At 48.5% G+C, this 142,126-nt stretch overlaps 4 protein-coding genes and 1 pseudogene across 18 annotated transcripts; 2 read left to right on the forward strand and 3 right to left on the reverse strand.

Annotated features, from left to right (window-relative positions):
* Positions 1–20,305: 20,305 nt before the first annotated feature.
* On the reverse strand, positions 20,306–46,436 carry Adnp (activity dependent neuroprotector homeobox). Of its 14 annotated transcripts, XM_052184370.1 has the most exons (8): positions 45,983–46,436; positions 44,001–44,175; positions 37,726–37,792; positions 32,826–32,961; positions 29,126–29,303; positions 28,584–28,696; positions 26,921–27,013; positions 20,306–24,477 (listed from the first exon to the last, which is right to left on the reverse strand). In XM_052184370.1, exons 6-8 carry the CDS (start codon positions 28,689–28,691, stop codon positions 21,367–21,369), a joined length of 3,312 nt encoding a protein of 1,103 aa, XP_052040330.1. In that variant the 5' UTR covers positions 28,692–28,696; positions 29,126–29,303; positions 32,826–32,961; positions 37,726–37,792; positions 44,001–44,175; positions 45,983–46,436; the 3' UTR covers positions 20,306–21,366. The 14 variants fall into 14 exon arrangements, with proteins under 14 accessions (XP_052040330.1, XP_052040336.1, XP_052040332.1 ...); XM_052184376.1 differs by lacking the exon at positions 44,001–44,175; XM_052184372.1 differs by lacking the exon at positions 37,726–37,792.
* Positions 46,437–49,648: 3,212 nt separating this feature from the next.
* On the reverse strand, positions 49,649–68,566 carry Dpm1 (dolichyl-phosphate mannosyltransferase subunit 1, catalytic). 2 transcript variants are annotated; one of them, XM_052184385.1, is made up of 9 exons: positions 68,475–68,566; positions 65,558–65,657; positions 61,974–62,007; positions 58,835–58,911; positions 58,619–58,644; positions 56,795–56,890; positions 52,868–52,936; positions 50,905–51,019; positions 49,649–49,770 (listed from the first exon to the last, which is right to left on the reverse strand). In XM_052184385.1, exons 1-9 carry the CDS (start codon positions 68,477–68,479, stop codon positions 49,666–49,668), a joined length of 627 nt encoding a protein of 208 aa, XP_052040345.1. In that variant the 5' UTR covers positions 68,480–68,566; the 3' UTR covers positions 49,649–49,665. The 2 variants fall into 2 exon arrangements, with proteins under 2 accessions (XP_052040345.1, XP_052040344.1); XM_052184384.1 differs by lacking the exon at positions 68,475–68,566 and adding an exon at positions 68,279–68,464.
* An 86-nt stretch (positions 68,567–68,652) lies between these two features.
* On the forward strand, positions 68,653–70,208 carry Mocs3 (molybdenum cofactor synthesis 3). Its single transcript, XM_052184383.1, has one exon. It carries the CDS (start codon positions 68,654–68,656, stop codon positions 70,082–70,084), a length of 1,431 nt encoding a protein of 476 aa, XP_052040343.1. The 5' UTR covers position 68,653; the 3' UTR covers positions 70,085–70,208.
* A 21,031-nt stretch (positions 70,209–91,239) lies between these two features.
* LOC127684706 (40S ribosomal protein S26-like) lies at positions 91,240–91,562 on the forward strand (annotated as a pseudogene).
* Positions 91,563–103,274: 11,712 nt separating this feature from the next.
* Positions 103,275–123,619, reverse strand: Kcng1 (potassium voltage-gated channel modifier subfamily G member 1). The gene is made up of 3 exons (XM_052184386.1): positions 123,384–123,619; positions 110,653–111,452; positions 103,275–104,732 (listed from the first exon to the last, which is right to left on the reverse strand). Exons 2-3 carry the CDS (start codon positions 111,424–111,426, stop codon positions 103,962–103,964), a joined length of 1,545 nt encoding a protein of 514 aa, XP_052040346.1. The 5' UTR covers positions 111,427–111,452; positions 123,384–123,619; the 3' UTR covers positions 103,275–103,961.
* Between the last annotated feature and the right edge of the window lie 18,507 nt (positions 123,620–142,126).

The following is a 142,126-nucleotide window of genomic DNA, read 5'->3' on the forward strand; positions in this document are numbered from 1 at the left end:
GGGAGGGGGGGCAGTATGAGAAGGAAGTGGGAGGAGACAGGAGAGGGCCCGCCCACTTCCGGGTGTGGCTTAGCTTGCTGCTGGGGCACTGGCGTCCACCAATGACGCCCAGGCAGGCCTTGCATTGAGATGCTGCAGGGGTCAGTGTGGTGACCTGGAAACAGCCTGCTTGCTCTTTTGGGGGCCCTGAAGGTATCCGGGTTCCCTTTGTTCATGCTTAAGTGTCTACTGGGCAAATAAACCACATTCCGTTAGCATCGGGTCCCCAAGCCTTGTCCCTTTACCAGGCCCAGAGTTCAGGCCAAAGTTCCTGGACCTTGGGAATTCCTAATAATTAACCCGGGATCCCCGCGGTGGAGCTCGGACAGGGAAGTCGCTGTTTCCAGACCCCAGGGTGCTGACTGCGAGCTGCTCTGAGCACCTCGGGACCCCAGCCTCCACCCCGCCCCTTCCATGTCCAGCTCTGCCTACTCCTCCAGAGGCCTGAGCAGGCCTCCTTGGGTGGATCCCGGGCACATTCAAGAAGACCTCTGGTGACACAGGACGCAGAGGGGAGGACTCTGCCGCTGGAGCTTTCCCTGTCCGGTCAGCACTCTTCACTGAGCCAGGCCTGAGTGATACAGCCAAGCCACTGCAGCTGACACACCGCCCAGAGGGGCTCCTTCTGAGGCGCCTTGTGAATTAGAGCTTGAAGCATGAACCAAAGCCCGCAAGTGCGATTTAGTCTAAGTGTTCTCATTCATTTTAATTCTAAAAATGCGACATCATAAAACGGCACACCTGGCCTGTTCACAAGCTAATGACGGCGTTTACCGCGGATATGAACTCGGGGGCTGTAACGGTAATGAAATTAGCAGCATTCACTGAACGTGGCCTCCTCGGTACCTTGCAGTTAGGTGGCCGCGGCACTCAACGAGGCAGGTGCCACAGTCAGCCCTGACTGACTCCCAGGTTGCAGACTAGAGACAGAGATTGGTAATTTGGCCAAAGTCACACAGCTAGTGGGTGAAGGTGCTTACCACCAACTCCGCGGTCCGAGTTTGATCCCCACGGGTCCACATGGTGGAAGAAGAGAGCTGATTAAAGTTTCCTGAACACACACACACACACACACACAGACACACACACACACACACACACACACACACACACACAGACACACACACACACAGGCACACACACACAGACACAGACAGACACAGACAGACAGACAGACACACACACACACACACACATACACACACACACACACACACACACACACACACGCACACACATTGAAGTGAAACTTTTTTTTCCCAAAGAAAGGCAGCTGCGATGTGTGTGTGTGTGTGTGTGTGTGTCTTGGTAGTGGGGTACAGTTCATTGAGGTGGGCCAGGAAACCTCCCCCTCCCCCACTCGTGAAGCTAACTGCTTCATGGGTGGGTGCCAAAGCCAGATCTGAAGTCCTCTTCATTTCTGCAGTCGTTCTGTGAGCCACACGGGATGTTTTGGACGGATGGACAGTGTCCCTGTCCATACACTGTCCCTGAAGCAGCTCCCAGCAATGCTTTCTCCACACCAGCTCCCCAACTCAGCTTCAAGAGAACATCCATTGTGGGGGGGAAGGGGTGAATCTGAAGATACCCCCAAGCAGGGCTACCCTCTCCACCATTCTTCCCAAATTTTTTCTTTCTTTCTCTTTTTCTTTTTTCTTTTCTTTTCTTTCTGTCTTTCTTCTTCTTCTTCTTTTCCTCCTCGTCCTCCTCGTCCTCCTCTTCCTCTTCCTCTTCCTCTTCCTCTTCCTCTTCCTCTTCCTCTTCCTCTTCCTCTTCCTCTTCTTCTTCTTCTTCTTCTTCTTCTTCTTCTTCTTCTTCTTCTTTCTTCTTCTTCTTCTTCTTCTTCTTCTTCTTTTTCTGAGGCAGGGTTTCTCTGTGTAGCCCTGGCTGTCCTGGAACTCATTCTGTAGACTTGGCTGGCCTCAAACTCAGAGATCCACCTGCCTCTGCCTCCTAAGTGCTGGGATTAAAGGCGTGCCCAGCTCCCCAGATTCTTTAATTCCTTCTAGATAGAACAGGTCCTTTAGTCTTGCCTTCCCTAGCCCCTGAACCAGGTTTAACTTTTTCATTCCCAGATATTCATTCATTCATTCAGGAACCAGAGTTTTACAGACCCTGTGGTGTAGGGGGTTGGGGATGGGGGACTTCCTGGGACAGTCCAGTGCCATGTGCTCTGAACAGAGAGAGCATCCCTGTGGAAGACTGAAGGTAATGTCAAGGCAGATCGGTGACTGAGAGAACCCTGGGAACTGGACCTTGGGGCGGGGTGGAATCAAGGAAGGAATGGAGGCTCTGGGCAGCAAAGAGAGCAGCTTTTGGTGACTGCGGAGGAGGGGCTGTCCCTGGGATCCTGAGTCACTCCCTGCCCTGTGTGCTGACAGCTGAGGCCTCACTGGCATAGAGTGCAGACCCTGAGTATCCAAGATGAGAGGAGGAGGCTTGAGCTAGGGGACATGCCTGGACAGGCTGCAGAAATTCTCAGATTTGCATGTGACTTAAAGGAACCCGGGGAACCTGGGTACAGGGGCTCAGGGCTCACTCCCAGCGTGAAGGGGCTGATTCGGGAAAGGTCGCCAGGAGGTTATCAAGGTCATTAAGGCTAGCCTGGGGTAGCTCCAGGTCACCCTAATCCAACCAGCGAGGCCTGATCTTTGTAGCAGAACGAAGTGCCAGGCTGGGCAGACATGCAGTTCATTGAGGTGGGCCAAGAGACCTCCACCCCCCCACCCCTTCCCCCACCCCCTTTCCCCTCCCCCACCTCTCCCCTCCCCCACCCCGGGTTAATTATTAGGAACATGTGTGCTTATTGAAGCTGACAGTCTCTAGCTCTTGTTTGACTTGTTTTCTTGGTGAGTGCCTCTGGCTCTGACCTCTGCCCCACAACGGCCATTCCTCAGGGATGGTCCAGCCTCTCAGGTAGTTGCCTTACATCTCCTTTAGTTGTACCTGGTTCTTGTCTCTTGTAACAGAGCCTCATGTAGCCCAGGCTGGCCTCAGGGAGAATGACCTCGAAGTCTTATCCTCCTGCCTCTACCTCCCCTCCCCGGGCGGGGCCTGGGGTCTTCCTAGTGCTCACCGGGTTGCCTCTCCACAGAAGGGGCGCTGAGACGCGGGCGGAGCGGGCTTTCTAGCCTCCCCGCCCCTTCCTCTGCCCCTCGCAACACCTACCGGCCCTGTTTCTGGAATGTCACCATCTCATTCTGTTCTATAAATGGAGCCTGCAGCCTGGCGTCTGCTGGGACTAGCTTTTTGTCTCGGTGGATCTCCCTGGAGATTCTCCCAAGCTGCTGTGCGAGTCCAGACCGTCTGGACGTTTGCAGGTAGAGTCAGGGAGAGTGGCTGGGAGCATGCGTAGTAGTCAGGTGGGGGAATCTGAGGAGGAATGTGGGGCAAGGAGCAGCCCCACCCTCCAAGCCCCCAAGTCATGTGGTCATGGAGAGGGTGAACGACATCACTCTAACGTGCTGGGATGGAGGAAGACCGAAGAATAACTCTAAGACCTTATAGGTGGCCTTCTCATTGGGGACAAAACACCGAGGTGGTGAAGACAATTCAGGGCTTGCGGTGGGAGGGGCTAGATCCCGGGGGAGCCACTGGGGCAGGAGTGGGGATGGGGGTGGGGGTAGGGCTGGGCTGGGGTAGTCCCTGGACATTTCCACCCCACCCCCTTTTTGCAGTCACAGGACACCAGAGAGCCCGCGCTATGCTGGGAGCGAGAGTTTGGCCCCACGTGAAAGGAGGGACGAGAACCCAGGGCCTTGTGCGAGCCAGGCTCGCCTTCTGTACCAGGTACGGCAGAAAGGAAAGGCTCAAAAGACAGGCTTGTGGCTCGATCTATCAAGCTAATGAAACGACGGACACCAGAGAGATGGGGTCCCCCCCCAAGAACGGCATGCGGAGAGAAGGAAAAGGCACCAGCCCAGAGGGGAGCTTCTCTTGTTAGGAAGATATTTAGAACAGTTCTCCGGGACGCAGAAGGCTCGGTGGTGGGCGGGACCACTCCTTGGCCGCGACTGCATAGCCGTGCAAATCCCTGGCTTCTATTTAAACTTTGCTCTCTCCTCAGGGCCGGTGGGTTTTGGTGGCATTTGCTGGATCTCTCTCTGTCTCTCTTCTCAGTGTGGTCACATTAAATAAATCTCCCTTTCTGCCTTCCTCTTTGTTTGTTTGTGTTTTTTTTTTGTTTTTTTTTTTTTGTTTTTTGTTTTTTTTGTTTTTTTTGTTTTTTTTTGTTTTGGTTTTGGTTTTTCGAGACAGGGTTTCTCTGTGTAGCCCTGGCTGTCCTGGAACTCACTCTGTAGACCAGGCTGGCCTCGAACTCAGAAATCTGCCTGCCTCTGCCTCCCAAGAGCTGGGATCAAAGGCGTGCGCCACCACCACCCAGCTTTTTTTTTTTTTTCCAATCGGCCTTCTAAAGGAATGTGCTCCTCTGTAACTGCAGAGCCAGGGCAACTTCATTATATAGTACAGGTCCGAGGCTCACAGAGAATGGGTGAGAGCCCTGCCTAGAGCTGTCAGGGTGTTTAGAAAGGTTGGAGGTCCAGTTAGAGATACTGTTGCTCCAGGCCAGACAGCAGGGTGTGGCCCCTGAAGGAAGGGCTCTCCTCTTCTCTCCTCTCCTCTCCTCTCCTCTCCTCTCCTCTCCTCTCCTCTCCTCTCCTCCCCTCCCCTCCCCTCCCCTCCCCTCCCCTCCCCTCTCCCCCCTCTCCTCTCCTCTCCTCTCCTCTGTTTTTCTTTTCTTTTTTCTTTTCTCTAGACAAGGACTCTTTAAGTACTCGGGCTATCCTGGAGCAGAGATCTACCTCCCTCTGCCTCCTGAGTGCTGGGATTAAGGGCATGCGCTCCCATGCCAGGCCGGAGAAGAGCCCAGTTTGAATCCCAGCCCAGTCCCATGGCAGCTGTGTCCTCCCAGCCTTGCAGGCTGGCCTCATCTGTGAAACCCGTGCCTGTCTTGTAGCTCTAGCACGTGGGTCTAGCAGACACCATGGCTGTGCTCGCTTCCCACACCCCTGAGGCGCAGGGCAGGTGCTGGGAGCCCAGGCCTCCAGTCAGCAAGTCCACAGTCTCAAGGGAAGAGCCACCACCACCTCTAGGCCCTCAGGCTCCACAGAGCCTAGAGACAGGTTAGTCAGGTAGGTAGACTGAGATACCCCGGGTAGACAGGCGTGCTGGACTTATGTTGCTGGTCCGCACAGTGCACCCCACAGGTTTCTGTTGCTTGTCTTCTTGTATAGCCCAGGCTAGTTTTGAACTATGTAGCCACAGGGATTGGAAACTTTTGATTCTCCAGCCTCTAAGTGCTGGGGTGACCATTTTCTGTCAGTCTGAGCTTTTGAAGGGAGATTGACACCAGCTCCTTCTTGGAACATATCAGTTCTTCAGAGTTAGGTGCCAGCCTAGGGTTTTATTATCTTGTTTATTTATTTGACCCATTTCCTTTAGCCCAGGCTAGCCTCAAACGCATGTAGCTAAGGAGGCTTTGAACTCGTGATCCAGACTGACAGATGTTTGTTTATGTATGTATGTATATATGTATGTATGTATGTATGTATATTTATATTTAGAGATGGGCTATCTGTCCTGTAGCCCAGGTTGGCCTGGAACTGGCTGTGTAGCCTTGAACCCTCTACTTCCATTGCCTAAGTAATTGTGATTACAGGAGAGTGTGCTACCACGCATGGTGCTTCCGTCAGGGTCTCTATTGCCAGGATGAAGCACCAGGGCCAAAGGCAACTTGGGTAGGAAAGGGTTTATCTGGTTTACACTTCCGCACTGTAGGCTATCACTGAAGGAAGTCAGGATCTCAAACATGGTGGGAGCCTGGAGGCAGGAGCTGCTGCGGAGGCCATGGAGGGGTGTTGCTCGCTGGCCTGCTCCCTGTGGCTTGTTCAGCCAGCTTCCTTTTACCAACCCAGGGGTGGCACCGCTCACCATGGGCTGGGCCCTCCCCCATCAATCACTAATTTTAAAAAATGCCCTCTGAGCTTGCCTACGCTGGGTCTTAATGGCAGCAGCTTCTCAAAGCACTCTCCCATCAGGATGACTCTCGCTTGTGTCAAGTTGACATAAAACTAGACAGCGCATCTTTAAAAAGAAGAAAAAGACATATTTTACCTCATCCGTGTGCCTACAAGTATGTATGTGTGTGCCTGGTACCTGAGAAGAAGGTGTGAAGTCTACTACAACTGTGGTTACAGATGGTCACGAGCTACTGTGTGGGTAGCAGGAGTCAAACTGGGTCCTCTGTAAGAGCAAAAAATACTCTAACCCACCGAGCCAATCTCTCCAGCCTCGGTTTCCTTTGCTTTGTATTGTTTGTTTTCTAAATACGAGTTTAGAATTAGAGGGACTTTTTTGGCTGTGGCCATGTGGTGTCCCATGGGCTGTCACTGACTGTCCTATTCACTGGATCCCTTAGAGCACTGGTTCTCAACCTTCCTCACACCCAGACCCTTAATACAGTTCCTCATGCTGTGGTGAACCCCTAGGCAAAAATTCATTTGGTTGCTATTTTATGACTGTAATTTTGCTACTGTTATGAATCATAATGTGAAGAATTTTGAAGACAGATAGTGCAGGGGGTCGCGACCCACAGGTTGAGAACCCTTCCCCAGCCAGCGCAGCCTGCTACAGAGGACAGAAGTGGATGAAGATTGTTGCCTCCCCATGGGCCGCATCTCTTCCAGGACACCACATTACTGTGTGTCATTAGTGAGACTTAATTGTATTAGAAGCAGAACAGGTCTTGGCCTCCTCTGGCCTCTGATGGTGTCCCTGAACGGGACATCTCCACTGTGCGGAGGAGTATAGTTGGCACGGTTTGAACAGAATCTCTCAGGCCTTTTCCCCAGACCAGATTTAGGAAGACTCCAGAGAAAGGTGCCCCTGCCCCCATCACAGCAAGGGCCCAGACGGGGCGGGACTTGGTCACGTGGGTGGTGTGTCTGAGGAAAAGTTTCCTCGGTCGTCCTCCCCGCCCCCACCTTTCACTGGCTCCCGGAAGCCGGTCCCAGAGTGCTTGAGGGAGCTGGTCAGTCTGGCTTCTGGTCCAGCTGGCCTCTTGAGTGTATGCTTTGGTTGGGAGGTGTAAGCCAGGTTCTTGCATATGCATAGCTACCACTGAGCCACACCCCCAGCCCTTCAGGCAACAGGAGGTCTGTGCAGCTCAGGTCGCCTTTAAACTCACGATAAACCCCTACCTCCATCCCCTGAGAGCTGCGATTTGATATTGCGCGTCTTTTGGGGTTTGATATCTATTTATCATCATCCATGTACATGATTTGTGTGTGTGTATGTGTGTGTGTGTACACGCAAACAGGTGCCCATGTATCACAAAGTACTTGTGTGGAGGTCAGAGGATAACTGGGTGTCCTCAGTTCTTGCCTTTCTACCTTTTATATGGATTCGAGGGGTCAAGCTCAGGTCATCAGGCCTATGTAGCCAAGGCTTTACCATTTTGCAGGCCCAAAAGATTGTCTGTGCTGGAGACCCTCTATGACCTGACCCCTCAGCCCAGGCCAAGTGCTGTGCCCGTGCCTTGCTGGTCTCTGTGACTGTGGTAACTCATCATGACACTCATCATGATAAGACTTGATGTCCTAGCAGCGTTATAGCCAGGCAGGGCAGAAACCCCACTGGGTGGTTCCTCTGGCAGTGTTTTGTTTTTCCGTCTGTGACACAAAGCCTTGAAACGGCCGTTTGAGTCGTTTGGGCTTCTTATGGAAATAGAGACATATATTTCTGGCTGCTGTTTTGATATCTTTAGCAGCATGTGGTGTCTCTCCTCCCAGGCTCAAGGTGGCTGCAGCATCTCTACCATCACTACAGTATTCCAAGTGGGCTTGGGGAGGTGGATGGTATTGCCCTCATTTGCACAGGGGGAAACTGAGGCATGGAAGCTATGAGCCTGTACTCTGAAGAGGGGCTCTGGGGATGCGGCATCTCCAGCATGGAGTCAGTTATTCCCTGATAGTGAAATGGGCATCTCCCAAGGTCCCTGGTTCAAGGTGCCTGGTGACCTGGGGTGGGGGACAGTAAGCATGGGGCCCTGGTGTTTGACACTTCAGCTCCTGTGGGTGGTCACGCTGGGGATTCAACCCCTGGGAATTGATCCCTGGGCTGTGAGTGGATTCCAGCGGTTGGGACTGACCCTGGAGACCCCAACCAGGCCTATGAGAGAGCTGCAGGGTGGAGAGGGCTGGGGTCAGCAAGGCATTGACCCAGGCTGCTTGTCTGGTCTCATTGAGTCAGAATATGGCATGGCAGAGGTTACCCAGGGGCAGAGGACATTCAGGCCTAAGTCTAGCTGGTGAGACAGCCTTCCCTCCTACCCCCCATCTGGAAGCCATGGCTGGGACCCACAATGCACTGCTCTCTAGTCTGGAAGAAGGGGGAGGGTGTGGCCATCTCTTTAGGAGGACAACAATGCTCTCCTGTTCTGGTTTACTGTTTTGGTTTTTCAAGACAGGGTTTCTCTGTGTAGCCTTGGCTGTCCTGGAACTCACTCTGTAGACCAGGCTGGCCTCGAACTCAGAAATCCGCCTGCCTCTGCCTCCCGAGTGTTGGGATTAAAGGCGTGCGCCACCACTGCCTGGCTCCACCACTGTCCTTGTAAAAAACGTTTTTTTAGGGTTACAGCCATGCCTCTCTGTGTAGCCCAGGTTGACCTCCAATTCATAATCCTTGGCGGTCTTGAGCATTAAGATTGCCGGCCTGTGCTTGCTGTGCCGGCTCCAGCTTGCCTGCGTTTATGGGTTAACTAAGGCAGCTTTAGGATCACAAGGGCAGAGTTCAGCAGTTGGGACAGCAACCACACGGCCCACAAGGCTTAGCACACCGACTGTCTGGCCCTTTGCAGACTTGCTGCTGGCCTGGGCCTGTACAGAATGCAGCTGGCACCAGGATCGGTGGGCGGGCCTTTCTGAGAGTGAGATGGAAGGACGGGCTAGGAGGCCTGGGAGACAGTAGAGGCCCTGAGGTATGGGTTTGAGTTAGGACAGATTCAAAAACCCCTCTCTGCCAGCCGTGCCAGAGGCTAAGACATCCACATGGGGGGCTTTGTGAGAAAAGAGGCTACTTAGTGGTAGAGATACAGGGAGCAGACACAGGGTGGGGAATGAGGGGGGATGGAGTGAAGGGATGGGAGGAGTGGGGGTGGAAGGGGGGCGTGGGGGTGAGGGTGGGGGGATAGGGGTGGGGTTCTGCCTCTGCCAGAGGCTGCATTCCGAGCGAGCAACCGGCTCAGACAAGTTCCTTGGGCTTGTGGCCCTAGAGGACCAGGCCATATGATTTTCCAAGAGAAGCCAACTTGCAGTTGGGTTTCCTGGGAAATCTGGTTTTTATCCAGTGGTAGTTAATTGCATTTTTTGAAGTCACAAAGGGAGCAGGCACAGGAATGCCTGGCCCTGCAGGCTTCAAGGTAGGGAATTTAGGGGTGGGGTAGGTGGAGACCGACTGCAGGGTGGGCCCGGCTGAGCCCCTCCTGCAGCCCCCAGCAGCTTGGCGGTGGCCGCCGCCCCCCAGGCTGGGCAGGATGGTGTCGGGTTTCCAGTCTTGACCTAGCCCACCCCGGAGCTGTGGAGCGATCCCGCGTAGGAGTCTGGAGCTGGGGGTGGGGAGCCACCTGCGGGTGAGACTTCCGGTGTGTGCTTGTTACTGTGTCACCCCGGAATCTGAGCGGTGGGTGGCAGGCAGGGTTGAACCCCCAGACTCATAGTTAGGGCTTCCCTGGGTGAGGTCCAGCCCGCCAGGCCTTTAAAGGGTGTCTGCACCCTTTACAAAGTTCCCACACTTGGCCGCGTCCTGGACCTGCGGGCTCCGGTCGACCTGGCTTTTGAGGCTTTGGTGAAAGCGGTCCACATCCAGATGGATTTCCCCTGCCCCGGGCGGCCGTGAGTCTGAGCTGAAAGTGACAGCTGACTCGGGGCGATCTGGCTGAAGCAAAGAAATTCTGTGACTCGCGAACAGGCAACTTCCAGTATGGGGCCCAAATCGAATCTTGAGAGCCAAAGAGCGGTACCGGGCTCTTCCTTGCTCAAGGCCCCACTCTGTGTCCCTTGGGCACGGCGTTCGTGGGCGGGCCCTGCGTGGCGGCACTCTGCAACCTCAGGGAGAGTAACCCAGAGAGGAACAGCGTGAGGATCCCGAGGTGGCTTCTCATTGGGCCTGACTGGGTCATGTGCTCAGCTGCCCCAGTAGCTGTGGGCAAGGGCAGGCCAGGCTGTTGGAGCGCTGGGCAAGACCAGCTTGGCCAAGAGAAACCGGCCCGGAAGCGGAAGTGCACAGATCAGGCCAGCCCTCGGCCCCCATCTTCTGCAGGGCAGTCAGGAGAGTATTAGGGGCTTGAGGTGATAGAGCAAAGCCCTCTGCCTCTTCCATGGCGGGTTCTCCAATCACTTAGCCTGGAGGTCACTCAAGTAGGAGCCCCCGCCCCACCCCCCACCCCAACACGATGCCTGGCTCCTGGTGGAATGGAGCTATACCAGCTTTACAGACGTTCTTGGGGTCCAGGGTGGAGTCACTTTTGGGAAAGAAAAGCCAGCCCAGTTGAAGGGGCTTGTTTCTGGGGAGCCCTTGGAGTGCATTGTTAGATCCCCCTTTCTAAACTCATAAGCTCCAGCAGGTAATAGTCCTTGGTGGCGGAGCTTCCCCACACCCCCAATCCCTCTTTTCTTGGCTACCCGAAGCCAGCAGTGGGATTTCTTCCCATTGCCAAGAGAAAGGCCTGGTGCCAGCCCGTGCTGAGTTAGCCCAGTAGACTTGGAGCTGGACCCTGGCACAAGCTGCCAGGGCCTCCCATTGCTTCTGGATTCCAGTAGAGTTGGGTTCAATTCTCTCTTCTTTTGGAAATCTGTCTTCATGTTGGTAGAAACATTTCAGGAGGGAACAGAGGATCTGGGTGGGGTGTAGTAGTATTGGCTTTTGGCTAGGACTCAAAAGGTGGAGGCTGGAGGATCAGGAGTTCAAAGCCAGCCTCTGCTAGGGAATTCAAGACATTCGACCCTGTTTCAGCCCTACCCCAACCCTCCCCTAAAAGCAGGAGGGTCTCTGTGGCGCTCATCTGGGGCTGGGATACTGACTTTAGCCTGATCTTGGCACTCACATTCTGTTGGAATCTACCCTCTAGCTAGGTAGAGGCGGCTGCTGGGAAATCTCCCCTTCCAAAGTTACACTCATCACAAGCCAGAAACTGGATGTGTGGGGCTTCCTAAGAGTTTCAAGATTTGTTTTTTGTTTTGTTTTTGAGACAGGGTTTCTCTGTATAGCCCTGGCTGACCTGGAGCTCACTATGTAGACCAGGCTGGCCTCGAACCCACAGAGCTCTGCCTGCTTCTACCTCCTTAGTGTTGGAACTAAAGGTGTGTTCCATCACACCTGGCTGCTTCCTTTTTAAGTTTATTTATATTAGCACGAGTGTTTTGTCTAAATGTAGTTCTGCGCAAAGTGTGTATGCTTCTGGTTCACGGCAGACAAAGGGTGTCGCCAGATGCTCCGGGATTAGGGTTTACAGCCACGAGCCTCCGCCCTCCGCCCTCCGCGTGGATACAGGGGGAGCCAGTGCTCTCAGCAGCCCAGCCTCCTGTCCAGCCCGCACGTGCACTCCCTGTTTCTTTTCTGCGTATGGGCTTTTGCTTGCATGTGTGTCTGTGCGCTATGTGTTTGCCTGGTGCTAGAGGAGGTCAGGGTGAGAGCATCAGATCCTCTGGACCTGGAGTTTAGACAGTTGTAAGCCGCTCTGTGGGTGCTGGAAATCAAAACCGAAACTAGTTCCTCTGAAGAGCATCTGATGCTCTCAACTTCTGAGCATCTTTCCAGCCTCCTGCATGCACATGCTTTCTTTCTTTTTCTCTTTCTTTCTTTTTCTTTCTTTTTTTCTCTTTCTTTCTTTCTTTCTTTCTTTCTTTCTTTCTTTCTTTCTTTCTTTCTTTCTTTCTTTCTTTCTTTCTTTCTTTCTTTCTTTCTTTCTTTCTTTCTTTCTTTCTTTCTTTCTCTTTCTTCCTTCCTTCCTTCATTCCGTCCTTCCTTCCTTCCTTCCTTTCTTTTAAATTTACTTATTGTATGTAAGTACACTGTAGCTGTCTTCAGACACACCAGTAGTGGGCATCTGATCTCATTATGGATGGTTGTGGGCCACCATGTGGTTGCTGGGATTTGAACTCAGGACCTTCAGAAGAGCAGTCAATTCTCTGCTGAGCCATCTTTCCAGTCCTACATATGCTTTCTTAACACACACACACACACACACACTGAAGGCTGAAATTTCAGTCCAAAATAATGAGCCTGTTGAGAAGGTAGTCTTCTGTTGAGAAAGTTGTCTTCGGGTATAATTGATACAATGAGATATGATGACGGAGAGGAGGAAAGGGTTTATTTAATGTAGCTTACACTTCCATATCATTGTCCATCATTGGAGGAAATCAGGACAGGAATTCAAGCAGGGCAGGACCCTGGAGACAGGAGCTGATGCAGAGGCCACAGAGGAGTGCTGCTTACTGGCTTGCTCGGCCTGTTTTCTTACAAAACCTAGGACCACCAGCCCAGGGGTGGGCCTGGGCCTTCCCTCACCAATCACTAAGAAAATCTTCTCCAGGCTTGCCTACATCAAGCCCTGTTTGGACAGACTTTGTACAACCAGCATCTTAAGTTCAGGGCAGGGAGGGTCCTGTGTGTAGAGGAACAGTTGTGTCCAAGTTCATAGTTCGCTGCCTCAGCTTCCAAGATGGTCTCTGAGCCCTGGGGCTATAATTTGTTTTTTAATTGTACAGTTTTGTCACTATTGTGGTTTTGGTGATAGTTCTTACTATGCAGCCTGGCTGTCCTGGAACTTGTTCTGTAAGCCAGGCTAGCCTGGAACTCAGAGATCCACCTGGCGCTTCCTTGTGACAGCTGGGATTAAAGACCTGGGCCACCATGCTGCTCTACATTGGACTCTTAAAGTGGTAAACGCTGTGGGGGTGGTGGGGTGGTGGGGTGGTGGTGTTAGCTGTTGCTCTTGTGGAGAACCTGGGTTTGATTCCCAGCATCCACATGGTGGCTCACCACCCCCTGTAACTCCAGTTTCAGGAGATCCAACACCCTCTCATGATGTCCATGCGCACCAGCCACACCCAGACATGCAGGCAGAACACTCATATAGATAAAATAAATTCTAAAGTAGTAAATAAACTTGAAATTGTGCTAATTTTGGTGATTAGGAGTCTGGCAAATGGGTCCCTGAGTTTGAAACCAGTTCAACCCACATGCTGAGTTCTAGGCCCCACTCCCCACCCCCAGAACTACATAGTCTATTTAAAACGAAAACCAAAAAAAAAAAAAAAAAAAAAAAAAAAAAAAAAAAACCCAAAAAACCCAACAACCCCCCAAACCCCAACCAACCAACCAAACTAAATGCAACAACAACAAAAAACAAACCAAACCAAACCAAACCCCAACCTGTCCCGAGGACATATGCTTGATCCTTAACACCTGTGTCAGGTGGCTCATAACTGTTCGTGACTCCTGGGTATCCTACACTGTGCTGTGTTACAGACTTTTCCTGGGGAGACACAACACACACGTCTACTCACCCCAGAAAGGGAGCCTTGACAGACCAAAGTAACGATTGCACCAATGCCCAACTTGGTAAGTTTTATTGGGGTTATTTACAAGATTATGGGATAGGGGTTGCTTACAGGAGCAGAAACGACCCAAAGTCACACTAGCAAGTGTCTACCCCAGCACAGGTAACAGCTCATAAAAGCAGAAACCAGAAGCACACCATGCAGGCTGCAGGCAGCGCAGCAGGTCAGAGTGTCTGCTCCTGGTGCCGGGTTGCTCCGATGATCTAGGCAGCTCCGCTGGTCTGGGAGGTCTCTCAGCAGCCTTTTCTTTTTTTAAAGATTTATTTATTTATTATATGTAAGTACACTGTAGCTGTCTTCCGACACACCAGAAGAGGGCATCAGATCTTATTACAGATGGTTGTGAGCCACCATGTGGTTGCTGGGATTTGAACTTAGGACCTTTGGAAGAGCAGTCAGTGCTCTTAACTGCTGAGCCATCTCTCCAGCAGCCTTTATTTTAATCTTCTGTTTGGAGCGTTTTGATCTCAGAGTAAACAGCTACACACTACAGACGACATAGTTTTTATTTCTACAGTCACACATATTGTGTATGTGTGGTGTGCTGTAGCGCAAGTGTGGAGGTCAGACTGGGAACCAGCGCCCTATTGCTGCCCTGTGGGCTGTGGGGGACTGAACTTAGGTGGTCAGCTTTGGTGGCAAACATCCTTCCTTCTGTGCTATCTCTGACCCCAACGATATGTTAAGCAAATTCAAGACAAATATTACAGTAGAAAATTGCATTCACTAATTATGTTGCAAAGGGATAATTTTGTATGTAAAAAGCATCTACAAATAAAAAACTAGAGCCAGGCGCGGTGGTCTCGCCTGTAATCCCAGCACTTGGGAGGCAGAGGCAGGAGATTTCTGAGTTCGAGGCCAGCCTGGTCTACAGAGTGAGTTCCAGGACAGCCAGGGCTATACAGAGAAACCCTGTCGAGAAAAACAAAACAAACAAACAAAAAACCCTAGGGTATATAAGCAGGCACTCCACAAAAACACTAAGGGACTTAGCCAAAGTCTAAGAAGCCTCTTGGGTTTCAATCCTTTGTTCCTTTGTGCGAGTGGGGGTGCACCATGGCGCGTGTGTAGATGTGAGAGCTCAGGTTCCTGTATCAGTCTTCACCTTGCATCTTGTCTGACAGAGGGGCTGTCCTTTTTGTGACTCTCATTTGCCACTGTGGATGCTGGCCATGAACTGGATTCCATCTCATCACAGGAGCCCTGGGGCTACATGGGTCTGGGGAGTCTTCACACCTGAATGACAAGCTCTTTGCCCGCTGAGCAACCTTACCAGTTCTCTCTCTTAAGTTGCGTCTCCTATGTGTAGCTCTGACTGGCCAGGAACGCAAAGATCTGCCTGACTAGGATTATAGGTGTATACTACTACTTGTGTTGTGTTGTTTTATTTATTTATTTTTTTTAAAGACAGTCTCTTGGGAGGCAGAGGCAGGTGGATTTCTGAGTTCGAGGCCAGCCTGGTCTACAGAGTGAGTTCCAGGACAGCCAGGACTATATAGAGAAACCCTGTCTTGAAAAAACCACCCCCCCCAAAAAAAAACAACAACAAAAAAAACCCCCAAAAAACAAAAAAACCAGGTACTTATGGGGCTGGAGAGACAGGGCAAAGTGTTTCTGCTCCTGGGTGGTGGTGGTGCACACGTTTGATCCCAGCACTTGAAAGGCAGAGGTGGCGGATCCCCGAGTTCAAGGCCGGGACTGGTCTACAGAGTTTCAAGACAGCCAGAGCTACACAGGGAAACTATACCTTTAAAAAACAAAAACAAAAGCCGGGTGGTGGTGGCCCACACCTGTAATCCCAGCACTCTGGGAGGCAGGGGCAGGCAGATTTCTAAGTTCGAGACCAGCCTGGTCTAGAGTGAGTTCCGGGACAGCCAGGGCTACACAGAGAAACCCTGTCTCCAAAATACCAAAAAAACCAACCGCCCCTCCCAAAAAAACCCAACCCAAAAACAAGAAAGTAAAGGAAAAAAAAAAGTGCTTGCTGCTTTTCCAGATGACCAGAGTCCCCCCCCAGCACCCACACCCGCCGAGCAGCTCGCGATTGCCTGACTCAAGCTCTAGGGGATGTGAGGCTCTCTTCTGACTTCCTTCTCTCTGTGGGCAGCTGCATGAGTGATACACACAATCATATGGGAAGAGAAAAAGTAGCCACACATCAGGAATGGGGTTCCTTTTTCCCCTCAAAGCTTTTATTTTTATTTTTTTTGAGACAGGGTTTCTTTGTGTAGCCCTGGCTGTCCTGGAACTCACTCTATAGACCAGGCTGGCCTCGAACTCAGAAATCCGCCTGCCTCTGCCTCCCAAGTGCTGGGATTAAAGGTGTGCGCCATCACTGCCTGGCAAAGCTTTTATTTCCATGTATATATGTTTTTTTTAAATTTATTTTTTAATTTATTCACTTTATATCCTGCTCAATGCCCTCTTCCTGGTCACGCCCTCCCACAATCCTTCCGCCCTTCTCCTCTGAGTAGTGGGCCCCAGTGGGTGTCCCCCAACCCCACACTTCAAGTCTCTGTGAGGCCAGACAAGGCACCCCAGCTAGTAGAACATCTCCCATGGACAGTCAACAGCTTTTGGGATAGTTCCCGCTCCAGTTGTTTGGAACCCTCATGAAGACCAAGCTCACATCTGCTACATCTGTACAGGAAGGCCTAGGTCTAGCCTGTGTATGTTCTTTGGTTGATGGTTCAGACTGAGAGTTCCAAGAGTCCAGGTTAGGGGCCCACAGCAAGCCATGTCTATAACCCCAGCAATGTACATTTAGAAGGACAACTGTGCAGATCTCTCTCTCCAGTCTTCCTCCATCTGCCTGGCCCCTGTGGGTGCTGGATTCAGTCTCCTCAGCACCTGGGACTTGATTCCAAGCAGACTGGTTAAGAGTCTTGGGTGGAGTCTCTGGGGTGGGATCTGAATACATGGTCTCTGCAATTCCAGCTGCTGGCAGTCTGGCCGGCACCTGTCTGTCCTGATCCTTGTTACACCACAACCGATTCCACAGGCTCTCTGGAAGGGAGCCATGGCAGTCATTAGGCTGCCCAAGAGACCTATTTCCAGCAGGCAAGGGATGAAAGACTGTGACTATAGTGTCCCTGTCTTTCATTTTCTTGGGGCTCACATGGAGCTGGCTCAAACTTGTTTCTGATTTGTCGATACATCCTCCCTTAGCTCCAGAGCACTGACCTACACCGCGGGCAGCCAGGATGCCCTGTGACTGTGCTGCTAGTGGGTGGCTCTCTGCTTCAGATGAACCCATCCTACCAGCCCAGACAGTCAATCCAGGTAGTTTGCTCGGTACTGGAGGGGGAGTCCCTTCTTAGGGCAGAGAATGAGAGGCACCTTACAAACAGGTGTCTGTCTAGAATGAAGGTGACCCTTAGGTGGGTGACTTCAGACCCTGAGCTGTTGCTGACAGCATCACCCGTCAGCCCCTCTGTTCTGGCACAGCCAACTGATGTTTCCTTGAGCATGAGCTAGTCACCTGCAGGGAGGCTTCTGATAATCTCGAAGAGATCCAGGTGTTAGGAAGATGACTCAGTGGATAAAGGCACTTCTTTAGTAAGCCTAGTGACCTGAGTTTGCTCTCTGGCACCCAGAAAAATGACACTAGTAATTTATTTTTTATTTTATTTTTTGTATTTTTGAGACAGGGTTTCTCTGTGTAGCCCTGGAACTCACTTTGTAGACCAGGCTGGCCTCGAACTCAGAAATCCGCCTGTCTCTGCCTCCCAAGTGCTGGGATTAAAGGTGTGCGCCACCACTGCCTGGTGACACTAATCATTCTCAAGGACCATAAAGTGGTTAAGGCATTTGGGTCACCACTGCCAAAGGGAGCACATTTTCTGGAAAGAGCTTTGAGCTGGAGGCCTAGCTGGGCTTGCAATCCGACTTCAGTACCACCTACCACAGCAATGTGATCAGAGTTCAGCTGCTAAGTCTCTGGATCCCTTTAACATTCCAGAATCAAGAAGTCTCATACAAACTCTAGCCTTTACTCTTGATTTTCCTTCATATTTTTTCCTCAGACGAGACAAGGTTTGTGTATCCTCGGCCTTCTAGGTGCTCAGACTGAAGACTAAAGCCCATCTCCACGTTGGGCTGATTTCTCCTTTAAGCAGAGCAGGTCTCACAGCTTTCATCCCTCAGCACACAGTAGAAGCTGGCGGCAGTCCATGCCGGGGAGGTGGCACAGAAAGTACTTGTCTAGCATGCAAAAACAAACAAAAACAAAAAAGGCAACAACAACAACAAAACTGGGTTCCATTTCCAGGACCATACAAATCATCATGGTAGTTGGTGATCAACGGTCATCCTAGTACTTGGGAGGTGAAGTTCCTCCCCACTACTAGAGGCCATGGTGGCATGGTTCCACAAACTGTCTAGGGATGCCAACCTGTTGCTGTACATGCAACCCAGGACAGCAGGCATGTCTTGGAGGCTGCCTTCCTCTGGCTCCAAGGCAGGGTCTGATTCCCAGACGGCTGCCCTAAGGACCCAGTTGTGCCACCTGGCTCTAGCAGGCAGTACTCTAGAAAGGCCCTTGTGTTTCCAGCCTTGTTATTTGCCCCTAAAAGGTCTACTGGGGCATACATCTGGAGAGGGGTCATATGAACATCATATTTGAATGTAAAAATGACTTACAGTGGTGTCTTCTTTTTCTGTGCCTCCTCTCTGAAGAACTTTGAAAGTGCAACCTAAGGAATTCCAGGAGGGATATTGACTACCTTCTGCCTCCAGTCAGTCTCAACAGATCCCTGTCCACACTGCAACCGCACTAAACTCTTGTCTAAGTTGAAGTTCTAGCCGATGGAAAAGCCTTCAGGATAGAACTGGGTGCCATCTGAAGTCAGGCTCCCTGTAGCTGAGAGGAGATATTGCTGTTAAGTTGGAGTGTTCTTCTGGAACGGCATCACAGGTAGTCTTTCCCCTTTATTATTGTTTAGGATTTCCCAGATCTTTCACATCAATGCTACACTGAACCAGGCATCCAGTTGGTTCTAGGTCTGAACCACAGGCAGGGTTAGAAAATCAGCAAGTAGGACAAACCATTGCTTGACATAGTCCTATGTAGTGTTCTGTGAACATTAGATTTCTCATTACCTCACGTTGAGGGCATATTCTGGGCCCCATTTTAAGAGTCCAGTACAGGCAGGGCTCTCTTGTGGGCGGGAGGAACCACTTGACAAGTAGCCAGAATACTCACTTCTGCTGGTGAGTCCCCATCTCTAAATACTTGGACACTCATTCTGCCAACAAGCACTGAGATCAAACGGACACTTAGGTAAGCAAGGACGCTGACCCTACCTGGATTTGAGAACATCTGAACTACTTTTTTCTGCCTGACGACTATGGGAACTGTGCAGTGAGTGGAGAGACAAATCATGAAGTAGAATTTACAGCCACACAAAATTTCAAGTGCATGAAGACAAGGAAGGACCTCTGGGATTAAGATATTCTTTGGAAGCTCTATAGAATCTTTAAGCTTAGAGGTCCAGGCAGTTTCTGAAGTATGGTGGCAGCGTGCATAGCTCTTAAGTTGAATGTCTGTTAGATTCAGCCAAAAGCAGACAGGAGCAGTGGGTTTCTTTCAAAATGGCTTTTATTGAGACACTTTCAGAGCTGCAGCATGATTTCCAGTTGGGAACTCCATCTCCACAGTAGCTAAGCCCTTTTTGTGCTAAGGTTTCACACCATCCACGTGGCAGGGGAGCACCTAGACTGTACAGAGAAGTTCAGGAAGGACCACAAACCTCACTTCCATCCTACCTGTACCAGTCTCATTAGTGGTCCTTTGCAGATCTAAATTTCCACAAATGGAAGGTGGCTTAAAAAAAAATATCAGCTGGTGTTTCTGATTGGGTGACTTTAGCACATGGACATGGAAATAACCCTCCCACGGGCCAGAGCTGCTGCACACATTTCTAGTGTATCCCGGTAACCAACTAGAAGCTCCAAGCCAGCCATAGCAGCGCATGCTAAAACTGTCCATTATCCTTTACTAAGTCAGGAAACAGTTTCCTTGAAAGAGGCTCAGCAGTCCTGAAGGTGGCCACTTCTGACTTCTCTAAGGCAATGTAGCTGAGAGGTGGCTGACCTCCTCCAGCACAAAGAATTCCCACCCTAAACGCCCTCCCACTTCTGTCCCCTTACTGTATTCTGCATTTAGCCTGTTCTCAGAAATCTCTTGTCCAGTCAATGTACCAGCTCCGCCAAGTGCCCCAAATATGCGCTCTCCAGTCTTTCTCTTCAGGGCAAAATAGTCAAAAGACTCCGGAGGCAGAGCAGCTACCTGTTTGGTACAAGTGTTGCCACCAGAGGGAATGAACAGCACACAGGGTAGACCACCGGGATCCATAGTTAGTCCTTCACTATGACCTCTACATACAGACCGAGGCTCTGCTCCTTATAAGAACAGGAACTGAAAACCTCAAGGATGTTTACTTTTGCAGCAAAAAGGAAACATACACACAAATGAACACAACTTGTAGCAGGTGCTTGGAGAGAAAGCATGCTTTAGGCAAATGGTAGATTGCGATTTCCCACAGTATTCTTTGTGAGCGTGGCTTCCATCTCGGTTCAGGTGCTGGGGCATCAAACAGCAAAAGATGTAAGACACACAGGACTGTTGTGTGTAATAAAAGCAAATATTTACATTAAGCACAATACAGCAATTTATTTAGATGCTTAAAATGAATACAAAGAGAAATAAAGACCACAAAATCATACAGACTACAACAGTGTGTCATATATTAGATGGTATAAATGAATACACCCAGTGGTGCTCAACTAAAGAGGAAACTAAATATCCCAAATGTAGCACTCAACTGTGCTTGCTGCTCTGATACAACACTCTTACAGATCTAAAAGGTGTCAAAATTAGTAGCTGTAAAATCAATTCTTGCATGTTATTTTAGCTTAAAAGGTCTCAGAAAGAGATCTGAAATACCATTTTTGACAGTTGTAATGTCAAGGATACTCAGAACAAGAAAAAAGTTCTATAATACAGGAGAGTCCAGATATATATCTTATGTTGCTGGCCTCTTTGCAAGATTGTACAAGGTTATGTGCAAAAACTAAGTCTGTCCAAAGGTCCATACTATCGCAGGGTCAAGCTTCTGCTAGGTAAACTAGATATAGCATTTATCACACAGCAAGGGCAACACTAAAAACCAATCTATGACGGGCACACAGTAACAGTGTCATAAGCATCACTTGAGGTCTAAAAGACTGTACAAATATACATTTCAACTATTCAGAATGAATACATGAAAAAAACGGTCCATGTTCCCAAGTCTACTAGACACATTTGACTGGTAGTGTGTATGCCCGCCCTGAACTACTATGTGAATCAGGGTAAGGCTTTCCCAGGACATCCAATCAAACATCTTACCGAGGGAAAGAAACGCTGGGAAGGCAGGTAGGTAACAAACTACTACTTCTCCCTGTGTGCATTCATGAGCCACCGGCTTACTGGTTTTTCATACCTCATCACCGAGTCTACCAGAGAAGAGTCTGAAGCAAAATCAACCAATCACATGTCATAGACTTGGAAATAACCACTGGTACTATAGTGGTCACATATCCCCACAGCCTGTTGACTGACCAGTCCTTACAAGGTAGTGCCAGTTAGAAGACAGCTTTGCAGTCAGACCAGAAGGAGAGAAGTCCAGGACGCAGCACGGCCCATGTGCTATGGCCCGCTAGGGCCTCAGGCTTGCTGACTGCTCAGCTTCACCCCAGTTAAGCTGCCATGCATGGGATCAGCAACTCCGTCGGTCATGCTGTCAAACTGCTCTCCATCTTCACTGTCAATTGTGCTATTCTGCCACTCAATCTGTGGGTTTGGTAAGCGCTCTGCATTCTCAGATGCATTTTCCCACTGTGACTGGTCCTTGGACCAAAACCCTTCAACTTTTCCATAGGAACTATTCTTCCATTTCAACTGCTCTGTGTCATCTTGCACTGTAGCCTTTTTTTTGGCAGCTGGCTTACTGCTCCTTGCGTCTTCACTCTGGGAAGACTCATCAGACCAGGTTCCTGGTTTCATTTCACATGTATTATCCTCAAAGTCTGAGATTTGTCGGGAACCAGGTCCACTCTCAGATGGTGAAGCACCATCTTTCCACTCAACTACATCATCGTGGTCTACCTCACTATCAGAGGCATCATGCATTAGTTTGGCTGGTTCCTCAGTCAAATGGATAGTTTCGTATTTTGAACCACCCTCCTCCTCTTTTTGGTCTAGCTTCTCAGATTCTAAAGCACCTTCAGGAATTACCTTCGGTACAGGCTCCTCTGGATTATCACTGGGAATTTTAGGCTCAACCTCAAAGACAGGGTCAAAAGGGCTGCCACTTCCATTGGATTCTTCTTCCAAATGTTCAAAACTATCTGAGAAGCTGTCATCTTCTTTCCCAAGGTTAAGTTTTTTGTCAACAGTCTTGCTAGCATTGACCCTTGAGTCTTTCTCGTCATGATTTTCAAATAGCCACTCAGCATCAAAATCCATCTCGTGCTTGACTTTATTTAATTCTTTCATGTTAAAACCTAGCAGCACACCAGGCTTGTACTTCTCACAGTCGCGGACACACTTCTTCCTCTTGTTACTGAAATGGGAGGCAATGTCACTCTTCCATAGCCATAGACTGGCAGCTAACTTCTCAATTTCTCTCCTGGTGGGATAGGGCTGTTTGTTGAAGTACTTTGTGAGAAAGCTTTTCCTAGCTTCATAAGAATCATCTTCATGACCCTTGGGGTCTAAAGCTAAAATAACAGGCTCTTCTGGCTTCTCTTCAAAGCAGCTAGGGGAATCACTATCATCCTCCAGCTTCCGCTTCTTTAGCAGTGGAAACTCCATTTGCTCATACGTGCGCTTCACAGGGGCCAGGCCTGGAGACTGATTGAGCCGAGAAGGTGCGTTTGTCTTGTCCTGGCCATTCTGGGTCTTTCCAACACCCCTGCAGTGCACTAGATGCAGAGTGATGGTTGAGGCTGTCATGTTGCTAGTATACACACCAAGGCAATGGATACATTTGTAAGTTAGCTTTTTCTCAACTGGATGAACTGTCTGAATAACTTGGTGTCTTTCTCGTAAATGATGCGCAAGCGCATCAGATATGGGTCCTTTTAGGATTGAAAAGCAAAGAGGGCACAGGGTCTTCCCAACATCTTTCTTATAGGGCACTGCAGCTTGAGGTGAACTTTTAACTGGGACATCCGCTTTTTCCTGAACTTTTGGTTGTGGCTTTGGAGGAACTGGGGCATTATTTTGGGCATGGTAAGCAACTGACTCAGCCGGGGCATCCCTCAGGTTGTATGTGGTCACCAGGAGATGAATGTTGGTATGACTGCCCTGTTGCAATGTCAAATCAAAGCTCAAAGTAGAATCCGTTTTAGGCCCCATCTCTTCGTCAATATGAACCATTCGCATGTGTGCTGCCATCTTCTCCACATCATTGAAGGTGGATCGGCAATATGGACAAGACAGACCATGAATTAACATATGGTTGAGTAGGGTATCTGTAGGCAAGTAGCGATTACAGTAGAGGCATTTGCTAGTAAAATTGTGTATTTTCATAATGTAGTTAGCTACTGCTGGGACTTTCTCGGCTTTATGTTCCTTTTCGAAGTGAACACTGTAGACATTCTCAGGAAAAAGCTCATTACAGATTGTACAGATTTTCCACTTCTGAGTGGCACAATGGTTGCTTGGAGGAGGGCCTGTGGCGGCTGGTGGAGGTTTAGAACTGGACTGACCTAATACTCTAGATGCCTGTGACTGAGACACAGAGGGAGACTTCACCTGGCCTGGGGGTAGAGAGGAGGTATTGGCAGTCTGCAGGGAGTACCTGGCTGCTGCCGGGGGCCTCTGCTCAGCACCTAGCCCATAGGACCTCCCATTTCCACTTGGAAGTAACTGTTTCACAGATTGAGACTGTTGAGGGATGGAAACTGGAGCATTGCCACCTAGCCCCAGCCTCACTGACTGGCCAACGCCATAGCTCTGGCCCACAGATTTGACTCCATAGTTGTTTTGCTGCAGATGAACACTGGACATCATGTTGACTCCCGTTGAATTCAAGTTGGGCTTTGGTATTGACAATCGGTTCACCATCTGCTGCGATGGCAAAGAGCGGACGTTTCCAGAAGCAAGGGAACTGATTCTTGGTGGAAGTCCCATGCCCTTTTTCTCTTGAGGTTTGGGAGCAATCAGCATCAAGGGTTTGGCTCGGGGAACTACGACATTTGTGTGTCCGATCATGGCAGTGACCTGATAGCCTATCCGCTCATGGTCCTCAATGACATGCTGTACCAAGGCTTCATAGGACTTGGGCATGAAAAGGCATCGCTTGCAGTGGATGTTACACTCTTCTCGGGCATTCGTGCCCAAGGAGACTGCACCATTGAGTGATTTTTCTCCCGCCTTGGCTATGTAGGGTGCTGCCACGTGTTGGAAATGTTCCCTGTAGATGTGCTTCCTGACGATCTCATAGAGAGGGTCTCGGTAAGTGCACTTCTTGCAGTAATACACGGCTTGCTCTACATTGTCAGCCTGCTTAGGTTTAAGGCCATCGTTTTTGTTTTTATCTTTGAAAGTGCTGAGGCTGCTACTTGGTGCGCTGGCGTTTGGAGCATGAAATATCTTAATGTGAGTCTCCAGAGTCTTTTTATCTGCATTGAAGGTACAGTATGGGCAGTTAAGAAGAATCCTATTTTCAAAGTCTTCACTATGCACATTCCGGAAATGACTTTTGTAGGCAGAGAAGAATTTTGAGGAAAATGGACAAGCACTGCAGCAAAAAGGTTTTGTCCGATAGTCCTAAAAAAAACAAATGAAACAAAACAGAACAGAAACCAGAGTGAGAAGACCACTCAAGGCAAGCAGTTACAGGTACTAGGCACCCCCCCACCCACCCAGGCATTCCCAGAAACTCTGCAGGCAATGATTTTGGAGGTTTCTCCTGCAGGAAAATTAAAGAACACAGATGCATTTTTGAATCAAATACTTTCATTTGATTCTATCCTTAGTCCCTGTAAATTAAAACTCAGTGCTAAGTTCTTGCTAAATCTTAAAAATCAGAAGCAAAAACCACCACCACCACCAAAAATACCCCAAAACCAAACAACCCCCCCTCCATTTTCTTGATAAAAACACAAATCAAACTATAGAAAAGCCTCATTTTGTAGGTCTTCTCGGCTTCAGACACAGGAACTCACAGGCAACTCTGCTGCAGTGCATGCAGACTTTGATAAGCAACAGGGAAGAGATACGGCTCCCTTTTGCACCACATAACAATTTGCATAGAAAAAGGAAAATCTCAAAAAAAGTTTCTTCTCCATTCTAAAGCACTGTATTTATTTAGACTTCACCGTGGATCAAAAGGTTCCAGACTGAAAACATTGGCCTCGTTCTATTTCTTCTCTGGCAGGACAGTTTCAAAAGGTCAGCGAGGGCTGGAGATGGCTCGGCAGGTGAACACTGGTTGCATTCAAAGAGGATCTGGGTTTGATTCCCAGCAACTGCAAGGTAGCTTACAACTGACTATCCAAGGTACAGTTCTAGGGGATCCTGTGCTTTTGGTTGACCCCAGAGGGCACTAAGCATGCACATGGCACAAATACCCATTCAAACTGCCAACTGAAAGCCAGGCATGGTGGTGAACATCTTTTCTGTGTAGCCAGGACTACAAAGAGAAACTATCTCAAAAGCAAAAACAAACCAACAACAACAGCAACAAAACAAAAAACAACCAACCAATAAATGGCCAAGGAAGTGGCAGCTGTTTCAACCCAGCTAAGAAGGTAACTATGATTGCCTTACTGACAGAGGGCAAGGTGTTTAGAAGCCACTGTGTGCTACAGAGCACAATGACATTAGAGATCAGCTATCAGAATTCCCCAAACAGGCAAATACATACACGATAAACAATCATCTTTTCTCTAGTTTCTCATGAACTGTTTGGAATCAAAAGTGTTCCCTTCAAACTCCTCAGACGGTGTAGTGGTGTATGCCTTTAATCTCGGTGCAGGGGAGGCAGAGACGAGTGGATCTCAGAGATCCAGTCCAGTCAAGGTTACAGACCCTATCTTCAGGACCAACCCTCGCTAGTAAAGCCTTCTGATGTGAGTGCTGCTCAGCACCTCTTCCTAGGGCATTAGGTAGAGTTCAAGAGCACAATGCAGAATTAGAACGGGAGCTGACAATCACTTCTCCCTATGGACCGAGGCACCCCTTACAGTGTCATTATCACATCTTAACCAGGGATACTCAATGGCATCAATGACCATCCTTCTGAGTACAGAGGTGTAAGTCATGGTCTGTATTGCTCTTCTAGGGCTTATCTACCACACCCTTCCATAAACATCACATGTCATCAATGGGGATAAGAGAGTGTAAATAGAAAGGTGACTGCAGCCAGGTGGTCCCAGTACTTGGGAGGCAGATCTGAGTTTGAGGCTACTGAGTGAGTTCTAGGACAGCCAAGACTGTTATATAGAGAAACCCTATCTCAACGACAACGACAGTGGGGCTTTTCTCTAGAAAACAAGAGTAGTAACAGAGACAGGGTAGTGGGTGGTGGCCACACACACAATTCTGGAGGCACCTCTTAGAAATGGAAGTGGGGGGGAGGGGCCCGGTGAGATGGCTCAGCAGTTAAGAGCAACAACTGTTCTTCCAGAGGTCCTGAGTTCAATTCCCAGCAACCACATGATGGCTCACAACCATCTGTAACGGGATCTGATGCCCTCTTCTGGTGTGTGCCTGAAGACAGCTACAGTGTATTCGTGTATAAATAAAAAAAAATAATGGAAGCAGAAAGGCACCATGGAGGGAGAACTATATACCATCGCCAACTTTGCTATTTCAGTTTTCTAGAGACGGGATCTCCTTTACCCAGTCCGGCCTCAAACTTATTACAAAGGCGCCCCTGGTCTTTTGATCCTGCCTCCACTCCCCAGGCTTTGGAACTGCAGACGTATGCACAGCCATGCCTGGTCTATGTGGTGCTGGAGATCAAATCTAGAGCTTTGTGCAAGACAAGTGCTCCAACTACTGAGCTGCAGTCTTCGTTCAAACTTCAGAAATTTAAGAAACAAATTTCTGTTTGTTCTGTTAACTTGGAAGTTTCAGCCCAGTAACATCCTGGTTTCCCTCCCTACCACCCAGGAAAATGAGGCACTTTCCACATCAGGCTATCGCCCAGACAGAGCTGTCACTGTGGAAGGCTTGCAGGTGTGCTGGGCATTCCTGTGAGACTTACCTGATTTTTCGTAAGAGAAGGGTCCCACAGTCCTACATCCTCCCATGTAGTGTTTTTCAAATAAAAGTCATTAGGTTCAAACTGTTTAAAATCCTAGAAAACAGCGAGAGAAATTTACAAAAACATAGCGGCAGCGACCCCAGGAGACCTGGCCCACAAACCCCCTCTCTAACCAGTGTGGAAGGGTCCAAGAGAATCAACCCACTGGGAACTAAGGCGCTGGTGCTGAGGCTCTCAGCAAATACAAAAGGCACAGAGCCAGCTTTCCAAAGAAAGTGCTGCGAGAGCAGATGGGAGGCTCCAGTTGCACAGCAGTGCATGAAGCACATAACTCACCAGTCACAACACTGGGTGGAGGAGGGATGTGTGCTAGTAGCCTTGGAGGAAAGTAAGAGTACAGTTTGGGTGCATAAACATACAAACATACAAACAAACAAACAAACAAACAGAAGGAGAGGTGAATGTGGAATAAAAGTCAGACTTTTAAACCCATAAAGAAAGTAAGCACCATGCTGTCCAGTTTCTACTCTATGATATGAAATTGGAACGCTCCCTTTCATGACTGAGAAGAAAGTAGGGTGAATGGTTACAGGTGTAGGAGAAAAGCTAAATGTGCGAAACTTAAGAGTATGTAATTGGTCTAGGGGGAAGAGCAAACCCAGCACAGGATAGGAAAGACACTTGACTGTGTATTTATTTGTAAAGGATCACCCATCTCCCACACCACCAAGTACAGATCCGTACAAATCTGAGGGGTAGAAGAGTTACCTCCACCCTGTGAACAAACCACCAGAAGCCTACTTCTGAGAAACTTTGCTTTCCAGGGTACATCCCTGACTACTCTGAATGGGACTCAGAAGAGAACTTGCTCCATGAATAAAATATACAATTCCACCCCTGACCTGTGTCCTCAGCACTGTGCTGAGCACTGTGCCAGGTAGGTAGTGGGATAAAAATGGCTACCCAAGGCCAGGTGCCAGAGAAGTAGCTGTAAGCACTTCAATGGGAGGTTGTGTCTAACTAACTGTAAGATTGGGAACAAGGAGATCTGGAAAAGGAGGAGATGCCTCTATCTAGCCTATGGGGCTTGAAAGGCTCAGAATAAAAGGACAGGAAACAGTCTGGAAAGGCCAAACCGTTACACAAGGGCAAGATAAGTCTATGATAGTTCAGAAGGCTGACAAGTGCTCAAATCCTAAGGAAAGAGATGACAAACACTCAGACAACCATGCCTCAACAGGTCAACAGAAACACCCAAGCCTATCAGAAGAAAACAGGCTCTGCAGTCCCCATTGCCCCTTCCCGAGCTGAGGCTGACATATTTGCTTTCCTAATTCCTCTCTCACAGACTGGAGACAAGAATTCCTAGAGCCCTCTGAAGGTTATTCCAAGGACAAAGCTCATATACAACTTGAAAGCACCTTGTGTACTGACTGACTTGTGTATATTCTTCATGCTGTAACTGGTTTTGCCTCAGGTTACAAAGATGGACAGGCTCTCTGGGAAAATGAAGTCAGCCATCCTAAGTGAGGAGGTTTTGTTGAAGCCGAAGGCCTAGTTAAAATCTACTACCACACCTAGCGGGGAACCATCTTTGCCCATGGACACAGTAATGGATCAGAAGCTGAGTCACATTAAAATTTAAAAATGGCATGCTACTTACTTCTATATGTTCTTTACAGTATTCCAACCCAATGTCACTAAGTATTTTTTTCACAGTTTTCCGGGCTTTTCTTAAACTGCCAAGATTGTTGACAGGAAGTTGGAACATAGTTTCTATTGGAAAAAAAAATTTAAGTCAAAGTCAAAACATGTACAACTTGTAAAAGTTACTAATTCCACTGATGACAGGATCCCAAACCCTGGCTCCTCAGGTGACAGTTCCTCTCTAGTACAGAGCACTAAGTAGCAGGGTGACTGTTAGCCTGCCTGCCTTCGGTATTTCAAGAGGACATTTTACACCACAAATCTAGGCACACAAGTCTCACAGGCTGTAAAAATCTGTTCAGAGATGACTCTGAGGTTGGAAAATGAGGGCAACAATATCAACCAGCTATCTCAAAACCAAATCGAGCGCACATGTCTCTCTCGAGGCTGGACCTATGAAGCTGGAACCACTCTGGGCTTCATGGAACCACTTAGTGTTCAGTGCTGAGCGGACGATTCTGCCATCTGAAATGTCCTGATCAAGGCAACGACACTCACAGAAGCAACAAGTCATTCAGTGACTGTTTCTGTCTCCTCCTCAAACCAAAGTCCCAAATGGTGGTGGGACTGGCTCCTTGGGTGGTAACACACCAGGGCAAAGGCCTCACATAGGCCACAGAATAAACATGCTTGTGGCATCAGAACATACAGTGATTCCTGTAGTCTTTCTGGGATCCTTAAAAAAAAAAAAAAAAAAAAAGCCTGTGAGCATGCGTGCATTTGTGCCTAAGGGAACCAAAAAGCTGCTTGACTGTACCAAATACATTCAAGGTAAAAACGTGCATCCATTTCCCAAGTTTCTTAAAAACCAAGGCACTTATGTTTATTTAAGAAAACTGAACTAGTAAAATTTGAGGTGAGATTTTTAAGACTTTGTATGTGACCTTATTTTTTATAATAATCGAAGTCCAACATAATTTTGAAGAATAAAGTAGCTCTAAGACCAAAGCCACAAAACAAAACAAAAAAGAACAAACAAACAAACAAACAAAAAACCAAATAAAACACCAACCAACCCCAAAGCACCGCAACTGGGGTCTGACAATCTACACTCTCACCATAACCATCACTTTTACAGACAGCAGGCCTCAACCTGGGGATGGTCCTGTAGGTCACAGGTCTTAGAATACCCCCCATTGTAAAGTACCAACACGTAGTTAGCTAGGTCTTCCAACCTCAAAACATTCACCAAAAACTCAGCACTCCCAGCCTTATCATTCTCTAGATGACCCCTGTGAGCTTAAGACCCCTGGGGAGTGCTCTGTCTCTCCAGAAGGAACAACAGTTATCATTTCTCCTTCATACTCCCTGGGCCCTATACCAAACCAAGCAAGAAGGTTTCAATAAAACAACAGCTCATATTTGAATTACTACATATTACATGAAAAGGGACTCAAAGGCCCCATACTTTTCCTCAGGCCCCTATGCTACCTGTTAAAGTACATAAGAGTCAGGCTGGGCTCGGCGGTGACACATTTAGCATCCCAGCACTCAGGAGGCTCATGAGCTAATGGCATCTATACCCTAAATGAAAGCCCTGCACAGTGACACCTTCATTCAAAACTTAAGTTCAAGTCAGTAACTAGCTCTAGGATTTATTGTCACCCATCTGGTTTTTTGCTTAAGTTTTAAAGAATCAACCCCAACCCCCAAAAGCCTCAAAACCCTTCTGAACTAGAAACCTCAATAAACAGACCATATTTTGAAAACAAAGAGAGAGAAAACAAAAACAACAAACAAACAGAGCAGCCTGCAGTGCAGAGGGAGGGTAGGATGGGGTACTTCCCTCCATTCCATCCTCTGGGCACCAATGTCCTCTGCTCAGCCTCTGCTCGTTACGCTGGGAGTGTCTAACAGGGTCTTGCCGAGGAGAACCTCCTTTCAGCACATGGCACAAAAAGGGCCAATTGTCCAACTTAATGGAACTGTCCTCTTGTCCATCAATCACTTCCAAGACACCTAAACTCTGCAGGTCATGGTGCTGGGAGCACACAGGAGGTCCTCAGGCAACAGGTTTTACACAAAACTTTGCTGTCCAGCTTCAGTTGGAAACCACTCCTGCCACAAATGATGTGGTGTCAGTGAGGACTCAGGTGAACAACAGGTTTCATCTCTGCAGATACTGGTCAGTACACAAAACTGTTCATGTGCTCAAAACATGGCTGTCAGGTGTGCTGGAAAGCAGAGAGGGAAAAGCTGCCTGAGGCAGCGTTCTCCTCACTGTGCCCACACCCTCTCCAACAGAAGCATGTGTGCTCAAGCTCTGTTGCAACCAAGTCTTTGTAGAAACAATGGGCAGCGTAGCAGGACACACAAAAGTGAGTCAAAAGGAAAAATGGGATTAGAAAGTTCGTCAAAAATATTCAGTAACTCTGTAAAACCCCAGGCCCTGACAATCAAACCTATATGGAGAGAAGTCAATTGCTAAATTCTAAAATAATTTCCGGGACAGGCCATTAGCTCAGTTGGTTAGAAACATGATGCTAAAAGAATAATTTTGGGGACATCCAATCCAAATGTCTTATTCACAGCTGTATAATAAATGGAAGTTACACTGTACAAGCCAGGCTGAACTCCAGCTCAACGAGATCCACGTCTGCCTCTGCCTCCTGAATGCCAGACTAAAGAAAGGCATGTGCCATCAATTCCCACTCATCATCACCTTTTGAGAATGTCTTAAAAATGCATTTGGAATGAATAAATCACACCCTTTCTCAAGCTTGTGCACACTAAAGAGAAGTTTAACCCAGGCCAAACTCTCCCCTTTGTGTTTTATGAGAAAGAAAGAGTCCAATGGCTGCAATGATAATCAGATTCATCTAGGCCCAAGGCTACAGATGAATAAAAACCATGTATACGATGTCAGATCCTCTATGCCCTTCAGATACCAAAAGCAATTACTTCAAGCACAAGAGGGTAATCAGAAAACAGCCCAGATGTGGGCCAAACCTGTACAGGGCCAAGGGCTGTAATCAACTGTTGATACCTGGCAATACTGAGCAGATCTCTAGCTACCTCAAGTTCTGCACTGACCCAGAGGCTGAGCAGGTTCTCAGAGAGATGAAGGAGGACACAATGACGACAGTGGCAGTTTAGCAGCTCATGGAAAGGTCTGCAGGACATGAAGTCCTAGTGAGGCCGTATCAGTGTCCTTGCAGAGCTAACGAGTCAGGGTGACACCACCGACTCCTACTTTAGAACTACAAAGATCAAACAATAAAACAGTAAGGAGAGCAGCTGTCTTGTGTCCAAGGAGCCATGGGTTTGAGTCCCTGTATTTCAAACAAATAGAACACAGATACTTCTACCAAGTAAGAGAGACAGAAATGAAGGAAATCTTCAAAGCCACCTGGAAACTTTTTAAAAGTCTGAACACAGCAAGAAAAATCCTCAAATCAATTTGTCCAGGTTATACCAAAGTCATTCAGAGAATACAACAGTATCTTTAAAGGTTAAGCTATCTTGCTTCAGTATGCACCCTTACTTGACCTTTGTAAACCATTCATGATTGTCTAGGCTAATTAAACACCTTGACAGTACAATAGTAAATATGACAGCCAGCCAACCACAGGCATCTCTCTTTTTTCCACTTTCCAAAACTATTTGGGAACCAAAATCTGAACATGTATAAGTTGATGGCTAATGTATTACTCGAAGGAGAGATGTAGCCTTTGGAGTTTACAAGACTAATCTAGCACTGCAGTAAGAGCCAACAAGGACAGTTACTTCTTCATATAACAGAAGCAAGTTGGTCTAAATCAGTGTTTTTTAAGCAGTTACTATTTTCTTCAGACAGGGCCACATAAACCCAAAGCTGAACTTGCTTCCATGTCCTAGGTACAAGGATCACAGGCCTAAGCCACCCTCCCTCTCCTCCCCTCTCTATCCGGTTTTCTTTATGCCAATGTGTTTGGCGATCCTCTTGTATCTGTATTTGTACCTTGGGTTTTATTTTTTGCAAATAAGCATTGCTAGAGCCTTTTTTTTTTTTTTTTTTTTTTTTTTTTGGTTTTTTCAAGACAGGCTTTCTCTGTGTAGCCCTGGCTGTTCTGGAACTCAGAAATCCACCTGCCTCTGCCTCCCAAATGCTGGGATTAAAGGTGTGTGCCACCACTGCCTGGCTTTGCTAGAACCTTTCATCCAGCAAGGCACTGTACTATATCAAGAGGCTTCTTTCAGTTTAGAAGTCATCACTTACAGACTGCTGCCACCAGGAAATAGTTCCCCCTTTCTTCTTGTCAGTGTGGAAAAAAGTCCTTCAGGAGTCCCAACAGAAGGGCTGCTCTAACATCTTCCTTCTTCTCTATCTCAAACACCACAGCAGCTAATTCTGGCTACCCAGGGACAAAATGTTCTGGATTAGATAAAACTGCAACAAGACAGAAGAATATAAGAGAGATGGCTCAGACAGAGGTTAAGAGCACCGATTGCTTTTTAAGAGGACCCAGCAGACTAGTTTCTCAGCACCCACATGGCAGTTCACAATTGTCTGTAACTCCAGTTCCAGGGGATCTGAAGCCCTCTTTGAGTTTCTGAGGGTACTAGGCATAACATGGTACAGACAAAACATCCACATACATAAATTAAAAAGAAAACTTAAGAAAAAATTAAGTTTAGGGCCAGCAGCTGGTTCAATGGATAAAATGACACTTGCCATCAAACCTGGTGACTTGAGTTCAATCCTTGAGACTCCCCCCACATGATGGGAAAAAAAACAGAACTGATTCCTGTAGTCAATTCTCTGACCTCCACACACATAACAAGGCACCTCCCAGAAAATAAACAAATGTATTTAAGTAAATAATAACATAAATGTATTGTTTACAGAACTACTGCTAGGCACCAAACTTTCAAATGAAAGACATTTTCCTCTTTCTTCCAAATGTTCTCTCTCTCTCCCAACTAACTGTGATCAATTATTTTTGAGATGTTCTCAGTGATCTTCAGTCATTCCTCAACAGATAGGCTATAGTTTGTCAATTTCCCTGGTTGGCCCTGTGTGAACTGGTTTCTCTGGATGTGAGAAATGCAGGAGACAGAGAGCTATACTAATTCTGGACACTATTTTTAAATTAATACTGAAATGTCCCTTTGTGGTGGAAGCTACTTCATACATCAAGAAGAGAGACAATACCACACTTGAGGTGGTATGCCAGAATGCTACTGCCACAGCATAACCAGTCAGGCCTTGGGTGGACACAGAGACTAACATCTGCACACATCTAAGGTCAGCCAGATGATCTTACAACATCCAGAAGTGAAACAAGGATACAGCAAAGGAAAAGGCATGCTCTCATACCAGCTAGGATGCTAATGGCCACTAACTAGCCACACCAGAGGGCCGTTTCCTTCTTTAAGAAAGCAAGCAAGCACTCGTGTAGGTCAGAGAACTTTTAAGAGTTAGTTCTCAGGTAGGCATGGTGGTGCATACCTTTCATCCCAGCACTTGGGAGGCAGAGGCAGGCAGATCTGAGTTCGAGGCCAGCTTGATCTAGAAAGCAAGTTCCAGGATAGCCAGGGCTACAAACAGAAACCCTGTCTTAAAAACCCAAAAAGGAGGCTGGAGAGATGGCTCAGCGGTTAAGAGCACCGACTGCCTTCCAAAGGTCCTGAGTTCAAATCCCAGCACCCACATGGTGGTTCACAACCATCCGTAATGGGATCCGATGCCCTCTTCTGGAGTGTCTGAAGACAGCAAATGTGTAATTACATATAATAAATAAATGAATTAAAAAAAACAAAAAACCCAAAAAGAAAAGAACAAAAGCTGCACCACACCCAGCATACAACAGCTTTTTAAAAATGAAATGTCTTCCATCACCTTCCCACCGTTAACATTTATGGAGATGGTAAGTTCATGTATAGCCAACTAAGGCTAACCTCAAACCCACTGTGCAACAGCTGTGAGCCTCCTGCCTCTACCTCTCAAGCCTTGGGCTTCTGCGTGTGTACCACTGCACTTACTAAGTGTGTGTTTATGAAAGCTACTTGGGAAAGGCAAAGGCTTTGATAGTTTGTGTTTGTGGATTGTTAGTGGGATATTAGACTGTCCTCATTTTTCCAAGTAAAGTATTATATCTGCCCCAGCACAAACGAGTTTTTGAAACATGGTAAGTGAATCAAGTCAGTGATAAAAGGCCATTGTTATTTGACCTTGTTTCTATGAAATATGTAGAAGTGAATCTCTCTTTTTTAAAAAGATTTATTTTTATTTACTATATCTAAGTACATTGTAGCTGTCTTCAGACACCCCAGAAGAGGGTGTCAGATCTCATTACAGATGGCTGTGAGCTACCATGTGGTTGCTGGGATTTGAACTCAGGACCTTCGGAAGAGCAGTCAGTGCTCTTACCCTCTGAGCCATCTCTCCATCCCCCAGAAGTGAATCTCTCTGTGGAGATCAGGGCAGTCTGGGGAGGTGGGAGAACAGGAGGGAAACTCCTAATGGGCACCAGGCTTCTTCCTGGGGGATGAAGGTGTCCTGCCTATTGTTCTCTCCCACCCTGATCTATCGATCTATCGATCGATCTATCTATCAATCATCTGGATTGCAAGCCTCTCTCACCTGCCTATTGTAAAAGATGCCAATTCCAACTAAACTACTGAACTGTACACTAAAACTGGAAAAAAAACAAAAAAACCCAAAACCCAAAATATAAAGTAAAACTCTTACATCAATCACTCAAAGGCACGATAACACAATACAGATTTGTACATGCATGAATTTGATTCTCCATGTTGTGGTGTTGGAGACTAGACCCAGGTTACTGCATAGGCTAAAGAAACATTACTACCCCAGACCCACACCCCAGCTGCACTTTCCTATTTAGAAAGACTACACTACATATGTATCCATAGACCTGACTGGCCTCCTACTAGAGATCCATCGCCTTCTGCCTTCTGAGTGGTGGGATAAGAAGCATGCACCAATTTGTTTAAGACGGGGTGTTTCTCTGTGTAGCCCAGGCTATCTTGGTACACACTGTAGAGCAGAGAGAATTTTAAAAAGCAGTTGGTGTTTAAAGACAGGAAAACTTATCACTGATGGGTTTTGTCACAAACTGTATAAAATGATGACTATGGTGCACCTGTTCAAGTTTTCTAGACTAGAATAAAACTCTAGAGCAAGTTCCTGGATACAGTCTAGAATGATGACGGATACAGTACAAGATGATGATCTTGGCATAGTTCCAGAACATTCTAGACACTATTAGTGAGTTACATTGTGTAATATAGCAAATGGAACCTGTCTCTTGGCCCCAAAACTTTTAACTACTAAAACAAAACAAAATCCCCGACAAGAAAAACAAAACAACTTAAACCCAAACAACCTGCAAACTCTCTACACAGCTTTCTTGGCAAGTTGGCTCCACTTGGAGAAGCCAAGAACAGTGCAGTGTATCACTAACAATGAAGGTCTTAGTGCACCCTGCCTCCAATGACAGACTACAAATTCAAATGTACTTGTTTGGCAAAACTGAGCATGTGGTATCACAGAAGCCTTCAGAAAAATCCCATGTGTTGACTTTAAACTTGACCTTTCATTTCTTTCTAGTAGTTTTAAGCATTTATAAAAGGGAAACGGGAGGATTCTCAAAGGGAACAGAACACAACAAGTACTGCACAGTGCTTTAGCTTACTAAGCAACTACTTGTCAATGACCTGTTTCTTGCATCACCAATAGACAAAATGACAAAGACACTGATGCAGCAGTCCTTCTTCTGAATGCTCACCATAGGAGAACTTAAAAGTTCAGAAAAATGACTTAAATCTGACTAGCTGATGAGATTTGTATCCATGCCTCGGCAGCACAACATACATAATTCAGATTATTATTTTTTGGATTGCAACTCGTGGAGTCAACAGAGACCTTAAGACAGTGGTTCTTAACCTTCCTAATGCTGAGACCATCTGATACAGTTCTCATGTTATGATGATCTCCAAATCTAAGTATTTTGTTGTGACTTCATAACTGTAATTTTGCTACTGTTAGGAATCTTTTTTTTGGATTTGGTTTTTTTCGAGACAGGGTTTCTCTGTATAGCCCTGGCTGTCCTGGAACTCACTTTGTAGACCAGGCTGGCCTCGAACTCAGAAATCTGCCTGCCTCTGCCTCCCAGAGTGCTGGGATTACAGGCGTGCGCCACCACCGCCCGGCCTGTTAGGAATCTTAATGTAAATATCTGATATGAAACACCCCTGGGGTTGCAACCCACTGGCTGAGAACTGCAGCCTTAAGGTATGTAAGACACCATCTTCTTACTCAAGACAAACATGGTCTATTAAAAAGTACATGCTTGGCTTCCCCATCATCTACATCAGTGGCTGCCACAAAGCAGGAGCTCAAAAAACAGACCGAATGAACAAGGCCCATCCACATAAGGTTATGCCAGGTTATGTCATAAAAATCTTCTCAAGTAGCTGCTGTTGGGGCAATGATGCCAGAAGCAGGGAAGCCAAGTTCTCGCAAGCCCTGCACTGGATCTGAACAGCCACCTTGCAAAGGCAAAACATGCTGGAAAAGTGAGTGGGGTCAGTGATAAGCAGGCTAGGAACACAGTCTGTGCTATGACTATGTACCAGTATAGAAAGAGAAGTTGTACATAGAGACACAATAATGTGTGTATGTGTGATTAAACCTAAGAACTGAGGTATATTCCTGAAATCTGAGAAGTGGCATTTTAAAGGTTCATTAGTAGAGTTCTAGTCTGGTTAGTAGTGTTTATTAAGAAAAGTCTGAAGACATTTTAATACCAGGAATTAGCCAATGTGAGAACTCAAAGTATCACTAAGATACAACTCTTCTTTGAAAGGTCTGTGAAGCCACCAGTGCCTTAGACATGAGGTAAGCCAGTGAGGGCACCAACAAAGAAAGGGAACAGAACCATTTCAGGAATACAACTTATAGCCAAAGCCAAAACCAAAAACCCCGTTTTCTTGATACAGTTTCACTATCCCTGGCTGGCCTGGAACTTACTTTGTAGACCAGACTGGCTTCAAACTCTCAAGAGATTTACCCAACTCTGATGAGATTAAAAGCATATTTGTCTTGAATCAAAACTTTTGTCTTTTGGTTGTGTTCACAGACCAAAACATACCTGGTTTGATATATAGACTTCAATATCAAACTTCTTGAAGTAGGGTTGTCAATAAAACTGCTATTTGCTAAAAAAAAGATGGTAAAATGTAGTGAGTGATTGAGAATCTACCCAGAAACTAAACAGGTATGTGTTGAATTCCTTGCTCTGCCATATACTAGCTTTGTGATCCTACAATGTTACATAGCCTCTAGAAGTCTATTTCCTTTTAGGCAATGAGGGGCTAAGAGATGGCTCCATCAGTACATAAGATTGGCTCCCAGCACTTATAGAATCCAATGCACTGTTCTAGCTCCACAGGCATCCATATAAATGTAAGCATATACTCACAGACACACAAACACATTAAAAATAAACAACTCTAAATCTTTGCTCTGGTGTGGTAGTGCATACCTTCATTCCAGCTGTTGGGAGAAAGAAGCAAGTGGATTTCTGTGAGTTCAAGGCCAGCAGGACTATATATAGTGAGACCATGCATCCCACTGCTCAAGTGCTCAGGATTAGGCCAGGCAGTGAGTCAATGCCAAAGCAGTCCTCATTATTTCCTCAAGCCAGATCAGATACTCTGAAAAAAGTCTAATGACCTTTCTAATGACCTTGTAGAAAGCTTAGGCTATTTTTTCCCCCTGAGAACCAGCTGTTGTTGCTATAGTAACATCTTTCTCTATTTTGGTTTTGGCAATAATTTAGATACATATAACTGAGCAATTCAAATTAACACATTATAGTTTTTACATTCAGTGGCACTTCAAACATTTATCTATTGGGACTTCTGCACACATATCACACCTAAGCAAGTAACTTTTAAGACTCATATTGCTACCCCCATGTCCAAGGAAACAAGAGAAAGCTGAGATGCAATGCCAGATCTGGTTTATTAACCCCCATCAATTTAGTTCATATTTTATTTGAAAAGAAGATGTCTCAGTGATGTAATCTTTAAAAAGAAAACAGGGATGAGGACATGTATCTAGACTCAACGCACAATTGCAAAGGCACTTGAAGAGCTCCACAGGCTTAGAGGCACTTCCTCTGAGTGTGTGTGTGTGTGTGTGGGGGGGGGGGGGGATTCGAATACTCAGTGGGCCTAAGCACAGCAGACACATTCACTGTAATCCCGAGAGCAAAGCATCCTTGTCTCGCAACACTTTATAACTAAGTTTATGTTAATACTCTAATCTTTCAAAACCACCCAGGAATAACTTTCCACAGCAATGAGAAATTATTTTCTACACCATTTTAAAATAACAGCACAGTTGATTTAAACAATGTTTTCAAGCTGTTTTTCTACACACTCTCCCAGGGTCAAAGTTTAACAAAAGGCATGTTTCCCCAACAGGTTAGCCTTCAACTTCCATGCAGCTAAGACCACTACCTCCCAATCCTGTCCCTATGTTGGGGTGCTGAGATTACAGGAAAGCCATGCACTACCGCACAGGGATTCTACACTCAGGATTCACTTGCTGGCTTGATCAAGCAGAGGCATTTATTGTTTTGCGCCTGCTGTTTTTCATGACTTGGAGCACTTACTGAATCAGAACAGCCCCAGCTCACCTTTCACAGGACCAAGAATTCTGCCTTAGAATTCACAACTACAATTTAAAATTTAAAGCTGCCACAGCACCACATGCAAGTTTTTCACCACATACTGTTTCTAAGGGGACGAATCACAAAGCTCTGTAGAGTTCAGAAAGGACAAAAGCTAAGATTGCTAAACAAAGTCACTACTCAGCAAAGTGAGGACAGGAACCAGACAGCCCAAAGAGCATGGGGGCAGCAATGGGACCTGAGTAAGGTTTATATTCAGACCCTGGACAATCAACTACAGATGCACTAAATCCATTTCTCACTGGGGTGAGACTAGAACCCATCCATGCAGGACCACTGGTGTATGTAGACAGTAGTAAAGAGCTCACAGAAGTACTCAAAGTTTCCCAAGCACTGGTTACAAAGATGGTTTAGTAGCAAGAGCACTAGTTACTGTTTTTTTTCCAGAGGGCCCACATTGAGTTCCCACCACCCAGAGGTCACAACAACCCGAACTCCAGTTCTAGGGGCTCCAACAAGTATTAGGCACACACATGATGCAGGTGTGCTTATAGGCAAACCATCCAGACACGTTGAAAAAAAAAGTGCCCAAGTACAGGCCTGGATATCTGACAGAGACTGGGGCTCAGTGCATTGCTGCTGTACATAGTATTACCTTGATTTCTTAGCCACCCCCCCACACCAAACAAAGACATTGCTGAGAGAATGGTTTCTAGCTAGAAAGCCAAACTGATGAGGCATTCGTCACTGTCCCCCAACACCCAGACAGTATTTCTCTGTGTAGCCCTGGCCGTCCCGGAACTCTCCCTGAACTCGAGATTACCTTGCCTCTGCCTCTTCAGTGTTGGGGTGCTCCATTTGACAGACACACTAATCCTTTACTCTTCCTTTATGTGGGTGTGGGGGTATGTGCTCGAGCGCAGGTGCTGTGGAGGCCAGAAGAAGGTGCTGTTGGACACTCTGGAGCTGGAGTTACAGGTGGTTTTGAGACACCTGCCATGGGTGCTAGGAATTCTCTGTCTGCAGGACATATCCTTAACCACTGAAGGATCTCTCCAGCCCTAATCTTACTCAGTACTCTGAAATCGAGTAATGGGTCCCTATACCTAACAGTTTATCCCTACCAAAGGCTCCCAGACAAGGCACATTAGAAGTGACACCTAAGTCACTACCAGGAGTCAATTACATATCTAGACTCTAGCCGAAGGATTAAGTATCAAGATGTATAGAGATTCAGCCCCCTCTTCAAAAGCTATCTCCCCCCCCCCCCTCATATCTTCCAAATACATTTCTGATCCTCTTCCCAAGTTCCAGAATTGTTCTAGCAACTGTTTTGAAGGGAAGGATAAGCAACACTATGGACAGATGGGAGTGCCTCTCAAAAGGTAAAGGGTAAAGGGCTGTGATCATACATACTAAGATGAAGGAACCTGAATGGTACAGCACTCACTTCGTATGCTTCACTGACAAGGGCAAGAATGTGTCTCACATTCTGAGACCCCTCCCTGTAATCACTGTCTGTAATCAAGTTGATGTAGCTACCCCTTTCAGGAAGCAGGTTAATAATATATGAAAATCTTTCCTTCCAATGGGACAGAATATAATCTCACTAAACTAGAAGAAAGGCAGGTGGGTCATAAAAGGGTAGGTATGAAAAGAACTAAGACACCAGAGACAAAGGAGAAAGACCAACAGGATAAGCAAACAAAAGCCCATGGCCACAAAGGCTGGGCAAGACATAGATAGGAAACAGCCAGTTTGCCAACAAGTCAATAACTCTGAAGAACCAGTTAGCATCAGTTTACACTTTTGGTCAGTTAGCATTAGTTTACACTAGTTTAATAAACCACATTTCCATACTAACAACATGAAAAGTGATACAAACTTCAGTAAGGGATGGCACTAGCTTCTGGGACAGCAACATCCAAATTTTTGTGTAATAGTAACAAGATGTCAAATTCTTACAGTCTCACTAAAATTACCCACTTAGGGAGCAACTTTCCCCCTACTTGTCTCCTGAATAAGGCAATGAAAATTAAACTCCTGAGAAGTATTTTATCTTCCACAAAGTACAAGAGGCTTTATGACACTCATAAAGTTCTTTGACAGGTTGAACTTATTATAAAACCGCCTATGTTTATATCCATAATAGTATAGACACTGTGGGGAAAAATATTGAACAAGCTTCTAACATTAAAAAAACAAAAAAACAAACAAACAAAATACCAAATTTTCTTTAGTATCTATCATGCTAAAAGTTACCATAAACTATATTTCTAATACTTAAATATCTTATTTGTATCGAATGTGACAATCATTCTCAACTTAAAAGTCCCAATTTTTTCCCCCTAGATAAGGGGCTGGAGAGATGAAGTCCTGAGTTCAATTCCCAAAGATGGCAAGGTGGCTCACAACCATCTGTAGTGGGATCCGATGCCCTCTTCTGGTGTGTCTAAAGACAGTGACAGTGTACTCATACATAAATATATCTTAAAAATACATTCGTATTCATATACACCCAATTATTGAGCTCAAAAATCCCATGACTTCATTTAAAATAAAGTAACAAATAACAACAAAAAAAAACACTACTTAAAATTTTAAGTTTTTCATCATTCATTCACTCATTCACTTATTGGCATCTGACCTCATACAGATGGTTATGAGCCACCAAGTGATTGCTGGGAATTGAACTCATGACCTCTAGAATAGTAGTAGCTAGTGCTCTTAACCACTGAGCCATCTCTCTAGCCCAAGTTTTTTTTTCATTTTTTAATCTACCAAATATTAGTTTCTACTTTCCCCCTTATTTTCTTAAGCTATTTTCCCCAGCTATTTCTTTCTTTCTTTTTTTTTCTTTTTTCCCAGACAGAAACTCTGTGTGGCCCTGGCTGTCCTGCCTCTGCCTCCCAAGTGCTGGGACTAAAGGCCTGCGACACCACTGCCAGGCCCCCAGTTTCTCACCGCAACTATTCACAACTGAATTTGTAGAATAGACACCAGCATTAAGATAAACAGCCAGTATAATTCTGAACATTTCTGTTTTTTTCCAGACAAGGTTTCTGTGTAGTCCTGGCTGTCCTGGAACTCACAGAGATCCACCTGCTTCTGCCTCCTAGTGTTGGGATTAAAGGCTCTGCTTTGGAAAGACTAAATTCTTTTTAACGGATACATGTTTTTAAAATTTGCTACAAGGAACAATCTCATATATAGTATATTATATAGATATCTATACTTTCAATAATTAAGTTTATTGGTCAATTACTTTTGCGCTTTTGTGGAAATAAAACCTGATCAATATTGTGGAGTTAAAATGCTATCAGATGTTTTTTTTCCCTCAACTCTTGTTTAAGAAAAAGAATCTAAAGAAAAATCGGTTCAGTGTTTCCTATATAAGGTCTCGAGAACCAAAATTCAAGATCTGGTTATTTTTAATGTTTAGTAGACAATTACAATAGTAAGAAGAAAACCGTTCAACAAATCAAGATAATAGAGTTAAAGAGAACACTCCCTTCCCTACTCAGGTTAACTACGGCTGTTCAGAGACTTCTAGTTGACAGACTGTAAGCTTCAGCTTCCATGGGGCTAGAGACAGCTCAGCTACTCTTGCAGGGGACCAAATTTGGTTCCCAGCACCCTCACCATAATAATAACCATCAACAACTCTAATTTTAGGAAATCTATTGCTCTCTTTTGATCTCCATGGGCACTGCAGGCACACAAAGCTTTATCTACTTAGAGAAAGCACTCGTTCTCACGTGATAAAAACAAATTCCCACTTTCTAACCCTCCCTTTTTGTGCCAACCCTAGCTAACCGTTGACACTGCAAGGACATATATCCTCACATTCTACAAGGTTCCCTGAAGGAAAAATGACCACCACTGTAAGGAGACCAGCTAACGCTGTCATTTCATTTATAAGACTGAACAAAGGTACATTTGCAAACTTTATCTCAAACACATATTCTAACAGGAGACTGTTCTCTTATTCACTTTATGTGTCTAACAAATACTAATACCACAGTATTTCAAGATTACAATCTTACTAGTTTTTAATACTGGACTGTGTAAATACTAAAAATATGTAAGTAAATAAACCATGAATCCAATGTAGTTTCTTAGAGCAATACTGGTAACAAGGTGCCTCTTTTTCACTCAGCAAAATGTTACCTGACAGCAACTTAAAAAAAACCAAACCAATAACCAACCAAACAAAAATCTTCAAGTATTAAAGAGTTAATTACATATATCTATTTGGTATTAGTAATTTATCTTGGCATATTGATGTAAGATGTCTGTAACAGTAGGATAAAGCATTCACAGATACCGACATCCAATGTCAATCTTCCCAAACAAGTACAAGTCAAATCCAGAGACTCCTACCTGGCTAGTCACACCTCTATGAATGAACTACTTTCCCAGACCCCTTTAACCAATTAATTAAGGCTTTCAGAAGCTGAGCAAGTCTTGAGTTATACTACTTAAAACTTTATGTCCAATAGTGCAGAATGCAAATGATTTTAACAACACCATCAACTTTAAAAAATTCTCTTAAAGGAGACACATATCTTAAATGTCAGAACCCACTACTGCAACCAACTCTAATGAGTTCCTTGAGGAATGTGGCTAGGCTGAAATTTTGGAAGTTCAGGTTTTGGTGGTGATCAGGAGGAAGTCTCTAGCCTTCCTGATGCTGCAGTCCCCGCCCTCCAAGATGATATACCCACCGGTATGAATTGACAATGCAGTCCAAAGGGCAAGGCAGGGAACGGAGTCCAGATCCTCAAAATGGCAGTACAGGGGATAACCACTAGGCCACCTATCAGTTCAGTACAAAAAGCGAAACCCTGTGCATCTCGGTGTAAGAGTTGGGGCCTAGGTTTCGTACTGTGCATCTCACACCTATGGAAATAACAACAGGAGTAAAATCTACAGAAATCCACACACCCTAAAAAGGTGGGTGCGTACCAAGCGGAAGACTGGTGTCAACACTTGCAAAGGCAGTTGGCTACTGACAGTGTACTGCTGAAGGGCTGAGGGTGGACAGCAACACAATTTTGCAATGAACTCTATTAGGTTAGACAATGAAGAACTCAACAGGGACCTGATGTTTACCAACAAAGCCTTGCAAATCCTGACACCCATCTCTCATGGCTATCAAAATCATCACCCCACAAAAACCTCTCAAGAATGACTTTTCACTCTCAAAAGAGTTGGAGAGATTTGGATTGACCAGTGATCCCCCAAGCTCACGACTTTCAGGTTTTAAACCACCCCCTTTACCATCTGGCCTAGGAAAGAGATGTCAACACATCAAACCTTAGGGTGAAGGAATTCTTAAGAATGGGAACCTATGACCCAAGGATGTGCATCAAGGTGACTGATCAGCAATCAAAGTCTAAGGGGGAACAGGTTTGAAAAAGTAAAAAAAGACAAGTTTCCAAACGGAGAAGTGGCTTTCTTAAATAAAATTTCTCTCTAGACTCACTTAATCCTTCGCCATGTTGCTGTCAGTTCACCCAGTGCAGTCTTGCTGGACCCATTTTCCCATGGTCTGTAGAAGGCGCTGTTAAGCACATCCTGTTCTAGTTCAGGGGCCCTTCCCCCCTCTGCAGCCTTACCCAGTGCAGAGAATGCGCCCCCTACTGACTCCAACACTCAGTGCCTTTAACCGACTTGGCTGCAGTGCCTTTTGGGTGGGGGCTGGTATTTTCTTCATGGCCATAAACCAGAAGCAACAATGCAGATTTATAAAGAAAATGCACAAAGCTATCCAAGAGACCCTCCCCCCCCATTGTGAAGGTTCAAGATACAGGCACAAGAAGCATCAGGGATGGGAACTGGGCGTTTGGGGCTGGACAGCATTAAAATGGCTAACACAGGAAACAGTTTGGTTCTTTTCCCCTCCTAAGCCTTTGTCTGTGAAATGGGGTTATGACAAGAACTGTCCAGAGGACCTGGTGATTGGAAGAACACTGAGAAGACACTTGGGGTGTGTGGCAGGGAGTGAGAGTAAAATGAGTATTAGACTTCTTGGATAGAAGAAGAGAAGCAATCGCGCCTTTTCTAGCAGACAGGCATCCAGGTTGGGGGGTGGGGTGGGGAGGGGAGAAGGACAGTCAGCCCAGAGGAAAGAAGAGGCGAATAAGAGGGTGCTCAAAGAACTACTCCCCATTCATTGCATTCGGGGAAAAAAAAATCTTTCTGCAGCTTTCTGGATTTCCATTTTCTGACTACAAAGTTGATCAGAAAGCCCTAAAGAGGGAGTGCTGACCGGGTAGCCCAGATTGAGAGCAGGACTGGTGAAGGGCTGTGGTGGCTAGGATGGGAGGGAAACTGGCATGTTGTTGGGGGGGCAAAGACTTTCACCCTCTGCCATGCACGCTCCCCGCCCCCCAGGCCTTTCCCCGCTCCCCCCCCGAAGCCTAGGGTGGGCAGACCTGGCAGGAGGCTGGTTCCGGGGACTGGGAGAGTGCAGGGGGAGGGGGAAGGGGCAGGAGGGGATTAGTTCTGGGGATGAGAGAGCGAGTGGGGTTCGGCTGGGGGCGGGGTGGGTGCGGGAAGATGCCACCAGCCGCAAGAGCCCTTGGCCGGCGGCCTTCTCGCGGGGCGGAGAAGGGGATCGGGCTGCGGCCGGTTCAGAGCAGTGTGCACACGGAGCACAAAGACCGCGCCCGGGACTGGCGGCGGGCAGGGCCGCGGGGCTTACCTTGGCTCGGCCTCGAGGCGTGCGCGGGGCCGGCGTGCTCCAGGGCCCGGCGGCGGGTGGACGGCGGCACGGCGGTGGCGGCGAGGACGCGCCCGGGGCCTCGTCGCGCTCGGGCTCCGGCTCGAGCCGCGGCCGCGGCTGCTGCCGGGGGGCGCGGCGGGCGCAGCAGAGCGGCGGGCGGCGGCGCGGGCAGTGCAGACAAAGGAGGGGCGGAGGGCGGCGGAGGGCGTGGGGCCGCGGCTTCACCGTCGCGGGCGGGCGGCGACAGCCGCGCGGCTCCTCGGCGGCGGAGACCGAGAGAGGGAGCTGTGTCTGAGGAGACGCCAAATCCCCCCCGAGCGCGGCCGGAGGGGGAGGGGGCCAAGATGGCGGCGGGCGGGGGGCGGGCGCTCAGCTCATGGGTCCCGGCGGCGGCGGGTAGACCGGGCCGGCGGTGGCGGTAGCTGCGGCGGGCGGGGGGAGGGGGCTGGTCCCGCGTCTCCCCTCAGCAGACAATACAAGCGCCTCGGAGCAAGTCCCCGAACCTGCCCTAGCCAAAATGGCGGCCGAGAAAGAGCGGAAGTGACGTAAGCGTCTCATTAGCATAAGAGGACTCATTGTCCAGCTAAGGGGGGGGGTGTGGGGGCAAATACCCCCTACCCGGCGACCCCCTCCAGGGAGTGCTCTCAGGTCCCCAGCCGCGACGACCCCTCCCTTCCTTATGGAAGGGTGCCCCTAGGCCTCCGCCCCCGCCTCGCCTGGGGAAGATTATATAATCCCCACTGAGGGGAGCTCTCGCGAGAACGTGGAGGATTTGCCATTGACCCACTAGGAGGCGCCGTGGATAATGGCCGCACTGCGCTCCTGGGTGCCTTCCTCTGGCCGCAGCACCGCCGGCGGAGGCAGAAGCAGCGGGCCGCAGCACGCCTCGACAATCAGTCAGGTGGCTGTACTGGGGATTCCTGCGCGGGCCCATCTGGGCCTGAACTACTTCTGGCGGGAGGGTGCCTGGGGCTGCCCCAAAGCTCCACGTGCTCGCAGAGCCAGCTCTCACAAGAAGCGGCAAATCTGTTGCCTCTTGCCTCAAATGAGGTGTGATGCCCTCGTGTTTCTCACATTTTCTTGAGATGACACAGCTCTGAGGCCATGGCAGCTCTTCTAGTGCATTGGTATGGGATAATAGACAAGGGCTCAGCTTTACACATCTGCTTTGGACTCAAGACATTCCTCCAAGTCATCAGATGGCCACTTATCCTTGACTTACAAAAAACCCCCAAAAACCCGTGGGATTTGTAGAGTTGAAGCCATTGGGTTGTCAATGGCTAAGGATGAAAAGTTCTGGCATTCACCCACAATTCTGATACTGACAGTACCTTATGTTGACTTTGTAACTTTGGACTAGCCCCAACAAACACACCATGTCAACATCAACACCCTTGGGTGCACTTTAAAGAAACAGTAGTTACCTTAGAGTATATACGGATGGATAAAAGCTCTGAAAAGTAGAAAGAGCATTGGGGGAGCACCCTTCCCCCAATGTGACCTCTATACTTGTCTAAGTTGTAATTGAAGGAATCAGACTATATATACATACAGCTCAATGTCTAAGGGTTTGATTAGGAAGTTGAACAAACCTCTACCTAACTTTTTTTGCAATTACTACAACATATATTTAAACACCTAATCAATACCTCAACAATGGAGAACAAGGGATAGAAGCTGTTGAAAAGGTGGTGGGGCTGAGGCCAAGGCCTTTCCATCAAGGACTAGATATGGGGAACTACACAATGCAGAAGACAGGCCGACTGGGAATTAGTCTCTACAGTTCTCCTCAGACACTCGGCTTCATGCAGTGACAACACGGGTATGAAGAACTTCTGCATTTCATCTGTGCTTCCCTTTGAAGCATAAAAGGTACTGGATTCAGATGGAGAACGTAAAAATATGTGCATGTTCGTGTCATCAGATTTAGCACCAAAATACAGCTTCAAAATTGGGCAGCATTCTTCTCAAATGGCTTCTGAAAGCTGGTGCTCACTGCTCAAACATGGCCATGACACTGTAGCAGGGACAGGGTGATGTACACAGGGTAAGTACAGAGAAGATGAAAAAGACCAAAGTTCTCTGCTCCGGTGAGGCATGAGGCAGCAATGCTGTATCTACAGCGACTTCTGCTGAGGTGGCTACTTAACTTCTGTTCCATGTACTTGACATTGAAAACTTAATGCCTTGTTTCAAGATAGATTTCTCAGCATTCAAAAAACAACTTGCCTTTGGCTTAAAACAAAACTAATTGCACACTAATAAGTATTCTAGTTACTAAGGATGAAGGAGTCACTCCCCATGGATGCTCAACAAGTTCTGGCAAAGGGAACACAACAGTCGGCCTAATCAGAACGTGCACTGTGGGCCCAGCGATGGAACTGCCTGGCAAAGCTCTCATGCTCAAAACTAAGTGAAGGTTTTATCTCATGTTCACTCTTGTCACTATAGCCAGAGGATGGAAGCATACATTTAAGACTTTCAATTTCTTTAGCAGCCCAAGTAGTGTGGGCAAACAAGTACAGAGGCTGGGGTGTGTGACGGTGCACACAGCGATCCTAGCCCTGGAGGTAAAGGAGACAGGACCAGTAATTCAAGACTAGCTTTGATTACACAGTGCTCAAGTCAGCTTGGGCTACTTGACACCCAGACTGTTCACTAAATGTGATTATGCAGTAACTTAGAGACAGATGTCTCCTTTTCTTTTCTTGCAAAGGACATGCAACTAGATCTCATGTATTCACTCAAAACCTAACACATGCACGTGGGAGACAGAGGCAGATGATCTGAGTTTGTGGCCAGTTTAGTCCACAAAGACAGTCTAGGACAGTCATAGCTATTACACAGAGACCACGAATGACATCATCTGAAAGCGTTGCTGCAGACAGAAATTCACTGACTGATAAACGAGCATGCCTGGGCTGCAGGGAGCAGCTTATCCTTCATTTTAGCAATGGAGCATTTCTCTGGATGAAGAAAAATAGTACAGATATTCTTCTCTTGTGGTGACAAGTTTTGTTGAGGTATTGAAATAATGTACAAACAAATATTTTGAGATAAAACAAAATACTTTTCTTTCCAATAGAAGTTATTGCTCAAAAAGAAAAAGCTAAGAGCACAGTCACGAGTCCTCACTGCCAAGCTGTTTCCCAGCCTACAATGCACTCCGCACAGGTCTGCTCTGACGGGCAAGCGTCCTCACCAGGCTATGCTAAGTCTGTATGCAGGAGTCCTGCTTCACCTAGGGCCAGATATCTGAGAGGGATGCAAGGTCAGAGATTTTATTTCATTCTAGTTCGAACGTCTAGGTATAAAGAACTAACAATCCAGTTTTATGAAGTATTCCATATTTTCTCATAAGAAACTGCACTCACATTAGCTAAATGAAAACAGCAACATTTTATGCAAAACCTATATACATTTATTTATAGGTGTTAATACAGTATAATGTACATGAAAATTGAGGACATTGCTCACTAAACCAAGAACTTTAAATTTTAATTTGAAATATAAAATGGGAGTTTCTCCAGAGAAATGACTCGTATATTAAATGCTTCTTACCTTTGGCTCATGTGTTAAGAGAACATTGATAAAAATCAGGGACCTGGGCTTCTCTTACTTTTAATTGAAATGAACACGGAAGCATAATTGAGTAATTTCTTTTATGTAGTAGCAAAGAGAGTCAATAACCCTCTCAGGAATGAGACTATTTCATTTCCTCCCAACTTGGATTCACCATAAACTCGATCAACAAATGAAATTGGAACCTGGTTTAAAAAACACAGAATACATTAAAGTTAGTCTTCAACCCCCAAAAGCAGAGCTCAGGCTATGGCATTCTCAGCGTAAGAGCCTGAACCCACAGCACAGGACTCCCCATCACTCACAATCACAGTCCTGAACCCACAGCACAGGACTCCCCATCACTCACAATCACAGTCCTGAACCCACAGCACAGGACTCCCCATCACTCACAATCACAGTCCTGAACCCACAGCACAGGACTCCCCATCACTCACAATCACAGTCCTTAACCCACAGCACAGGACTCCCCATCACTCACAATCACAGTCCTTAACCCACAGCACCAGGACTCACCATCACCGACAATCAGTCCTTAACCCACAGCACAGGACTCCCCATCACTCACAATCACAGTCCTGAACCCACAGCACAGGACTCCCCATCACTCACAATCACAGTCCTTAACCCACAGCACCAGGACTCACCATCACCGACAATCACAGTCCTTAACCCACAGCACAGGACTCCCCATCACCGACAATCACAGTCCGTAAGGTAACTGTCCTGACACACTTATTATCTAAAACAAGTCATCTGGATCAAATCTGCAGCTGACTGAAAAGCACTGACCTGAACATACGCTGGTGCAGTCCATTTCAGGCCCTGCTTTCAGTAAGATGGTTTTCAGTTTTTCTCCCTTCAGATTGTTATGTTTAATGTCACGGGGGAGTTAAATTATAACTCTTTGAATGTTCACAAGAGGCATTCTGAGAGGGTAGTATTTTCTTGTTTTGAGTAAGTATTTGGTACTAGATGTGGGGTTATCTCTAGTAACTTACCACTCAGACTGAGAAACAAACCCTGCCTCCTGTGCTCTGTAACCCTGAACATTTACTAAGAAGGAAAGCAGCCAAGTATTAGTCAGAAGAAAGAACTCTGACGTGCCAGAAAGATCATTATTTAGAAGAACACCCACTCTCAAGTGTAAATTACAGGAGGTCAAATACACTGATCTGAATGTTCACCTTTTAGTGTGTGAACTTTCCAAATAACTGGAAGTCTGAGACATTGTTAAATCAGCAGTTAGAAAAGCATGTTTTTGTAAACCTTTGCCCTTCTGGGGGAGTAGGACACAGAACTTTGCAACAATAACTCACCTCACCAATGGTGTAATTCATCTGTCTTGCTCGAACAATCATTTCCATCTGAAAGACATAGCCTTTGGAGACACATTTTTCTATTAATTTCTGTAGAACTTCTTTTCGGTATAATCTGTAAGAAAACAGTATTTATCAACATCTGGACATGTGCCTATCTACACATACCCTGACCTTTCAGAACTCACTGGCACCTATAATCTAAAACTCTCAGTAGTCACTGGTGTACTGTATAGACAAGTTCTAAGAGCTTGGGATCACCTCTCTTGGCCATGAAGTATATGGTAGGCGCTTGGAATAATTTTAAAATGAGTTCTTAGTATCTTCTTGAGATATATCTTATTAAAAAACATATGGTTGACTAGATGCCCGATATACAAGCACCCGTCCTTTGGCTAGAACGGCAGGTGACAGAAAGCGATGACCTGCGCCACGGTAACGAGCAGTCCAGCAATTAGCCAGTGTCTGCTTGCCAGCATGGGCTACGGTCCTGAGGACAGCCAGGTCATTCCACAAACAGCTGTGAAGACCACAGAGGAACTGAGTTAGACCAGGACCAGGCACCAGAATGTAGGCAATCCTTCGGCCTGCTCTGGACAACGGAAGTCATGGGCACTTCTGGTAGGCAGATCTACCTTATCAAGTACTCACTCACTATAAAGTAAGATGGGGCAGGCTTGTGGGGAAGCCAATTTTTTGGTTCAGAAAATACAAACAGCAGGAGGTGTCGTTAGAAGGGGTTTTTATTTAAAACAGTAAACATGGAGGTTACAATTTCTTTTTAAATTTAAAGTTTATTTGTATGTGTGTCTGCCTCTCTTCCCCGAGGGATACCTCCCCACCCCACCCCACAGTTTGTGTGTGTGTATGGTGTGTGTGTGTGTGTGTGTGGTGTGTGTGTATAGGCACTCAGGATGTTAGGCTTTTGTAACATGCATCTTTACCTATTTACTGGTCTTCGTTATCATGTCTATATACATTTATAAACTAGAAATGAGAATTTAGCATAGCTACATTCTGAAGACCAATGGATGGACCTATTATACCAAAGGAGTTATCTTTTCCTCCAGTCTCTCTCTCTCTCTCTCTCCATTCCCTTCCCCCCTCTCTCCACGAGGTCATGGCCGGCCTCTACTTCTCTACTCTCTCCTGTCTTTCTCTGCCTCTACTACTTTCTTAACTCTCCTCGCCATGCCCTAAATAAACTCTATTCTATACTATACTGTCATGGGTGTGGTCCCTTGGGGGAAGGGATGCCTCGGCATGGGCTCGCTGATGCACCCCCTTCCCCCACACCTCACCACATACCCCACAGAACATATTCTTATGCCGCTTTCTCTTTTTATGATCACAACAGCGCAGTTCATCTACAGAGAGAACAAGTTAACTGAAAACCCAGAATGGTAAGGCCGGGGATCTTTCTGCTGAGGAGCTGGGGCTGGGGCATGAGCAGGCTCACCAGTGGCAGTCAAGCCCAGCACTGAGGTGAACAAGCATGCCAAAGTCCTACAATCAACTTGGAAAGCATCTGACACGATGCCTGTAATAGGGTTCTTGGGAGTGTCAACTTGCTGACCATGAGCGTGGACGTGTGACTATCACTGTGAAAGAAAAGCAGCTCTTTTTTGGGGTGGGGAGCTCTGTGCAGTCTTAGCTGTACTGCTGTGTACTATGCAGTTCAGGCTGGCCTCAAGTTTGAGATCCTCTTGTTTCAGCCTCCTACATGCTGGATTAACATGCCTTGCTGAGAAAGCAGCTCTCAACAACTTTTTTTTTTTTTTTTGATTTTGTTTTGTTTTGTTTTGACACAGTGTTTCTCTGTGTAGCCCTGGCTGTCCTGGAACTCAGAAATCCGCCTGCCTCTGCCTCCCAAGTACTGGGATTAAAGGTGTGCGCCACGTCCCCTCTCAACAACTTAATGCAAAGCATCCAGGAAAAAGTTGCAGAGGTAGAAACACTGTACCTGAAGCTTCCTGTTAAGTCCGACGCTCCTGGTCTCAGCAAAATTTGAGTTATAAAATTGGCCCCACGGCTGCCAAATTAATCAGATTTTCCTTATTAAGTACATTTAAAAACAAGAGAAACATACCCAAGAGCAGAATGTTAAAAATACTAGTCATCGACAAATAAGAAACCAATTCACACACAAAATAATTCTCTAAGGACAGAGAGAATGAAATGAAATCTGATGCTTTTTAGAAAACAGGCATTTTTTTTTTTCTTTTTACCCTTTGCAAATGAAATAGAGAAGAGCCCTGAAAGCAAGCATCCTGCATCGCAGAGAGGAGCACAGTTGTAGAGTGTTTGTTTATCCAGCATGTAAAGGCCTGGGCTCTATCCCCAGCACTGTGTGGACTGTGTGTTAACTATGATTGCCTGGGCTATGTGAGACAGTCACACACCCACCCACACTCAAACTCAACTTTTACTAAGAAGAAAAACCAGTCAATTAAGCTTATATGTGCTTTTGGCAGAAAGATCAGGAATTCCATAAGAAGTTTCTTTTTCAGACAGGGTTTCTCTGTGTAGCCCTGGCTGTCCTGGAACTTACTTTGTAGACCAGGCTGGCCTTGAACTCAGAAATCTGCCTGCTTCTGCCTCCCAAGTGTTGGGATTAAAGAAGTGTGCCACCACCGCCCGGCTCCGTTTCTTGTTTCTTATGGGGAAAGGGAACAGGAAAGGGATAAGGGAAAAGGATAAGGGGAAAGGAAAGGAAAGGAAAGGAAGGGAGGGAGGGAGGGAGGGAGGGAGGGAGGGAGGGAAAGAGAGAGAGAGAGAGAGAGAGAGAGAGAGAGAGAGAGGTCTGAAGAAAAACAGGAAGAAAGCAGAAGAGTGCCTCAGACTGAGTCTGCTTGGCTTACTGTAAGGAAATAAGGAAATACTGTAAGGAGTCCACTGGTGTAAACTCGAAAGGTTTTAAAGAAGGGAAGTTCAAAAGAAGGTGCAGGATAAGAGAGAATGGGGATGGGGTGGTGACTCTCTAATCTCTTAAAAGGATGCTAATCCCAACAAAGGGCTTATCCCTAACCCTCCAAACTAATCACCTCCCCAAAACCAAAGACACCACACCACAGGATCTCATTTAACATAGGCATTCAGAATCACAAACATTCAGTCCACAACAAAGGCTCTAGATAACAGAATCCAATACAATTACAAGTCACAAGCTATTAAGAGCCAGCTATATTAACATTTCAAAGGGTGTCTAGAACCAGTAGAAAACAGTTTGCAGGGCAGACAGGTTGGAAAGGTTTAAAGTGGAGGGTCACTCTCCAGAATCCAAAAACTGAGGCTTCCTTAATGAAGATCATTTGCTCATGCCAGATACAGTCTTGCTCTTTCTGCCTCAGACTTGATCAAGATGGAAGACTGTAGCTAGTGTCCTCGCACCATGCCTACCTGCAGTCCTGCTGCTATGCTCCCTACCAATCAGGAGTTATCCCTTGAGGAGGTCAGCGGGACGGTTCAATGCTTTCTTTTATGGTGTGGTCATGGTGTGTCTTCAGAGTATTAGGATAGTAATGAAGACAGAAACGCATAAGAAATGCTTACGATCATTTTTGGCTTGAGCTTTTTGTTTGTTTGTTTGAGACAAGGTCTTAATCATCCTAGGCTAGCCCTGACCCTCCTTCCACAGTGCTAGATCATGGTAGTGGGCTAGTTACTATATCTAGTTGGTGAAGATGTGCTAAGAACAGAACCCAGGGCTTCCTACACATTAGGCAATCATCCCCAGCCCCAGAACAGTGTGTTTCTATCTTGTTGTTGGGGGATGGTGTTGTGGACCTGCATCCAGATGCTAACTTCTATGCCCAGGCATCTGTTTGCTTTACAGAGGTCTGGACCTTGCTTGGAGTGGTCAAGCATCTCTAGTTTCAATGTTATTTAATTGTTTTCCATCATCTTTGATTGGTTAAGAAAGAGCTCATCAGTCTACGGCTGGGCAGATGTCAGAGGAGGTGGGACATACAAGTCCAGCAAGGAAGTGTCAAAGAAATCAGAGCGGGAGAGATGAGAAGGCGGGGAGAGCCATGGGGTCTTGGTGAGGGAGTAGGCAGGAGAACAGGCATGGAGCAGACTCAGGTAAAGGACCATGTGGTCGGGAAGAGGGCAGCCTTAGACGGTTAGAGAAGTTCAGAAACTGCCCAGCGGAGTTATTGTCAATAAAAACACCAGGTCTCTGTTGTTCATTCAGAAGCTAAAACAGGCTGCAGTGGATGTACAGGTGTTCTGCAGTTATTTGGGAGTAAAGGGGGCACAGCAGGCCCCTCCATTTACATTCAGTCTCCAAAGTGCTAGGCAGAAATGCAAGCACAGAGCCTGAGAAAAGATTTGGGCACAGAAGCAGACCAGATAGGCGGGCACAGACCTGCGGTGTGGAGGGCGGAGAAATGTTCCCTTGACAACAGCAGTTTCTCAAGCGGGCCTGGTGCTCATGGCTCCTTAACAACCCCTCCCCACAAACTACTCTTACATTTTGTTTCATATTATTTCATTTATTTAAGATAGAATATTGTTATGCTGCCCAAGTTGGTCCCAAAAGCCTGTATTTAAGCATTCTCCTGCTTTAGCCTCTTGAACATGCTAGCCAACAGCGCATGCGCTACATTGCCTGGTGATGATGGATTTCTAATTGGATGGATGGTGTGAACTCCTTAGGTATTTTGACCTGACCTTGATTTAGAGTATTTTGATTAAAATGTGTTAAAAGTCACTAGCTGTGAGTCTGAATATTAGTTGTGGGCTACACTAATGAGACCTGAAGCCTACCAAATGCAGATAGTAACTCCTATCACCAGACAAAACTAAGTACAACTAAACGGTAGAATGTGCCCATGTTTGGACTTCCTAGTTTGAATTCATAGGTGAATGAATGACCACGTTCAAAATGTCTTTGGAGGTTAATAATTTGTTTTCAGCCACAGCTGAGTCAGCCTCCACCCTCTGAAGAATCTCGGGCACATGGTTGGCAACAGTTATGAGATGGGCAGAAGTTGCTGTGTGTTCTCTTCTTAGAAGAGACTAAAAACCACTATTCACCCAATCTCTGTTTCACAGAGAATGAAATGTTTTGAATGGCGACCTGTCATTGTCATGCTGAAGGGGGTAGACCGGGGTCCCAGTTCCTTATGGGTCTTACCACCAAGAGCAAGGCTATCCCCTCACCACCTGTTCACGGCAAGCCTGATCTTGTGCAGCCCTTGTGGTCCACATGTGATGGACAGGGTTTCTATCTTTGTTTCTCCAAAGTCCCGTGAAGAGGTTGGGGAAATAGCTCAGACAGTAAAGTGCTTACTTTGAATATGCAAAGACAAGAGTGGGATTCTCAGAATCCTCAGTGAAAAGCCAGGCTGGCGGTGTGCTGGGATGGCCAGCAGACTAGCTTAACCAGCAATGTCTCAGCCAATGAGAAACCCTATCTCAAAATGTAAGTGGACAGTGCCTGAGGAATGGCACCTAAAGGGCACTGAGGTGTACACTCCTTCCCCCTCTCTCTGTCATCTCTCTAAAACACACACACACACACACACACACACACACACACACACACACACACACACACACGGACTACTCTACCTGTGTGAGAAGCCATCAGAACTGAGATGGCCAGCTAACTACCAGAAATAACTGCCTGGTGTGTGACCTGCTAACATGGCCAAGCTGTGCTGAAAGCCGCTAGCTGCAGAAGGAGGCCAGCTCCAGGGGAAGGCAGGGCAGTAGCTATCAGTCAGTCAGGGCATCCTACCCAATAGTCTCAGAGACCTGGAGTGCTGGCTCTAAGACGGGCAGAGTAAAGTTCTGAACAGGTAAGCGCATGCGGCAACACAGCAGTGAGAGGCTTAATTCTAACCAGGCTATGTCTACTGAGTTATGTAACATGCACACATACCTGATTATCTTTCTTTTCAAATCCCATCCATAAACACCCCCGTTCCCTTTGTAGCGAGTTCCAGAGACGATATCAAAATTACCCTCCTTTTGTTTCCTGTAAAGAAAAAAAGAAAAGAGGAAAAACAACCCAAACAAGTTTAATTTGAAAAAGCCCTTGAGCTGGGCAGCGGTGGTACATGCCCTTAATCCCAGGCAGAAGCAGGTAGATTTTCTGAGTTAGAGGCGAGCCTTGTCTACAGAGTGAGTTCCAGGACAGCCAGGGCTACACAGAGAAACCCTGTCTTGAAAAACAACAACAACAAAAAATAAAAATAAAATAAAAAAGAAAGAAGAAAAAGACCTGCGTTCCCCAGGCATCTTCATAAACCATGCACACTGGTTTATGATGAGTCTGACGTGGGTGGATCTTGTGTTCAGTTAAACCTGTAAAAATTTGATGTGTGTGGGCCTTCTGCGTAATTACATGAATGTTAGCATAGCATGTGTAGGCAGTAGCCTCAAAGGCCAGAAGAAGATGCTAGATTTGCTGGAACTTGAGTTACCAATTGTAGTTTGGTAACTACACGGGTGCTGGGAATTGAACACGGGTCTTCAGGAGGAACAGAGGGCCCTCTCTCCAGTCCCTTGATTTATTTTTCTTATACTGAAGCATGAACCCAGAGATTCGTTTTTTTTTAAAAGATTATCTTTATTTTAACATTTCTTTTCTGTATCCTTTTTTTTAAAAGATTGATTTATTATATGTAAATATACTGTAGCTGTTTTCAGACACCCCAGAAGAGGGATCAACGGTTTTACGCCACCATGTGGTTGCTGGGATTTGAACTCAGGACCTTCAGAAGAACAGCCAAGTGCTCTTAACCACTGAGCCATCTCTCCAGCCCGAACCCAGAGATTCTATCTCCCCCTGTACTGTCTTCCTCCTTCTATCTTCCTTCTAAGAGTTTTGTTGTATTTATAAACTTAGAATCCCTAAGTCAATAAGAAACCATCTCCGTTCTTAAACTGGAGCAAACAACATCAACAACTATAACAAAAAGCATGGTCTCACTGAATGCTCCAGGCTGGCCCTGCATTTATAACGCCCTTCCTTCTTGCCTCTACTTCAGCGATGCTGAAAGTACACACGCTGCCTGTGCCCAGTACCTCCTTCCTTTTTTGAGACAGGGTCTCTGTAGCCTTGGGTGTCCTGGAACATTCTACATAGACTAGGCTGGCCTTGAACTCAAGGGTCAGTCTGCCTCTGCCTCTGTAGTGCTGGGATTTAGAGGAGGGTGCTACTACGCTTAAAAAGCTCATTTTTTGTTATTGTTTATTTTCAAGTCAGGGTTTCTCTGTGTAGCCCTGGCTGTCCTGGAACTCACTCTGTAGACCAGGCTGGCCTCAAACTCAGAAATCCGCCTGCCTCTGCCTTCCAAGTGCTGGAATTAAAGGCGCACACCACCACTGCCCGGCTCATTTTCTCTTTTAAGCAGGGGCTGCAGCCTGACAAGGTAATCAGGGATTACACTGTGGAGTTTTATGATGCCTAGAATGCTGGCACCCCCTGGACAAAACCTTACTATCTATGGTCCTTGACTCTAGCAAGTCAAGCACAATTCTAAACAACAAGGGCTTCATTTTTTTCATGTTCTGAAAGAAAAGAGAATAGAACCATCTATTTTGCGGATTCCTAAAATAAGTCATTTAGTCAAAGACCTGTGTTTGTAAGTCTCTACGTTAAGCTAAATTTTGACAGAAAAGTTAAAGTAGCATGCATATTTTAAATTAATTATCTGAATTTAAAATTTCTACTATTAGAAATACTACGAACTGTACCTACCTGATAAATTCAGGAATAAATTTGGGCTGAAATTTGGAAAGAATAAACAGTGAGTCAGGAACATATGACAAGTTTATCATAGACACCTAATCAAGAAGGGCGCGCTAGGTGTGGTGGTGCATATCGATTAATCTTCACATTGAAAAGGCTAGATTACATAGTATAGCCGCCTTGACCCAGAACAGAACAGAGAGGGGTAGGGCGGGGCAGACTCACATGGTGCGAGAGGTCAGCATCCATAATGATGACATAGTTCCCCGTGGCGTGTTTTATTCCATGAATATAGGCAGTTCCTAAAAACCAAAAGTATTCAGACTCATTAATAAAAATTATCAGTAGGAGCTGGAGAGATGGCTCAGCATTTAAGAGCACTGCTCTTCCAGAGACCTAGGTTCAATCCCCAGCACTGACATGGCAGCTCACACCACTGTAACTCCAGCTGCCAGGTTCTGGATTCTGCAGGCTCCACATACACATCACACAGGCAAACACTCAAAAGGACAAAGTTTGAAAAACACAACGAAAGCCCACCCAAAATGCTCAGGTCTGCATTTAAGTAGGAAGAGATCACTTAGCATCCTAAAAGCAAACATTTGTCCTCTTAAAAGACCCTATCCAACTGGTATCTCTCCACAGTCAGTAGCACAGCTCACATATATCACATAGTTAGAGGGCAGCTGGCCATCCAGCTCCTATTTTGATGCCAATTTAATTTAAAAAAGCAAACAAAACAAACCTACACTTACATTCAAAATTTCCAAAGAGATGTCTAAGAGATGTTGTTGCATTTTTTCTTTGTGTGTGTGTGTGTGTGTGTGTGTGTGTGTGTGTGTGTGTGTTAAGTCAAGGTTTCACTCTATATAGCCAGGCTGACCTCAAACCCACGAAGAGCCTTCTTCCTCAGCCTGGCTGCTAAGAGCCATCATGCTAAGCTTCAAAAGTATTAGATTATCAGTCAGTCGTGCTTCTGCTCCTCGGAGCTTTACTGTCTTCCTGAGACGGGGGAGGCTGGTCTCTTCCTCAGAGCTCCATATTTACCCACCAGCTTCCTAGCCTCTGCCATCGTCACTTACCTATTTCAGAAATCTCACACTTACCCCCGACTCCCCCAATCCCTGGCTCACTAACAGGCTACTACTCAGGAAATGGCACCCGATGTCTGACTGTGCCACTGATGCTCAGGGAAGGCTGAGTCCCTGCCCTGCCTGTGACTCCCCACTGTGATCACAAAGCACACTAGCTTTATAGCCCAACCATCATTTAATTTACCCCCTACTCTGTCTCCGCCTTCATGGTGCCCCAAGCATTACCTTCTGACCCCAGTTCCATTTCTCAATCATTTTCTCCCCTGCTCTTCCTTGCACTCCAAGTTAGGTTCCCCAGAAGCTGTCTGAAGGTCAACTCCAAATTGCCTGGTACATTAGGCCCTACTAGAATGATGTGGCCAAGGGTCCTGGTGTCTGTGTGCACAAAGTCTCCCTCCCACTGAGGGCCAGATTATGAGTTACCTGTCCAGAGGACTATAACTAATCAAGAGACTCCCTGCTCTTTCTATCCATAGCACCACCACAATCAACACAGTCAGGTTGCAGTGGCTTACACCAGCTGAGCATTTCAAAATAAGACTTTTTACCTTTTTTAAAAAACAGGATCTCGCTATGTAGTTATGTCGACCAGGCTGGCCTCAAACACATAAGAGATCCACCTCCCTCTACCTCCTGAGTGCTAAGATTAAAGACATTCACACTTAGACCTGGCTACAGGAAGCTTTTCAATGTTCCGACCACCGAGAAGTGGAGTGTCTGAGGTGGCAGAAAAAGCAGGTCTCCTGACTTGTTCCTTGCACACTATACACAGACACTGCCCCCACAGTGTGGACACTTAGTGTGGACTAGTCAAAGCAGAACCAAGTGTTTCAAACATCACCAGCCCCTCCTTAGAAGCGCTGAGCTTTCCCTACTCCTTTGACTGCGTGACTCTTCGGTTTTCAATGGCTGGTCAGAAACTCTTTGTGGCTTATTTGGGTGGTATTTTCCACAGCATTTCAAGCACAAAGAATCCTATGGCTTTAGAAGTTCAAGCATTTGATGTTGCTAGCAAACTCATTCTTCTGGATAGCAGCCTTTTCTTTTTCCATGTGTATTCAAAGTACACATGCATGTATGCATGCATGTTGTCCCTGTGTGGGTATGAGGCATGCAGGTGTGAGCATGTAGAGTCGACACTGGAAGTCATGCTCACTCCTTTCCCCCTCTTTATTACAGCAGGGTCTCTGAAGCAAGCGCAGAGCTTACTGACATGGACGGCGACCTCACTCATCCTCTGGGGTGGCATCACGGGTGAGCTACCACATCCATGGGGTTGTTTTGGAGATCTGTGCACTGGTCCTTGTGCACGAGGAGCAAGTGCTTTAACTGTTGGGCTATCTCCCCTCTCAGGATAGCAGCTTTCGTTTGTTAAGAATTATGAGCTGAAGGCATTTCAAGTCTCATCTCAGACTCACTGGACTCATTCAAAATATTCTAGATCATTGGTTCTCAACCTGTGAGTCTTGATCCTTTTGGGAGTCAAGTGACCCTTTCATAGCGGTCATATTATCAGATATCCTGCATTTTAGATATTTACAGTATTATTCCTAACAGTAACAAAATCACAGTTATGAAGTAGCAACAAAAATAATTTTATAGTTGGTGGTCACCACAATGCAGGAACTGTATTAAAGGATCCCAGCGTCAGGAAGGTTGAAAACCACTGCTCTAGAATGTTCTGTTTAAGGAGGAAAGTTGTTCATCTTAGAAACAATCACATTTTAGACTCACCACTGAAAGAACTGCAAGTGGTCTCCTCCAGACCCCATGCCTTCCCCTCTCTGAGCTGCACTCTAAGGAAGCCTTTCTCAGGCTCTTTTGTCACTTGTGTCCAGGCAGCTGTTAGGGACACAGTGATGACTGCCAAGGGAAGCCAAGAACATCCAAGTAGCCCTCCTCTCAGCATGGCCTGTTGCAGCACTGGCCACCTACCACCCCCCTTCTCCCCATCACTGTCCCCTGACCCCACTCCAGCTCGCCTGTAGTCCCCTCTCCTCCTAGCTCAGCTTTCTTTTCCCTCAGGCTTCTGAGCAATGCATTTCCCTGGCAGCAGGAAGCCCTGTATTCACTTTCCCAACTGGATAGAACTACAGCATCTTCAGTTTTGCTGAGTAGGTTCGAACTGACACAGGCAACCCGAGTTAACCATTAGGATGCCATGCAGATCATTAAAGGCCATCACAGCTGATTGTCCTTGGGCATTTTCCCAAAGTAGAAAGACAGAGTGGCAAATATGACTAGGGCAGGTAACAGGAGACCCTACTTACCAAGGCCCAGCTTTTTCTCCCGTGGTCTTAGGAGCTTCAAGAAAAAGAAACAACATGTCAACATAAAAAAGCAAAAATACTTTTTAAAAACAATTTTTTAATTTATTTTTATTTATATGAATACACTGTAGCTGTCTTCAGACAGCCCAGAAGAGGGCATCAGATACTCATTACAGATGGTTGTGAGCCACCATGTGGGTGCTGGGAACTGAACTCAGGACCTCTGGAAGAGCAGTCAGTGCTCTTAACTGCTGAGCCATCTCTCCAGCCCAAGACAAAAATACTTTAAATTTTATTTTCTCCTCTAAATGCATACTCATTTAAAAACATTAGTTGAATTTATTTGACTTTGAAGCAGAGTATGTTCAAAATGTTTGTCCATCACTAAAGCTGTGTTTGGGGGCTGGAGATGTTGCCTAGTCTGCATGAAGACCCAACTCTCCCGCCCAGCATTATATAAACTGCAGCACACGGCCAGAAATAACAGTATTTGGGAGGCAGGGCCAAGAGTCAGGACCTCAAGCTCATCTTGAGTTGCAGTGGAAGACCCAGCACCATGGAATGACCACCAAGGACAGCGGCGGCAGTGGAGTGGCTTCAGTCAGAGCCTAGAGTGCTATAGAGGGCAGAACTGGAGAAGTGACCCAAGCCCAGAGATATATGGATTCCAGATGTTGGAACAAGAAGCTGTGAAGTTGAAGTTGCCTTGGAGACCCCAAGATGTTCAGGACGTCAGAGCTGTGGACACCTGCTGAGGAAAGCTAACAGGGAGTAGAACCAGCTCAAGAGGAAAAAGTGTGTGGCAGTCAACAAGGATGAAAGGAGTTGCAGATCTGGAGAGGGCTTTGACGTCAGCCATGGAGATGCCGGAATTGGGAGTTTGCACCACTGGTTTCCGCCTTGCTTTGGTCCAGTGTCTCCTCACTGTGTGCTTTCCAATATGTTTTGGAACTGTAATGTATATTCTGTACCATATGTTAGAAGTATGTGATCTGCTTCTTGATTTTGATTTTAGAGGGGTTATAGTTAAGTAACTAAATAATTCTAAGAAGAAATGCTGACCTTTTAAAACCTTGCTGAGACTGTGATAGACTCTGAGGACTTCTGAAGCTGGTCTAAATGCATTGTGCATCATGTTATAGCTACAAGCCCTGGACAGCCAGGAAGTGCAATGTGGTGTCTGAATAGGTCTGACCCCTATAGACTCATGTGTTTGACTGCTTGGCCTACTGGAGTGGCATTATTAGGAGGTGTCACCTTCTTACATGAAGTATGCCACCCTGAAGGGGGGCTTTGAGGTCTCCTAGTGCTCAAGCTATGCCCAGTGTGGAACAGACTTCTAGCTGCCTTTGAATCAAGATGTAGAACTCTTAGTTCCTTTTCCAGCACCTTGTCTGCCTGGATGCCGCCATGCTGACAATGGACTGACTCTCTGAAACTGTGAGCCAGCCCCAGTTAAACATTTGCCTTTCTAAGAGTTGCCTTGGTCATGGTGTCTCTTCACAGCAATAAAACTCTAAGGCAATAACCAATGTGAACCAGTAGCCTTGGCTTGGAGCTTCTAAGAAAACTTTAATAGGTCAAAGCAATGAACCCAGCATCAAAACCTGTCTCAGGCTGAAATGTCAAGCTGTGAGCTATGACAGGTGTGGGACTTGGCTGTGTGAAACAGGCAGATCCTGAACGGGGTAGCTCTGCCATGCGGATGAGTGGTTTAACTTCCCTACACCTCCCCATCTGCCAATATCTGCTACTTGAAACTTAGAAATACCAAGTACCATCCATGGAAAACATTCCTAAGCCTGGTCCAGGGCAGGTTTATAACCTCAGCTTCTCAGAAGCAGATGCAGTGTGAAGCCGGAAATGTCTCCGCCTGCCTAGGCTTCAAAGGAACACCAAGGCCATCTGGACAGCACAGTGGTAAGAGCCTGCCTCAAATAAGAGAAAGAGAGCTCGAGACACAGCTCAGTGGTAGAGCACTTGCCTAGCACGTGCACAGCCCTTGGTTCAATTCCCCATTGCTACAGGGAAGAAAATTATCCCCACTATTGGGATTGTAAGAATACTACATCTTGTTTTCTTATGGTGATGAATGATCATTTCTTGAAAGGCAAGTATCTCTAGAGTCTTCTGTTTCTCTGACAATGGTTCTCTATCTAGAGAAGGGACAGTGACTTTTTGTTTGTTTATTTACGATCTATAATTTATTATAATATACAGTGTTTTGTCTGTATGTATGCCTGGAGGCCAAAAGAGTGCACCTGATAGCTGTGAGCCACCGTGTGGGTGCTGGGAATTGAACGCAGGCCCTCTGGAAGAGCAGTCAGTGTTCTTATCTCTGAGCCATCGCTCCAGCCCAAGAAGGGACAATGCTATCTCTGTCCAAAGGGTCATGTAGTAATATCAGGTACATTTCAGGTTGCCAAAGGAAGGAAGCTGCTACTGGCATCTTGTGGATAGAGGCCAGAGATGCGTAAACATCTACATTTTGCACAGGACAGGTACCTACAGCAAGTCATCCAGCAGTGTGTGCAAACCAAGAAGCCCTGAACTGCAACAGACTGCAAACACAAATGACATCTGCACAGCTAGCACCAGTGTGTTCTAGTTAAATCTGTATCCAACTGTGTGCTTTTGGTCCCAAAAAATTATCCAAAGCAATATTCACCAAACATTTTCAAAGATTCATAAACCCAAACTGGTAATAAAAATACAGCTCCCAGCGACTGCTGGCGAGGCTCCCAGCTGCTGACAACGTCCTTGCCTTTGCATGAGCTCATGTACTATGTGCAGGGACTACATACCCATCGGTACCTGCTGTGGGCACTGGGGTAGGAGCTGGGGCCTTTTCATGTGCTATGTGCAGAGACCACACACCCATCAGCACCTGCTGTGGGCACTGGGGTAGGAGCTGGGGCCTTTTCAGAGGGTCAAGAGCTCTTTCCTGCCCAGATACCCCTCCTCCCACCCACACCACATGCTTAAAGTCTACACTGAGAGTATTCTCTAATAAGCTCCAACTCTGCTTCTAAAGTAACACTAAGTTCATGAAGCCACTGGAAAATTGCCTCTGTAGCTGCTCTTATAGGACAAAAGATTTCTTGGTGCAGGGAGAATGACAAGTTTGGGATTCAGGAAGCCACCTTTCCTACCTTTATGGTCAGAGCTGCAGGTAGCATTGTGTACAAAGTACATGAGGGCCCAGAGAAGGGAACAAGACAGAAACCCAAAATCTCTTTCCTGATTAGCTCTGTAATACACTGGCCAACACAGCGTCACATTTTGGAATTTTAAGAAAATTTATCTGCAGAATCCATCACAAAGCCAGAAGCCAACTAAGGTCTTATATATAACTATATAAACTAAGGTCTTAATTTTATAACTCTTTGGTTATAAAATTACCACTGGCCCACAGACCAAAGATATGTAATTGATGGCCACAGGGTTATGCCCAACATCCTCTAACCCTGTGGCCATCACGTAATGATTTCAATCTCAAGAGGGTCTGCTGTCTCATATATTCTCAGACTTTGCTCCTTACCACACTTCCTCCCTCAGAGAACAGGAAAGGGTCTTTGACTTACAATTCTGTCTGGCCCATAGATCTTTTCCAGCTGTTCAGCAACTTCTCTTGTCCCATCTGGGCTTCCATCATCTATGATTATAATTTCATAGTTGATTGCACTAAAATAAAATTTAAGTTTATATTAATGTTGGGTGATAGTATCTAAATTTTAAAGGAGCATAAAAGTCACAAGCCAGAAAAGTATCAGGATGTTCAAAGCTATTCTATATAGCTACAGTGACTTCATAGACAGCCTTCCATTCCAGAGATCTTATTGCAAAATAAACAAAAGAAAACCCTAAATGGCACTAGAAAACTTAAATAATCTGGAACCTATTTGACTTAATTTCACTCTTAAAATTGTTTCCCATTATATTCACACAATAGTTTCTACTCTAAAAACCATTCAACATAATTGTCTGGTGGAAAAATCCCACCTGCTACACATGCAATCACAATGTCCTACCCTCTTCTTATAAGACACAAAGGGGAAGGAAAAGGAAGCAACACCTTTTGACCTTAATGTGGAACCCAGGAAATCACCCAGGAAACTAGTGTCAGTGGTACTATTAAAGTTAAGTGGTATTATTAAAAGTTAACCCCAGCAAATTTGGCAGGAAAGAAATAAAACCCAGTCTATTCTAGAATAGCTACAAGGGGAACTGTGGTTCAGTGGTAACAGCTCCTGATATGCAAGCAATGAAATGCATTTGGATTGCCAGGATTCTAAAGAGTCCACCAGCCTGAGGGGAAGCTCTGTTTCAAACAACTCAAAGTGGAGAGTGGGCAAGGAAGGCACCAGCTGCTCTCGGCCAGCCTGTTACTGCATGCCCCTTGCCCCACCGCATAGACAAGAGAGTAGGGACTGTGACCAGCTCCCCTCTGCTCCTCTAACTCTGGGATAAGTATTTAGTTTGGTCAAACACAAATTATGTTGATTTTGAAAAAGGTAATTCCATTTTGATTTGAGAATATCCACTGCAGGATGCAGGTCACTGGCAGAGCCTCCAGAATCCCAAAAATCACTCAATAAAAAGATAGCTCAGAACTTTAGAGGCTGAGGTTGGAGGCTGGGGTGTTCCAGACCAGCCTGGTTACAAAGGATGAGAGGGAGCAGAGAGGTAGAAGAGGTTAGGGGTAGAGGGTGTTGGGTTCATAAATTAGTTGGAGCAAAATACAACAGCTTTATATAAAGCTGGAGCTTGTTAAAACATTTGGAAAAAATCTGGCAGAACCAATTTAAAAGACAAAACCTCGGCTGGTGAGATGGATCAGTGGTCAAGAGCACTTTACTGCTCTTCTAGAGGTCCTGAGTTCAACTCCCAGCAACCATATGGTGGCTCACAACCATCTGTAATGGGAGCTGGTGCCCTCTTCTGGTGTGTCTGAAGAGAACTACAGTGTACTCACATACATAAATAAGTAAATCTTAAAAAAAAAAAAAAAAAAAAAAAAACCTAATGAAAAAAAGACATGTGATGCATCACATATGACAGAGCAAACCATATATAAAATGATTTTTATTCAATTGTAACCAAAACAGCAATCCTAAACTGGGTGGTGGTGGTGCATGTCTTTAATTTAATCTCAGCACTTGGGAGACAGAGACAAGGGGGATCTGAATTCCAGGCCAGTCAGGGCTACATAGTTTTGACCTTGTCTCAACCAATCAAACCAGGCAGTCTAATGCTTCTACAAATCAGGATGGTGAGGGTGTTCTTTCTTGAAAGGGAATCTATGTATCAAATATATTTTGCTTTTTCTGAGACAGAGGCTGCTAATGTAGCCCTGGCTGGCCTCGAACTTGGTACAATGCGTCGGCAAATGCATTCCTTGTACTACAGAGCTTGGCATTGAGTGCTTTTTCGAGCTACTAGAAAATATGGGCACAGCGTCCTTTGTCATTTGGAAAGCAAAGGCCAACAAACAAGCAAAAAGCTCTGAAAACAATCTGCATTCTCTGACGCACTAAATAAACAGCGCACTGCTACGGCATCCTACTCCAACTAGCAAAATCACGTTTCTGTTATGTCGACAAGAAAATATCACCCAAGATTGTCACAGCATGGACACTCATCTGACCGTAAAGCATTGACTCCGTACTGCTACGCTATCGGGAGGCATTCTGTTTACCGGTTAGTTCGAAGACCTTTTTTGTTCTTTTTAAAATGCGTAACCCTTCCACTGTCAAAATTCCTGTTCCTAAGAGCTAGGACTCTGCCTAGCAATGCGAAAGGCCCGGTGTTTTTCAAAACAAACAAACAAGACCCGGTTCCTAATCAAACTCGGCAAAGATGCTCTCCCTCTGCCAGCTCACCAGCAGCTCTCTGACAGCGCAAACAACAAGCTTACGTAAGCGCTCGGCCCCGAGGCGATGGTGAGAACGCTGGCTCGGGACTGCCGGCTCTGGCGGCAGATCCTGACCGCCTGGAGAGGGATGAGGTCAGGCTCCCAGCCTCGCCCCCATTAAAAAGTGAAGTTAGCCCTTTCAAGAAAGAGAAAGGCCGGGGACAGAGACCAGAGCGATCCGTCATTAGACAAACACAGGACTGGCTAGAGACCTGAGCAGGCATGAGGCCGGGAGACAGACGCGGGGCTGTGCGCCGCGGTTTTCCCCGCCGGGGAAAGCCTCGAGCAGGCTCGGGAGGGAGCGGAGGCCAGGCCTCGGAGGGTCTCCTCGCGCCGCCAACTGCCGTGCAGCCCTCCCGGCTCCCGCACCCGCGCGAGAAGTTCCTTCTACCTCTCGGAGAAGCTCTTCACCAGCAGCCACACGATGAGCGGCAGGTTCTCCCGTTCGTTGTAGGTGGGCAAAAGCACCGAATACTTGTCCTGTCGTGAGGAGCGGCCCTGCGGCGGCCGCTGAGACGCAGCAAGACCGCGGCTCGCCCCCATGGCAGCCATGACGGATCTGCGGGAGGCGCCGGAAGCGGACTTACGTCATCTGACGCGGATCGTACCAAATCCCGGAGCGTGAGGGAGGCTTGGCGCTCCTACGTCTCAATGTGGTTCCCGGGAAATACTCAGATACTGTCACTGTTTCAAGTCGATTGCAAAAGCTTGCCCAGGTAACACCCACAAGCCCTAGGAAGCGTTTTAATCTTCCAGTCTCGACGAGATGGGCAACCGGAAACGGAAGTCACTTCCCATATTTCCGGAAGAGGCTGTCATGGCTGCCCAGGAGGACGTAGCTGCCTTACAGGATGAAATTGCCCGGCGTGAGGAAGAGCTAGCGTCGCTGAAGCGGAGGCTGGCCGCAGCCTTAGCAGCTGAGCCGGAGCCCGAGCGTCCGCTCAGCTCAGTATCGCCGCTGCCGCCCAGGGCCGCGCTGTCGCGGGAAGAGATCCTACGCTACAGCCGCCAGCTGCTGCTGCCGGAGCTGGGCGTGCGCGGTCAGCTGCGCCTGGCCGCCGCTTCGGTGCTGGTGGTGGGCTGCGGCGGGCTGGGCTGCCCGCTGGCTCAGTATCTGGCGGCGGCTGGCGTGGGCAGACTGGGTCTGGTGGACCACGATGTGGTGGAGACGAGCAATCTAGCTCGCCAGGTGCTGCACGGGGAGGCGCAGGCCGGCCGCGGCAAGGTCTGGTCGGCGGCCGCGGCGCTGCGCCGGCTCAACTCGGCGGTGGAGTACGTGCCGTACGCGCGTGCGCTCAGCGAGGCATGGGCGCTCGACCTGGTCCGGGGCTACGACGTGGTGGCCGACTGCTCCGACAACGTGCCCACGCGCTACCTGGTGAACGACGCGTGCGTGCTGGCCGGCCGGCCGCTGGTGTCCGCCAGTGCGCTGCGCTTCGAGGGCCAGCTGACCGTCTACCACCACGACGGCGGGCCCTGCTACCGCTGCGTGTTCCCGCGGCCGCCCCCGGCCGAGACGGTGACCAACTGTGCAGACGGCGGCGTGCTGGGCGTGGTGCCCGGCGTCCTAGGTTGCGTGCAGGCGCTCGAGGTGCTCAAGATCGCTGCGGGCCTCGGGACCTCCTACAGCGGGAGCATGCTGCTCTTCGACGGCCTCGGGGGCCACTTCCGCAGGATCCGGCTGCGACGCCGCAGGCTCGACTGCGTCGTGTGCGGTCAGCAGCCCACTGTGACCTGCCTGCAGAACTATGAGGCCTTCTGTGGCTCGTCGGCCACAGACAAGTGCCGCGCCTTGAAGCTCCTGAGCCCCGAGGAGCGAATCTCTGTGACCGACTACAAGCGGCTTCTGGATTCCGGGGTGCCCCACGTGTTGCTGGACGTCCGGCCTCAAGTAGAAGTGGACATTTGTCGTCTGCAGCACTCTCTCCACATCCCTTTGAATCAGTTGGAACGGAGGGATGCAGACAGCCTGGAACTGTTAGGGGCTGCCCTCCGGAAAGGGAAGCAGGATTCGCAGGAAGGGGCTGCTCTCTCCGTGTATGTGATTTGTAAACTGGGGAACGACTCTCAGAAAGCCGTGAGGGTCCTGCAGTCCTTAACGGCTGTGCCAGAGTTAGACTCTTTAACTGTTCAGGATGTTGCGGGAGGACTCATGGCCTGGGCTGCCAAAATTGATGAGACATTTCCACGGTACTGAGGGGACAGCATGTGATTCGTGTGGCTGACGGTTGTGATACCTGAAGAATCTATTCAAACTTTTAAAATAATGTAGGAAGAGCCTGGATTCACAGTCTCTGAATAAATAAACTCTTTTTTTTTTACCCCAAGGGGCTTTTTGAGAAAACAGGATAACATTGTCTCGAGGGCTGCCTTGTGTTTTGGACACATGTGCAGTACCTTCAACATGTGATATGGTACGACAGGATTTTTTGCTTCCCACCTGGTCGGATCAATCGCTCACTGGGCCATCCATCTTATCCTTGAAAATGATGCAACTTTTACCACATCTTAGTAGCCTAACTGAATTAATCACTTACTTTCATCCCATTTTTAAATTAAGGTGTTCTTTGGGAGGTTGCAGAGATGGCTTAACACTTGCTGCAAAACCACCCACCCCCGGTTGGGTGGGGGGCATCGTGGTTTGACTCCCAGCAGTCACATGTTGGCTCTGTAACTCCAGTTCCACGAGATCATATGCTGTCTCCTAGACTCCTCCAGCTCCGGGCAGGGTCTTGGTGTACAGACATACATGCAATCAAAACAGTTTTAAAATCTAAGAAAGAAAGTATTAAAAAAGATATTTGAGTCTTAATTCTTCTTCAAATGATAGGCTATACCCCCTTAAAAATACTTAACATGGGTAGCATTTCCATTATCTGGAAATTGCTCCTCGTAGAACCTGTTGTGAGTTCAGAGTGAAGTCTTGACAGTTTAGCAAAAGAAAGGGAGCTGCTCTGTCTGTTAGCTTCCCTCAGAGGCTGCTCTGTATCTGTCAGCTTCCCTCAGAGGCTGCTCTGTATCCGTCAGTTTCCCTCAGAGGCTGCTAGCGTTTCCCTTGACCGTAGCTTCAGTGTTCGCCTTAGGCTATCCCAATGGTTCTCAACCTCTTGGTTGAGACCCCTTGGGGGTCAAATGGCCCCTTCACGGGGGTTGCCTAAGACAATTGGAAACATATTTAAGTTATAATTCATTACAGTAGCTAAATCACAGCTATGAGGTAGCTCTGAAAATAACTTTCATTGTTGGGGGTCTCTATAACTTGAGGAACTGTATTAAAGAGTTGCTGCTTTAGGAAGGTTAGAACTGCTGGCCTAAGCTCTGGCTGATACATAGCAGTAGTTTAACTGTACGCTGTGGTCCTGCTTGGGAATCTCCTAGTCCTAAGTTCCAGCCTCTTGCTCCTGCCCCTTTGTCTTTCTCTTTGATTCAGTGTACTTTATTCTAGCATTTTTTATGTAGGTATTTTTATGTTTATTTGCATAGTAAACAGTTTGATCAAGTGAAGCTCTGTCTTCCCAGCTATTTGAGGCTGAGGCAGGAGGATCACAAGTTTAGGCATGTGTGAGCTACAGAGTGAGTCCAAGGTCAGCCTGGCCAACTAATTGGGACCCATATTAAAATACAAAGTAAAAAGGGAGCTGGGGGTATCAGTGGCAGAGCTGTTGCCTAGCGGGCAGAGGAGCTTGGGCTTCATCTCTAGTACCAGAAAACAGTTGGATGAACAGGCAGGCAGCCCACCCTGCTTCCTCTAGATAGCACAGTGTGCAATTGCCAAAAGGGTGCTGGGAATAGACCCTGATTCTCCTGAAAGAGCAGCCAGTGCTAAGCCATCTCTGGGCCCAGGCTCTGTTTCTCTCACTTTTTCACTTAGATATAAGTACACTGTAGCTGTCCTCAGACACACCAGAAGAGGGCATCAGGTCTCATTACAGATGGTTGTGAGCCACCATGTGGTTGCGAGATTTGAACTCAGGACCTTCAGGAGAGCAGTCAGTGCTCTTAACCACTGAGCCATCTCTAGTCCCCCAGGCTTGTGTTTCTTAAGAAAAGCAAAGATCACCGAAGTAGCTCAAGTAGTAGTATCTCTGGTAATTTTTTAAAAAATGATAAAAATGTAGCTAGGCAAAGCCCTCTGCAGGCCAGAGTCACCAATTTGCAAGCATTGAGATTATGTATGTATGTATGTATGCACGTGTGTGTATGTATGTATGCACGTGTGTGTGTGTGCTTGTATTCAGGCATACACATATATAAAAAAAAATTTTAAAAACCTTAAATAACAAAAGGAAGAAAGTAGCTTTTCACTGTAGTTGGACCGTGAACGTTGACAGTCTGTAGCAGAGATGATACTTTTAAGGATGGGCAAGTGCTGGTGTGGACATGTCCCTTAGTGTGTGCTTCCATTCTAGAGACAATCCAGCCAACATCACACTGAAGCCTGTGCAGAAAAGCACACCAGTCGCAAGTGCCCTGTGATCACACACACACACACACTGGGTATTGAACCTAGGGCTTTATGCATCAAGGCAAGCACTCTTCCACTGAACCCTTTAAAATCATGTCATTTTGAGCTGGTGGTGGGGTATACTTTTAATCCTAGCACTAGGGAGGCAGAGGCAGGTGAATCTCTGAGTTGGAAGCCGGCCTGGTCTACAGAAAGTTACAGGAAAACCAGGCTTACACAGAGAAACCTTGTCTTGAAAAGTAGAAAGACAAAACAAAAAGTCATTTTCACAAGTTGCAAATGCTGGTCAGCAGCTCTCCTTAGACAAAACTGCCAGAGATTCAGGAGTCCCCACTCCCCAACCTCTCCCTTCCCCAAGGAGGTAGCATGGGTTGTGAACCTGTAGAGAGCCCAGACAGGGTCTCACTGTGTAGCTCTGGCTGGCATGGAGCTTAATATGTAGACCAGGTTGGCCATGAGCTCACAGAGATCTGCCTGCCTTTAAAGCCTCCCAGTGTTGGGATGAAAGGGCTGTGTCATGCTCAGCTAACAGACTCCTCTGTGTACCTCGCTTCCCAAGACCCTTCAATGGTTGTTGGGTCCCCACTTTAAGTGCCCTATGCTGTCCATAGCTCATGACACCCTGAGATTACCACCCCACCCCTGGGATTTACAGATGGACGAACAGCCCAATGGCTCAGGCTTAATGTGCAGCAAACTGGACAGAAATCAGCTCACTGCCAGCCAGGACATCTGGGGACTGCCACTCAATCTAGCCGCCATGGTGTAAGGCAGGCCACATGAGAGGCCCACAGACCTGCTCATCCACAGGCAGGCGGGCCTTGGGGGAATGTTCTTAGCCTGGGCACACAGCCCATGCATATAGCTGCGTTTGTCTTTGGACTCCGGTTATTCTTCCTCAGCAGACACAGCTCAGGGCCTTGATGCACCTTCTCTGAATGTTTCCACCACCGTCTATTCCCTAGTAACAGGACACAGAAGCTATTAAGGGGACACACGCCATGCCCTCCCAGAGCCCCAACTACCGCAGTAGAGAAGAGTCCTTGAAACTGAGGTGCAGGATTGAAACCTGAAGTGGAAACGTCTTAGTTTCTTTAGAAAGCTAATGATGTCAATGATGGTTTGCTGGGGCACAGGGTAAAGGATGTTTGGATAGAGCGGACACTGGAAGGACGCATGTTGAAGAGTGTAAATATGACCCCACAGACAGTGGGAGATGAGCACTGAGCATTGGTTTGATTTACTCCACTTAGTTATTCTTCACTAACGACATACATGCATTGGTTTGCCTTACTTAGCGTGGTTAAGCTCAACTTGTGGTAAAGCAGTCATTGAGAGAAACTCGCCAAAGAACTGCTCGTGAGGCTCCTGTAGCAACTTGCCACTAATATGAGCTCGCCTCCGGCCAGTTGGCAAGCCTTGTGGTTCCTTCAGGACTGCACTACAGCTGCTGGTTCATGCCTGGTGTCTGCCTGCAGAAAGGACTGGACCGTAGCTGCTGGTTCGTGTGTGGCGTCTGCCTGCCTAGAGGACTGGTCTGCAGCTGTCGAGTTGTATTTGGTGTTTGCTACGGGACTGAGCTGCTGAGAAGGAAGATCAAGCTCACCCCCCAATGAACTATTATTGAACAGGTCTACTTCCCCCGGATCCTAATAACTTTTCTCTTCCACTACCTCTGCTGGGTGGTGGGCTAGAGGAGAGGTTAAACCCTTATTAAAAGTAGGTTGCCAAAAATGTCTGCCTACAGAAACCAGCAGCACAACTGCCGAGTCCTTGCTCAAACACTTAAGAATTTGCAGCTAATAAGTGACATAAAAGATGTTTACCTTAGCTCCTTGTCACCAAGCCTGACGACCTGAGTTCAGTGTGGGGTTCATAACCGCAAACTTGCACCAACAATGTGAAGTATTTTGTGATGTTGTGGCCACATGTTCAACCCAGCCAAGGCCCTGTGTGTATAGCACCTGTGACTTCACAAAAGTATATAACACAAACTGCATACTGCAGACAGGACGATCACAGTTGGGGGGGGGGGGCGCGTATCTACTGACATTGAGTGGGAAGAGAGGAAGGGTTCCGTTTGGTGACACCCCACACTTTGCTCCACAATATCTACTGTGATCGACCTGCACAGGTTGACCATACTAAGATGGGGAATTCTGGTTTTATCTCTTTAAGTTATGTGTATGTGACTTTTGCTTATGAGGCCAGAGGCATTGGATCCCTGGATCTAGGATTAGAGGTCAGTGTGAGTCACTTCTGGATGGGTGCTGGGAACCAAGTAAAAAACGATACTTGGCCAGGCAGGTGAGGGTGAAGATTTCCTCTTCTAATGTGATTTGGGGTTAGTACCCACTTAAGCTTGACCAGCCTTGCTAAAGTGCTGTGGCCCGCTTTCTCTTACGTCTGTCACCCCAGCATGTAGGCCTCCAGAGAGAGGACACTGCCTCTGAGGGCTGAACCCTCCCCTCCCACAGGGGAAGAATACAAAAAAAAAAAAAGACAGGGAGGTGCAACTGTCTTTCTCTAAGTGGAGCTGGCAGCATCAGCCCTTCTTGCAGGGGGTCTTGAGAAGTAGGGTACAGTTTCCTGAAACCAAGACCTTTCTCCAGTACCACTCTCTCCACCTTGACAGCAGAGTCCAGAGACTGTGGATTTCTTTTTTTGTTGTTGTTTGTTTTTTTGTTTTTGTTTTTTTTGTTTTTTTGTTTTTTTTTTTGTTGTTGTTGTTGTTTTTTCGACATAGGGTTTCTTTGTGTAGCCCTGACTGTCCTGGAGTCACTCTGTAGACCAGGCTGGCCTCGAACTCAGAAATCCGCCTGCCTCTGCCTCTGCCTCTGCCTCCCAGAGTGCTAGGATTGCAGGTGTGCGCCGCCACCACCTGGCGAGACTGGGGATTTCTAAGTCCTGTCCCTGGGCAGCCTCCAGCCAGTGACCAGAATCTTGGGAGTGGGCCTTGGGGTCACTGTAAGATTCCCCTTTCTCAGGATTGTCAGAGACATCACTGGATTACTTGTTATTTCAGCTAGACAACACAGGCATGTGCCAGTCAACCTGCCAAGGATTACAATTAGAGCTAGTGAGATGGCTCAGTAAGCAAAGGCGCGTCTCACTAACTCTGACAGTCTGAGATCAGTCTCTGGGACCCACAAGATGGAAGGAGAGAACTGACTCCCACAAGTTGTCTTCTGACTTCTATACATGCATGGTGGCATGAACATGCAGTTGCACATGTGCAAGTGTGTGCACACATGCACACATGCATGCTTACACATAAACACACACAGAGACAGACATGCACATAAGAAAATAATGAGGCTGAGGACATGGTCCTGAGTTTAAGAGGTCCTGAGTTCAATTCCCAGCATCCACATGGCACCTCACAAGTATCTGTAACCGTGGTCTAATGGGATCAGATACTGTCTTCTGGTGTGCAGGCAGAATACCCACAGACATTAAATAAATAAATCCTAAAATAGGTAAGTAAAGGTAAACAATTAAGACGTGACTTTATCTAAGTGTCTCCCGATTGTCTCTGCTGAGGTTCAGGGAACCTGACAGGAAGCCCACAGGGGTGCCCCTCCACAAGTTGCACAAGTCTTCAGGGACCTGGAGGCAGACCTGCTTACCATTTCAAACTACGTTACCTTTGGCCAAGGAATTCACTTCACAGCCAGAGAAGGACAACGAACCCTGGGGGATGCTTCTTGATGTGCTCATCTGGCTGTCTCACACAGCTCGGGAGCGCTGAATCTGCCGTTGGCTTTTCCTACCTGACTTTATTTAATCCCATTCCCAGACCTCGAATGAGTAACAACAAAACTCAATGTAAACTGAGGTGGGAAAAATACGTGTCATGTTAATTTTGCTTAAATTTGGAATGGTTCCGCCCACAGTGGTCCCATTCTCATACAGCTTGGGAGCGCCTGCTTAGGGAATGGTTCCGCCCACAGTGGTCTTGTGTTACAGAGCCATACTGGGATGTCATGCCACTTGCTAGGAACTCACCATTGATCATGATGAACTTCCTCTCCCAACCTTTGTTGAGCAGGGACTCCTGTGCTAGTCAGGATCCTGCTCCACCTAGGGTGGAGGGCTCAGAGTGAAGGTGACCTCCAGGTCTGTGGATTCCTGAATTAAGCAGGTGATCCCCCCAGCTGCCCAAGCTGTGGAGCCAACACCCAAGGAACAGCCAGACCACTTCCCCAGAACTCACCCCGAGTCTGGGGGGAGGGGCTCGCCCAAACACTTAAATTGTCAGACCTCCATTAAACTTGGGGCCTCGATCAGCAGTTGGGTTGTCCTGGCCTCCGTTCTTTTCTCCGCCCCCCATCTATCCCCAGCTTCTCTTCCCGGGACCCAGTTTACAGGAGCTGCTGGCAGCTACAGTCTCGCCCTCCTACATTAGTTAACAGTTAAGTCGGTTCCCAGGAGACATGTACACAGGGCCATCTTCTCACAGCCGGTCTCCAGCTGGGACTTTCCTCTGGGCTGACGCTAGGTTGTATCAAGTTCACAATTCAAGCGGACTAGGACAGGGAAGGAACAAGCTAAGGGCACAGGATGAGTCAGGAACAGGGGTCCTTTGGTTCTTTTTCAACTATTAGGCACAGCTGTCAAAGCTGTGGATACTCTGAGGATGAAAGTGACTCAGACTAGCCCTGGACCTGGCTCCTTGAGCCCCAATATTTGCCAGTGTCCCCTCCCTGCCACCATTTTGCATTTGCTATTTGTTTTGAGGCAGGGTCTCACTATGTAGACCAGGCTGACCTCAAACTCACAGAGACCACCTGGCTTTGCTTTCCAAGTGCTGGGATTAAAAGTCTGTGTCATCACCCTGGGATTTTCTGTGTAGTGTATGGCTGTCTGTGTATAGTGTGCACTTGCGTGTTTTCTTCACGTGTGCATGCAGACGCCATGCCAGGAGTCCTCCAGCACCCTCCATCTTGTTGAGACAGAATTTCTCTTTCTACCCTGAGCTTGCTTTGGCTTAGCTGGATTGACCGGCCAGTGAGCTCGAGGGATCTGCCTGCCTCCCCCTTCTCAGCTCTGGGGTTATAGAGAAATGCGGCAAGGCCAGCTTCTTACAAGGGATCTGGGGATCTGAACTCCTGTCCCCTTGCTTGTATGACAGGCACTTTATCCACTGAGCCACTTCCCTAGACACTTGTTTTTGGCTTTTTGAAACAATGTCACCCTACATAGCTCAGGCTGGTCTGGAACTCACATTGTAACCCAGACTGGCCTCAAACTTGCAAAATCCCTGCTGCCTCAGGCTCTGAAGCACCGGGATTAGCATGTGTGCTCACAGGCTTGACCTTGCTGCTGCTGCCTGTAGCTCTTGAGGTAATGCCCTCAGCCCTGGGCTGGAGAGGTATGTGCTCATCAAATTAAGACCAAGGCTACTCAGTTTTCTGTTTTGAAAATTAGCATGACATTATTTTTCCCATCTCAGCTTACATTGAATTTTGTTGTTGCTCACTTGAGGTCTGGGAATGTGACAAAAAATTTGGGTAGGAAAAGCCAACGGCAGATTCAGGTTCCACTAGAAAGTCTTTATTATAGTCCCTGGGTCTAGTTCATGTCCAAAGACTGCCTTGTGACTGAAAGTGTAACTGTATTGAAGTCCAAAAGGATAAAAGGCTGAACTCAAAGACCCTCACCCCTGTGAGTTCTAAGACAACAGCAACAGACTCTAGATTTATCTTCCCTAATTGATTATCCTGTTTGGTCCCAGCTGTGTGAGGTCGTGGTGCCAGCCAGAGGAAAAAAGCAGTCTAGGCTGGCTCCCCTGAACACCAGCCTCAGCATCTTAGAGCCCCTGGGGCCTCTAAAGGGTGGAAGGATGGAGCAGAAGGCCCTGCCCACGGCACCATCCAAGGGAGCCTCCTCCCGCTTTGAGCAGAAGCCCAAGCAAAACCACGCTCCCACAACCGGCTCTTTGCAGAACCTAGACCTGAGGTCAGTTCACTAAAGAAGAACAGCAGAAAGCCAGGTACGGGGCCTATGCCTGTTACCACAAAGGCAGGGAGATGGCTGCACGTCCCAGGCTAGCCTGGAATAAATATCAAACTGTCTCAAAGACCCAAAACATGGAATTGTGGTGATGGCTTAGTTGGTGAAGTGCTTATCTAATACAAGGGCCTGAGTTAATTCCCAGAACAAAGGTAAAGGAAAAAGACAGATGTGATGGTGTGTGTTTGGAATCCAAGCGTAGGAGATGAGTCCCTGGCCTAGTCTAATTGGCAAAATCCAGGCCAGTCAAAGCCTCTGTTTCACAAAAGTAAAAATGGTCTGGAGAGATGGTTCAGCAGTTAAGAGTGTAAGGCCCCAAAAACCGAGGGTCTCCCAGCACCGCACGCCTCGGAAGGCGACACCCAAATCACTCGCAAGAAACGGTCTCGATGCAATAGCATGAGGATTTCTTTATTCCAGAATTCTGGGTTCCACAGCCGTACACCACACAGGGCTAGAGGACTGTGGACCACGAGTGCCGAACTGCGACAGCTTTTATAAACTTACGACAAAGCCCGCGAATCACAAACCAATCATTTCTTAGCATGGAGAGACCACGAAATGCGAGCCAATTGATTTGTACCACTCCATAGTTTTTAGGCCAATCAGTTTAAATTATCGGAACCCGCACTCAGTGGACCAATTAGTTTCCTATTTTCTTGAATGTCTATAGCTGCGTGAACTCCTGCATAGGGGTAATGGTGTAAGCAGTTTACAGAAGCAAGTTAAGCTTAGCCCAGTTCCAGTAACCTTGTGGGGCCAGGATCACCTATTCAAGGCCTTTCTGCTAGGTCTAAACAAAGTGCGAGCTCTGGAATGTGACCTTTTACCTAGTTTCTAACAAAGCGAAAGCGAGATAACATTTTAAACTTCTGACTTCTTGGGGTCATAAGAGTTAGGCTGTATTATTTTCTATCCTTTCAAGAGCACCAACTACTGTTCCAGAGATCCTGAGTTCAATTTCTAGCAACCACTTGGTGGTTCACAGCCATCCGTAATGGGATCTAATGCTCTCTTCCGGTATGTCTGAAGAAAGTGACAGTGTACACGCATGCATAAAAGAGATAAATCTTTAAAATAAATAAAAACAACAAAATGTGGATGGCACTTGAGGAATGGCACTTGGGGTTGTCCTCTGGCGTGTGTGTGTGTGCACGTGCGCGCGTGCGGTTGTGGGAGCGTGGTTTTGCTTGGGCTTCTGCTGAAGGCGGGAGGAGGCTCCCTTGGATGCCTGCTGAGGGCAGGGACTAGCACGGCTCATCCTTCTGTTCCATCCTTTTGCCCTTTTGACAAATCAAAGACAGAGTGGGCTGTGCTAACAGATCTCACCGCAGACTGCCTTGGACGTTCATGTTTGTTTTGGGAGAAAATAAAAATCTATATATTCATGTATTCCTTCTTCAGAAAACATTGACTTAGAAGTTTTGATTTGGGGCAAAGTTTTAAAATATGAAGGTTTTCCAAGGCATGGGAGTGCACACCTTTAATGCCAGCAATCAAAAGGCAGAGGCAGATGGATTTTTGAAATCGAAGCCAGTCTGGTCTACCTAGTGAGTTCCAGGACAGCCAAAGCTATGTAGAGAGAACCTGTTTTTTTGTTTTGTTTTGTTTTGTTTTTTGTTTTTTGTTTTTTAATGTTGAAAGGCAGCTTTGACACCACAGGGTAAACTGAGGAGGGCTGAGTGTTTGATTAATCACTCAGCAGACTTTTTTTCTGAGGAAATAAAGCTTGACTCATTAGGGCCAGCATTCCCTGTGATCCTCTAGAAACTCTCTGAACTCTTTAAATTCTTTGGGGACCTGTAAGAAGGAGAAGAGAAAAAAGGGGGGTAGGAATATCACACAGACACACACACACACACACACACAGACACACAGACACACAGACACAGACACACACACACATACAGAGTGGATGAATTAAGACAAGCCCCAACAAGTTCACACATATACATATATACATATACATACATACGTACATACATAGTACATACATACATACATACATATGTACATAAATACACACGTACATATGTACACACATACATATGTACATACATACACATGTACATACATACACGCATACATATGTACATACGTACATGCATACATACATACATACATACATGCATACATACGTACTTACATACATACATACATACATACATACATACGTACATTCACGTTCATACATTGGTGGATGGAGCAAAGCTCCAACCATTTTACATACATACACATACACATTTTGTGTATGGAGGGAGAAAAGCTATAGTTAGCAGGCTCCAACAATATACATATACATACATACCATACACATACACATATACACACAAATACACTTACACATACACATATACACACAAATATATTTGGTGGATGGAGCAAACTCCAACTAGTTGATTGGACAACTTTATAATATCTATATCTCTTAGCCTTTTTTATATAATCTAAAACAAAGTTCTCCATGTAAGAAAAAAGATTACTGAATAGCCACAAGTTACTTATTCTCTAAAAACAATCACCACAAAAACATATTCTTCAAAAGCAGATTAAAATCATTAAACAAAACGAAATTACAACAGGATTATTGAGCATGTATTCTTCTTTTTAAAACTCATACCTAACTAAACATTTCCCATCTATCTTTCCCTCCACAAGTTCACTGTATCCCCAATGTGCTAATTCTTTTGTCATTAACAAAGTTTAAACAAGCCAAGTCTATAATAGCAAAGTTTTTCCTATGCTTAGATGGCAAAAATTTGTATTTACCAAGAAACAGATCATCATCTATCTTATGTCTTATTTTGGAAGTCTCATTCAGCTATACTAGCTGATCATCTATTTTGCATTTTTATACTCATATTAGAATTATTTATTCTTTATCCATAACCCTGTCTTTCCATGGTGCACTCTGAGACCTGCACCACATCCCTAGACAACAAGGTCTAGGATCTCAGACCCAATCGAGAATGAATGTTTCCGGCCGGGCAGTGGTGGCACACACCTGTAATCCCAGCACTTGGGAGGCAGAGGCAGGCAGATTTCTGGGTTCAAGGCCAGCCTGGTCTACAGAGTAAGTTCCAGGACAGCCAGGAGAAACCCTGTCTCGAAAACAAAACAAAACAAAACAAACAAACAAACAAACAAAAAAAAAAGAGAGAGAGAGAGAGAGAGAGAGAGAATGAATGTTTCCTTTGATCATTGGCTTGTCCCAAGCCCATTTTTTTTCTTCCAAGTACAACTGCGTACTTGTAATGCATGAGAGCCCCCTGTTCTCTTTTCCTAACCTGTGCCCTCACTGTTCTACAAGGGAGGGGGTGCAGTCTATTCTTGATTCTAACTTTATTATATCCTTCTGGCAAAACAACTTAAACCACCTCTCTAGACATTTTATCAACTACTCTATCTTTCTACAACTACTTAGATCAGGAATTCCACGAAATCATTGATTCATTTAAACAGCATTATCTCACAAAAGTTTATCTTCATGTTGATCTGCAGGAAACTTGCCCATCAGAGTAGGAAATCACCTAGGAAGTAATCACACCAGGCTGTAGGCAGTGATACCCAACCATGCCATGCCAGGTATATGGGGAAGGCAGCAATGTCAACGTGAGAAGGCACAGCAGCAGCCCTGGGTCAATGGGGATCAAAAGAGGGCATCGAATTCCCTGGAACCGGATCACTGATTGTTGTGAGAGAGTGCTTTCAACAGCTGAGCTATCCCTCCAGCCCCCTGAAGGGTTTATTTTGATTGATAGTTCAAAGGGGTGGCGATGGGCAAGGCAGTAGGATGAGGCATCTGGTTGCATTGCATGTCCTGTCAGGAAGCTGAGAGCTGATAGGAAGTAGGGCTGGGGTGTGAGACCCAGGACTGGGTGCTGACTCAGCAGCTAAGAGCACTTACAGAAATCTACAACTCCAGTGCCTAGAGCAGCAACACCCTCTTCAGGCCTCTGAGGGCACCAGACATGCATGTATACATACAGTGCACATCTACACACAGTGCACATCTACACATAGTGCACAGATACACATGGTACACATATACATACAGTACACATATACACATATTGTACATATACACACAGTGCACATATACATGCAGTGCACAAATATACATACTGTACATCTACACATAGCACCCATTTGTACACAGTGCACATAAACACATAGTGTACATATACACATAGTACACATCTGTTCACAGTGCACATCTATTCATAGTGCACATGTACACACAGTGCACATATACACATAGTGTACATATACACACAGTGCACATCTGTTTACAGTGCACATCTGTGCACATCTGTTCACAGTTCACATCTACACATAATGCACATCTGTTCACAGTGCACATGTACACACAGTACACATGTACACACAGTGCACATATACACACAGTGCACATGTACATGTAGTGCACATGTACACACAGTGCACATGTACACACAATGCACATGTACACATAGTGCACATATACACATAGTGCACATGAACACACAGTGCACATATACACACAGTGCACATATACACACAGTCCATATATAGACATAGTGCACATCTATACACAGTACATATGAACACACAGTGCATATCTACACACAGTGCACATCTACATGTAGTACATGTATACATGTAGTGCACATATATACACAGTATACATATGCACACAGTGCACATATACACACAGAGCACATATACAGATACAAGCAAAACACACATGTATGTAACATAAAAATAAACTATCTTAAAATGCAACAACACCAATTCAAGGCCTGCCCTTGCCAGGACAAATCTTCCAACCAGGCTCCATTTCCAAAAGTTTCTACAACCTTCCATCTGGGGACCACATGTTGATGCACTTTCAGGCAATGGTGACATCGTCCATTCAAACCACAACACTCCCTATGTCACTGCCACGCCTGTACCTGTCCAGATGTGCAGATGCATCTGTCCACAGAGCCCAGTGCCATTCAACACCTACCAGGTGGACTCTTGCTGGAGTCAAGTGGTAGCTGGGCAGGATTATGCCTGCATAGCCCACCAGTTGGGAGTTGGAGGCAGAATAATTACATGTTCTAAGCTACAGAGTGGAACTTGGTCTTCAGTGCTGCAGTGGCTCCAGTAGACTCTCTGAGACAAAGTTTTACAGACTGAAGTGAGAAATGTCTCCTGGAGCCCTCTGGAACACCTCTATTCAGAAGCCGAAAATCTCACTTGGCAATTTGCTTTGCTCCTAAACTCTCCCCCTTCTTAGTAGCCGGGACTAAGAAAAACCAAGCAAATTAAGATGTAAAAGAATCCAACTTGAAGTAAGTCACTAGCCAGAAAATTCTGCAGTGCTTTGCTCCAGTCATTTACATAATTACATTTACCTCCCAACAGTATTTAAATGAAGTATGGCTCTGACACTATGGTGTGAAAAGCATTAATTAGTACAGTGGTATAAATATATTTCACGTGTCTTGACTGTATATTGGCTTATAAATCATTGCACATAATTTAAAAGATATAATGTTACTAAGAAGAGGTTAGTTTAACCAGCAACACAGGAAAATTAAAAGTTTCTTTTGTTTTTTGACCCTCGTAGTCACCCTTGCAGGACAGGTGGATTTGGAATAGGCTCAGACTAGAAGATATTTACTTCTGAAGAACCTTATACAAAGTCCTTGCGAACAGGTGGGTCAAATTAGAAAGAATTTACATTTGAGTTGGTGCAAAGCTCAGAGCTGCCTCAATGGAAGCTTGTGAGGAACTGCTTTTGTCTTGCAGACCCCACCTAGGGGGTCTTTGGCCAAAACAACATTCTTAACTTATCCAGGTGTGATTCAGGATGCAGTTCATACTTATTACTCACAGAGACTCATTTAGACTCAGGGAGTTTGACAAAACGTCCTTTAAAGTCTCTTTAAAAGTTTATATCAAGAAGATTGATGTTGTCTGTGTTTGAGCTAAATTTATTACACGGAAAAACGTTTTACCTGGTTGATTTTATACTTCCTTGTGCCAAATGGTTATGCTAATTGTTCCTTTTGCCTGCTTTACTGGATACATCTTTTGATATGTAAATGTAAATCTCTCATGCTTAAAGGCTCATGTCTCAAAACAGAAAAATACATTCAGATTCAAACCGCCTCTGTGTGTGTTTGTGTTTGTCTGTCATCTCGTTGAACCTGTGCCTTTTCCTGAAATCCAAAAGTTCCCCCTCGGGTCTAAATCTTCCCGGCTGGGACCATCTGCAGCATTCAGAAAGTTAAAAATGAGGGCTAGAAAGGTGGTTCAGCAGTTAAGAGCTGGCTGTTTTTCCAGAGGACCCAGGTCTGATTCCCAGCACCCCATGGCAGCTTACAACCATGTGATTCCAGGTGCCTGGAAATTCAGTGCCTTCTTCTAGACGTCATGGAAACTGGACACACATGTGTTATGGAGATATATATGCCAGCAAAACACCTATACACATTAAAAACAAAAATTAAAAATAATGTCCCATCTATTTAAGTGAGGATTCTGGTGAGGTCTGTACATCAGTTTCTGTTTAAGAGAGGATTCTGGTGAGGTCTGTACATCAGTTTCCCTACTTCCTTTTCATCAGATATGCTTGTTGAAGGAAATGGCTTCTGGCCGCATACAGCATTCCACGGTGGTCTTGCTGCTTGTAGCGCCATGGGGTCACGTAGCACCTAGCCCTTGGTAGGTACTGGTACTAATATGGCAGGATTAGATTCGGGCTGGATCTCCCGGCAAACCCTTTGCATAGGTGACCTTTCTGGCAGGCAGTCAACTATCCTGGTGTTTCTCTTTACGAACTACGCGTCCACTGGTGAGAACTGCCCACTTCTCTGGCTCATGAGGGGTGGCAGTGTGCTGGCTTGTACTGGGCCACTCTCCCACAGACCTGATGGGATGTCAAAAGTGAGGCTCCCCTGCCTCAGACCGTCTACACCTCTCATTTCCCAAGCTCTAGCTTGGGAAGCACGGGGCGGGGGGGGGGTGTTATGTAATTAATGTATACAGGAGAGGGACTGGGGATTCAGTTAGTGACATGCATGCTTAGCATGTACGAGGTCTTGAGTTCCATTCCAGTACCACATAAAGCCAGGCATGGTGGCATGGGCCTGCGATTCCAGAACTCAGGAGATGGAGGCTGGAGGATCACTCTTGTCTATACAGTAAGTTCAAGGCCATCTTGGATGACGTAAGTGAAGGAGTAATAACGAAGGGGAGAATATATAAGGGGTTAGGGGAGAATATAGGTGAGCTAGGTGAGTGTGGCTAGGCGGCGTGGGGGAAGGTGTCCGGGCGGGCCCTTGCCCGGGCACCTCTGCCCCTAAGGGACCACACACACACAGACATGGTATAGAATAGAGTTTATTCAGAATAGGGGATGGGAGTTAGTGGTAGAGAGGGAGAGAGAGAGGAGAGAGAAAGAGAGAGAGAGAGAGTGTGGAGGCGGCCGGCCATGACCACGTGGAGAGGGGGGAAGAGCCCCAGGGGCAGAGAGGTAAGCGTGTGGGAGAGCGGTGAGCAAAGAGAGAGAGGAGGAGCAAGTAGCCCTTCTTATAGTGGGCCAGATCTCTGGGGCGGGGCATACCTGGCTATTACCAGGTAGGTGTGGGGTGGAGCTTACACAAAACCCCAACAGTCCCCAATGTTTGGTTTATTAATAAAAGAAAAAGAAAAAAGAAAAGAAGTGACGGCGCATACGGCGAAGCAGGAATAGGGTCGTTGTTGTGATCTGGCTGCTTCATGCTGACATTGGGGCGGCGTGTCTCTGGGGAACCTAGAGAAAGGGGTATGGGGGGTGATTGTCCAGTCCCAGGAGGACTGGCTGCTTCTTTGCTGTCCAGGGTTTGTAGAGCCATTTGAAGATAGGTCAGGAGAACAGGTCCAGTAGAAGCTGTCTGCGTCTGGAGAAGCTGAGAGGAGATTGGAGCATCTGAAGGTTGCTTCTCTGGAACTGTCCTGGATATGGCAAGGGCCTGGACTTGACAAGATGTTGGATCACATTAGTATAGTTAGGGAATAAGACTAAGTACATTTGGGAGAAAGGAAATTTTTTCTTAAGGTGTACAATTGAAACCCAGAGGAATCCCACCCTTTGGAAAGGTAGTAAAGTGGGAACTTGGGCAGATGTACTTATCTGGATGGAGCCTACTTGGTCCATGAGCAGTAGATTTGGGTAGGTTTCCTGTAGCTAACAAGTTTATTAAAGAGATAACATGAGTTAACCACATGAACAGTCTTTAAGATGAGCCTTTGTGGATCAGAAGGAATAGAATTGAAGGTTGGGAAAGTGACAGAGCAAGAAGAGGAAATATGAAGCATTTAATGGAAACAGAGTTTAGGTAAGGAGATAACTGTCTAGCTGTCAATGTAGTCAGAAGTCTGAGGAATAAACAATAACTTAGCAGTCATATTATTAAAGAATGACAGATTCTAGTGGCCAGCAGTTCTTTGTGGTCTCTGGGAAATGTTACAGGTGGTTGCTGACACCAAGAGGCTGAGGCAGTAAGGGGAAAACATGGACCTTTAGAATGGCCTCCATGGGGAGGCCCAGAACTGGGTAGTTTGAATAATTTCAGTGCGTTCTGAGTGTAGGGCTGACCCTGCCTACCTAGTGGATCTGGGATGTAGGGCTGACCCCGCCTACCTAGTGGCTCTGGGGTATGGGGGTTGATCCTACCTATCTAGTAGATCTGGGGTATGGGGGTTGATTCTATCTTCCTAGTGGATCTGGAGTGTGTATGGGGTTAACCCTAATTACTAGTGGACCCAGGGTATGGGGGTTTACCCTATCTACCTAATAATTCTGATCCACCCTACCTAATGGATCTGGGATGTAGGGTTGACCCCACCTACCTAGTGGCTCTGGGGTGTGGGGCTCATAATAGCTGCCTGGTGATTCTGGAGTGATGGTAACTTTAGGGAAGAGGATAATGGGGCCCCACAAAGATGTGGTTGTTGTGTGGGCTCTGGGTTGGTTTGCCTGGGGAAACCCAGCCCCAATGAATTGATTTCTGTCTGCACAGCCTGGCTATCCGCTCTGAGTCTGCAAGGCCCAAAGGTGTCAGAGATTACAAAGTGTTAAAAATCTGCACTAGGGCCCAAGGCAGGAGGACCCCAAGTTCAAAGGCTACCTGGTCTACCCAGTGGGCTCTAGGCCAGTGTGATCAAGTCGTGAGACTGTGTTGCAAAATAAAAATATCTAAAGGGGGCTGGTGAGACGGTAAAGTGGGTAAAGGTGGCTTTGTGTGTCAACTTGAGTCATCAGAGAGAAAGCAACCTCAGCTGGGAAAATGCCCCCATGAGATCCAGCTGTAAGGCATTTTCTCAATTAGTGATTGATGGCGGAGAGCCCAGTCCACTGTGGGTGGCTCTACCCCTGGGCTAGTGGACCTGGGCTCTGTAAGAAAGCCACGGGTAGCAGGTCAGTAAGCAGCACCGTCCATGGCCTCTGCATCAGCTCTGCGTCTGGTTCCTGCCCTGCGTGAGTTCCTGCCCTGGCTTCCTTTGGTGATGAAAACTGATGTGGAAGTATAAGCTTGGGTTTGGTCATGGCGGCCTCCCCAGAGCAACAGAAACCCTAACTAAGGCAAGGTGCTTCCTTCCAGACCCGGCCACTTGAGCTCAGTCTCCAGGACACACGTGACAGAAGGAGAGAACTAACTCTAGCGAGCAGTGCTCTGACCTTAACACAGTTGTAACATGTACATGCTCACACGCGTGTGCACTCACCAATAGGCGTGGTGGTGCACGCCTCTAATCCCAGTACTCTGGAAGCAGAGGCCCGAGGATCTACATAGGCAGCCTGTGTTGTGATCATAAAAAGAGAAAGCAGCGTAAGAATATATTGTATGGCAGTGTGGGGGGAGGGGGTGCCTCAGTGGGCCCATGCCGAGGCATCCCTTCCCCCCCTCTCCCCCAGGGATCAGACACACGATGGTATAGTATAGAAGAGAGTTTATTCAGGGCATGAGGAAGGAAGTTAAGGGGGTAGTAGAGGCAGAGAAAGGCAGAGAGAAGGAGAGAGTAGAGAAGTAGAGGCCGGCCATGACCACGTGGACAGGGTGGGGGGAGGGGGGAAGGGAAGAGCCCAAGGGGGTAAGAGAGAAGCTAAGAGAGTGAGAGAGGCAAGAGAGAGAGGAGGGGCAAGAAGTCCCTTTTATAGTTGCCAGGTAACTGTGGGGTGGAGTTTAGACAGAATCCTAACAGCCTGAGCAACACAGTGAGTTCCAGGATGACCAGGGCTACCTGGTGAGACTCTGTCTAAAACAAACAAACAAACAAACAAACAAACAAACGCCCTCCCCAAACAATAGCTGATTTCCCCTTGCCCACTTGTGATCCCAACAAGGGGAGGCCCTGGCTGAGGCAGGAGTAGAGGGCTCCAGGCCAGCCCAGGCAGGCCTTACTGAAAACCAACCAACCAAAGGAACAAGCAAAGACACAAATGCTGCTTCTCTCAATTCTCCACAGAAAAAGGAGACGACAAATGCTAGACCCACAGACTAAAGACATTGTCGGGAGCAGAGTTCCAGCTGCTCCAGATCCCCAAACTGGGCCTCGATTTACTCCCATATTTTATCCCCAGTGCCTTGGAGCACAATCGTTGTCCTTGGGATCCCTGCACCCCCAAGTCTCCTGGTGATTGCCACCTTAATGCACTGGGTCTCCACAGGCTCTTGCCTGGGTCACTAGGCCTGAGGGGCTCCACCTGCCACTGCCTGTCACTTCATTCACTGTCAAGGAAAGCTGGCACCAGAGGGTGACAGCAGTGGGTGACAGCAGCGGGTGACAGCAGCGGGTGACAACAGCAGGTCTCACATCCCTTGGAACCAGCCTCTCTTGTCATCTTAAGACCGTGCAGAAATGGTGCCTGCTGTCACCAGGAGCAGAGGGGACGGTGGCAAATGCTTTCTTTAGGTGTCAAAACCACTAAGCCTCCTCCAGGCATGGCACGGGACTGGGAAAGGTGAGAGACTTACATTTGAGGCAGCTGCCAAGGGGACAATTCCAGCCCAAGAAGACTGGCAGGTTCAGGGTGGCACAGGGCCGTCTAAGGGACTCCTTCCCATTTGTTGAGGTGGATTCTGAGGGAGCCAGGCAGGCAGCAGCTGTGACCAGAAGTGTAGGAGTGTCCAGAATCAGGGTAGTGGGTGGAGGGCCGGCAGGGACCTGCTCACTGTGTCTTCATCTCACACCAACATGCCCAGGGTAGACCCCATCATTTCCCAAGCAGTGGCTCCCCCCCCACCCCCCGTCAGCTCTGCCCACCCTGTTCACCTTGGCCTGATGCTCTGACTTTCAGCTGGTTTCTTAAATTAAAGATTGTTTTTGGCTAATGTGCTAAAATAATGGGTTCATTGAGACATTTTTTGAGACAGGGTCTCATATAAGCCCTAGCTGGCCTGGAACTTGCCATAAGTCTGAGCTGACCAGAAATCCAGAACTCCCTCTGCCTCTGCCTGTAGGGTGCTGTGATTAAAGTGCGTCACCATGCCCAGAGGAAGTCACACTTGTTTTTTAGAGGAAGGAGGGGTTCTAGGCCACGTGATTGACAGGTAGTGTTTGTGGTCAGGCTGGTGGCGGGGAAAATGGAGTCTTGGCTGTGATTCACCAGCAGGGGGCGCTGGCTCCCTAAGATTTTTTTTGTCATTAGGTCCTCTCAAATATTAAGTCTTGTTTATAAAACAAAACAAAATACTTTCCACCCTTAATCCCAACACTTGGATGCACAAATTTAACCTAGGCTCTAGTATGTGTTAGGTAAGTGCTCTACCACTGAACTATGAATCCTACGTTCGAGTCCAAAGATATGTTTTATTTATTTATTTAATTATTTAATTTTATTTTCTATTTTATTCATTATAAATATTATTTTTTATTTAAAGTAAAAATATTTATTTTATATTTTATTGTGTGTGTTTTGCTTGCTTGTATATCTGCGTACCATGTTTGTACCTCATGCCAGCAGAGACCAGAAGGAAGCACTGGATCCTCCGGACGTGGAGTTACAGACTGTTTCGAGTCATCATGTGGGTGTGGGAACTGAAAGAGCGACCGGTGCTCTGAATCCCTGAGCCATGTCTCCAGGCCCCTGCTTTGTGTTTTGTTTGTTTTGGTTTTGTTTGTTTGTTTGCTTGTTTTTGAGACGGGGCGTTCTGTAGCCCAGGTTGGCCTTGAATTTGATGTGTAGTTGAAGACAAACTTAAAACCCCTGTCTCCTGCTTGTTCTGTGCTGGGACTGTAGACCTGTGTTGTCATAGTTGACTAGAAAGGGACACTTGACAAACTGTACCCTGAAGTGGGAAGGTGACGGTCAGTATATGCAGAGAGTGTGGGGGCTGACGTTCTGCCCTGGTAACAGGAAAGAGCGAGCAAGGAAAGGCCAGTGGGGTAAGGAGGGACCGGGTGGGCAGCTCAGTAGTGCCTTTTTGTAAGGAGATGAAAATAAGCTTCCAGAGGTGATATTGGAAGGGATGTCTCAGGCCTCTCAGAGCTGGGTAGAGCTTGCACTGGTCTTAGTTTGGGGCTGACTTCTAAATGGAGGTGGGCGCCTGTTAGAAAGGAAGCGGCTGCAGAAGCGGTATGCTTGTGAGTGATGGCCGGACTGTCCCGCCCCCCACCCCGGAAGGGCACAAAAACATGGGAAATAATCCTGACTCCAAGATGACCATAAAAAAGGAGAAGCAAGCCGGGCGGTGGTGGTGCACGCCTGTAATCCCAGCACTCTGGGAAGCAGAGGCAGGCGATTTCTGAGTTCGAGGCCAGCCTGGTCTACAGAGTGAGTTCCAGGACAGCCAGAGCTACACAGAGAAACCCTGTCTCGAAAAAACCAAATCCAAAGGTGGAAAAAAAAAAAAAAAAGGAGAAGCAACAGTTGTGTCAAAAAGGGCCCTGGTCATGTGCAGCCAATTTGCTGCACGAACTGCGCCCGTTGTGTGCCCAAGGATAAGGCCATTAAGAAGTCTGTCATTCGGAATGTTGTAGAAGCCTCTGCTGTCAGGGACATATCTGAAGCGAGCCTCTTGGACACTTATGTGCTTTCCAAGCTGCATTACTGAGTGCGTTGTGCCATTCACAGCGAGGTCGTCAGGAATCGATCTGTGAAGCCTGGAAGGACCGGACTCCCCCACCATGACTCAGACCTGGTGGCACTGCACCAGGACCTCAACCAGAGCCCATGTAACGAGGTTGTTTCATAAGGGTGGAAGGAAAAATGCCTTGGAAAAATAAAATGGAAGTTATACTTGAGAGAGAGAGAGAGAGAGAGAGAGAGAGAGAGAGAGAGAGAGAGAGAGAGAGAGTTGCAGAGAATTGGGTATGGTGCACACAAGGGAGGTAGAGGGCAGGAAGATCAGAAGCTCACAGTCATCCTCCAATATGTAGTGAGTTTTGGGCCCAACTGATTTTGTTCTCTCAAAATCAGAAACAATCCCAGCACTTGGGAGTCAGAGGCAGGCAGATTTTTGAGCTCGAGGCTAGCATGGTCTACAGAGTGAGTTCTAGGACATCCAGGGCTATACTGAGAAACACTGTATCGAAAAACCAAAAAAAATATATATCAGAAACATGTAACAAAACAGCTTCTATTACTTTTAAAGCAATATATGGAATCTGGCTGTTTACAAGCAAGGAGGGCAGGGAAAACCTGCCCTATCCCATGTTGTAACTTTGAAAACTACCAGTAGGTGGCAGTGGAGGACAAGGAACGCCCTTATAGCAATGGCTCTGCAGGGGAAGCTGGTGAGATTCAGATGCATTGGCTGTCCAGGTGCATTAGGATAGGGAGGAGGATGAAGAGGATGATGATGATGATGAGGAGGAGGAACATGCTAATCAGTTTTGGGTCAAGGAAGACGTCTTACTTTGTGTTTTCATTGCTGCTACGAACAAAACACCATGACCAAAAAAAGCAAGTTGGGGAGGAAAAGGGTTTATTCGGTTTACATGTCCACATTATGGTTTTTCATTGAAGGAAGCCAGGAACTGGAACATGACAGGAACCTGGAGGCAGGAGTCTGAAGGAGAGGCCGTGGATAGGCGCTGCTTACTGGCCTATTCTTCATGGCTTGCTCGGACTGCTGCTCTCTCTCTCTCTCTCTCTCTCTCTCTTTCTAAGATTTATTGTATTTATGAGTACACTGTCACTGTCCTCAGGCAGACACACCAGGAGAGGGCATCAGATCCTATTACAGATGTTTGTGAGCTAGGCAGTGACACATACTGACTGGGCCCAGGGACAGCTGGCGAGACTCAGTTGTACCTGTAGCTGTTGCTGGAAGACACTCAATTTTGTTATTCTGGACAGATCTCAGACTGGCCAAGACCTCACTGAGTAGCCCAGGCTGGGTTCAAACTCTCAGTAATTTTCCTGCCTCAGCTCATGGGTGCTGGAAATCTAGGCATGTGCCACCATGGGCAGAACTCTCTCCTTGACTGTGTCTACTCTCTCTCCTTTGCCTTCTCCCCACTCTCCGTTGTTCTCTTACCTTGCAGTGAGCACTTCTGTTCCCCCCCCCCCCCCCACATTCTGGCCATGGCTTTGCAACAGGCTTAAAGCTACAGGCCACGTAATATGCATGAACACTTCTGAAATCATGAGCCAGGAGAGACCATTCCTCCTCCACACTTGTCTTCTGAGGTGTTTCGTCTGAGTGTGGAGAGCTGACCATTACAGCAAGAAGAACATTGGCCCTGTGTATCTACTGGTTTGGCCCACAGACATTTGGATGTGACCCACCGCCTTCCTCAGCAATGGCTTCCAACCACCTGCCTCCACACACTTATATGCTGGCTACACACAGGCCTGTGCTGGCGTCCACAGTAAACTAGGGACAGTGACTGTACCTGCAGAGTTAGATGGAACCAGCCTTCCTGTTGCTATGAGGAAAAATTCCCTGAGGATGGCTCTTATGTCTTGAAAAAAAAATACTTGGCTTTTAGTTTTGGAGGTTCAAGGGCACGGTGCCAACACGGGCTATGTTCAGGGGAGAGACCCACTCGACTAGGTCACACCGTGGTGCATGGCATCGTGCTGACTGTGTGTGGAAGAGGGAGCGATCCCACGGTGGGGTCAGAGAGGAGGGGCGGGTCAGGCCTGTTCTTTATAATGGTTCACTCCTGTCGGATCTAAATGGGGTCTCGTGAGAGCTGCTATCACCCCAGCTAAGGGAAGACCCCGTGACCTACACTTCTTCTAGAAGCTTCTATTTCATCACATGGCGACTTGGAGGACCCTGTCCGTTGGAAATAAGACATACAAGCAGCATTCCTTACCCCAGGGGAAGTGACCTTTGACGATTTTGTAGCTTGAGTATCCTGCTGTGTTTTCTATTGGGTCTGTGAAGCAGAGGGGAGGCCAAAGATGGGGCTAAAGGCTTGCTCCCGGCTGCAACGGCGCTTTTCCCTCTTAGACAGCTTCTGCCAGGCAAGTGTATGATCAGGTAACCGCTTCGTTCTGGTCTAGAACAGAATTCCTCTAAACAGCTGGCATTTACACTTAGTGCAATGCCAACCTCTCTCCACAGAGGGCGATAGAGAGGCATTGTGGGCTCTGTTGGGTTTTATGCCTTACCTGCTTTCAGATCACAGGGCTCCCCATCCCCCTCCTCCTCCCCGTGTGGTCCCAGGGCCTCATTGATTGGCTCAGGGCTGGTCTCATGGTTTAGTCATTCCGGTCAGAGCAAGTCTCAGGGTTTAGGGGTGATCTTAGTTCTTTGTTTTTACGCTTAGATTTGGTCTTGAGAAGGTGAGCGTCAGGGCCTGTGGCAGCCATGCTGTCCCCACGAGGGAAGAGTCTCGAGCTGTCAGTGATCGACGTGAGGAACGCAAGAGTAGAGGGACACGGTGCGAATTGTGAAATAGGCGGGACTGTTAGCGGTCGCGTGGCAGCCCTCTGTGTGAGAGGCCGGTGTGAGCATTCAGTTGTATGAACTTAAAAACCGACTCGTTTTCTAGTTCCCATCATCGCAACCTTTCTCCCATGAAGCAGCTTTAGGATACTTGAGGACAGAGTGGTCCTTCCTCAACCAGCGTTTTGGAAAGAGTCGCTACTTCCTGTGACAAACACTTTCTTTCTTGTCCCCACCGCTTGCAGAGGTCTCCATGCCCCTCCCTCCCTCCCTCCCTGCCTCCCTCCCTCTCCCTCTCTCTGACCTTCACCTCTCAATCGCTAAGAGGACAAGCACACTCTAACCACTACATCGTTTACCAGATGCTGTGGCTCGAACCTAGAACATCATGCATGCTAGGCAAGAGCTCTGTCAACGAAGCTACAGATCTAGTCTGTTACCTCCCTTTTCCATATGAGAAGAAAACTGCTCAGAGAAGTTAAGTAACCAGCTCAAGGCCACCCAGCTCCCGAGGGGCAGAGGTAGGGCCACCCAGCCCTTCATACCACCCCCGCTTTGCTTCATAGAGGAGAGATAGCCAGGAATCCATGTCTCCCGGGGTCAGAAGAGATCGCGGTGGAAGGTGACAGAGCCTGGACTCTGTCACCTTTGGGGGTGGGGACCCCTAACCCGGAGGCTGAGTAAGGAGGCAAAGCAGCTTGTCTTCTGCGTGCTAATGAAAAGCTCTCAGGGTGCTTTTGCCAAGTCTGCTATTGAGGTGCGAACATGCATTGGCAATTAGCAGCTGGGGCGGCGGCAGATGGAGCCTGTGTGAAAGAAAGCCTTCACGGTGGAGCTGCGGAACTCAAGAGTGTCCCCAGCCGGTCCCCACCCCGCCTGTCTGCCTGTCTGCTGTTAGGTGACCAGACCTTCTTCCCCTGTGACTGTGGGCTCCTTGAGCAACAGTTAAGGGTGCCACTGATGTCTGTGACCCCCGCCCCCCGGGCATTTCCTGAGGACCACACCCACTCTTCATTGCTCTCATTTCATAGACACATCATGGAGTCAGGCTGATAGATAGTCTGCTCTTCAGAACTGGACCTTCACCTGAGCACAGTGGCTCTCCACTGTGATCCTAGCGCACTTGGGAGGAGGAGGAAGGAGGGTTGGGGGGTTCAAGTCTGGCCTCACCAACATAGCAAGTCAAGGCTGCATGAGACCCTGTCTGGAAAACACCAACAACCAACCAACCAACCAACCAACCATAAAACCTAAAGGGAACACCCACAAACAAACCTCAAAGATCACACGCCAGGAGCGTGTCCCTCGTTAACTCTCTTCTGTGATGGGAGCTGGCTCAACTGTGCATGTGCCTCTGGTTGCAGAGAGAGAGAGAGAGAGAGAGAGAGAGAGAGAGAGAGAGAGAGAGAGAGAGAGAGAGAGATGCCAACCCCACTCCTTCTGGTTTCCTTCCTACTTTTCTGGGGTCAGCCAAGCCTGACGAAGCGCCGTGGGGACTCTCTGGGTCACGAGTGCACTGGAGTGGCGGGGCTCCCTCACGGGTGGAAACTGAAGGTGGTGACTCATTCCCAGGGAGCACCGTGGTGGCACTGGGTTGTCTTCCTCTTCCTGGCCGTAAGCTCGGAGACTGTGCATCCTCCAGACTTGGCATCCTGTCATAATGTGGTCACTATAGGACCACTAGGGTCCTGTGGTCTTCGTCTGACTCCTGAACGTGGGGTCAAATGGGGTCAGATCGGGTTAATTATTACGGCTGTGCTCGTAGGGAAGACCTGGAGAAGTGACAGGAAGTGGGAGGCCGGTGTCTGGGCCTGGGATTAATCAGCAGCCTCCTTCTGGGAGCACAAAACAGAACTGGCATCACAGAGAAGCTCTGCCACTGGACCAAGCCTGGGATCCGTGACCGTTAGTCACGCCATGGGCTGCCCCATGGTGTGTGCACTCCCCCCCATCCCCCTGGCATCTCTGGGTCCAAAGGTCTTATCTCCTGTGGAGATGGCGTGTTGAGATTCTAGAAAACATAGTGTTGGAAGCCCTGGATCCTCCTCCTCATCTTTGGTTCTTTTGTTGTTGTTTTGTTTGAGACAGGGTTTCTCTGTGTAGCCCTGGCTGTCCTGGAACTCACTCTGTAGACCAGGCTGGCCTCAAACTCAGAAATCTGCCAGCCTCTGCCTCCCGAGTGCTGGGATTAAAGGCGTGTGCCACCACCCCCTGGCCCCTCATCTTTGTTTTTAATTGAAAAATGTTAAGATATTTTATGAGTGGCGTGACTGCATGCTTGTACGTGCACCCGAAGGTATAGAGCACCCCTGGACGGGATGGTTGTGAGGCACCATGTAGATGCTGGGAACTGAACTCAGGTCCACCGGAAGAACAAGTGCTTTTGATTCCCGAGCCATCTCTCCATTCCCTTTCATTCCCTGACTAGCTTGGAACTCACTATGTAAATCAGGCTAGCCTTGAACTCACAGAGACCCAGGCCCCAAGCCCAGTCAGTGGCCACCTCAGTCCCGCATGTGCCCGGGACATCTCCAAGGCAGAGGGCTTCAGCTTCCCACAGAGTCTCCAAGTGGCCACAGGATCATACATCCTCCTGGTGACTTCGTGGTGGGGGGAGATAGACTTACCTTAGCTGGTGCCACCCTAGGATGGACGGCACCACCAGAGAGCTGACCCTAGGATGGACGGCACCACCAGAGAGCTGACCCTAGGATGGACGGGTTGGGTCTGTCAGAATGAAGGAGAGCGGCGTTCAGTGGCCAGCAGTGTCAAAGTCACTGCTCTGCCCACACGTGTGACCGTAACTCATCCCTACTCCAGCCTTCTCCTGGCCCTGCTGGACCGTCATCCAGGGGACGGATTGCTCGGCTGCAGGGCCACCTCTATCTTGTCCCAGCCTGCTTGTCTATGACAAGGCCGCTGTTGTGCTAGAGACTGTGAAGGGCTTAGGGCCACTCAGGTCTTCCAGACACGAGCTTCAGGGTGTTGGGGTGTCTGCTTCTGGTGCCTTGGCCATCTCATCTTCCTGTGACACTAAAGCACTCCCTGGGAGCTCGGCAGGGGACAGACCATCTGTGGAGGCCAGGGGGTGAAGGTCTGGCTACGTTTCCCACGGTCCCCGTCCCCTAGAATGGGGTCCCCTGGTGCCTGGGTCACTGCCCTATTCGTGTCATGCCCCTAAACTGCTGAAGTGAGGTGCTTTGTATCCAAGTCCCTTTATGAACAAAATTCAGCCACTCATCAACTGGACTTGTCACTAGGGAGGGTGGATTTTGCTGGGCCCAGTGTGTTGGGACAGGAGGAGCTGCACCTGTTCTCAGGAGCTAGTCCCCCATCTCTCTTCCTCTCCCCGCCCCCCACTCTCACATGTGTGTGAGTATGTGTGATGTGTGTCTCTCTCTTTCTCTTTCTCTTAAAGAAAGACTAGTTGGTGGCTTTAAGTCTATTTCAAGCCAGGTTATGTGGGTAAACAATGTTTTTTTTTTTTTTTCTCTTTTCTTTTCTGAAAAGCAAGTTAGAAACTTCGGGGAGCTGTTTTACGGTTGGGACACCAATCCCACAATTCCATGGCACTCGTTCATCCACCTGACTGGACACAAAAGACAGTGACCCACACAGGATGGAATTTAGAATCCCCAGGGGGACCTGGGGGAGGCTATGACACAGGTTCAGCTGCGCCAGTGTGGGCCTGGCTTCGTCCCAGTCAGGGTGTTCTGAGGAGCTTCCGGTCTTCAGGAGGTGAAGTGTCCAGGGGCACAGAAAAGATTGCAAATAAATAACTGTGTAGTGTATCATTTGGCAATCAGGGGGTTTAGAGATGGGTAAGGAGGTGTTTAAAATACAGGTTTAAGCTGGGTCTGGTCATGTAGGCCCATATGGGATACTGGAAGCTGAGGCAGGGGGCTCACAAGTTCAAGGCCCACCTGGACTCCACGAGACTGTTTTGTTTTTTGTTTTGTGGGTTTTTTTTTTGTTGTTGTTTGCTTGTTTTGTTTTTGAGACAGGGTTTCTCTGTGTAGCCCTCGCTATCCTGGATCTCACTCTGTAGACCAGGCTGGCCTTGAACGCAGAAATCTGCCTGCCTCTGCCTCCCAAGTGCTGGGATTACAGGCATCCACAAGACTGTCTTAAGACATAACTTAAAAAGAGGCTGGAAGGGAAGGAAGCTCAGGGTAAGGACCTGCCCAGCATGGGCGAGGACATGGGTTCTATGGCCAGTAGCATGAGCTAAAAAACCAAAGGCTTGAGTTTTACTGAAGCTTGTGGGGTCAGCACGTCCCAGGGAGAGAGCATATCACTGGAGAGTAGCATGTACCTCTAGGGGAGGGGCACAGGGAGACAACAGGGTAGGAGGTGTGAGGAGCAGGGAGGCCATATTGGGGGGAGGGGCTTGCTTTCCCTGTAGCTTCTGTGTGAGGACCAGGTGAAGAAGAACAAGCGGGCTTGGTCAGAGGGGCTGTGCCTAGTTGCCTGATGCCCGGTTCTAATGTGTGTGGCCTGGGAACTGTGACCACCCCACTCAGGAAGTGGTAGGGTCAGGGCTCTGGAGGTGGGTTTGAAAATTGACAGTCTCTAGGAACTAAGACCCAGGAAGTGGCAATGGCTCTCGGTCTCTGGTGTCTAGAGAAGAGGTGGGCGTAGCTGAGAAGGAAGAAATTCTCAGGGTGGTGGAGGTGGGATGGGAGTCGGGGTATGGACCGACCGGCAAGGGTGGAAGTGCCAGGCAGGGTTGGCTCTGAGCAGATGTGAGAGAGATCTGACAGGGTTCCAGGACTGTGGGACTGAGGGCAGGAACAGGAAGACCAGAGAGGCAGAGTCTGTCACACCTCAGAGCTCCTGAGGAGAGGCGACACCTGAGGAGAGGTGACACCTGAGGAGAGTTGACACCTGAGGAGAGGTGATACCTGAGGAGAGGTGAGGAAGGTAGTGGGAGATGGGGCAGCATGAAGAAGGATGCTGGGAGGAGCCGGGGCCAGGCCCTAATGGCTGCAGAGATCACGAGCTGGCTTCTGAGGTGGCTCAGCAGTGTGTGTGTCTGCCCTGGGCTCTCTCCAAGGCTGCTGGGATCATCCTTACCTCTGGGCATTCAGGCCAGCCCTTCTTTCTGCTTGAACCACTGCTCTCTCTACTTAGCACAGTTTCCTTTGTGAGTCCTCCTCTGAACAGACATTTTAAAATATTTTATTGAGGGGCAGTGGTGGTGCATGTCTTTAATCCCAGCACTCGGGAGGCAGAGACACGTGGATCTCTGTGAGTTCAAAGCCAGCCTGGTCTACAGAGTGAGTTCCAGGACAGTCAGGGGTACACAGAGAAACCTTGTCTCAACAAAACAAAACAAAACAAAACACCCAAACAAAATAATAAATAAATAAAATACGTTTGAGGTTTTAAGGCTAAAAGCCTGGGTCTCAGGAAGGCCTTGTCCCTGAAATTATTCCCAGCCCTCACCGCACCTTTTACTTTGAGACAGAGTCTCACCAAGTAACCAGGTTGGCTTTGAAGTCCCTCTGGGGCCCAGTTGGGCATTGAATTTATATTCCTTCTGCTTCCGCCTCTGGAGTAGCTGGAGTTATAGATATCACCTGCCCACACATAAGTAGCTATGTTCTGCCTCCCCAGACCCTGTCACCAACATCAGTGTCTTTCCTGTCAAATTTGCATATTAACTATTTCTCTTCCTGTCACCATGTGGCCCTTCCAAAGATTAGGCCTTGGCCCCCCCACCCCCCACCTTGACTGCTGTGAGGGGCTGCTGATGGCTGGCCCCTGACCTTTGACTGCTGTGAGGGGCTGCTGATGGCTGGCCCCTGGTCCTTGACTGCTGTGAGGGGCTGCTGATGGCTGGCCCCAGGTCCTTCTAGAAGGATAAGGATGGATGCCTCCCCACAGCTGAGATGTTGACAGCCGTTAGGTATCCTGTGTGTTCCCCATTCTGGGGCCAGGCTCTGACTGCATGACAGTGTGTCACGTGGGTGCATCAGGGCCCTGGGACAGGATGGGTAACAAGAGTGACGGAGGCCAAAGTCAGATTTGTTTTTATGTAAAGTCCTGACATGTTCATTGCGTGTTCTCGGTAGTGTTTGAGTCTTAAAGCAGGAACCATGAAAGCATCTGTGTCTTGATTGCTGAGTCTTCTGGTCCTTCCCCCTCACTTTGGTGTCAAAGCCAGATGCCCGGTGGCCTTACTTTGGTCTAGGGCCACTCAGAGGCTCTTGTCTGCTGTGATGGTGGAGAAGTGCCTGACAGGTCCCAGAAGAGGACAACCGTGAGACTTAGCGACTGACGCTGATTTGGCAAGCCTGGCGCCAAATGTCCCAGAGCCAAAGCTTGCACACAGGCTGTCAGGGTCAGTACAGAGGCCTAGCCGAGTGAGGCAAGGCATAGGTCCCACCAGCCCAATGCAAGGTGGTCACACCAGTCCAATGCAAGGTGTTCCCACCAGCCCAATGCAAGGTGGTCACACCAGCCCAATGCAAGGTGGTCACACCAGCCCAATGCAAGGTGGTCACACCAGATCAATACATCTCTCATCACAGCTGTCTTGTAGCCTCAGATGGCCCATGGACAATGAGTCCCTGACTAAGAGGACAAAATTCTTGGCCTAGAGATTGCCCTCTGTTCCAGAACAGTTTGCTGGGTGTCCTGGGTGCCCTGCTTCTTACTTTGGGCCTCTGAGTCTGTTGGTGGAATCTAGAACCCTTGTCCCCAAATGAGGTCCTGGGTGGTGGCTGTCCAGGTGTCAGGACAGAGCTAGACCTGCAAGGAAAGGTCAGAGACCCCAGCCACCGAGACCCCAGCCTCTCCACACACCCCAGGCCCCGTCCTCAGTCTGAGGGCCTCCTCCCCACAAGGGGCACCTTCTTTCCTCACTCTGACTTTGGAAGTCTCCCCAAAACACCCTGCCCAGTGCATCTTTCACAGCCATTTTTGAGGGTGAAAAGGCACCCCACCACTCTGAGGTGCTATCTTGATGATGGTGGTGTTGGGCTATAACACCTGCTGGGCTGGGCGGCAGCAGCGAGGGTGGGGAAGGTGGGGTGGGGGGCGGAGCTCTGAGTCACTGGAAAGCAGGTGTCTGAAGAGCTTTTAAGGAGGTCCTGGGGGGGGTTGTATGGTATTTCCACTCTGCCTACTTGTGGGCATGCTGTGCAGAGATGGCTGTGTCTCTCCATGAGATCAGGAGACCAGGGACCTCCACAGCCTCCAGGGTTAAAAATAAAACACCGTGACAGATAGCTTTCCATGACTATGACACACCAACAGAGGGCAGCAGCTTGAAGGAGGGAAGGTTTATTTTGGTTTCTTTCCGGCCCACTTCAAGGTGCAGCCTCCCAGGAGGGCCAGCTCGCCAGAACTCAACTGCAGCCGGAACCTCCCTGCAGCCAGGAGGCAGAGAAGAAGGAAGAGCCACACACCCTTCAAGGGCGTGTCCCTGAAAACAGACTTCCTCTAACATGGCCCCACCCCCTCTGTTCCTACTGCTTTCCTGCGGCCTTTGAAGCGGTGGATTTATCATGGGTTGATCCATTGGTGGGGTGAGGGCCCTTGTGGTCCCATTACCAAAGGTCCCACCTCGGAACACTGCCGCCTGGGAACCAGGTCTTTGATGGGTGAGCTTCTGGCTGTCATTTCAGATGAGATCAGGCACATTTGGGGCGGTATGGCTCTAGACAGTTGGGAACATTTGGATCTAAGCTGTAATGGACATGGTCTCCATCCCTGTCCCTTTTTGCTGTTTCCCCTTTCTTCTTTCCTGTTCCTGCAACAACACAGGATGGGTCCTGCAGGAGACAGAGCAGAGCTCAGGAGCTGAGAAATGGCAAAAGCACTTGCCCTTGGTGGCGGCTCAGCCGGGAATGGAGAAAACTGTGAAGCTGCAGGTCTGGGTGCTCCGACAGCCGACAGCCCACAGCCGACAGCTGATAGCGGACAGCGGACAGCCGACAGCGGAGAGCGGACAGCCGACAGTGGACAGCCCACAGCGGAGAGTGGACAGCCGACAGCGGACAGCCGACAGTGGACAGTCCACAGCGGAGAGGGGAGAGCCGACAGCGGAGAGCCGACAGTGGACAGTCCACAGCGGAGAGTGGACAGCCAACAGCGGACAGCCGACAGTGAACAGCCCACAGCGGAGAGCAGACAGCGACAGCGGACAGTGGACAGCCGACAGCCCACAGCGGACCCGGGACAGCGGATAGCGGACAGCCGACCACGGACAGCGAGGCAGTGAAAGGAACTCCCTAACCCTTAGGGTGGCTCTGCAGGTATGAAGGCCCACACGAGGTGGGGCAGGCTGGGTGTGTCTGAAGGGAGGTGGGAGGGGCTGGTGGGAGGTCTGAACAGGTGTGGAAGAGAGGGCAGGGGTTTGGGCTGTACAGCCTGCAATTAGGCTTAGCCATGTCTCAAAGCCCAATTTCTACTGCTGGACAGATTAGAAGGCAGCGGGGATGTGAGAGGAAGCAGAAAAGTAGTTGCACTTGTGAGGCTGCAGACAGGCGTGTATGTGTATGTGTGTGTATGTATGTATGCATATATGTATGTATACATGTGTGTGCATGTGAGTATCTGTGCATAAAGGTGTGTGTATATGTATGTATGTCACATGTCTATGCATGAGTGTGTATTGCACATGTCTGTGCATGAGTGTTTATATGTGTATTGCACACGTCTGTGCATAAGTGTATATATGTGTGTATGCCACATGTCTGTGCATGAGTGTGTATGAATGTGTGTATAAAACATCTCCTTAGTGCCAGGTACCCAGGACTCAGGCTGAGGTGGAATCTTCTAGGTTGACCTGGGGTCCCTGTTGCTGCACACACGATGTTTCTTGAGGCCAGGGAGTGAGTGGCTTCTTTTGAGGAGGTTCCCTCACACTTTCCAGACTTCCTAGGGACCGCCACCCCTGCCAGAAGCACCCATCCACTGTGGGTTTAGGCTGAGGCTCAGGTAAGGGGTATAAAGTCCCCTTTTTGGGTAACATTAAAATAAATTGGAGTAGGCTAAAATCTCACTAGTTTTAAACCACAGAATGAAGCGATTTCACCTTTGAAGTCAGCAGAGATGAGCAGCGTGTTGGTGTCCCCACCCCCACTGGGCTGAGTGGAGTCTGAAAAGAGAGACCTCGGGGGGCGTCAGGGAGGATGTGGGGAGGGTGAGCAGGACGAGGGATGAGGGATGAGCTCAGGGGTCAGGAGCACGAGGAGCCTGAACCCAGCATCCGTGGTGGGCGCCCTAAAGGCCTGTCTGCCTCTCTCCCTCCTGCCAGTGTCCCACCAGCCCCGAGACCCCGGCAACGTGGTCCTTCCACTAAGAGGCAAAGCTCCGCCCTCGAAAGTCCCAATGGCAGGCTCTTCTTCAGTGGACACACACCAAAGTCACGTGTGGCCGCCCGATGTCTGTTTCTCCAGGCAGTCCCCCAGCGTATGCAGGCTTGGCTGGGCATGTTGTTTACGTGGTGGGATCGGGCCAGTCAGCTTCTAAGGGAGAGAAACAGCAGCGAGTCCCCGGTGGTGGGTGCGGCACTGGCCCCAGCTAGCTTCCCTGTTACTTCTGGGCTTAGAGGGAGGGCGGGACTCTTGGTGATGTGGCGCATATCCTTTTTGGGTCGTGGCTTGATCAGGTCAGGTCCAGCCCAGGGCTGGACTTGAAAGCACGAAGTCCTTTTCCAGGCTCCAGTGGCGGTGGTTGCATGAAGCCGCAGCTGGCAGGCAGGGCAGGGGTGTTTTCTCGCCTCAGTTGTTGTCCCTAGTGTCTGAAGAGGCACTTCCAAACAAGATGTCACTGTCCTGGGACATGCCACTGAGCTGTGACTTGGTTTTGATGAGGTACTGGGCCCGGCGGATCATCACCCGCTCTTGTTCCTGCTTGAGCTCCAGGTAAGAGCGGGAGAAAGTATGGAAGATGGAGGTGACAGGGAAGGCCATGAGGAGGATCCCGCTGAGGATGCTGCTCAGAGCCACCACCTGGCCCGGCGTGCTCCGGGGTACCATGTCTCCGTAGCCCACGGTCGTCATGGTGATGACAGCCCACCAGTAGCAGGCGGGGATGCTGGTGAATTCGGGGCTGTCTGCCATCTCATTCTCGATGACGTAGAGCAGCGGGGCAAAGAGGGCGATGGCTACACACAGGAAAAGCAGCAGAAGCCCGAATTCACGAGTGCAGCGACGTGCCGTGAGACCCAGGGTCTGCAGCCCCAGTGAATGTCGGGCCAGGCGCATCACATAGAGGATGCGCAGTGCCCGCAGCACCCGCAGCACCAGCCCGACCTTGTCCAGGTAGCTGTTGCCGGTGCCCGGCTTGCGGCGGCTGGAGGCAGCGCCATCCACCAGCAGTGTGACATAGTAAGGCAGGATGGCCACCAGGTCGATGAGGGTCAGCGGATTGCGCAGGAAGGCAAACTTGCTGGGCGCCTGGATGAACCGCAGCAGGAACTCTAGGGAGAACCAGCCCACGCACACCGACTCCACGATGAAGACGTTGTGGCACATCTGGGAACACTGGCCCTGGGGAGGCACAGAGCAGGGATCACAGCAGCAAGTCAGCAGGGAAGCTCCGGCCTGTGTGGGACACCCAGCTCCCCTGCCTCTCCATGCCCCCAGGCCCTAGGGCTTCTCTCTAGCTGCTGTTGATCCCTCTACCCAGACTCCCCCACGGCTACTACTCCAGGCTCCTGTTCTCTTCCGCTTTAACCCAGTTTTGACAGTTCCACCCTTCTTGCTGTGATCCCCCTTTCCCCCTCCCTTTCTTTTCTTTTTCTTTCTTTCTTTTTTTGTTTTTTGTTTTTTGTTTTGTTTGTTTGGTTTTTTGGGTTTTTTTTTTTTTGAGACAGGGTTTCTCTGTGTAGCCCTGGCTGTCCTGGAACTCACTCTGTAGACCAGGCTGGCCTTGAACTCAGAAATCCGCCTGCCTCTGCCTCCCAAGTGCTGGGATTACAGGGGTGTGCCACCACTGCCTGGCTTTTCTTTTCTTTTTTTCTCTTTCTTTCTTTCTTTCTTTCTTTCTTTCTTTCTTTCTTTCTTTCTTTCTTTCTTTCTTTCTTTCTTTCTTTCTTTCTTTCTTTCTCTTTTCTTTTTTGTTTTTTCTTTTCTTTTTTTTTTTTTTTTGTCTTTGAGACAGATTTTTTTCTTGTAGCCCTAGCTGTCCTGGAACTCTTCATAGACCGGGTTGTCGTCCAACTCACAGAGATGCCCCTGCCTCTGTCTTCCAAGTGCTGGGATTAAAGGAATGGGCCACCCCTACCCATCCCCCTTTCTTTTCTGTTTTTCTACAAATTGATATTGAATATTGACTCAGGTGCTAGGAAGATCCAGCCCATAAAACTCGGGCGGCCTGCACTCCTCACCCCCTCCCCCAGCTGGCATCCTCTGGGCACACAGCCCTCAAGAGGTTGGAGCCCTGGACAACTGCAGATGTCCCAACCTTAGGCTCCTAAAGCAGTAGCTCTCAACCCGTGGATTGGAACCCTTTTGTGAGATCCCATATCAGATATCCTCTATATCAAATATTTACATTATGATTCATAACAGTAGCAAAATTACAGTCATGAAGGAGCCACAAAAGCAATTTTATGTCTGGGGGGTCACCACAACATGAGGAACTGTGTTAAAGGGTCAAGGCATTAGGAAGGTTGAGAACCGCTGTAAAAGATTTTGATTGTGACTAAGTTCTCGGAGGACCTCTGTAGTCTTGTCTTTATGAAAACGCACTCTAGCTTGGTGATACAACTTGACCTGGCGACTCTGATGTCTCCAACCTCAGGGGTGGGAAGCCCTCCTTCTCCAGGAAGCCTCCCTGGAGTGCACCCCTCCTGAGTGGCCCCGGGTGTGTTTAGGCTGCTCATACAAGCCCCCTTGTTGTGTGGCTATGAAGTGGGGTACCACCAACCCAGCTAAGCCAAACATACTTGGAAGTATGAAGACTTGTCCTGTTCACCGTCTCCCCTGCAGTGCCTGTAAACAGTAGGCCCTCAAACGTATGCACATGGACCAGGTGCCACAATGGTCCCCAAATAAAACCAAACATCATCGTCACTGACATAAGAAAGCCAGGGCCAGGCATGGTGGCACATACCTTTAAACCTAGCACTAGCATAAGCAAGGGAGGTGGGTCTCTGTGAGTTCAAGGCCAACTTGGTCTACAGAGCAAGTTCCAGGACAGCCAGAGCTACAACAACTATATAAATAAATAAATAAATAAGGCTAGGGATCATTCTCTCTCTCTCTCTCTCTCTCTCTCTCTGGTTCTTTCTTTCAAGACAAGGTGGTAGAGGATGACTCAGAACTCCTGACCCCTTTCTCTTCACCTCTCAAGTGCAAGATCATGTGACCTTGTCTTGTTTGTTTGTTTATTCATTAATTTATTTTGTTCTGCCTGTCCCAGAACTTGCTCTGTAGGCCAGGCTGTCCCAGAACTTGCTCTGTAGACCAGGCTGCCCTCACACTCAGAGATCCACCTACCTTTGCCTCTTGTGTGCTGGGATTAAAGGCGTGTACTACCACTGCCTGGTTTATTTGATTTTTAAAGACATATCAGGGTGCTGTGGGCCCAGTGGGTGAAGGACTTGCTGTGAGGATCAGCGTTTGGATCCCCTCACCCAGGTAAAATCCAGAGCCACTGCAGTCTCTGCTCAGAAGGCAAAGCCAGGATCCAGAGGCAGGCTGGGTAGCCAGATTAGCCAAGATAGGCAAACTCTTGGTTTCAGTAAGAGAGCCTGCCTCAGTGAAAACAGCAGAGCTCAATTAGGAAAACATGTGATGTCAACTCATTCCTGCACATGTGCACTCTTGCATGTGCATACACACCACATGTATGTATTCATACATGCACACACACCACATACACACACACACACATCACACACATGCCACACATCACACACATGCCACACATCACATATACCACACACATGTCCATACATGCCCATACATGTACACACATCACACACATGAACACAATCACACACATGCACAAATACCACATACATCACACATGCACACACAATATACATGTACACACATGCACACATCACACACATGTATACACACCATATACATGCATATACAACACATGTATACACATGCACACATACCATATACATGCATACACATCACACACATGCACACACATCACACATGCACATACCACATACATGCACACATATCATACACATGTATACACTTGCACACACATCACACACATGCATACATATCACATACATGCACATATATCACACATGCACACATGCACACATACCACACACATGCATACACATGCACATACTTGCACACACATCACACACATACATGCACATATGCACACATCATATACATGCACACACATCACACACATGCATACATATCACATACATGCACATATATCACACAATCAAAGATGCACACATGCCACATACATGCATACACATGCACATATTTGCATACATATCACACACACATGCACATATGTACACATATCACACACATATACCACTCACATGCACACACATCACACACATGTATACACACCATATACATGCATATACAACACATGTATATATACACATGCACACATACCATATACATGCACACATATCACACACATGCACACACATCACACATGCACACATACACAGACATGCACACATATCACACATGTACACACTTGTACACACATCACACACATGCATACATATCACATACATGCACATATATCACACAATCACAGATGCACACATACCACATGCATGCATACACATGCACATATTTGCACACACATCACACACACATGCACATATGTATACATATCACACACATATACCACTTACATGTACACACATCACACACATATCTCACACACACATTTAAAAAGAGTGCTGTCAGCATTGGGAGCATGCACACAATGATAGGCCGCTTGCCTAGCCCGTGTGGGGCCCTGGGCTTCACCTCCAGCACCACATGGAGAAGCCAGACTGAAATAGTGCCAGAAGTTCTGTCAGTCTGGCTTTGACACTGTTTTCCTGATAAAATTAGGACTAAGGTGATGGTGGGATGTGGTGGAGAAATGACTCAGTGGCTAAGAGTGCCTACTGCTCCTCAGGGGGACCTGAGTTCAGTTGCCAGCACCATGTCAGGTGGCTCAGAACAGCCTGCAACTCCAGGGCACCTGATACCCTCTGCTGGATAGAGAGAGTCCCTGCTCCCTGACCACATACACATAAAATAATAATAATAATATCAATCTTAACAAATTAGAACCAAGAATATTGGAGCTGGGGATGATAAACCTGTTCCTCAGAATGCTGAAGCAGAAGAGATGTTGTGAGCGTCAGGCCAACCTGGCATAGTAAAGCTCTGTCTCTCAAAATGATGGGGCTAAAACCAAACCTGTGCTAGATAACATGCCAGGCACGGAGCTGATACCCTTACATGGACTTCCTCACTAAACTGAATGTTCAGTACTGCATTCACAGTGCCCTGAATGTATGGGAAACTGAGGCATAGCATGGTCTAGTAACTTTCCCACAGCTATGCAGCCAGAGTGGGTGAGATGGAATCAGGTTCTGGCTGTCTGGCTCTAGCCCTCCCTCCTCGTCCCCGTCCCTATGACCATCAACGTTTAATTTTGTTGGTGAAATGTCTTTTTTTTCCTTTTTTTTTAAAAAAAAAAACAAACTATGTAATGTATATCATCTGCAAGTACACCTACATACCAGAAGGGGACATCAGATTTCATTATGAAATGGCCACCATGTGGCTGCTGGGATTTGAACTCAGGACCTCTGGAAGGGCAGTCAGTGTCCTTAACTGCTGAGCCATCTCTCTAAACGGAAATATTTTCTCAAAATCCTTTAAAAAAAAAAAGCCTTCAAGCTGGGCGGTGGTGGTGCACACCTGTAATCACAGCACTCTGGGAGGCAGAGGCAGGCGGATTTCTGAGTTCGAGGCCAGCCTGGTCTACAGAGTGAGTTCCAGGACAGCCAGGGCTACACAGAGAAACCCTGTCTTGAAAAAAAACAAATCCAACCCCACCTCCAAAAAAAAAAAAAAAAAGCGTTCAGTGTGTAAGAACACACCAGCAGTTCTCTCTGGGTTGTAAAATGCAGCCGTGGTGACCACACCCGCCATGACATCCCTGGATGGAAGAGCTCCTCCCTCGTGAGAACTTCTAAGATTAAGTCAAACAGTACAAAAGGCTTAGCACACGCAGGCTCTACAGCTGGTCCTCAAGTGATGCTGTTGGTACCTATGCTCCCTTCACGCTGTCTGATTGACTCTCAAATGTCTGCACAGTGTGTACCTGGTTCCTTCGTGTGGCCGCAAGAGTCAGGACCCAAAGGCCCAGGGACCTCCCCTGTGGACCCACCCCTCTACCAAAGGCATGCCTCTGTCAGCGGTATGAAAATCCAAGTGTGCATTTCCATATGGAAAACACCTTATTTCTGACGACCTCATGTCCAGTTTGGGTAGTTGTGGGCAGGTCATGGACTTCTGTGGGGTTAGCATGGGTCCCCAGCTGCTGTGCGGGGTATACAGACCATAGATTCTGTGAACCTAGACTTGGTAAACTGTTCTGTCTGCTTCAGTGTCCTCACATGCTGGGTGGCTGTGAGAACATGTCTCCTATGGTATTACAGGAAGACCTGCAGGGAGGGTCAGACGGAAGCAGAGCCCCGTCCCCCAGGCGCCCAAGGCTTTTGATAGCACACAGCCTGTGTCAACCTGAGAGTAAATGTCTTACATGCAATAATACCCCCTGTCCCGCTTCCCAGACAAGGTTTCTTTGCATAGCCTTGGCTGTCCTGGAACTAGCTCTGTAGCCCAAGCTGGCCTCAAACTCAGAGATCTACCTGCCTCTGCCTCCCGAGTGCTGGGGTTAACGTCGTGTGCCACCGCCACAGGCTACATGCAATTTCTTACTGTGCATAGAAAAATGCCTATGCCCATCCTGTGGACATGTGCACACACAGAGAACTATGGTTAAAAAAGTTGTCTTCATGACTAAGAAACGAGTTTGGTAGGCTACTATAGAAGGGAGGATGGTTAGAGGGAGAGAGGACTGGGGTCTGTGAGGTCAGTTTTAATGGCCTCTGGAATGTGCCCAGCTCAGAGGCAGGCATGTCAGGGTCACATCGTCCAAACGCTCAATCATGCAGTCTGCAGAAGAGGCTGGCGTGGGGGTGTGGGGTGGGGTTCTCTTTGTTGGGCTTTGCTCTAGATCCTACAGGCTAGGACAGTAGGGGGCGCTGCAGAGAGCAGGGCAGTCACTTAGTATCAGAAAGAGAGATCGAGAAGACGGATACAAATACAGCCACTTAGTATGACCGCCATGCAGGCTGCACAGCTAGCTCAGTGAGGGAAGGCGTCCCAGGGAAGGGGGGCGATGGTTAAGGAAGTTATAGCCAGTCTTCAGAGCTGCTGACGGCCTTACCTGTTCCTCCTCCTCCCGCAGGCTGGGCAGGGTGCTCACAGACAGGTTGACGGCGGTGACGGTGACAAACAGAACGGACAGGCAGGCAAACACCTTGCCGGGCAGCCCCGAGTGTGGCCTCTCCACCATGTCGCGCAGCCTCCTCATGCAGCGGCTCAGGCGGCCCTCGCTGGCGGACGGACCCTCACTGTCTTGATCCTCGCTGTCCAGAGGCCCCTCCTCCTCCTCGCGCTCCATCATCTCGGCGAACTCCTCGATTTTCTGCAGGTACCGGCGCTTGCAGCAGCCGTCCAGGTGGTCCTCCGCAATGCCCCAGTACAGCAGCTCCTCCTGGAAGGACAGGGCACACATCTCCCGAAGCAGGCGCAGCTTGCCGGCCCGCAGGAAGGTGAGGATGGTGCCAAAAGCCCCCGGGTTGCGGTCGAAGAAGAACTCGTTGCAGGTTACGTCGTAGTCATCACACACGCTCAGGATGTCGTCGAAGTTGGTGCAGGCCTTGAGCTGGCCCAGCCGTGTCAGTGGGAACTCATCCAGCGTGGTCCAAGGTAGTGAGTACTTGATGCCACCCACGTTGATGATGATCTGTCGCCTGCGGTCCCCAAGGGAGCTGATCTGGTGCAGGTCATCCTGGGGCCTCAGGCGTTGGGCCCTGCGGTAGAAGACGCCTTTGATGGCCTGGCGCTGTGGGAAGAAGGCTGGGTGAAAGGTGGTGTCTGAGGCGCAGCTTAGAGCGCTGTAGTCATAGTCCGAGTTGTCTCCCGGTAACAGGGTCATTTTGAGGCTTCACATCCCTGTTGGGCCTGAAAGCAGAAGGAGGAGAGATCCTTAGTGATCCCTGAGTCTTAAGTGGATCATATTCACCGACTGTGGAATATGTATTCTTATTATAAATACTGTGGGTTTAATTTTTTCTTTATATGCCTATGTATCTACATGTCTGTATGTGTATCACGTGTGGAGATGCCTCCTAAGGAGAAGGTGTTAGGCTCCGCTGAAGTGGAGTTTCAGGTGGTTGTGTGTTGGCAGGAGGTGCTGTGGATTGAATCTTGGTCTTCTGCAAGAGAAGACAGTGCTCTTGAGTACCGTGTGTGAGCGTATGTGTGTGCATGTTGTGTGTATATGACGGATGTGTGTGTGTGTATGTGTGTGGTGGAGGTGTGTGTGCGTGTGTAAGTGTAGTGGATGTGTGTGAATGTTGTATGTATATAATGATGGGTGTGTGTGTACATGAGTGTGTGTGTATGTGTGTGGTGGGTGTATATATGTGTGAATGTGGTGGATGTGTGTGTGAGTGTAGTAGATGTGTGTGTGAATGTTGTGTGTATATAACAATGGGTATGTGTGTGTGAGTGTGTATGTATGTGGTAGATGTGTATATCTGTGAGTGTGGTGGATGTGTCTGTGTGTGTATAATGGTGCATATGTGTGTGTGTGTGCATGAGTGTGCATGTGTGAGCGTGTGGAAACCAGAGGACAGCTTTGTGAAGATGATTCTCTCTGCCAACTCTCATGTGAGCTCTGGGAATGGGACTCAGTAACTAAGTTTGCTGGTCAAGCGCCTTTCCCTGCTGAGCCATTTCACCTGCCTGACTTCTTGGTGTTGGGAACTGGAGGCAGGGGCTCTCTGGTAACTGGGGTGGGTCCATGAAGGCCAGAGTGGAGCCCTGGGGTCAGGTTAGCACTTAAGTGTGCGAAGTGCTGGAAACTGAGCCCAGGTGCATGCTGGGTAGGCACTCTGCCCGAGTGGCATCCCCAGTCCAGCCAACTTTTAATTAAATGGCATAACTGAAAGAGACATAAAGCCTTGGCCAGTGGCTCTCAGGTGGAGCTGACGTCACCTGGGACATACAGCAATGTCTTGACTGATGTGTTGGACAGTTCTAGCTTCCAGCAGAAGGGCCTGGGGAACAGCTAACTCAACAGGCCACAGTGCCCACGGCAACCCCCACTGAAGTCATCTGGCCCTCAATACCCCAAATGCTAAGTGGAAAGGCGCTAGTATTGAAGTATTAGCTTTTGGAGCCACACAGTCCAGGTAAGTCACCTATCTGTGAAATGGGTTTATCCATGTGACCCACACCACAGATCAGAAAGGACAAAGAGCCGGGCTGGGTGCTCAGTGCTGGCTGGTAATTGTATCACTGTTCTCTGAACAACTTTATTGCTTCCACAAACAGGAAACAGGGCAAAGAAATGTCTGAATATCAAACGAGGGCCTGCTTTGCTCCCCTGCTGACAAATATCACCTTGCAGACTCCAAGGATGAAGAGCACAGAGCCAACACTGGCTCCTCCAGGGGCTTCAGAATAAATCTGCCCCAGGTTGTGTGGTTGTGTGTGTGTGTGTATATATGCTCCCATACTTAAATGCCTTCAGTCAGGATCTCACACTGAACCAACCAGAAGCTTGCTGTTTCAGCTCAGCTGTCTGATCAGTGAACTCGTGGGATCCGTTTTTCTCCATCCCCCCAATGCTGCGGCTACAGGCCCTCTCATCTATGCCTGGCTTTTTACATGGGAGGCGGGGATTTGAACTCAGGTCCTCATGCTGTGGCCACAAGCACTTTACCCGTGGAGACATTCCCTTAGCCCCATGGTGTATCCGGTTTTATGATTATTTGTGTGCAAGCTTGGATACTTTTGTGGACTGTCCGCTCCCCGGGAGGAACCACCCCTGGCTCATCTCTGGATCCCTGCGTCCAGCAGTATAAACACTCTATGACCCGCTTGTCGGTCGGATGAGAGCATTTACTGTGCACAAGCCAGCAGCACATGTCTGCTTTAGAAAGCAAAGGTCAGACTATCGGCAACCGCGACCTCCTTCCTTCCCAGCTTCAGAGTGAAGGGTCTGCACCCAGAGAATGAGGAGGCTGACCTGTCTCCAGCTTGTGGGCTCAGTCTGGTTCACGAATACTTCTGATACTTAAGCAATTTCATGTAAAAATCTGTCATCGTGGCTCAGAGTCCAGCTGAGAAATGGCTGTGCCTTTTAGGCCTCGTTCCAGTCTATTGCAGTCTTACCTGCACCCCACGTCTCCCTCACACCCACTTCATTTCACTCACAGGCTTCCTTCCTGTACTCCACACATTTGAGACCTTGGATTATTCAAAAGACCTCTCTAGAACTAAATGGATGCATAGAAAAGTAGCAAAAGTTTGATATTCCTTCTCCTGCCCCAATCTCACTACATAACATAGGCCAGTTTGTCCTCAGAATTGTGATCCCCCTGCCTCAGTCCAACAAGTGCTGGACTTACAGGTCATGTTTAGGTAACACTTGGCTTTTTTTGTTGTTATTGGTTTTTGTTTTTTGAGACAGGGTTTCTCTGTATATCCCTGGCTGTCCTGGACCTCACTCTATAGACCAGGCTGGCCTTGAACTCAGAAATCCACCTGCCTCTGCCTCCCAAGTGCTGGGATTAAAGGCGCGCACTATCACTGCCCGGCGTGAAGGGGTGTTTTCCCTGTGTGCTTGTCTACATAGCAAGTGTGCAGTGCTCAGGGAGGGGCTGGACTGACAGGCTGTTCGTGAGCTGCCATGTGGATGCTGGAAGTTGAACCTGGGTCCGCTGGAGGGACAGCCAGAGCTCTTCAGCGCTGAGCCACCTCTCCAGCCCCAGAGACACTGTTTGTTTGTTTGTGTGTTTGTTTCAAGACAGGTTTTCTTTGTGGAGCCCTGGCTGACTTGAGACTTGCTTTATAAGCCAGGCTGGCCTCGAACTCAGACATGTGCCTGCCTCTGCTTCCCAAGTGCTAGGATTAAAGGCCTATGAGTGGCTTAAAAAAAAAAAAGATAATTAAAATTTCTTTTTCTTTTACATGTATGGGTGTTTTCCTTGCATGCATATACATGGCTTCCGGGTAGAGGAGAGGTGTCCATGCCCTGGAACTGGAGTTACTGATGGTTGTGAGCCGTCCGTGGGTACTGGGAACCGAACCCAGGCCCTCTGAAAGAGCAGCCAATACTTTTAACTGCTGGGCCACCTCTCCAGTCCACAGAGATGCCGTTTTAAGGAACAAAATGAAACAGCTGGGGATGTTGCTCAGTTAGTGGGTATAGCGCCCTTCTGAGATGAAGAGAGGCCTGGGTTATGCCCAGCACTACAGAAACCAGGCATGGTGGTGCTCCACCGTGACCCCAGCACCTGGATGGTGGAGGCAGGAGAGTTGTAAGTTCAAGATTGTTCTTTGCTGGGCTGGTGAGATGGCTTAGCGGTTAAGAGCACCAACTGCCCTTCCAAAGATCCTGAGTTCAAATCCCAGCAACCACATGGTGACTCACAACCATCCGTAATGAGATCTGACATCTTCTTCTGGTGTATCTGAAGACAGATACAGTGCACTTACACATAATAAATAAATAAATCTTTGGATCAGAGTGAACAGACCGGAGCAAGCTGAGGTCCTGAGTTCAATTCCCAGCACCCACATGGTGGCTCACAACCATCTGTACGGCTACAGTGTACTCATATACATACAATAAATAAATAAATCTTTAAAAAGATTGTTCTTTGCTAATGTGAACTGAAAAAGCAGGAGAGAAAAAAACACACAGGAAGACAGAAATGGAGGGGAGGCAGGCTGTAACCTGTGTTAAATATTCTATGATGCCAAATGACTGAACCTGGAGGATTATGGATCGTTAAAACGTTGCAGACCAGAACCAAATTATCCCGGGCTATTTTCAGTCCCTTTGAAAGCCATTCATTGCTCACACCCATGTCTGACCTAATGTCCTCGTGACTGTGGGGACCTCAGAATAAATTTCCACGAGCCCTCTGGATTTACTGATTCCCTGCCTGTGGCCCCACCTGCTGTATTTGGTAAATACCTCGATTTATATCTTTCTTCGGTCTGTAACTAATAAGATCTCATATAGCCACTTTCATAGTGGAACCCGCTGTTCCAGGAGACTTCAATCTGCTCCCCCAGGAGAGGACCACTTTGGGGTTACAGGAAGGCCCATTTCAAAACAAAACAAAAGAGAGAATACCATCTCTCCCTTCATTTTCTGAAGGAATCAATCCATGCAGGCAGAGACTGTCATTTCCGATATCAGGGGATCCAGTTGGGGTCAGGAATGCACAGCTGATCTCAGGGGTGCTCCCTTCAAGGGGCCTCCTCCCCACAGGTGCGCTGACAGAAGCTTAGCGCCGGGGAAGGGGGGAAGGCTGGAGCTTCACAGACTGACTTTTGGGAAACTAGGCTACACCTGTTTGAAGTCGATGACTGCATTTTAGAGCGGCTGGGAGCTTTTTACTTCTCCTAAAATTGGCACCCATGTCCTCAGGCTAAGCCTGCCGGGATCCCTCGGAGGCGTGGGAACAATCCCTTTAGGTGCTTCAAGAGTGTCTGGCTTCTAAGCTCTGCCACTTTATCCTGCCGCCAAAGACAAGAGGAGAGCTGTGCTCTGCTTGGCTACAACATCCTGGGAGCCTGGTTCCCAGGAGCCAACGCTCACTCACAGCACTCTCTCAGGAGCCTCTGCTCCCCAGGAGTCTTCCTTATACCCCCATTTTACACCCCCATTTGATATCTAGTGTCTTACTAGGTGCCCTGCCCACAGGGGGATTTCAAAATGGAGTTACCAGGACTGAGGAATGGGGCGGGGTGGTGGTGGTGGTGGTGATGGTGGTGGTGAGCGCTGCAGATAGTTTCCTCTAAGCCAGAGCTCATGGGAAGGTCAAAAGTCTGATCTGCTCACTGAAGGAGGAATTGCAAACATTTCTCCCAGTTGTGCTTCCTAATCTGATGGTCACTGGAGGGCAGCTGGCATTTCTGGACTTCAGAGTTAAACACATCCATCACACAGGGCACAGGCGGATCCTGGACATAAATGCTACTCTCTGCAGCCCGATCCTTCCCAAAGATCATGTCTGTCTGTCCACTGATTGCGTTACTTACGTCGGCTGCAGAGACTGAGGGCTGTGGAGCCTCGGGAGAGGCTGCTGCTGGCTGGGAAGGGGGCCGTGGAAGAGTTAAGCCATTCAACGTTCCCACGTAATAGATGCTATGCTGGGTCTGGGGACACATCAGAGAGCAAGCCAGATCCTGCCTCTGTCCTCACGCAGCTGATGAGGGTGGACAGCGGGACTCGATTTCCACACAAGTGTACCAGTGACTTCAGGATACGGCAACTGCTGTGGTGAGTCAGAGCTGGGTGTGGTGGTGGGTGATTATGGGGTGGCAACGTTATCCTGAGGGTCCCTGGAGGGGACATGGGGCAGGGCCTTGTGCATGTGAAGCACCAGCCTTGTGCTTCTTCAGGTTGGTTACTCTGGATGGAGGGGACATCTTGGATTGCTCTGGCTTGCAAGTGGGCTTGGATGGTCAAGCTTTAAGGGCAGGCTGGGAGGCAGACAAGGGCAGGAAGCAGGAGACGTATTTGGATGTCAGCAGGTGCCGGTATAGAGGCCTTGTGCGTCACAGGGAGTAGCTTAGGTGTGAGGCAGGGCTTTCCAGGCAGTGTCAGGAGCAGACTTGGGGGCCAAGACACGACAGTGGGAACAGAGTCGCAAGGGTAGGACAAGTGGAAGGGACTCAGGCTGGCATGGCTTCAGCGGGCTTGGAGGAAGAGCTGGTAGAACTTTCTGAGTGGTGAGACCTGAGTGTGGGGACGGGAGAGGAGGGGGATTCCAGAGGCGACCAGTAGGTGGCGCCGAGACAGGCGAGAGTGGGAAGGAGCGTGGATGATGGACGGGGAAGATGCGACTTAAGTAGTATAGGAGAGAGACAGCAGGAGGGAGAAACTCACAGGCAGCTCAGAGGGCCAGCGCCCACCTGACCAGTGTCTGGAGCAGGAAGGGGCCAAGCTAGCAGAGTTATTTCAAAGTACAGAGGCAGGAGCCTGACCTGGGTACAGTGCCCAGACCCCAAGGCCCTATGGAATTCCTCCACATCAGACCCCAGGGATCAGTGCAGACAGACACCACAGGAGTTATACATCAGAAATATGTGAGTCACTCTGGGCACACACATCCAATTTCCAGCAAGCTTCAGCAAGGAGGGCCTGGGCTACAGACCGAGGAAGGTTGCTAAGGTAAGAGATAGGAAGAACCGGGAGCCAGTGTGGGCGGGCAGCAACTGACAAGTTACAGATTTCCTGAACAATCAGAAAGGAGCGTGGTCTCGCTGGCTCCCAGTTTTAGCCATCAGGCCCACTTTAAACCTGTGCTTTGCAGAACCACAAGACCACCAATGTGGATGAGCTTAAACCATTCAGTTTAGGTGATAAGCATACAAAATAGCCAGATATCCTGGCAACATGCATTTAATACCAGCATTTGGGAAACAGAGGCAGGCAGATCTCTGTGGATTTAAGAATAGCCTGGTCTACCGAGTAAGTTCTAGGTCATCCAACACTACATAGTAAGACCTTGTCAAAGAAGAAGGAGAAGGAGGGAAAGGAGGAGGGGAGAAGGGGAGGGTGGGAGGGAGGGGGGAGGGGAGGGGGAGGGGAGGGGGAGGAGGGTGAAGGGGAGGAGGGGGAGGAGAGGGGGAGGAGGGGAGGGGGGGAGGAGGTAGTGAACACAGGGGATGGCAGAGCCTGAGCAGGGCTCCCTTCCCCGGGGGCCAAGTGGATGATTTGCTTGCTTGGAGGTAGAATGGGAACAGAAGAGCCCATTAGCTTTGAGATCGGCTGGTTGCTTTATGACTTTGGGCTTCCGCAGTTATAAAGTGGAGATGCAAACAGTTCCTACCCAGCTGAATTATGCTGAAGAGAGGACTTGAGTGATGCACCTGGCCCGCTGCCTGTCGACAGACACCTGCCATCTCAGTGCTGGATCTGGTAAGTGTCTTCACCCATTTCCACCCACCAGCCAAGAGCCTCTCTCCTGAACTGACCTGGCAGGATTCGAACTCAGCACCACCTGACTCCCATAGCCCAGGGCTGGAGGGGGTGCTGTCTGGCCAGCTGTCCAGGGAGGCCGTTCTGGGATGCTAAGGAAACAGAGGAATGATGTTCCCCTGTGGCCCCAGCCCTGCTCCGGAGCTGTTCTGGGGCCATGGAGGTGATGGGGACACTGACATGATAAATTATGTCTTAGATTTTAAGTCTTAGATTGGGGGGTCTGCTTCATGGGAATCTGACCTCAGGGATGAACAAGAAGCAAGAACATCACCCCCGTAACTTGAGGCGGAGGGACAGTCCGGGCATGCGTCCCCAGGGAGCAGTCTGGCGAATCTTCCTAGAGAAAGACAGAGGATGCAAGGCTGTGGTCTGTGTAGGATCAAAGAAACAATGGACCTTCAAAGCACAAGCCAAGTGGGAAGAGCAGCAGAAGTTTACAGCACGGTGCTATTTATGTAAATGAACACATTACTCCTGACTAGGACTCACACACACATACACACACAGAAGGATCTGTGTGTAACATGGCGTGTGTTGGAAGGAAGTGGGGAGGGGACTGCACCTGGGAACTGGAAGGAGGAGGAAAGCCGGGGAGACAGGACAGCCCAGCCCAGGAAGCTTGTTAGGGGCCAAGCAGGCGGGTCCTACAGCTTGAGATTGCCTAGGTTACAACGAACAAGCAAAAAGCACAAGCGGCCCTAAAGCTTCCGGCTTGGGAATTGTCTTGGGTGAGTGCTCCGCAGAGACGCCGACGCCTGGGGTCTCAGATTCCCTCGGCCCTGGAACCAGCCTGTCTGGCTCCTTCAGCTGCAACCATCATGTTGAAAGTCCCAAAGAGGACTGGGAGGGAGAGCTCTACACACACTGGGAGAACCCAGGGCTGAAAGGAGCCTCTTGCCCGGCCGACCAACCGCCCACCTCTGGCATCTTAAGGCTTCATGCAGAATGCGAGAATGCCCCTCCCCTACGCTTTCTGTCAGTCACTCATCTCCCCTGGGGTTGCCTCCACCCCATTCTCCTCCAGAGACCCACGGCAACGCTGAGGCTGTTTCTGGTCCTTCCTCCTGGAAGAAAAATAGCTCTGGGGAGCTGTAACGGAGGCCCGCCAGCCAGCATTTCATTCAGAGGGAGACTTCTAAGTAGCATTGGGTTGGTCCACCATGGGCTTAGGGGTCTGGATCTGAGACGGGAGTAGTTGCATCGGACAAAAGATCCATGCCTAATGTGGCTAACCATGGCCCTGGTGCCTGAAAAGGATCCTGCGCTCCAGTCAGTCATCCGCACCACAGGGCACTGGTCTCGAACAGCCTTCTCCTTCTTGTGTCTCTTACAGAGCTGCTCTGAGGGCCGGTGAGTAGAGGTTTCTGTAGCCTTCAGTGACATCATCTAATCTCTGGCCCCACGGTCCTCACATGGAAGGATTCCATGACCCCTAAGACGTCCCTCCATGGGACACTCAGTAGGCACCAAGGTGTGATGCTGGGGCCCTAACTTCAGGGCTTTACATTCTCCCCTAAAAGGCAATATGGGGAAACTGAGGCTCAGTGAAACAAGCATTACATGACTGGCAGCAAGAGACTGCAAGAGTCTGCGGGATCCCTGAATTCCACCGTCACTGCAGGGACCAGGGCAGATGTCATTTCTGCGAGGGACTGGACCTTATCTGTTCCTGCAGACAAGCTTTTGGAGAGGCCTGGGGGATACGGAGAGACGGGTGTTGATGCAGGCCAGGTAACAGTGTTGTCTTTATATTTGCACTAGATCAGGGTAGGAAAGCAATAGAGGCTCTGCTTTTGTTGAGTTCTGGGTCATCACTGTGGCCTCCAGAGATATGACCACCATCACAGGGGTCACAGCAAGGCCAGGCCATGAACCAAGGAATTCAGGAGGCCTCTGGGCACTGGAGAAGGTATGGGGGAGTAAATTCTCTCCCAGAAGACGGTACGAGGCAAGACAAGATTGGGAGGTCTTATCTCCTCAAACTCTGATATGCTAATGATCACTGCATATGAAAGGCAGGAGTCTAACACAATACCCTAGGCAGATTTCTAGAAGTTAGAGTATTTGTTAAGCTTCTGATGTTGGGGATTGGCCTCTGTGCTATGATCCCTAAATTGGAGTAGGGGACCTGAGACTCCCTTCCTTCTCTTTCCAGGCCTCCTGTCTCTTGTCTCTCCTGTGAATCTCATCTGTCAGGATTAGGGCTCCTGGCTGGGCTGACTCAGAGGCTGGCCTTGCTACATTCACCCCCAATTAAATCGTTAATTATAATGGATCCAGCTATTAGGCCGCCCAGGTCCTTGCAGGCTGCCCCTCTCCTCAGGATCACTGCCTGTGGAAGTCTGTCTTTGCCACTTGCCATCCGTCACTCCCACACACCTCAGCTTCTCTCTCCTGAGAACAGGGGTCAAAGTGCCCGGGGAATTCCATGCGGGGAGGTGGGATCCTGTGGCCATGCCTCAGCTGAACCAAAATGAGGAAAAGTGGATCGACGAGGCAGGCTGTCCGGTTGTTAGCCACTTGGCTCTGCTGCTGGCAAAATGGCTCCTGGTGCGCACGGTTACTCTACCAGGAGCTTTTAAAAACTGTGGCCAGAACATCTTTTGTATTAGCCCCCTCCTTCTTGTGTGTGTGTGTGTGTCTGTGTGTGTATGTGCACGCTGTGTGTATGTGTAAGTGTTTAGTCTGTCCACTTGTTTTTGAGGCAGGGCCTTTCTCTGGGCTGGCAGACAACTGAGTCTCAGGTATCACCTGGAGTCAAGCCCTGGCCTGTGTGTGTGTGTGTGTGTGTGTGTGTGTGTGTGTGTGAGTTCAGAAATTGAGGTATACTGGTTAACACAGAGGACCAATGAGGACCCTGGAGACAGCACCAGTTAGTCGGGCTGCTCACAGGGCTCCTCAGGAAGGAGGGGATGCTATGCCTGTTGTCTGTTGGGGCAGGTGCTGGCCTGAGGCAGGGATCACCTCAGACAGAGTTCCGGTTCCAGGCAGAGTCATACACTGACTTTGTTCATTAAGGGACAGCCTGCCAGGTAAAATATTATGGCTTTTGGCAGCTTCCGCCATCCCTTCTGTTTTCATTAATTCTATTTAGGTGGTACCAGCAGCCGCTATTTCCATGGGTAGGCATGGGGAAGGGGGGCTCTCCTTTTCTGGGTTTAGGCAACCAACCCAGAGTGGATTCTCAGAGGGGTAGCCCCTGTGAGCCACTGTGTTCAGGAAACATCTTTGTCTTCTTGTCCCTGGGGCAGATGGCTTACCTCTTGCCAGAGTCCCGTGCCAACCCAGTGCACAGAACTTAACTGCCTCTGAGAGTCTGCCTCATCAGGCTGCGGGGCACTCACAGCCCGGGTCCTCCCGCTCGGGAAGAGGCTCAGGGTGACTTGTTTTCAGTGCACTTGTCCCCTGTGGGTTTGGAGTGTGTCCCACGGCAGAGATTTTTCCACTGGAATGGGCTGGCTCAGAGCTGGGCTGGTAGGAGCAATCCCTTGGGGCCAAGCCTCTGTGGTTAGCTTCACTTCCGCTCCCCTAGCAGGTGCCGCTGCAAAGCCGCAAAAGCTAAACGACCCACAGGTAGGAAAACCTACCGTGGGCACACCCTACTGCCTCAATCTCCAGGGCCCCACTTAACCTGCAGGTGTGTTTATTGAAGAGACAGACACTAGGCAGTGACTCTGAGTGCCTAGGTGTGTGTGTGTGTGCGTGCGCTCGGGGGAGGGTGTCTGGGGGTGTCAAACAGACCCCAGCAAATATCTACCCAGATTTATAGAGTCCGGCGGGTCCTCCTTTCTCCCGTGAATCAGACCAGTCCCTGTCCCCCTCCTGTGCACTTACTTAGCTCAGGTGTCACCTGAAGAGGGGTGAATACACATTTGTCTCCCACCTATTATCCACTTGGAGAACTCAGGTGTTTAGCACCCCTTAAGTACATGTGAATTGTAAGTGGTTAACAAAACGTGTGCCAAAATGGCAGCTCAGTTTATAGACCCCATCCCTAGGAGGCTGTGCTCACCTAATGCTAGATGAGCCTTCTCAGCCCCCATCATGCCCCCCCCCCCCAGTCCCTGCTAAAGAGCATTTGAAAGCCCCTTTATTCCTCTCCAGGGGTCACCCCCTTAGGAACGTGTGCATTAGGTACCAACCTGAAATCTGCTCTACAATGTGCTGCGGCTACTGACCACCTTGGCAGGCTGTGACCTTCTGAGGCAGGGCCTGAGTCTCAGCCTCTTCCCCCATCTTGTCCCGCCTCCACCTTGGCCGTTGTTTAGTACAGGTTTGTCGAATAAATGAATGGATGATCACTGAGTGTTTGGTACCGTGAGACTGCCCACAGCAGGTGCTCAACCAATTTTTGTACAACTCAGAGAATGAACGAATTCGTCTTTTTTCCATCCACACCCAAAAAAGCCTGTGAGCAACGCCGGGCCACTCTTCGCGGGTACACTGAGGTTAAGGAGACCTCTAACTTTTCTACTAGACGCTAAGGCCCGCGACCATTGTCTCCAGGGCCTTGCACACAGTAGGTGGTCCATAAGCCCTCACTGAGTTCGTAATTAATGAATGACTTAATGAGGCCCGCTGGTGGGGGTGCTGCCTTCTGTGCGACAGTGAAAGACTCTCCTGCATTCTAACTCCTCCCGGGGGACCCCAAAAACCCTGCATGCAAAGTCAGAACACACTTCGCATTCCGGGGACCCCTGGAGAGGATCCGAGGCCGGACCAAACTGCGGCCGCGTGGGTGCATCCCGCATCGCCCCGGCGGCCTCTCCCGGGGCTCCTAGGTATCCGCAGAGGGCACCGGGGCCGCGGCCACGTGCAGAGCCCGGAGCGCCGCTCGCAGGAGCAGGGTCCCGCCAGGCTGCAGCCCGCGAAGTTCCCACCTTAAGTTCCCGTCGCGGCGTCCCCGCCTCGGAGCTAGCCGGGCCGCAGCTCAGTCCCCCGGCGCAGCGATGCCGGGATGAAGACGCGAGAGGGGGCAGCGAGCGGCGCGTGGGACCCGCTTGGTCCGCCGGGGCTGCTGGCAAACTTTGGCCCCGGGGCCGCTGTCCTGCGCGCTCGGACCCCTGACCGTCCCGCCTCCGCCTCCTGGTGCCCGCCCGGCTGCAAGTGCGCCGGCAACGCGGCGCGGCAGCAGCTGAGGGAGGTGGCCGGGCAGGAGGCGGGACGGAGGGAGGGGACTGCGCGCGGGGCGGGGAGAGGGGCGGGCGGCGGGGGTGGGGGCGGGAGGATGGAGCCGCTGTGGGACCCGCCACTGCGATGCCACGCACCCTGACTCGGCCCGGAGTCCTCTGGGACGCTGGGTCCTAGCAGAACGCAGCGCCGCACTCTCCTCATTCCGCCCATAACCATCTCCTCCTCCCCTAACCTGCTCCTGTCCCTGCAGGCCCCTGTCTTCCCACGGTGACCTTTTAAGTCCCAGCGCTGTTCCTCCCAGGGCTCCTGGCCCGAGGCGCAGCCACCTCTCCCAGTGGCCGTGGGACGCTCGTGCTGCTCTTCCACCCTAGGCTCTGTGAGTACCAGGACCTGAACCTCATTCCCTACGTGGGAATGCCACAGGACCAGGCTCCTGTCCTTAGGAGATCCAACCTCATGCGAGGTCGTGGATCCTTCCCTGAACTGTCACGGACATTGCAGGTGTCACGTCGGGAGGGCACTTCCTGTGTGACGGCCCCGGAGCCCCACCTCCTCTCTCCACCATGCCATACTTGTGCCTTCTCCGTGGGCGGCCTTGGGTCCTACCTGCTCCTGAGGTCCAGGGCTTGCACCACCTTTGCAGTGTTACCAAAGCCAAAGAATGTGACCCCTGTGCTGTTACTGTCCCGGGTGGGACTCAGTCTGGAGTCTCTGGGTCCTTTACTGTCAGCCTGGGGAGGGCAGGGTGGCCTCTGGTGGCCTCTGAGTTGGCGGGAAGTTGCAGCAGACACTGGGATTGGGCGGGAGAGCTGTCTGAGAGGAGAGGGAGTAGCCTTGGGGAAATTGATTGGTACTGTCCTTTCTCCTCCATCAAGGAAGCAGGGGGACTCAGTGACCACGCTCAGCAAGTGTGGCTCCTATGTCTGGGGCTTTCTTACAGAGATGCTTAGGCTTGGCCCGGATGTAAGCTTTGGGTTCACTCAGCACGTGGGTGGAGACAGAGAGTCAGCTGAGGGACCTGTCCCAAGAACTCTCCTGCTTCTGCATTGTCTACACCGGGAGAAATGGGGCTGGGGCTGGGAAGAGCCGGTATAGGAGGAGGTGGGGGCCGGGCTCTTTAGAGGGAACAAAGAGAGACTCCTGAGGAGGGCTAGGAGCTGAGAGGAACACATCTTTGGGAGGTTTGCAAAGAGATCCCACTAAGGGACAACACAAAGGTTTCTGAGATGCAGAGAGACCCGGAGGCAGTGTACTGGAGGGACAGAACAGAGGCCAGTATAAAGGTTCCCGGTGGACTCTGGCGGCCAGTGATCGCCGTTTCCATGTTTAAAACATAGCCGGTCCTTGGTGCTCTAACGGCCCCTTCCTTCTCGAATAGAAGGACCAGTGCATCCATCTTTCTTGCTTTCTTCTGAGCCTCGGGCTCTACCAGAGCTTTTTTCCGGCCGGCAGCTTCCACATGGAGAAACTCAAGAGTAGCCTCTTCGGTGATTCTCGGAGGGACCCAGCACTGTTCTAGTTCCTATGGCCGTGGAAGATCGCAGGACCAGGATGTGAGCGAGCAGAAGTTCTCAAAACCTTACGTGCTCTGAGTCCGCTGGAGAATTCTTCAAGCCCACTGGATCATGCTTGTGGCCCTTCTAGCAAGTTCCCTGGTCTGGGCTTTTGGAAGACTTCACCTTGTCCCAGCTCCATCTGGCCTCAGAGAGATGCTTAGATGGGTTGTGAAGTGGAGGCTAACTTAGTTAGCATCTTTATGTTTAGGACCAGGAGACTGGGTGTATTGGAACAGCACCCGAGTCTGGTGCTGGGGTGACTTGCAGCTGGAAGCCTAAAACAACAGAGGCAAAGACTCCACCCTCCTCCGCCCTCTACCCCAGACCTCCTCACAGTCTCAGACCCAGGCTGTTCTCAGGGGTGAATTTATGATCCTGTCCCTGACACCCACTGTGCTTCACCATGTCCAGTAAAGTCCTTCTAAATCCTTTTAAGGATTCCCTCTGCAGATCCTCTCCCCTGTGCTGCCTGCCAGATCTCCCGTTCTTATCTTCATCTCCCTCCCGAGGAGCTAGGAGTGAGGAGCGTCCCTGGCCAAGCTGTCCTGTGGAGAAGGATGCTGAGGCTTTCTGAAGAGACAAGGACCACTGGGCTCGCTGACACAGGGGTGACCTGAAGGTAACAGGCTCACACTTGGTCTGCAGGCGGGCTTGGCACAGGGCCAGACTGTTTTATTTGTCTCTACTGGGTTAAGTTTTACGAAGTTTGAAATTGATTGCTAACATTTAAAAAATCAGATTTTGTATGACTTTTTTTGTTCTTTTGTAAAGCTGGCAGATCTGGCTAGTATTGTTTTCTTTTTCTTTTTCTTTTTCTTTTTCTTTTTCTTTTTCTTTTTCTTTCTCTCTCTCTCTCTCTCTCTCTCTCTCCCTTCCTTCCTTCCTTCCTTCCTTCCTTCCTTCCTTCCTTCCTTCCTTCCTTCCTTCCTTCCTTCTTTCTTTCTTTCTTTCTTTCTTTCTTTCTTTCTTTCTTTCTTTCTTTCTTCCTTTCTTTCTGACAAAGGGTTTCTGGTAACCTAAGCTAGCCTTGAACTTGCTATGTAGCTAAGGACGGCCTTGGACTTCAGACACTTCCATCACCCCCTTCCAAGTGCTAGGATTATAACTGTGTACCACTTAACTTTTTTTTAAAAAAAATTTAATTAAAAAATTAATTTATTTTAATTTTAAAAAGGTTATTGAGACAGGGTTTCCTGAAGCCCAGGCCGACCTTGCTCTTGATCCATCCCAGGATGCCCTTGAACTCTCGTCCCTTGTGCCTCTCTGGCCAGCAGTGCTAGCAAGGGCTGTGGTCTGTTTCTCGGCCTGCACCCACCATGTAAGTCACTTAAGTTACTGCCAGACCCGCAGGAGCCAGATGCAGATCATCTTAGCAAATGCCCTAGATTCACGTGGTAGGTGGCAGTGCGATCTGAAGCCTTGCCAGTCTGCCCCCAAAGCCCAAACACACCCTGAACCAAATGCCATTGCCCTAGGGGCCGGAGGAGATTCTTTAGTGAGGCCTCAGGACTTGCCTTAAAAGGGAGTTGCTGTCAGCGGGTTAAGAATGCTCTCCTTATCCGCTACCCGCTGTCTGTCAGCGACTCACCAAGTCCCTGGTTGCTTTCCCGAGGCAGCCCGGGTTATCTACAGCTGTGTGAAGCTCTTATCTATCATCCGAGATGAAAAGGTTTAGAGTCGGGGAGTCTGAAGAGGCTAGAGGGGGTGCTGGGCCTCATTCAGGGACTTGAGGAGTTGCCGTTTGTTATAGGGAAAGGACGGGAGTCAAGTCGGGGAGGGGAGCAGGGTGCCTTTCTCTCTCAGGAGACCCTGTCTTCTGGTCACTCTGTCCTGTTCTGGGCCTCTGACCCTTGGCCACTCTGCTCCTCTACCCACTGTCTTCATCCGGTGGATTTTCTTTGTCACCTTGAGACCCCTCATCCAGGAGTGGGGGTGAGTCACATATGAGAAAGGGACGGGCCTGGATATTTAGCCCAACATCCATCATTTTGCATTAATTTTGATATTTTAAACTATTGTGTCAAGATGTTATTAGTTCTCCTTAGTGACTTCTTTGGAATAGCCTCACGGTCACCTTTTCCACCCGAGCTCCAGCCTAGAGACTGTTTTCTTTCTTTTTTCCTTGAGCCCTGGCTATCTTGGAGCTTCCTATGTAGACTAGCCTGGCCAAGGACACACAGAAGTCTGTCTGCATCAGCCTCCTGAGCACTGGGACCAAACATGTATACCACCACCTATATATCCTGTATATACAGAGAGGGACTGAAGAGATGGCTATTGGCTTAGTTCTTTCAAATCCTACTTTTAATAACGGTTCTTAAATGCTTTAACCTCCCTTCTAGCCCACCACTGACCAGAGGTGGTGAGGAAAAAAGGTTATTAGGAATGAGGGAAGTGAATCTCTTTAGAAATTATTTTTTGAAGCAAATCCAATCTGCGTTGTCAGGAAATCAGGAGTTCAGTTCACAGGAATCAGCAGCGACAGCTCGATCCACTCACAGACACTTCACGACTATACCAGCAGTCCAGTTTAGAAGTGTTGGGGTAGCAAACACAAATCAGCAGTGGTGGCACAATCTAGCAGAGACAGCCAGGCTGACACAAGTCTGCAGAGTGACCAGGACCATCAGGGACACCAGGAGACGTTCTCTGCTGTGCCTCTCTCAGCAGAGTGAAGATCAGCAAAGGGAAGAGACCAACGAAGGAAGCACTGCAAAGCTAGCCTTGCAAGCCCGCTCTCACTGTCCGTCGAGTCCTATCTACACTCCCTCCAGACATCACGTGTCCTCCCCTGGGTCTTGCCTCATCAAAACACCACGTGAGTCTGTCTTCACAAAAATCCACATGAGGCTGACCAGAAACTTCCACTTTTCTCTGCCATTCGACCCGACTCTGCAGAAGTGACAAGAAACCACAGGAACCTTACGGGAAGTTTTTTTGGCAAGTTTCTGTCTACTGTATCACCACAGCGGAGCTCAGCAGTGCAATGTAAGGCGAACCAATACGTGCGTGCTGTTAGTGAAGACTCCTTCATCACGTGTCCTTTCACATGCTTGCTTTAGCAGAATGTCCTTTCACCTGTGTCTGCTTCAGTGAAATGTTCCTTCACATGTCTGCTTTAGCAAAGCAAAGCATACTTTTACCTGTGTCTGCTTCAGCAAAACATCATTGGACATAACTGATGTTCCAAAGAAACCAGAAGTTTCCACTTCAGATAGCTCATTGGTTGAAAGCACTGGCTACTCTGGCTGAGGGTCTGGGCTCAGTTCCTAGCACCCCCAGGGCAGCTCACAACCATCTATAACCCCGGTTTCTGGAAAGCTGTTGCCCCTCTTTAGGCTTCTGCAGGTGCTGCCTACATGCGGTGCACAGGCAAAGCACCTCTCACATAACAGCAAATCTTTAAAAATTATTTATTTTCCTTTTTTATTTATGTGTATGTGTGTATGCACGTGTGTGCAGGTGCCCATGGAGGCCAGAAGAGGGCATCAGATCCCCTGGAGCTGGAGTCAAAGGCCATCGCGAGTTCCCTGATTGTGGGTGCTGGAAATAAACTCAGATCCTCAGCAGGAGCAGCCTGTGCTCTCATCCCCAGCCATCGCTCTAGTCCCTGACTGGGGTTTTGTGAAGAGAGCTCTATAGTCAGGTGTGGTAGTCATACCTTTAATTCCAGCACTGGAGATGCTGGGGCAGGGGGATCTCTATGAGTTGGAGACCATCCTCCTCTGGATAGGGAGTTCCAGGCTAGCCAGGACGAAATAGAGAGACATTATCCCCCAAAGTAAAACAAACAAATGAGCAAGTAAGGGAATAAACAACAAGCAACTCTGGACTGGATTCAGGAGCGCAAGCTTAGATTCAGTCTGTGCCCTCAGACACAGGTCCCACTGGACTGGCAACTTGATCCTCTCGGCTCGTTATTCTAGGGAAGGGTACCTCTGACTCTGGTTCTAGAATGATCTAGGAGGCCCACTAGAGCTCTGGCAGATACTCTGAGTCTCTCTTATGGCCGTGCGGACCCCAGCCATTTAGGAATGTCACTTGTGTTATTTTCCTGGCGCCCCACACAAAATGTCACCCCATGCAGACAGGATCTCTATGTGATTAATCGCCTCTCCTGGCAGCATGCAGTTTGGGAGGTGCGAGGTGGCTCTACTCTTCAACGTTCTGCTCTATGTGCCGTGCCTCAGTTTCATTCACAAGATCACCTGTAAGAATTGAGTCAGCACTTGGCCACACCTGTAGTCTGAGAGCTCTGACACGTGACCGTGGAGCCCAGACAGCCCCAAGGGGATGCCATGCTGAGTGTGGTCTGTGCACTCTATGGCTAGCAGGTGCCATGTAATGCCCTTGATGAGCCCCATGCCAGGCAGGCCTTTCCAGCACTGTCTCCAGACACCATCAGCCCCTCAGCAGCCTCCCAGCGGCACCCACCTCCAGAGAGTGCTGTCGTGTTTGGGAGCACCCTCTCAGGACCCAGCTGTAGCTCTCCACTTCCCTCAGTCCCTCAGAGGATGATAGCTTCTCTCTAGTCCTGACAGCCCCACTCCTGAAACCCTGCCTCTTCCTGCCCGCAGCTCTCCCTTCTAGCTCCAGTCTTTAGGGCACACCCTGCCACGCCTAAGCCCATACCCATGTTTCAGGATGCATTGGTTCAATCTGCCCAGGGTCCCGGCAGCTTTAACCCAGCTGGACAGGGAATACCTGCCTGGTCCTCAGTAACACAGGGAAGGAAGGGAGATTGGAGTTTAGGTAGCCTCTGGAGGAGACTGCTTCAGAAAAGTTCCTGATAGTGATTACTTTTAAGATAGAGAGATGATATACACTCCTGAGCAAGTGATGCCCTGTGCAGACTCAGAGGGAGGTGCCTGACGGGAGGAGGGAACGTCGGGCGTGAGGGCGCTTGCTTTGAACCTGCTGCATACATATAGTCTCAGGGTCTCATCCTGGCTGATATGTGGTCTTGCCTTTACATGCAGCGATGACCCTAAGTAACTGGAACATAAAGTGGTTCTTTACTGAAGAACGGTCTAAGCCTGAGGACCTGAGGCTGAGGAAGGAGGATCACTTGAGCCCAGGAGTTCTCGGTCAGCCTGGGTTATAGAGTGAAACCTTATTTCAAAAACCAACAGGGATAGAGAAATGGCTCCGAGGTTACAAGCCCTGGCTGCTCTTACAGAAGGCCTGGGCTGGATTCCCAGCATCCATGAGGTAGTTCACAACCATCTTTAACTCCAGTTCCAGGGGATCTGACGCCATCTTCTGGCCTCCATAGGCACTGTATGCACTGCATAGACACACATACTGGTAAAACTCCTATATTCATAATTTTTTTTAAAAAGTTAAAAAATCTTACAAATCAATAAAACCACAAACAAACAAAAATTAACAGGGCAGCAGCTGTGGTACAGATACCCATCTTCATCCTAAGACATGTATACTTTTTAAAATTACTTATTTGGATTACATTTACTTCTGTTCTCGTGGGTGCATTTGTGTGTGTGTGTGTGTGTCTGTGTGTGTGTGTGTGTCACAGCATGCATGTGAGGTCATAGGACAACTTCAAGAGTCAGTTCCCTCCTTTTACCATGTAGGTCCTAGGGATCAAACACAGGTGTCAGGCTTGGCCGCAAGTGACTACCCACTGAGCCATCTCACTGATCCGCTCCTAAGATTTTTAAATCTATATGACCCCACAGGGTAGATTCTATTATTCTCCTTGTTCTCTGGACAGGGTAGGGTGCTCAGGTTATTGTCAGAATCGTGAACCAGCTGTGGTTGCCCGGAGGGCAGAAGGACCTGGGTGTACTCACACCTCTTCTGTCCCTCTCAAGCCCTCACCCGGAATTAAGGGAGAGCTGCTCTCTCTCTGCCTTGTTACATTCTGGCCTGTCATCTACCCACCTCCCCAGTGGAGGAGAGGCCCAAGGCTTTGTTTCCTCAATCCAGCCGGCAGGCAGGGGGCAGGCATACAGGGCGGGGTGAGGGGGGGAGCACAGGAAGGCGAAGGTTCCTTCCCATGGGGTGGGTCAGATGGTGGACGTCCATCCCGCTCCGCTTCCGGCCCACGCACCAGCTCTGCACGCAGGTCCCGGCATTCAAGGTCAGCGCCTCGTGTACCATCCTGAACATCAGCTTTGCTGCAGTGGAAGATTTTGATTCCCGCGTTCCTTTGCGTGGCTTCTGGGCTCCGTTCCCTCTTATTTCATTTCTATCTCAAAGCCCGAGCTCACCTCCTTAGCGGCTGACGGGACCATTTATTTCCGAGGGCGCCGAGGCTGAGGGCTGCTGACAGCAGACTGAGCGAGCACCCTGGGCGAGTGCCACCTTGCTCTGTTCCTGCAGACCGGAGGGAGACGCAGAACATCTTCATTTGGCAGCAAGGAGACCGCCAGAGCGTCAGAGCCTCTGTTCTCATCCCCTTGGCTGGAATTGCATTTTGTTGCCTACATTCTCCCTCTCAGTTCTCCCCACCCCCAACCCCCAGGACTGCCTAGTGGATTCCTTCTTGTGGATTTGTCCTTTAAGCCTCAAAACCTTGAAAGTGGCCTGTCAAAGCCTCGCACTCCCGGATGCCATAGTTGGACCAGCCTCTAGATTCTGGCTTCAAACTTATTTCTCAGTGTTCAAATGATGAAATGATGTTCAGAGGGAGCTAGACTCTTGTAGGGTTTGCGCAGCAAGGTGACTGGCAGCGGCAGGGCTGACATCTCCCAGATATTAGAAAGCCAAACATCAAGGACCTGCTCTTTCTACTCCAACATCTGGAATCTTTGGCCACTACTACTTGAGGGTCCTCTTTTTTCTCTTTCTGGTGTCTCAGTTGGAGTGCTCCCCTTAAAGATGTCACTCCAGGGCTAGAGAGATGGCTCAGTGGTTAAGAGCACTGGCTGCTCTTCCAGAGGTCCTGAGTTCAAATCCTAGCAACCACATGATGGCTCACAACCATGTAATGGGATCTGACTCCCTCTTCTGGTGCATATGAGGACAGCTACAGTGTACTTACATATAATATATATATATACATATATATATACATATTTGTATATATATATTTTAATAAGATGCCACTCTAGATCCCTGTGTGCTCCCCCCCCCCCGTCCCCGAGACACACTGCTCATTGTGTTTGACAGCACTTGCTGAGCTCCGTCTGACTGTGCCTTGTACATAACTCTCGACACAGAGGTGACAAGCTATGCCGGCCTTCACTTCTTCAGACTGGCCACACCCTCTCACCTGGCTGAAAACCCCAGAGGCTCATGTTTCCTGACTCCAGAGCCTACAAATGGACCATTCTTCCTGCTGCTTGTCAGCCTGGTCTCAGCCATGCCTGCGTAGCTCGTAATACCTTATTCAGGATCACGGTATTACATCATTCCAGAAGTCCCCTGGTGCTCCTTTCCACAAGATCCGAAACCATCTTCTCTGGCCAGGCTGTGCTGCGGCAGCTGTGGCTCGGATTTTTCCTCTGCATGTTGGCTTTGCCTCTTCTCAGCATCTCTTTGGTGTGATAACTCCTGAGAGAGACCACGTGAGGGCCAGTGAGAGACCCTGCATCTCAATTTCTTCATTAATTCTTTGAGAATTTAATATATGTTTAATTTAATGTATTTTGATCATATTCATCCTCTCCTTGTGATCCATGTGCCCCTCCTTTACCATCTAACTTTGAGTTTTCTTTTTATTCCTTTCCCCCCAAATTAAGTTCTGTTTGTGATGCCCAGTGTGGTAATTTGAATATGCTTGGCCCATGGAGCAGCACTATTAGGGGGTGTGACCTTGTTAGAGTGGGTGTGGCCTTGTTGGAGGAAGTGTGTCTCTTTGGGCGTGGGCTTTGAGACTCTCTTCCTAACTGCCTGAGTCCCCTGACTGCCTTCAGATGAAGATGTAGAACTCTCAGCTCCTCCAGCCCCATGCCTGCCTGGACGCTGCCATGCTCCCACTGTGATGATGATGGACTGAGCCTCTGAACCTGTAAGCCAGCCCCAATTAAATGTTGTCCTTATATGAGTTGCCTTGATCATGGTGTCTGTTCACAGCAATGGAAACCCTAACTAAGATATGCAGCTGCATACACTTGGGGCCTGGTGTGTGGCTGATCTAGTTGGTAGGTTGTATGGATAAAGAAAACGGACTGACTCTCTCTCTCTCTCTCTCTCTCTCTCTCTCTCTCCAGCTATTAAATGCCAATAGCTCCTCTGGGAGGGGTGGGATTTGTGCACACTCCCCATTCCACGACTGGATTTTGTCAGTCTTGAGCTTGAGTAGAGCTTGTGGGTGCTGTCAGTCTCTGTGAGTTCACGTGTGCAGTTGTTCTTGCGTTATCCTCTGTTCTTGCGTTATCCTCCATCTTGGGCTCTCACAGTCTTCCGGTTGCTTCTTCCTCGCAGACCCCGAGCCTCAGAGGAAGCTGGCTTGCCAGTTTGCACATAGGCTGATCTCAGCCTCTTCCTGGCTCCCAGCAATGATTACCTGGATTCTCCATCAAGTACTGCGCCGAGAAAGTAAACACTCAGTCAGTGTTGGCAGAATGGCATTGGGCCTGGTAGCACAGACCCGTCTACTCGGGAGGCTGGGGCAGGCAGGATTGCAAGTTTAAGGCTAACCTGGGCAACATCTTGAGACTGTCTGAAATGAAAAAAAATAACCAGAGGAAAAGAGCCTGATGCTTTAGATAGTTTTCTGTTGCTGAAATAAAATATTATGGCCAAAAGGAACTTGGGGGGAAGTGGTTTATTTCTGTGTATAGCTCCAGATTGGTACAGCCCACCATGATGGACGGTGGGAGTGTGTCAGAAGGGAAAGTGGGGGAGGGGCTATAAAACCTCAAACCCACCCCAAGTATAACCTCCCCAAACAGTGTCACCAGCTGGGGACTGAATATTCAAATGCATAAGCCTACAGGGGACACTTTCTACTTAAACTACTGAACAGGGTCCATCCAATATCTCAGTGGCCAAGTGCTTGCCTGAGGTGCAAGAGGCCCTGGGCTTGTGCTGTAGAGTGAATGAGTGGATGAATTATTGCCTATTGCCGGCTCCCCTGATCCCACCGTCTATGAATGAGTGAATGACTTCACTATCTATGAATGAGTGACTGATCCCACCATCTCTTCCCTAAGACCTCACCTCTGGAGCAGACGGCTTGACCTGCTGTCCCAGCGGTCCATCACAGTGGTTTGGAGGACAACTCTGGTCCCTCTCTCCCTTAGTGACTTCCCCTACCAGAGGTTCACAGTGGCTCGGGCTTCGCGGAACAGGCTGGGCTGGGTCACTGGCTGAGCAGTCCTAGCCAGACCCCGGCTTAGTTAGCTGTGGCTTCTGCCCCTGGGAGCTAGGAGGGTTGAACCCTGTTGTTGACAAGAGGCTGCGTGGTGGTTCATTACATGCTCCGAGCAGCTCTGGTGTTAAGTGATTGTCACCCCGTGTGGGACCCTTGGAGACCTGCAGCACCTGGCTGCAAAGAGCCTTGCAGAGGGGTTTGTGGTGGGCAGGCTCTTCCCCGCCTGGCCCCTTCTGTCTCCTGTGTACCGGACCTCCGTCCGACCTCCCCCTCACCCGGGTAGAGTCTTGCAATTTCTGCACTGCTTTTCATCCCTTCCTCGCTGCTGCTTCAACTGCATGCTTTGCTGCCCCCGGGGTTCTCCCATTTATTGCCAAGCGCTTCCCTTTGAAGTAAGAAAAAACCATGAAGGCAGGAATCTTATCAGCTTCTCCTTTCATTTCTGCAGAGATAAATTTAGTTCTCTCTCACAGAGCGTGGAGCCCGCCGACTGAGTGGGGAAGAGTCTTACTGTGGGAAAGACAGGGAGCGGGACCCCCGGATTCCAGGACGCTGGGACCTCACCTCCTTGGCTCTGCCTACTTCTGGTTACGCTCCAAGCCGCTATGGCCGCTTAGTCTGTTACACCAACACGTGGGCGCCCTGCTGACTTGTGTGCCAGAGCCTCAGTGGCACACTTTGTCCGTAGTGGTTAAGCTTGTGGGTTTCTCTCCCTCCTTGGGGACCGGAAAGCTCGCTGTTTTGAAAGAAAGGAAACTATTAGCTGTCTGCCCTGGTAGTGGGTTGTGAATTTGTTGGTCTTCTCAGACATCCCCCACCTTTTATTTATTTATTTTTAAAGATTTCTTTATTTATTATATGTAAGTACACGGTAGCTATCTTCAGACACTCCAGAAGAGGGAGGGCATCAGATCTCATTACAGATGGTTGTGAGCCACCATGTGGTTGCTGGGATTTGAATCAGGACCTTGGAAGAGCAGTCAGTGCTTTAAACTGCTGAGCCATCTCTCCAGCACCTCCCCCACCCCCACATCCCTTTTAAGCACTCACTGAGCACTTACTGTGATTTTGGGGGTGCGGCCTGAGTGGCAGTTTTGTGACTCCATAGTGCACTGGACTCAGTTCTTGCTGGGCCAAGACCTGGACCCCAGAGTACTAGAGGTCTCCCATGGAGATGACTTGGCCTCCTCTTCTCTTCCTTCAAGGTGGGGGGGGGGTGTGAGGGAGGAATCGCTGGTGTGGGGAGCAGGCAGGGAGGTAGGATTCTGAGTGTGGAAGAAGCCACCTGGAGGGAAGAGGTGGGCCCTGGGGTGGGGTGGGGGTCTGACTGGGGCACCACAAAGGCTTTTTTCTTTTTAAAACTACATTTGATTTGTTTAGTGTGTGTGTGTGTGTGTGTGTGTGTGTGTGTCACAGTGCACAAGTAGAGGTCAGAGGATAACTTGCTGAAGTTGGTTCTTTCCTTCTACTGTGTGGGGCCTGGGGACTGAACTCAGGCGGTCGGTGTTGACAGCAAGTCCTTTAACCTGCCAGCCTTGTTGTCAGCCCAGTGATCCTTACCTTTGTCCTCTCAGCAGCTGGAGGCGATCTTTGGAAAGTCCTGGCCACACCAGCTGATTGTTTCATGCTCTCCAGCTGCCCCTTAGAAAAGAAATCCAGATTCCTTGTTAGGTGTCCAGTTGTCCCTGTCACCGCCAGCCCTGTCTCTCCACATTAGTTCATCGCAGGCTCCCACTCTCAACCCCACCTCTGTTATCTCCTCATCGCTGTGTCTTTCCCTGTGTCACCGGCCCCTGAAGGGCTGGCTGCCCCGGTGGGTGGCAGTCCTTGGTGAAAGCTTTCTTGGCCGCAGACTCTCAAGTCCCTTTCATGTCTCAGACATGGAGCCACAGCTTCCTTTGTAGCTGTGACACCTAGTGATCTTGGTCCCAGGGCCTCGAGGCTTCAAGGCAGCCATTCTTTCCAGATCTTTCCTGAGGACTTAGGCATATCTATGTGTGAGTGAGGCAGGGTCCCACTGTGTAACCGTGGAGGGCTTGGGACTCATGTAGATAGACCAGGCTGGCTTCGAACTCACAGAGATCCACCTGCCTTTCCTTCCCTTGTTCTGGCGTGAACTACCAGACCCGACAGAAATACATATTTTTAATAAATGCATACAATTAATCATGATTTTATACCATAATTTCACCATAACCACGAGGTATCATTTGGCCTCATTCCCTCTACACTGTCTTTTTTTTCCGTTTCATTAACAAACACTTAATTGCTAAGCCTCTCTCTCTCTCTGTGTGTGTGTGTGTGTGTGCGCGCGAGTGCATCTGGAAGAGTCCAGAGCAGAGAGGGAAAGTAGTAGACTGACCATGGTCAGCAGACTGGGGTTTGCCAGGGCTGTCTGTGAGAGAGGAAGGAACAGCAGGAGAGAGCGAATAGAAAAACCGGAGGGAGAAGCAGGAGCAGGGTGGGGGTGGGGTGGGGAGGGGTGGAATGGGGTGGGGGGTTGGGGGAGGGGGAGAAGGAAGAGCAGGGTTGTAAGAAGGATGAGTACAGAGCTGGAGGGAAACCAGAGCTGGAGAGAGTTGAGACAGGAAAGAGGTGAGAAGTCAGGAGGCTAACATGGAGTCTGAAATGTCTGACAGGTTCTTGTGGGAGCCTGGAGTCCAGCAGGAGGTTGTCCCAAAGGTGCCTTTGCTGTGCTAATAGGCACCATGGGTAGCCATATGCCCCTTCTGCATTTCCCAGAGGTAAGGGAAAAGACTCCTTTAGGTGTGGGAACCAGTTTCACAGGCTCCTGAGGACTGCTGTCTTAGCTAACTGCCTTTAGAGTTTGGGGAAATGGAGTTTCCTTTGGACCTGAGAGGGATCAGCCCCCATTTGTCTGTGAATACCCATTCATGTATTTTATCTCTACCTTGAGTGGCCAAACCTACTCCATCTTGGGACTGGCCTTCATTTGAAAAGAAAAAGAACCTGAGAACTTGACCTGCCGATGAGCCCGAGCAAGACCCAGGTTCCAGGAAGGGCTGGTCCCTGGTCCATACCCGAGAATTACTCCCCAGCGACAGCCAATCAGGATCAGTCTGATAGTTCCAGATGTACTTACAGACTGTGATTATTGTTCGTGGTTTTGCTTCAGAGCACCCACCTGTTGGCTTAAAGGACAACGATGTCATAAAAGTCATCGGGTTAGATCCTTACCAGCCTGGAACCCCTCTTGCTTGCTTCCTGTTTCCCATAAAACCTTGTCCCGCTGAGGGCTTGGGGTTACACCGTCCTGGCCTGCCCATCAGTGACAGTGGGGGGCCCAGGCTGGAGCTTGAATAAAGACCCTAGTGTGATTCCATCGAACCGGCTCCTTGGTGGTCTTTTGGGGTTCACGACATGAACGTGACGACCTCAATGAGGTATTGCTTGCCCTTGTCACTTGTCCTATTTCCTGCTCCTGTAACAATGAACCTGTGAGCCACTGGCCCAACGTGCCTTGAGTGGCCATTGTTTTCCCAGGACCCTAGTTCTCAGACTTAAACTCCACCCACTCAAACTTGCCCTGCGCCTGCAACACCACCACCAGAGGGAGTCAGAAGGTCAGAGCCAGAGAGAAAATGTGATGATTGTAGAAGCCGGGTTGAGGCAGGAGAGGATAGCACACGGTTGCTGATCTACAATGCGTCCTCTGGTGACTTTCCCACTTAGAGATGATGTTGAAGAGCACCCACACTGCGTGCTGCATACTCAATGGCCTATTATAGAACAGGTTCTGTAGTGGATGACGTTGCCCAGCATTGGCTAATGCGGTCTCTGCTTAAGGTGGTCTCCGCCTCCTTAAGGTGGTCTCAGCCTGCTTAAGGTGGTCTCTGCCTCCTTAAGGTGGTCTCAGCCTGCTTAAGGTGGTCTCTGCCTCCTTAAGGTGGTCTCAGCCTGCTTAAGGTGGTCTAGCAGATTCGTCTTCCATCTCCTTGCAAAATTTCTGACAGAAACAACTTAAGGATTTCCTTCAGCTCAGGCTTTCGTTCCTCATTGACAGAATTCACGGCAGTGGCAGTGGCAGTGGGAGAATGTCTAATTCAACCTTCAAGGACCCCTAACCCCACCCAAGTCACACTTCTGTCAGCTACGCCTCCTGTCTCAAGGGTTACAAAGCTTGAGGATACCGCACTACAAGGGGCCAACCAAGGAGCCAACCGTTCTAACTCATGAGCCGATAGGTAGCGTTTCATGTTAAATCACCACACGCAGGCTGGGTGTGGCTTATGGGCGTGGTTTATGACAAAAGCTCAGTTACGTGGTGTAGATGTTTTTGTTGCTATGAAGTGGATTAATTAGAGAGGAGATGGCAGGTCTTACAGTAATCGCTTTCTATTGATTGATGATTTCCTCAATTATCCAGCAAATATGTATTAATGCATTCCGTGATGAAATACTGGAAATGTAAATGGGTTTCACAGGAATTTGATTAAATGGAAATAAGCCAAGGCAGTTTCCACTAAGTTCCATCAAAATTCTCTTAGGACAATTTGCCAACTTCAGCCTTTGGCGCTTTGACTTTGCTCTGATTTATCTGTCCCCACGACTGAGTAGCAACTTGAAGGTTCCTTAAAGCCAGCTTACTTTGTTTTAAATATTTACTTCAAGAAGAAATCTTCAGGTCAGAGAGATGGCTCAGCAGTTAAGAGCATCTGTGGTTCTTGCACAGGACATGGGTTCCTAGCACCCATGTTGGTGAATGCCAATGAAGAGAGGGGCACAACACCCCTCTTCTGGCCTTTCTGGGCAAGTACACTCATGCGTATGTTCTCCTGTTACACCTGTGTGCATAGTTAAACATAACCCCTCCTTTTTTTTTTTTGAGACAAGGTTTGGATACGTACCTCTGGTGTCCTAGAACTTGCTAGATGACTAGGCTGTCCTTGAACTCACAGAGATCTACCTGCCTGAGAATTGGGACTGAAGGCATGTGCCTCCATACCTAACAAAAGATAAAAAGATATCTTTTTGATTGTTTGTTTTTTGGAGACAAGGTTTCTTTTGTGTAGCTCTGGCTGTCCTGGAACTTGCTCTGTAGATCAGGCTGGCCTTGAACTCACAGAGATCTACCTGCCTCTGCCTCCCGAGTGCTAGGATTAAAGGTGTGAACCACTGCCACCTAGTGAATAAAATAAATCTTAAAAAAAAGAAGTTTGATATGATTAGGGTAAATGAAAAATTGGTCAGAGTGTATCCAGTTTTTGTGGCAGTTACCCGAGAGGAAGAGTTTAGAGGGGAAAGGTTTATTCTGGCCCATGGCTCCCAGTCCATGGGGGCTGGCAAAGGAGACTCTCACAGCAGGCAGGTAAAATGTGACAGAGCAACAATACCAGCTCCTGGCATCTGGCTAGGAACAGGGTCAGGGGCTCACAAGAGCACACTCTTCAGTAACCTGCTTCCTTGACAGAGGCCCCACTTCCCAGCCATACCATCAGAATCAGTGCACCAAAGACTGAATCCATAGATTGGGTCAGAGCCTCATGGCTGGAGGAAAAACCATTTGGGAGACACATTGTATCAGGCCATCACACTTGGTCTAAACTAAGTAGCCAAGGTAGAGGTGACACCTGAGATTCTGCAGAGTCATTGAGGGGAGGCAGCCTTTCCTCTGAATGGAAATACAGCCTTGTGGAGCTGAGAGAGAAGCTCTCATACCTGTTTACCAAGCCAGATGCGGGCAGAGTTGTTTTTGTTCATCTGTTGCAGGTGCCATTGTGAACTTCTGCCTTAGTTGCTGTTCCAGCTGTTCCATGGCTGTGAAGAGACCCTGTGACCAAGGCAACCCTTATAAAGAAAGCATTTAATTGGGTGATTTGCTTAACTGTTTCAGGGAGTGAGTCCATGATCATCATGACGAAAGCGGACAGGCATGGTGCTGGAGCATCACATGAGAGCAGCAGGCAGAGAGAGGCTGGGACCTCAACGCCCACTTCCATTGGCACACATCCTCCAAGTTCCACTAACTAGGGACAAACCATTCTAACATAGGAGACTAGGGGGCAATCGATTTAAATCACCGCAACATCCAAAGTCGCATCTAATCCACGAAGACAGCAATGGTTGTCCTTGTAAGTTTTGTTGTCAAATTGGCATACCTGGGAAGAGGGAAACCTAAATGAAGAGCTGCCTCAGTCAGATTAGCCCATGGCCATTCCCATAAGGTATTTTCTCAATTGATAGTTGGTGTAGAAGGGCTCAACCCACTGTGGGCGGCACCATCCCCAGCCAGGTGAGCCCAGGCTATATAAGAAAGGTAGGTGAGCAAGCCAGGTAGAGTAAGCCAGTAAACAGTGTTCCTCTCTTGACTGTTCCAGTTCTTGCCTCCAGGTTCCTGCCTTGGCTTCCTCTCAGTGATGACCAATAAGATGAAATTAACCCTTTCCTTCCCATTTTGCTCATGCTATTGTTTTATTATTATTATTATTATTATTGTTAATTATTTTTTAATCACAGTAACAGAAAGCAAACTGGAACAAACTGGAATGATGATATTTTGAGAAACCTTCATGTTTAAAAGGCTCTTCAGATCCATCAGTGAAACACCGAGTCTGGACAGAGAAGTTAGACATAAATAATGTGATTATTATTCCCAGCCGCCCTCCAGCCACTCATTGAACTTACTGGAAAATTCATTTGAAATATAGCGTGGGCTTCTGCTTTGCAATTTCCCCTCTTTATTAACTTCTCTGTCATAATCTCCAAGTTGCTTCTTTGTGGCTCTCAGAACCAATCACGCCTTACGATGCTAATTCGCTCTGTGCTCTGAACTCTTATTTACTGAACTTTTTGTAGGCTGTGGACTTCCTGAGAAAGAAACGCTACTAATTTAAATCCAAAATTATACAAGCAAACCATGTTCCCTCTGTGTGTGTGTGTGTGTGTGTGTGTGTGCCCATGTGTGAAGGACAGAAGACATCATTCCTCAGGCGCCATCTACCTTGTGATTGGGGACAGGGTCTCTTGCTGTCCTGGAACACACCGTCAGACTAGCTCATTAGCTGCTCAGTGAGCCCAGGGCTCTGTCTGTTTCCCCTTCCCCAGAACAACTCCAGGTTTCTTCTCCTTTTCTAAAAATTAAGATTTGTGTGTGTGTGTGTATGTGTGTGTGTGTGTGTGTGTGTGTGTGTGTACATGTGTGCAGGTGCCCTCAGGAGCTGGCTGTAATCCACCCAAAGTGAGTGCTGGGAACTGAACTTGGGTCTTCTGCAAGAGCAGCCAGAACTCTTAACTACCAAGCCAGACACCCCTCCACCCCCACCCCCGTCCCCCAACCCCCGCCCGGCTTCTTTTTAGGTATGCTTGGGATTGAACTCAGGTCCCCATGTTTGCATGGAAAGGCCTGCCTGAGCCTTCTTCTCAGCTCTAAACTGTTTTTTTTTCTGTCCTAGAATTCTTTATGCTGAAGTTTCTTGCAGAATGCATACCAAGACTCCGACACTTTTCAAATCGTTGACAAAAAGATCACCCTCCCACCCGTGTCCAACACACATACGATTTGGGGAACGCATGTATAATGAAGTGCCCCGGAATAAACCTGAGCCCAAATTGCTCAGGTTTTTGGAGGATATCAGCCTTGCATGGTTTTGTGATAGGCAGATGAAGCAGTGGTAGGAGGGAAGAGCTGTTG

The sequence above is a fragment of the Apodemus sylvaticus genome, chromosome 5 (assembly GCF_947179515.1).
Source record: "Apodemus sylvaticus chromosome 5, mApoSyl1.1, whole genome shotgun sequence".
Taxonomy (NCBI): domain Eukaryota; kingdom Metazoa; phylum Chordata; class Mammalia; order Rodentia; family Muridae; genus Apodemus; species Apodemus sylvaticus.

Excerpts from the sequence above, each read along its gene's own strand:
- Adnp (XM_052184369.1), bottom strand. The coding sequence starts at position 28,691 with ATGTTCCAACTTCCTGTCAACAATCTTGGCAGTTTAAGAAAAGCCCGG. Across the intron at positions 27,014-28,583 it reads ACTGTAAAGAACATATAGAA|GATTTTAAACAGTTTGAACC; the intron begins GTAAGTAGCATG and ends GCTGTTTTCTAG. Across the intron at positions 24,478-26,920 it reads CTTCTCTTACGAAAAATCAG|GACTATCGGACAAAACCTTT; the intron begins GTAAGTCTCACA and ends TGTTTTTTTTAG.
- Mocs3 (XM_052184383.1), top strand. The coding sequence starts at position 68,654 with ATGGGCAACCGGAAACGGAAGTCACTTCCCATATTTCCGGAAGAGGCT.
- Kcng1 (XM_052184386.1), bottom strand. The coding sequence starts at position 111,426 with ATGACCCTGTTACCGGGAGACAACTCGGACTATGACTACAGCGCTCTA. Across the intron at positions 104,733-110,652 it reads TGCGGGAGGAGGAGGAACAG|GGCCAGTGTTCCCAGATGTG; the intron begins GTAAGGCCGTCA and ends GTGCCTCCCCAG.
- Dpm1 (XM_052184384.1), bottom strand. The coding sequence starts at position 68,439 with ATGGCTGCCATGGGGGCGAGCCGCGGTCTTGCTGCGTCTCAGCGGCCG. Across the intron at positions 65,658-68,278 it reads GTGAAGAGCTTCTCCGAGAG|TGCAATCAACTATGAAATTA; the intron begins GTAGAAGGAACT and ends ATTTTATTTTAG. Across the intron at positions 51,020-52,867 it reads GACTTAACAGGAAGCTTCAG|ATTATACCGAAAAGAAGTTC; the intron begins GTACAGTGTTTC and ends GTTTTCTTACAG.